The sequence below is a fragment of the Ochotona curzoniae genome, unplaced genomic scaffold (genome assembly GCF_017591425.1).
Source record: "Ochotona curzoniae isolate NIBS_2020 unplaced genomic scaffold, NIBS_Ocur_1.0 scaffold_3890, whole genome shotgun sequence".
Lineage (NCBI taxonomy): Eukaryota > Metazoa > Chordata > Mammalia > Lagomorpha > Ochotonidae > Ochotona > Ochotona curzoniae.
In genome coordinates this window covers 29,618,583-29,740,478 of record NW_024467115.1, presented here as the reverse complement: position 1 = coordinate 29,740,478, position 121,896 = coordinate 29,618,583, and the positions used below count along the sequence as shown (strand labels likewise).

The window sequence follows — 121,896 nt, the reverse complement described above, 5'->3', positions numbered from 1 at the left end:
ACCACTATACAGTTAAAGTTATACACCAAAGAAGATGTTAAGGTTCTTGAAATGTTACTAAAATTTGCTCTTCAAAATGAGATTTTTTTGGGGGGGGACACCAAACACATAACAAGTTATTAAATATTCATATCCAGCAGTCATGTTTATAGCTCAATATTAAAAGTTTGACTTTTACAATTTTTTTCTTTTTCCATAGGTTTTAATTTCTGGATAGTATTGACATAGGATATGGTTTTTTTTTCTATTGTCATTTGTTTCTCCATATTGAACTATGATGACCTGAAGCAAACCCAGCCATTCCTAACTTCAGGGTGGCCAACAATAAGATGAGACAGGTCTGCAGGTTCCATGTGAATGTAGAAACTCTTCATCCTAGAACATTCTAAAGTTTTATACCTGATTTCCTTAGTGTGAGACAAATTCAACAACTTAAATGAAAGCACTTTAAAAATGCACAGAAAAGTAGAACTAAAGTATTTTGGTTCAAAATGCTGGAAAGCCATGTGTGAGGTGCTTTCACAATGTGTGACATCAGTGAACTTTGTGAAAACCCATCAGATTTTCCTTACAGCGGATTAGGACTTCATGCCTGTATCTGAAAATAGAGATTGCTTTGGAGAATATCCATAATTGCCAATTTATATTAGCATGTTTTTGTTCCCTGAACAATTTTTGTTTAGAAAATTCAGAACATGAAGTTACATGAAACAAGCCTTCACTTGTGCCAAATTAATTGTTTATAATAAAACAGCTAAAGGAGTGTCTTCTGTAACTACCAATTTTAAAAAGGTACTTTGGTAATGACCTGTATCTAGTCACCTCTAAGAAAACAAAAATCCTCCCCAATGGTACAACAGTCTTTCAGAAGCAATGAGAGGACACAGACAACACGCAGTCATTGGCCACTGTGCCATTACCTGGGCCTTTCTCCTGCATGACCCAGAAGGCAAGACAAATCGTAGACCTTTATGTCGTTTGGAAAAACCTTGGTGTTCTTGGAATAAACACATTAATTCAGACTATAACTTACTTTGCACTTTACAAACTTTATTAAATAATAGGCATAACTAATTTTCACTATATTATATACAGTATTTAAACTATGTTTTCCTAGACTCATTTCTTCCCTACTAGAGTAGGTAAAAAATGAACTTATTTTTTAAAAAAATTGACCCTTCAGGACAGGAACCTAAAAAGAAGTTGACATACCTTTAAATGCAGATAACTTTTTATCCCCCAATTATATACATCCCCCGCCCCACCTCCAAAAGAAATTGTTTGACGAGAGTACTTAATTGATAACTTGCAGAAAAAAATGTGAACATGATTATATATATGCACACATCTTGTAACATCTGCATTCTGGCCAACAGAAGTGCTCTGTATTGCCACAGATTCGTCCTAGACGTGAAAGAATTGCACAGATGTTTTATACAGCGCGACACTCACCTTTGTGCCATGGGGCATCTCCCCCCAGGTGACCTCAAAGTCACGTAACACCACGCTGAGGAAGGATGATTTCTGAGAGTCACATGCCACAGTCAAGTGGACTACATAGAATTTGGATCCCAAAAAGCAAAAGTGGGAAACTCCCAGGAGACAAGTCAAGCAACTGTTCTAAATTGGCAAACTCACACATTCTTTAGCAAGTCTTAGACTGTACTTCTTTATGATGCTTGCCTTTCTTGATAATGCTTAAGTCTGAGAAGTCATTATCGTGTTTAAATGGAAGCAATGAGGGAAGGAATGTTTCCAAAACCATGCTATTCAACATGGACTTTGTTTTATAAACTATGGGAAGAACGAATAGTTAGCAGAAACAAGCAACCCATACTATTTCCCATTATTTAAAAAGAAAGATAATGTCAGGAACACATGGCCACATTTTATGGTTTACAGTTAGAGAGGCATGGGACTTAAGCAGAAGAATCATGGTATGACATAATAAGACCTCACTGATTCTGTATTATTGTTCATGTTTAAATGAAAACTCCTTTCCCTTTACATGTTATTTTAAACAAATGGAAATTGATTGGCTTTAAATTAGAATAGAGGAAAAATAAAATAAAATGCAAAATGAGTGTCAGGGAGAGCCTCAGAATTTACACCTGCTTAAGGTGAGATCTATCTCGGAGTCTTCAGTCACCTGGAACGTTCTGGAAGCAGCAATACCTCTATCTTCTTTGTTCTCTTTAGCCTCTTTGATGTCAATTTGAACCTGCAGGTTCTTACTTTTGTTCCTTGGTTTCCTTCCCTAAATAGAGGCTCCTTTATAACATCACCAGGAAAGGCTGTTTTAAAACCATGAGTGCAACACAGAAGATGTTATTAGGTGAACCTTGTCACTGAAGACCAGGTCTTCCATGCGTCAAGCAAATGGAAAAGGTACCCTGCTGTGTATGGTTTAGCAACCGGACTGGGAAGAAGCTCGGAGGCTCGCCCTCATAAAGGTGTGTCAGAGAAGCTGCTAGAAAGGAGGCCTTCCAGTGCGTTTCCTTATTTCAGTTGATGGTGTAGCTTTGGATCACAGACAGGTTCGAGGTGGGCTTTTTCCTCCATAAACTATCAAATGAAGGGATAATAGAGTTGTTCCTAGGACACACCCCCTCCTTTTTTATAAGTAGTTGAGTCAATTTGCATTTTGCTGAATCTGGTTAAGTCAATTATTGATGTTACCCCAGAAATCACACAGTCAACAAGACAAGCAGCTCATTTTCTAGGCCTTGTCCAGGATCAGACAAAAGGGATTTTACACCAGACTGATCCTACTATGTCTTAACTTTCAACAGGCAGGCACTTTGTGCGTCAAAATGAAATGATATAAAGAATATCAATGTCAAAACTTCTGGGTGGGCACCATAGACTATACTGTAGTTAAAGATCTCTGGCTTAAGTTAGACTATGGTTTAGCCACAAAGGTTACACAAATGTCAGATAGAACCATCATTGTTTAAATCCCTTTAACTTTAACTTTCCTTTTAAATCTGTGGAAACAGTCTCCTGGCTGCCTTTGATCCTAGGATAAAACTATGGAGGACCTCAGGATCACGTGATAAGAGTATTGCACTTCTTAAAAGTTTGGGCATTGTCAGGAAATGGAAAACAACATCATGGTCATCATGTTAAAAAAGCCTAAAAACCTTCAAGTAAGACTGACTTACGTGAAACATGGAGACAGTTAACATCAGAGAACAATGTGCTAGAAGCTGACATTGGCTACAGTACAATCCTGGCTGCACTGTCAGCCCAGTTCCAAAAGTTGTGCTGTAAAAGGAAGTAGTTTTTACATCTGTGATTATTACAAAATTGTCTTAACCTTGTAAGTATAAAACACCTCATCGCTCTCCAGGGCTTATGAGCATAAGAAGCCATTTCAGGCAGCAGTCACTAAGAACTTAGGCAAAGCTGCTGGAACTAAGACACTGAAACTTTTCCCTTAAAGACTGCACGATATTTTGTTGATTGGGGGAAGGTCCTCTCCACAGATAGTCATTCAGTTTGTCAGAATCGTTATATGATGTCAGACAGGGTGAACCCCCGAGTTTGTTGTTCATTGGCTTTTTTGGAGTGCATGGACTACTTAAAGAGTAAGATGTGTTGTTGCTGACAACCGTATCAGGAAGGTTCGTATCCGTCATCTTTGAGTCAGATTTCTTGTTACGATTGTGAAATAGCTCCAATTCTGACTCATCCTCTTCTGACTTGATTTCCACATAGTCATCTTCATCGCCTTCAGTGTCTTTGAAATTGGAAAAGTAGTTCTGTGTTGCTCTTTGGGCATTGAGGGGTACATTTCTATTGACTACCAGAACTTTCTGTGAGTCCTGGAGTGTAAGATCAGAGTGTTTTTCAGTGCCCTGCTGGCATGAGTCCATGACACCTGGCAGCAGATCCTGGTGGCTTTCACTCCTTGAACTCTTGTGTAAGGACAGCAGCTGTTTCCTTCCCGTCTCACTAGGGTAGTTGATGGAGTCCACTGACTTGTTGATTAAAATTGAGGACGATGACTGCGACCTGTTATAAAGCTGAGGTTTAGCACTGATTCCCTTCCTGCCCAGTGAGTTGTAAAGGTGGCTCTGGCATGAGTTTTCCTTGTTGGGCTGGTTCACTATAACGCTGCTTCTCTGTTTGATGCCCAGGGGAGTGTCAGAGGTCTGTAGGGAAGGCACAGAGCAGGCTGCAGACAACTGTCTGGCAGGACTTTTGGTACTGTTTTCCAAAGTGGGATAGTTGGGTCTCAAGTCTTGCTCTGGCCGGGGACAGAAATCCGCTAATAATCCATTGCTGTAAGTTGAATTCCAAAGCCAGTCCTCACCACCATGCTGGCTCGGGGCAGGTGACGCAGCCCTGAAGATGGAGGATTCTTGGGGGTTGACCCAGCCATCCTTCTGAACTTTCAGAGGAGTCTCTCTGAATACAATCTGGTCATACAGTTGAGAATACTCAGCAATCCTGGCACCTAGAAGGCAAATATTGAAATCAGAAGTACATATGGGATTATTCTTGCACGTGAAGACTTAAACTAAGAAGATAACATCCTAACCAATATAGTTTTAAAAATTTAAAACAGTAGATGGTACTTTTAATCTTAGGGATGAGTAACCATTGAATTCTAAGCGAAACAACTAATAAGACAAGCCATAGTTTAATATAAAAGCCACCAACACGATGCTGGATTCTACCAGTGTCTGCACCTACAATGCCATGATACACTTAAGTAGAGGAATGATGGACTCGTGACTGGTGCTGAAGGACTATACTGTTGTACTAATAAGAACACAATGTGGGGGGAGGGTAGATGGGGAGAGTGGAAGGGAAATTTCCAAGCCTATGGAACTGATCATTAAAAATATAAGTTAAAGAAGAAAGCAAAAAAATTATATACATATGAACTAAAAGTTCATTAATTTGCTCAACTTGCGCATCCTTCGATTTCAACAGCAGGTCTGTCAGTGTCCACTAGATGTAATGAAAATCTGTGGTGTTGTTTGGAAGCATGGAACAGTATTCGTGCCAAAAACCAACATAAAGACAGGTATCCAAGTTCGGGACAATGAGAAACACTCAACGTGATTATGAACAGAAGCAGGACCAACCACACTGCTGTCTGCAGGGGCTGCCCCTGGTGTCCTATCTGCTGTCAGCCAGCCACCCTGTGGAGTCTCTTCCTGCACTTGTTTCCAGGCAGCTTTGGCCACTGCTATCTGCAAGGCTGCCGTCTAGAGATCCTTCTCTCCAGCAGCTAACCCTCGGGGACTGACTGATTCACTAGTCCTTTCCCAGTCCCAAGAGGTCAGGCACTGAAGCCTCTGTCTCCAAAACACTAAGAATAATAAGGCCAATAATAAGGCCTCAACTGGCTAATCCTCTATCTCCAAGTGCGGCATCCCATATGGGGACCAGTTCATGTCTTGGCTGCTCCACTTGCAAACCCTGCTCCCTGCTTGTGGCCTTGGAGAGCAACAGAGGACGGCCCAGAGTCTTGGGGCCCTGCACCCACATGGGAGACCCAGAGGAAGCTCTTGGCTCTTGGCTTCGGATCAGCTCAGCTTTGGGCGCTGTGGCCATTTGGGAAGTGAACCAGTGGATGGAAGATCTTCCTCTCTGTTTCTCCTTCTCTCTGTAAATATGTGTTTCCAATAAAGATAAAAAGAAAAAGGAATTATAACTAACAAGTCATAACCTTATGCTCTCTAGTACTGGCTTGAGGTCAAGGCTTCACAGTTGTTTCCTTAATCTGAGAATCAAGGCCATATGCCATTCTCCTCTCTGCCCCCTCCAGACAGACATCTCTAAAAACGCTAACTGAGCCAGAATATGGGCAGACCATTCCTTTGGGCCAGCCATAATTTAAGGGATCTTAGAGCTGCCAATTCAAGGGCTGTCCCCTCCCCTAATCCAGGCTCCCTCAGGGACACCCTAGAATCAGAGAACTCCCTGCACCCTACAGATCAGCCAGACCAGTGTCTGTGAAAGAAATCCCATATGTCACACCAATAGGTGATGCTACATTTCTTCTTTAACATTCTGATATTTTTAGTAAGTTGATATTAGTCCTTGAATTTAAACTAGTCATTTAGCTGCATTTCTGCTGTTTCCTTTGAGTTTATTTTCTGCAAGGCCAGAAAGCAACCTGCTTTCACTCTACCCTTTAATTACAGCATCTTCACTTCTCTCACTCCCTACTCCCTGCAATCAAGATAAATAGTCTGTTTACCTTCTAATTAGAAATCCTATCCATAGTCAGCGCTTTGGATTCTCAAATCCAAATTCCTCGGAAGGAGTTTAGAAATTTCTAGAAACGGAAACCTGAGAAATCACTCCCTAAAAGGCATAGTGAAGACTCTTAACACCTATCAAGATTTAGCAACACCTTAAGAGAGTATGAGTCAAATGGCCACCAGGGTTCCCAGGTCAGCCCTCATGAACTGAAGACCAGCTTTCCCACGTGAATGTTTAAAAGGCTGTGGATTTTCTCACAGTTCCAAGATGACAACTTGGGGAATGTACAAGAAAGTGAAAACTCAGAGTAGCTATCACAGTAGCAAAATATAACCAGGAAAGTCTCCTCGGCACAGCTGCCTTCATCCCCTGATAATCCAAAGTCCTGTGTGAATTTTACCCAGAACATTCATAGCACTTTTCACGGCTTTGTCTTGCTCATCATATTCTCCTGTTCTGTGCAGATCCTACCCATCTCTCAAGCTCTTCCATAAGGCTCTTCTTCCTTGAATCCTTTCTCATGGTTTCTCACCTATGTCTTACCTACTTAGTGTGCACCTAGCTAATGGCTGCACACACCTGTGTGAATGATTGTGCTACTCATTGTTTCACAGACGTTAGTCCATCAATCCAGCTACTTTCTGAGACTGTGATCTTAGAAAATACTGTATTATTTTTTCCCAACTCATCCCACCCCCACTTACCACAGAGTACACAGCAATAGTTTCAGATAGAAATTGGTCTCAGTAACTATTCAATTACTCAGATAATCTTTTTAACTCTCTTCACTTTAAGCATAATGTTAAAAACGGGTATGTTTTCCCTGAAACCCTATTATGGGAAGTGGGAGGGTAGACAAGAAGTTAGGCTACAGCAGCAAAACAGGCAGCAAGAAGGTGGCACTGCCCTTGGGTACAAATGCTTCCATTAGGTAAATAATGCAGGGCACAGTTTATCTTTGGATAACAGGGAGCTCTGAATAAAACGTATAGCACTGGCGGACACTATGATGTGCTTATCTAATCTTATATCAATTTGATCTTCAAAGAGAATTTATAATTTGCATGGTATGAATGAGATACGTTTCCAGAACACCAAGTGTGAATAAATGAATTCATCAGTTAGAGGCATGCCGTCGTCACCCCACAGATAGCTCTGGTCTAAGATGCTTATTGTAAGTCAGGTCCCTGTGCCAGCATTGAAAGCACTCATAGAATAGAGACAACACCATTCCCTGACAACAGCAGGACCAAATATACCAAATATAGTGCTTTCAAGACAGGAATAATGTCCATATTTCAGATATTGCTGAGGTGTCTTCTATACTGTTTTGATTTTTTAGATTTGTTTTTTGGAGAGGGAGGGAGAGAAGGAGAAAGAAAGAAAGGGGAAGAAGGAGAGAAAACGAGCTTCTATTTATGGATTCATCTCCCAATGATTCTCCTGGGCTTGGGCTGAGCTGAGCCAAAGCCAGGAGCTGGCAACTCTGCCCAGGTCTCCCCTCAGCTGAGAGGCGGTGACCCAGTGATTGGAGCTATCACCATTGCTTCCCAGGGTCAACATTAGTAGGAAGCTGGAGTCAAGAGTGAGAGCTGAATATAGGATCCAGGTACTCCAATGTGAGATGCCGATGTTGTGACCAATATCGTAAGTTCTAGGTGCCTTTCCAAATTTGCACAAGGAAGACAATCCCTCAAGCCTGTTATGGAACATCCTCACATATAAACATCACCCAAGAAACAGTAACCCCAAGGCCTCCCAGGAGAGAGGGCTGATGGAACAGGATGGCCAGCATGCTACAACAGTCTCTTAGAGGTGGGAGCAACTAGACCTTTTTGGGTGACTTATAGGCGGAAATCTGGCCCGGGGCCTGTAGACCCCGGCTCGAGTTCAATAAAGATCCTCGAGTGTGTCAGCAGGTGAATAGGCTGCTCCTCCTTCTGCACAACACCGAGAGCAAGCTCCTGGCAAAGTGGCAAGGCCCATACGAAGAAGTCTGGAGAACCGGTCCACTCGGTTACGACGTCCTGTGCCCAGATAAACAAGAAAGAGAAAAGGAGTCATCATGTCAACCGGTTGAAAGCTGAGTGGGCACAGGAAGTGGTCTTTCTCGATCACTCAGATGGAAGAAGGGTTGGCATGCTTGGTCAGCTCTGGCAGGCCCTAGGGACATGCTCCTGCCAAGTGGCCAGGGAGGACACCACCCTCAGAAGATGACTCTTTGCTGAACAGAAGGTCGGGAGTAGCCCAGCATGTCAAGAAAGGACCCAGATGCCAAGTTGGAAAAAGATCTCATGGGATCCCAGGATGACATCAGCAGGCAAAACAGAAAAGAGAACAGATCGATCAAATGTGAGATGAAGCCCAAAAAAATCCTTGTGCAATCAATGAATGCTTGGGGCTAGCCTGGTGACCTAGTGGGTAAAGCCACAGACCATGATGCTAGCTTCCCTTAAGGGCACCTGCTCATATCCCAGCTGCTCCTCTTCTGTTTCAGCTCCCTGCTAATGGTCGGAGGAAAGCAACAGAAGATGGCCTAAGCCCCTGCCATCCATGTGGGAGATCTTGATGAAGCTCCTGGCTTTGGCTTGTTTCAGCACCTGCCATTGTGTGTATCTAGGGAGTAACCAGCAGATTGAAGGCCTTTCTCTCAATCTCTCCCTCTCTCTCTTAATAAATCTATTTTTAACGAAATCAATGAATGTTTAAAAGGTAGGTAAAAAGAAGACGGTTCAATGTACCTGTCACCTTACAGATCTGGTATTGAAGGGGGCGTGCTTCCAAGATTAGAGTTTTGCATTTTGAGGGATGGTCCATATTTTAAACAACTTTGGCCAGGCAACAGCTGCATTTTCCATGATCATCTGCTGTAACACCCATTATCACCAGTGATCTCAGTATTGTATTTTATCTAATAGTTACAATGGACAACTATTGTTTCTAAAGTCACTTACGCATCTTCTGCCTGTTCCTTGTCCCAAACAGTCCTCTGAAGCCAGAGTCAGTTATTCTAAGTGTAACCACACACCAGCTTAGCAACACTGGCACTGGGACATGAATTGCTTTTGGCACATTATTGCAAGGAGAAAAAGATATGCAATATATCTTGTCTCACATTCACATAAAAAACACTTTAAATTTTTTGTGTCATGAAAAGCCAGCATCTATAAAATCCCTCACACATCAATTCCAGGATTTCATGTCCCTATCTGGGAAATTCCATTGAAAATTGAAGTTTTAGATGATTCTTATATTCTTCTAAATTCTTGTCACGGAAATTGTGAATTCATTCCACAATTCCTGCTTAGTCGCTGGTCATCCCTGATTTCCATGGGGATGAAGAAGTCATTTCTAATGAACAGAGGCTAGAGGCTGCATTTTTGTGATGTGCCAGGGATGTGTCCTGAAGCTGCTGAACTGAACCCGTCCCTCTGGAGTAGAACTGATTCTCTCACTTGATGCTAAAGGGGTCCTTTGCCAGAAAATTGAGGGCATGGTTTCTTAAAACATCACGGAAAGGCCACATGCAGTTAAAATGCTGATTCCTTGGCCCCAGACATCTCTCTGGGTCTGCAGTGATGGTCACTATTCCTGGGTTTTTCTTTTCATGGTGTTTTATTCACACCTCAGAGTGTCCCTTGAGATCAGCATTCTGTCCTTCAACATGTCAACCGTGACGCTGACATTGTGGCACAGAGGATGCAGCCACTGCCTCAGACACTGACATCCCACTTGGGCACCAGTTCGAGTCCCAGATGCATTACTCCCAATACAGCTTCCTGCTAATCATCTGGGAAAAGTAGTGAAGGACGACCCAAGTGTTTTGAACCCTGAACCCACTTGGGAGACCTGGATGAAACTTCCAGCTCCAGACTTTGTCCTCAGAACTGGCCATTATGATCATTTGGGGAGTGAACCAGTAGATCCAAGCTCTGTCTCTCTCTCCCTCTCTATAACTCTTTCAAAATAATCTCTTTTTTTAAACAAAAAAAGATTTATTTTATTTTTGTTGGGAAGGCAGATCAGATTTATGGACAGAGAGAAAGATTTGAATCCACTGGTTTCTTCCCCAAACGGCCACAGTAGCCAGAGCTGAGCTGATCCTAAGCCAGGATCCAGGAGTCAGGTTCTTTCCTGGGTCTGCTACGTGGGTGCAGGGTCCCAAGGCTTTGAGCCATTCTCCACTGCTTTCCCATATCACAAGCAGGGAGCTGAATGTGAAGTGGGACAGCCGGGATATGAACTGACATCCATATGGGATGCTGATGCTTGCAAGGGGAGGATTTATCCATTGGGCCATTGTACCGGACCCTCAAAATAAATAATATTAAAAAAAAAAAGTCAGTGATGACTACCTCATTATTTTAACTCTGATCTTACCTGTATCATATCTAAGACTCTGGTACCATTACGCCCCACAAAAGAGGTGAAGCCTTTGAAAGAATGAAGCTTTAGGGGATGGTGCTGTGATGCGCCATCTCAGCATTCCATATGAGTCCAGGGTTTGATCCAACCCCCTACCAATGCACCTGGGAGAGCTGCAGAAGATGGTACTTAGAGGCTCGGAAGAAGTTCCAGGCTTCTGGCTTGGGCCTGGTCCAGCCTTGACCATTTTAGCTATTTGGTTGGGTGGGTGGGTGAATCAACAGATGAAAGAGTTTTCTGTGTTTTTCTCTCTCTCTCTAACTCTACTTTCAAATAAATAGATCTTTAAGCCCAGAATGAAAGTTCTTGGATTCAGAGATGATAATTCAGAATGCAATGGTGATAAATGCATTACAACTTCTAATTTCTGGGGCCAGGTGTGATGGTGCAGTGGTTAAGGTCCTTGCCTTGCACGCCTGGGATCCCATATGGGCGCCGGTTCTAATCCCAGCAGCTCCACTTCCCTTCCAGCTCCCTGCCTGTGGTCCGGGAAAGCAGTCGAGGACGGCCCAAAGCTTTGGAACCCTGCACCCGCGTGGGAGACCCGGATGAGGCTCCTGGCTTTGGATCAGCTCAGCTCCAACTGTTGCGACCACCTGGGGAGTGAATCAGCGGACGGAAGATCTTCCTCTCTGTCTCTCCTCTCTGTATATTCGCCTTTCCAATAAAAATAAAATAAATCTTTTAAAAAAAAGAAACTTCTAATTTCTGATAGTGACCGAAATATGTGAGCAAGCACCTGCAATGTGGATGGTGGGACCATCTACAATAAAGGTCAATAAATGCTTTTTTCCTGGTCTTTGTTAGCAGAAGTCAACATTTTTTTGTTGGGGGTTGAAAGCAGAAGGCAGTGCTATCCCACCTGCTCCCGAACCTTAGCCCCTTGGAAGTGTTCTTCTTTGCTCTAACAAAACACTGATGCGTGAGGCCAGCAGCCAGACATCATGGATGAGAGCCAACTGCTTCCTGTCATCAGGTAGGCTGCCACAGAGAGAGTATTTCTCAAAGTACCAGTCCTGCAGTGACAACATCACACACACAGCAAAACCCCCCAAGACCAAAATCACACTGTATGTCTTGCACCCTGCCGTGGCCATAAAGTGGTGGGAAAGTCAGCCCCGTCTTGCTCTTGGGGGGCCCTGCTTGGAGGGTCAGTGTTCTCGCAGGTGTAGCTGCCCCAAGGCTACAGAGAATCAGAAACCTATGGTCCCATCTCACTGTCAAAAAGAAGGAAATCGAAGTGAACATACCAATGGCAGCTCCGCCTTGCTTTTTCTCCTCCAAGATGGCAGCCAGGTCCCTGGGAGTGGATTTCAGATGCTGACTGGCTAGTGGCTGCTCCAGCTCTGGGCTCCTCACTCTTAAAAGCTGATTTGCCTTCTTGATCTTCTGACTGTATTGCCTCGCCATCATAAAAACCCTGCTTTTAGTCTTATCTGGGGCATCCAGGCCAGGCTCTAGGTTTTCAGGGTCTGTTTGGGACAGACTGCCGATGGCCAAGTCATAGGGGTTGTCCACAGGAGGTGTGTCACCAGCCAGAGACAGTCGGTTCAGACTCAGAAAGGAGTCTTCTTTAGAAACGATGTCCTCTTCAAACAGGTAGTGGGTTCGACTGGCCCGGGGTGCCCTGTGCTGGCTGTCGGGAAGTGACAGCATGGATGTGGAGCGCATGGTGTGGCGGCTGGGCTCCGGGGTGCTCTGAATGTGCAGCCGATCCTGCACGTCCTCTGTATTCACAGGAAATGCTGCCAGAAGCCTGTCTCTGGCTTTGTCTTCATTTTTCTTGATGTAGTTTTCTAGGTCATTCCAGATTTCGTCGACTTCTTCGGACAGCTTATCAGACACTGCCTTGTCTGCTGTGGACGAATTACAGCTGGATACGTCATAGAGCAAATTCAGGTAGTCGCTCTCTGCGGGGCCCTGTGGGCAGGGTGCGTCATCCTCACTCAGCTGCAGGCTGTCTTGAGACACGAATGGCCTGAGGCTCTCACAGCATGCGAAGTCAGCCTCCAGCCCCAGAAACGTGCTCCTTTTGGGGCGCTTGAGGCTGCTGCACTTGAAGTCGAGGGTCGCGGGCTCTGGCAGCCCTATGGTGTCATAGATGTTTTCGTCTACCACCTGCAGGTCATGTGTGCTTTGGTTCAGTGCCTCTCTATCCGGGAGTGTCCCCTCTGCTTTTGTGATCAAAGAGCTCTTACTGTGGCCAGCTTGCCTCTTGGAGAAGGCTAACTCTGGGGTGCTTTTGGGGCGAATGGAGTCCCTACCAGGCTTAGGGGGTGTGTCTATAGCCTCTTCCCGTTTAGCAACCATGAGCTTTAAGTCTTCATAACTTATGTTGTCATAGACGTGGTCTATATCATCCACGGTCAACTCCATTGATAACCCAAAGGGTATCACCCCTTCCTGCCCTTCTGTATTGGGGCCATTCCGCAGTTCCCTTCTCGAGCCGTACTGACAGCCGTCGCTGTCCCTAGATCTCATCTCGGGGGAGCAGGTGTTGCTCTCCCCTGCACTGCTGGCCCTCCGCACAACCCTGTGGCCGGCAGTGGAGGTCTCTGTGGACTCAATCTGTCCCATGTGCCAGCTGCAAGGGCGACTCGACGTGCTCTCTTCACACAGCCTCGTCGAGTTCAGATCCGAGGAGGAGGAGAAGGATGGCAGGAACATCTGGTAATCGTCATCCTCTTCATTCTCCTGCGGGGAACGCCGGCTGGGAAACAGGGCTTGCCGAATCTGGTGGTCGGTCCAGATGTTTCTCATGGCACCACCCCCGTGCAGCACGCTGAGAATGGCGGAACTGCTGGGCTGACTGTTCCTCTGGGCAGGTGATGGCCCTGCTGACCTGAGGCGGGGAGAGCCTTCCTCCTGGGACACCTGAAGACAGAGGGAGACTTGAGTCACCACACCATGGACAAGATACAGGGTTCAGGACTCAAATCCTGGGCTAATGCTATAACCCTGGCCTTCAGGCAGAACATTAACTACAGAAAACTCTTAGATGCTTCAAATAAGCCAGGTGTGCACTTGCAAATGAGTGTCCATGGCTGTCAAGAGCCACATCTGGTTTCTATCAGTGGCTTTCTCCTACAAAGCTTTAGATCTAGTGCTTGACTGCTAGCATGGTTTCTGGTATACCAGAAGTCCTTGCTGGTGACTGACAATACACTGTAAGGGCTTTGCTTAGATCTTCAGATTTGTCATGAACTTGAGCACCATGAGCCTGGTTAGTAGATTCTAGACAAGGAGTTGTGGTTGTGGGGATATCATTTAAACCACTGTTGACCTGATGATACCTTCACTTTCGTTCAAATGAGACTTAACTAAGTAATATTTAGTTGCATATTAGAAAGTAAAATCAGAGGCAATATTGATATCTCATCAAATAAAACAAGCTGGCCTTCTCTTGGGCCAACAGGGGTGGATCACCCTCTGATACCATCCATCAGGTAATTAGCTTCAAAATAGTTGAAATGGTTAAGACTTTGTTCAAACTAGTGCCATGGATGAATTTTCTGATCAAATACAATATTAATTTATCGGAAATGTCAAATTAGCAAGAACTTTCCATCACTTCCCAAAGAAGCAGGCACATTTACTGTCTTAGAATTAAGTGTCTGCCTATTAGAGAGGGAAGAGAGAAGAAGACAACAGGGAAAAAATTTCATCCTAAACACTTGGAGCCTCCATCAACAGGGTTGCACTGATCCACTGCTTAGCTAGGATGTAACTGAGTTGTGGCAAGAGATTTTGCATAGCTATATCCTTATTTACACAGAATAAACAGGAAGCCATAGTTAGTTTTCTAAGACATGCTGAACAGGCTGAATGATCAGCAGCCACAGTGGACAAGCCACCAAATAAGATGCAAAGCCTACTATTCTTAGGAAATAAACTTGGGTATATACCTTCTCAAGGGGCATACCATTTTTATTTCCTCTCTTAACTTCTTCACAGTACCAAAAACTTGACATAGCAAGGTGTCATTTCCTCCCATCTCATCACACCTTGTCCACCAGCAGTAGGGCTGGACTCTGAGGTGGCAGCTCTGATCCTTGCCCTTGAAGGCCAATACTTCAAGAAGGGAGCTGTGCTCAGGAGGCAAAGACCTTGCTCTTGCAGGAGTGGAGGCCCAGTGCAAGTTAGATCTCTAGATCACTTGTAGTGTGCAGGCATTACGCATCCTCAACTAAGGCCCCAGCTCCTAAGGTGCCCTTGACTAAGCCAAAACATGAACGGGAGGGTGGGGGAACAGGAAAGCGTAAGCCCTCACTCAAGGGAAATGTAAATAACTCAGAGGGCAGGCACTTTTCCTAAACATAACATTTTCTAAATGTAGGGTAACTCCTTCTGCTTGGTAGTCAGCTCAGGGGTGAGCCAGGTTAGGGTGCTTACCAACGGCGAGTCAAGCTGAGTAGGAGATGTGACGGGACTTACCTTGTGCATATCTTGTGCTGTTTCTGAAAAAGAAAAGATTGTCTTTCAGATTGAGAATTAAAACTGTATCTCATCTACAGGTAAGCACTTTTTTTTTGAGAATTTACAATGACTGAATACTAAATACTAATCAGCTGAGCACAGAATCTTCTGTTTCTACGCTTTGCTTTCCTACATGATACAGGCATCCTCAGAAAGCTCGCGGGATCATGCACAACATGAAACAACGACGCAGGGATTCCAACATTTTTTTGTGTGAGAATAGCTCTGCCCTTCGACTCCAACTGTCCATGAACTTTTGGAAGTCCCCTAGTATGTTTCTCTATACGTCCGAGGTTCAGATGCTCTCCTTAATGCCTAGAACGAAACCTAGCGCAATTATGTTTCAAAAACTCACAAGAGAAATGACATGTTCCCTGAAACAATGCATGTGTCCCACACAATGAAGACTCTGCAAAGATCTGACTGTGCTGCTCTTGACTTTTAGCTACTGAGCGACGGCACCTGTATCGATCAGTCAGTCACATCTGCCATGCGCAAAGGATTGTTGTAAATGAAGTGGTGGTGGAGAGAATTTCATAAGCTCATCCTTCCACACAGCTGCTCCACTGCTTCATTTCAGCAGAATATGAGGTCATTCCTTCCCCCACAAATCCTGCTCCCAGGGGTACCCATCTTTCCAAATCCTAAACTAGCTCTACCCCAACACAATTATGTTTTTGGTTTTAAAATAAAGATGTATGGGGAAGCATTGTGGCATAGTAAGTTAAGCTCTGCCTCTAGTACCGCATCACAGATGGGCACTGGTTTAAGTCCCATCTGCTCCACTTCCAATCTAGCTTCCTGTCAATGTGCCTGGAAAAAGCAGAAGATAGCACAGATCTCTGGCACCTGCACCTATGTGGGAGATGTGGAAGAAGCACCCAGCTCCTGCCTTCGGCCTGACCCAGCCCTGGCTGTGTGTCCATCTGGGGGGACTGAACCAATGGATGGAAAGTCTCTTCTCTGTCTCTCTGCATTTCGCATAAATAAAAAACGTAATGCATCTTATAAATGAAATAAAGTATGAATGTAATATTTCCTGTAGAATATGAAGATACCCTTAATAAAGAGTTAGGTGTTTCATTGTTTTAAGTATCAACTGTTCCACGGTGCGCACAGATATACAGGGGCTCAGCATTTCACACAGTGTCCTGTTAGAAACGCTGTGAAGAACAACGCCCACTTGGATCTACGCATGTGTGGATGGAGACGTCCGTGCAGGTGGAAGAACTGGGCCAAAGGCAAACACATTTCAAATTCAAGTGGGCGTTACCGAGTTTGGACCCTGCAGCAGCGCAAAAGTGCACATTGCCAGCAGCGCTCCAGTGAGGCTTTTTCCTGGCCAGGCTCGCAGCTTTTCTCTTGCCATTTATTTCATTTAAACGTATAGTTTCTCTGATTAATCAAATCAGAGATTGTGTAAAAAATCCTATCGGAAATCTGTTTCTGCATGCAGCTCTCCTGTTTTTAGAACGAGACCTTTATTTGATGCCAAGACTTCTTAATATATTAGGATGTCAGTCTCTAAGCCTGTGACAGAGTTTGTAAATATTTATATCATTAGATTGTACACTGTGGGATACTTTCACTTAGAGAAGTTAATCTTTATATATTACAATCATGAAGCTTGTCAGTGTGGCATTTACTTTTGTACATCGTTTGCTTAAGTGGACAACAACAGGAGTAAAAGAACACATATTTCAGGACTTACCACTGGTTTTCAAAACTTTATGTGATCTTGAAGACGGTTCTGGGAGAAAAAAATAAAGCATCGTTTGCTAAACGAAGTCAAAATTCTTTTCTCTACAATGACACATTAGTTCGCTGACAGATGCACTAAGCTCCAGGACTTTTCTACCAAATCCCTACTGCTTGGAGCACTCGGAAGCAATGAATCCAAACGGCAGGATCCACGCGGAGCTGCTAATTCAGGAGTCGTATCCCAGAAAGACAAACCCCCTACTTCACCAAATCCACCGCTTAGGCAACTTCCTCAGCCATGCCACCACCATGGAGGATGAGGCTGAGGTCTACATTTCACATCAAGACACCTGTGCCAAGCTCACCCAGCCAGTGTCAGCATCAGCCCATCATTTGCCTGCAGCAGCCACTCCTTCTTTGTCTTCCCTGTCGTGGTTAGCAGGAACACTGCCCTCCCCGAGGAGCAATGAGGACATCCTTCCAAATCGCTCCTGGTTTCCACACTGTAGGTCTGGGCAGATTCTGCAATGCTTTACTCAGTCGCCGCAGCCTTAGGACCCATCAGGGCAGCTTCCCACCGCTCGCTTCACTCTCCATGTGGAGCCAGGCCCTGGCCATGACATATTCTCAGAGCTCATTGCTTCGAATCCCTCCCTAGCCTGCAGAGTCTAGCTCAAACCCTACATGTGCCCCTGTAGGTACCCTGTCCACTCCTTTACCCCATGTTCCAGCCAAGCTGAATGACTGGCACAGCTGTCAGTCCCATGATCTGCTGGCTCAAGCCCCAGGACCTTTGCATGTCCCCTTTCTGTACCCCTTCTGTCTCCTCACTGCCCAGTCCTTCAACGGTACTCCATCCTGGGGCACATCCTTGCTTGTCCCTAGGGAACTAGATTGCCCAGTCTCTCCACTCTTCCTTCCATCTTTGTTTCCACTTGTTTACTTCCACCCAGCCTCTGCCCGCTCCAATCAAGCAGACTGGTATTGATTTTCATTTTCGTTTGCGGGTTTTTTTGGGGGGCGGGGCTTCTCCCATCCCAAGCGCTTTGCAGCTACAGTCACCTGCATTATTTACCCTAATGCTCGTAGTCTTTAGGTATAAAATAAATGCTCAGTAAATTCTGACTTAAACAGATCCTAAACCCAAGGAATAGGAGAAGACTTTGTGGAGTGCAATGAAACGTGAGGCTCAAAAAACGCCTTGTGTGTGACCCTGGCAGCGTGACATGTCTGCACACCAGTGAAGGGCTGCTGAACACAGCCCGGGCAATCGACTGATGTGTTTATCTGTTAAGAGACGTACAGAGTGCAGCTGAGAGCTTCAGCACACCCAGCAGACTGCAAACTATGAGCTTGAAATCAGGCCAGCAACGCCTGTCCAACTGGAAGGGGTCCAGGAGGGCTGGGTGTGGAAGCCAGCATCCTACTTACCGGATTTCCTTCTCAGCCGATAGGGGGCAGCACCGTCCTTGGCAGCACAGGATGTCCGGGTCTCTCCGTTGGGGCTATAGCAGAAGCCAGGGTGGTCTGTAAGACAAGGGCAGGCATGGGTAAGGATGCCCGGCTCATCCCCTCTGCTCACACGTGGATACACGTTCCCCCCCACCTTACCTTAGCCCATGAGGGTTTGCACCAGGCCTCCTGGTGCTGGTGATGGAACCACGCCACTGTCCTGGTGTCCCACCCCTGGCTGTCTTCCCCCTTTGCCTTCTGTTGGCTCCAGGTCCTCCCTTTTGTCCATCAACAGGTGGAAGTGACAACCCCTGGCTGCCTAACTAATTCCCTGTCAGTCCATGTGGACATTGCCCTCCAGTATTAGTGCCATTATTCTTTCAGAAGTTTCTAGATTTGAAAGATAGAATAACACACAGAGTAGTGACAGACAAACAGAGAAAGATATTTCCCATCCACTGGCTCACTCCTCAAACGATCACAACGGCCAGGGCTGGGCCATGCCAAAGCCAAGCGCCAGAATCTCCATCTCGTCTCCCACAAGGGTCCAGCATTGGAACTTTCTGCAGGCCATCAACAGGGGGCTGGATAAGGAGCTGTGTGTCCGGGACTTGAACTGGCACCCATCTGGAATGCCAGCATCACCGGCAGTGTGGCCTAACCTGCTGCAGCCCAGGGCTGGCCCCACAACTCCGAGTGCTTCTTCTACGAGTGTTGGATGATAGCTTCAGCTTCCATCAAAAGCAAAGGAATTTTCACCGACTTTGGTCAAGTTTGTGTCTTCACACCTGTACTGCGGGGTGCACACATTGCAGGTTAAGGAACTCTGTGGCTTCATTCTGAGGTCTGGAAGTCAACTTCATAAGTCCCAAAGTTTGAGGGGGAATAACCGCAGGACCCAGGGTCTGGAGGTAAGACCAGAACTGGGGTCCTTCGATCGCAGGCCTGGATCTCCCCTGCTCACACTCAACCCAGTCGGAATTCAGCTCCTGGCAAAGATGGTCACGGCCCTGAGCGGGCCTGCTTGGGCCTGGCAACACATGTGGCACCAACCGGCAGGTGGAAGCAATCCTGGACACTCGTGGAATCTTACGACTCACCAGCGCCAGCTCTGAGCCAGGGATGAGCCAGGGATAAGCCAGCGCTCTGGCAAGATGGAGGGGCTGTGAGAGCAGCTGACTTCTCTGCCTCTCCGCTTTCATCCACCCTTCCTCTCAAGGGGCACACATCCACTCATGCTCTTGCCTCCCCTTCAGAAGCCAAAACACAACAATGCTTCCTGTGGGACACAGACACGACTCCAGGGGACAGCTGGGGACTCAGCCTGTTCCTCAGGACTGCTGGACCTGAATGGGGAACCCAGCCCTTGGCCGAGACTGTGCTCCTGTTTGCATTTGACCCGGGACTTTCTCCCCTGCAGTTACCAGAAGGTCAGCTGGAGGGGAGGGAATGGGAGACTGGTGTTGTGGTGAAGTGGGTTAAGCCACCGCCTGTGAGGCTGGCACCCCATATTAGAGTCTTGCCTCTAGTTGTACACACTCTGCTTCCAACGCAGATCCCTGCTCATGCACCCAGGAAGGCCCCCACAGATGGAGTTCCTGGCTCCTGGCTTTGACCTGGCCAGGCAGGCGTTCGTGAACCAGCGGATGGAACAGCTTTCTTCTAACTCTGTTTTTCCTTCCACTCCATTACTTTACCTTTCAAATAAATCCAAACACACAAAACATGTGGCTGTCACCAAGTGACTCTGACACACCAGGAAGAACCAGTGTAGAAGCTGTGATCAAAGGGGCCGTGCTGCTTGTTAAAGCTGCTATTTTCTTACTGTTGGTACTTTTATAAAATAAGCATTAACATGGAGAAAGTGATGGACCCAAAAATGCACCAAATTCCCAAATCATGTTAAGGAAACAGTACTTACGGATGGCGTCCATTTCCAAGATTGCTTGCTTGGCCTGAAAAAGAGAAAATGTGGGCACGACGGCAGTTAATTCATTTTACTCTTTAAATGACTGAACCATCTTATTCCACTTGAGTAAATGGGATTAAAAAGTGCTAAATAACCCAGGAATACACAGTGCAGGAGAGGTAGATGAGCGCCCCCACGTGGACAGCTGAGGCTACACAGCAGATGCTAAAATGACGTCTACTTGCAAAAGGAAAGGAAAGGATGGAGGGAGGTTGGTTCTGAAGCCTTGGTGAGCATCTGTACCCACTGGGAAGCTTATTAAAAAGCATGCAAACTACTGCTGCCCAATCCTGGTCTACTGAGCCAAAATCTCAAGCCACAGAGCCTGGCATCACTATACCAGTTCCTGACCCGTATTGTTAGGACAACTGGACAGATCTCAGCCTACGTGTGTAAGAGGGGCTGGGGAAGATGAGCAGATAACACACGTATGTGCAACGAAATGAGGAAACGTGCCGGAAGCAAGACCTGATCTCTTGTTTGCCTCTGCTTGCCCACGGTGTCCTTGCCTGTCCCTCATCACATGGAATTCACTGAACTGAGGGCGCAGGGCAGCTGGCTCAACAAGGTCATAGCCACTGGGCTGAAGGAGTCACGTGCTTCTCCAACAGATAAGGACCTAGGTGGTTGGTCAGTGTTGTCCTTCCACATCCAAAACTTCCCCCACCGAGATCTTCCCAGCAGAGGGGGGAGTGGAGCAGAAATGGGGGACGAAGACTTCCAGCAACACCAGCGGTCTGAAGGCACACTGCACGCAGCCTCTACTGAGACGCCTGGCTGGTCCAGCTGGTGCAGCCATTTCTGTCTCTCCACGCTTCCTCTGTGCAAATCACCTCATCGGCTTGCTCATCAGCTCACACTTCATGGTCCACAGAACAAGTTCCCAGGACTCAAATCCATGGTGACATCCCTGGGCACCCACATGGGTGTCTCTTGCATCACGAGGCTGGCAGGGGGACTAGAAGCCCCTGTGGATCTCCTGTCCCTCAGAGGAAACAGGGCAGTATTTGCTCTTCCCACAACCATCTGAGTGAGGTTTTCAATCAGCTCCAGGGGACCTAGGGCAGTCGACACAGCACACACGCCAAGCTGACAGCTGTCATTCTCTGTTGTTTGGGGAACAACCACAGGGAAATGTCTGCAGGGGACCAGCACAGGTGCAGCTTTGTCCCACAAGGACGGCTGAACATGCGGACATGGAGCTCTCAGCCACGAAGGGCTTGCTGTCAGAAGGCTAGCTCACGTCTCCTCTCGCTGCTGCCTCCCTCCTAACAGCAGCCACCTGTTCCCCATAGTTCCTGCGACCTCATTCTGGGCACCCTGAAATCTCCCAGGGAGTGACAAAGAGCTATGGTGTCTTCCCAGGGCTCGGCAGGATCTGGTTTTTTTTTTTGTTTTTTTTTTTTTTTCCTGCCAGTTCTGCCCTTAATCAGGCAGTGGCTGTCACTCATGCAGGTTTGTTTCCACAGCTGCAGGATGGGACAGCGACATCTGCCTACTAGGTTCAAATGGTTGGCAGTTACCCTCTGCCCCACCCACACCTATACCCAGCACACGTGACCTCTCCTCCCCAGCCCCTTTTCATTTCCCCACCCAAACTCCATCCTTCAAGGTTCTGCTGCCTTGGGCTGGCTGTTCTTATCCTTGTTATAAGTTACTATGGTTCAGAAGACATACCAGGATAAACGAATGGCCCTCACATGGGCTCATTTATCCAAGGATTCCAGGAAGGAAAAAGAAAAATGGTTGGTGGAGTCCTTCTTGACTCTTAACTGTTACTTTCATTTTGCAAGGACAGTGTAACTTAACCCACAAACACCATTCTAAAAATCGTTTTAACAGTAATTTTTACTGTCATTTTATGCAACAATCATATTTAGTTTAAAAAGCGATGGGGGAAAAGGAAGCCTCAAAACAGATACCTAAATTTCAAGAAAAGAAATGCCTAGGTTTTAGTTACACTGGTAATATCTTCAACTACACAGAGACTGCGATTAATTTCAAACACAGAGGTTAGTTCCATTTGTGAGACGAGCAACTCCAGAACCATGCTAATATTACCAAATGCAAAAATGCTTCTGCCTTTACTCTCAGTTCATTCATAGCCTACATACCAACAGTCAACGTGGCTAGCCCGACATCTGCAACCTCTGACTTGGTATTTTTGCTGTATCAAGAACTTGGTATTTTAAGCTTGGACACTTTAAAAAGTGTGATTCCCACATTGGCCAGTAGGTGTCAGTGAAGGACCATCAAGGAGTTGAACGACGATGGTCAGGAGGAACCAGTTTGGTTGAATAAATGTCCAACAGCTGTGTGGAAAGGATGCAATGCGTGATACTTTCGGTGCTTAAAATTTCCCATCATGTATTTCTATTCCAGAGGAATGCTTTTGAGAGCTTTAAGAAAATCATTTGAGAAAGTGCTTGAGGAGATATGTGAAAGGATCAACTTAATCCTGTTTAAATAACAGAGAGGAGTATCATGAGGAAAGATACTGAGTGGAGAGAGTAGAGTAAAGGAGCGTTGGCCAGTCTGTGATGAGCAGGGCCGGATGCTCCCTGGAGCCAGCCAGACGTAGCTTGGTCGTGTACTCGTTTGGACATGGGCCATCTATCTGGCCTCTAAACCAAAACGGAAGGGGAAGATGAACTTCACGAGCTGGTTTGCTGAGAGTGGAATAAGAGTCTCAAGCACGTGACCCGGTGCGTATGCCCGCAGCGTGCTGTAGCTGCAAAGGGCATCCTGGACCAAAGGGGGACAGTGCTGGGGACGCTCACACATCGTGGCAGGGGAGGACAGCGACGTGAGCTGGTGTCCCTTCGTAATGGCAGCTGCTTCCCAGAACCTCTTGAGCAGCTGTGACTTCCCAGGAGCCAGGACGACACTAGGCGGGGCCTGTCCAGGACACCTGGCCACAGCTCAGGCCTAGGGCAGGGCCCTAATGACTCACCACAAAGAAGATGCAGTCACCGTTTTGCTCAGGCTCCCCTGCGCCTCCCAACGTCCCGAGGCCACACCTGGGTACATTCATTTCCTGAGCACAAGGTCATGGCTGCCAGCCCCAAGGGCAAGCTTCAGATGTGTGTCCAGAGCAGATGGAGGGCTCATGGGCCTCTGTTCTTGCTCAGGAATCCTTGGCCTCCTGCTCTCATGCTTATAGAACCCTTCCCCCCCACCCCCCGCCCCTGCTTTGCCTTGCTTCTCGGCCATTCGGGGTCCACCTCACCATCCACATGGCATACATAACCGGCTCCAGGACTGAGCACTCTACAGGTGCCAACCGCACACACAGGCGGGTGGGCAGGCCTCCAGGTGTCCCCTCTGCTATTACAGAGCCCTGCCTTCCCATCTCTCCTGCTCCAGCTCCAGCTCCTTTCCACCCATGCACTGAGCCAGGCACCTCCTGCCCCACTCAGCCCAGCCATCAGGATCCATCAGTTCCTTCCCTGTGCCTTGAGCCTGCCCTGCCACCTGCAGCCCCGAGGAGCCCACGGGCGCCAAGGTCCTGTCCAGCAGTGGCTAAGTTGCTGAGCAAGCTGTGAAATGACCACTCCTCCCAACCCCTCAACCTGCTGCAGCTGGGTCTGCAGTGCCTTCCACAGATGGTACATGGCATCTTAGGTCTTGCTGTCTTTGGCAGCAGTTCCCAACAGGCCTGCTTCCCTCCTGGCTCTGCCCACTCAGTCACAGAGGATGCTGCCACCTGCATTAGTGAGCCCAACCCTTTCCCCTCCCTCAAGTCCGCCCCAGCATCCACTGTCCTCTCCCATCTCCTCTGGCTCTGGGCTTGGATCCCATTTGCATCCACCAGCCCAGGTCTCTCCAGCAAGCATCCCTGCCCTGCCCTGCCCTGCCCATCTCTGGCTCCCCCTCTCCTGCCTGCTACCTACTTAGGGCACACACTCTGCCCCGAATTCACCTTTTCCTAGGCTACCACCTCTCCCCTCTTCTGAACTTTGCTACACTCGGCCTCCTCCCCCTGTCCTCTTGTCTCTCAACTCCCATTCACTGGCCTCCCCATCTCTTGGCTGCCACATCTAACATATCCCTTTCCTTGGCTGTCTTTCTGGAGTCCCGGCGCACGCTGGATGGCTTCTCTGCTCCCCATTGCTGAGCCTCCACCCGCCTTGGCGAGCTCAGGTCCCCTCTCTGGCTGGCTGTCCTGCTACCCACTTGGCCACGATTTACCTTGGCTCTACTCCATGCTGCCCTCGCCCCTGCACTTCACTCAGGGGCTGGGCTTCACAAGCACTCTCTTCCGTTTGCACATTTTTGTGGGTCCTCCTGTCAATGCTCGGGCCTCAGTGACCATCTCTAGGGAGGGGGCCTTCCTGCCCCTCAGCTTCCAGAACTTGAATTTCTACCTGTCGCTGCCCCGCCCAGCATGAGGATGAGTGGAGCAGCCGCACCTGCTCTCACTCTCATCCAACCTGTTCCTCCCCCACGTCACCATACCCTGAGTCTCGACTCACCCTGCCTCCCTGGGGACACCACCCCGTCCCCTTCGCCTCAGTGACCTGTCCTGCACCTTCTCCCTCTTGCACTGGGCCTCTATGGGTGGGGTCCTTCTCTGTCTTCTAGAACACTGTGTTGTTTTATTAATTCTTGTCCAGCCTCCACAACTTCTCTCCCACGACTTACATGTCACACCACCCTCATCCTTGGCTTCCAAAACCACAGTTGATTTTCAATGTCCACGAGACCAAACCCTCTCTGTGTGCACCTGGGCCCTCCACACAGCCTCCCCCGCCAAACCCTAAGGCCTTCCTCCCCGACCCACATCCCGAGAGTGCAGCCGGACTGCCCAGGCCCCAGCTGCGGGCCATGAACCCCACGCACCTGTTCACTCCTTCTCATCTCTGTTTATGCCACACTCGCGGCACAATGTCTACAGTCATTTCACCCACCCAATAAAAATATTCCTCATCATTCGAGAATGAGGCAATGGCTTTTTCCTTCCTTGCTATAATTACACTGAACCGGACACAACCCTTTCCACAGCACCTGGCTCACATCTCTGCCGTTCCATCACAGTCCACGGCCACACCTGCAACCCCCTTCACGGCCAAGGGTGCGTTTTCACTCACAAGAGGGCCCCAGTCCCCTTTTGAATAAGCCTCTATCCACTATCACTGTTCTCCTTCAAGTTCCTCCTCTCCCCATCATTTATTTATTTTTTTGTTTCAAGTCCCCAAGAGAAAAAACAGTGACAGTCCCAACACCTCCGGCCCCTGACACACCTCACCCCTCCCTGGCCTCCCTCTCGCCTGCTCCCCGTGGGGCAGCCCAGCTGCTGTCTGTGACCTTGTGCGCTTACCTTGGCTGGGATCTTGGCCGCGTGGTTCTCCAGGATCAGCCGCTTCAGGTGCAGCACCCAGAGGCGCTTGTCCTGCTGGGATTTCGCCTACGAGGAGGAGTCAGTTTGGACAGTCAGACAGCCACTGCCTCTATCATACCCAGGTGACCGTCCCGATGCCCGGGACCCCCTCTGCCACTGACCTGGACCGTGTGCTGCAGCTTGGGGTTCTTGTAGTGGAAGACGCTGAAGCTGAGCGGCTCCTTGGGGATCACCTCGACCAGCATGAGGTTGCCGCACTGCATAGACAGAGCAGAGCTGGGAAAGGCCGAGGCTGGCCAGCGCGGGGCGGCTCCCGGTCCTGGCCCGCGCCCCGCACCCCGCGCCCCCTCACGCGCAAGCGCCAGCTTACCAGGATGTGCGCCTTGTACGTGAACGTGTCGTCCCTCTTCTTGGTAATGAGCAGCAGCTTGTCCAGGAGGAAGAGCGTCCGCTCGTTCTTGGCCCGCTGCAGGCGGAAGGTGCCCTCCAGCACCAGCTCCCCGTAGCTCGTCAGGTCCGGCCCCTTCCAGTTGGTGAGCAGGCTCTGGATTTCCTGAGGAGGGCAGCGAGCCATCGAGGTCAGCACGGTGGCCCAAGGCCTTGGACAGAGTCTGAGGAGCCCATGGTGGCTGATGGCGTCCAGGGCTCTACCACGCAAACCTGCCTTGGTGGGCGGGACCCCTTCGGAGTTAGGCTACAAGGGGATGACTTGCCAATCTCGTTATTTCTGTTCCTTTTCAGTTCTGGCCAGCAGGCAGTGAGCCGTGCAAAGCTGGGACAAGGGGACTTCTCAGGCTGCCCCTACCCTTGAAGATAAGAACCTGCCTTCTTTCCTGGGATTCTTTGTATATCAATATCAGCAGTTTAAAGAAACTTCATTCTGTAATGTTCTTTGAAAAACGAAAATATTGGGCCCGGCGCGGTGGCGCAAGTGGTTAAAGGTCCTCGCCTTGCACGCCCGGGATCCCATATGGGCGCCGGTTCTCATCCCGGCAGCCCCGCTTCCCTTCCAGCTCCCTGCCTGTGGCCCGGGAAAGCAGTCGAGGACGGCCCAAAGCTTTGGGAACCTGCACCCGCGTGGGAGACCCGGAAGAGGCTCCTGGCTTCAGATCGGCATAGTATCGGCCCGTTGCGCTCACTTAGGGAGTGAATCATTGGACGGAAGATCTTCCTCTCTGTCTCTCCTCTCTGTATATCCGCCTTTCCAATGAAAAAATAAGAAAAATAAATCTTTAAAAAAAAAAAAGAAAAACGAAAATATTTACAAGCCCTTCTTAGTTAAGGAATCCGCCAATCAAACACTGCATTGGTAGAAAACAGATGTGAAGACGAACAGAGTTGAACCGGAGCCAGAGTCTGACCTGAGTGCTGAGCAAAGTCCCAGGGCACAGCGACCATGACCCCGCCATTCCCAAGTGAGCAACAGACATCCGACGTGGCGTCTGCAACACTCTGTGGCTGCAAAACTGAGGCACAGCCTGGAAGATCAGAACGCCATCTCATCTCTAAGTACAAAATACATATGCTCCATATATATTTTTACTTTGAGAAGCAACGATAAAGGTAGGGGGAGTTTCAATTGCTGGCTCATTCCCCCCAATTTTATAGCAGCCGATGATGCCAAGCAGGGTAGACACCTGGCCCTGGGAACTCAGGTCAGGTCTCCCACATGGGTGGCAAGAACTCAATTACCTGAATCATGACTACTGCCTGCTAGGTCTGTGTGAGCAGGAATCTGTAGGCAGGAGCCAGAGCTAGACAGACAATGCACTCCGATGCGGGGCCCAGGCACCTCAACCGGCATCTGAGTTGCCAGGCCAAATGCCAGTTCCTACTCTCTCTTAAAATTATGCCTTCACCTGCACGCACACACACATACACAGTGGAGGTTTTTGCTTTTAATTTGAGGGGTAGAGACAGAGAGACAGAGTAGGGAGTCAGGGAGAAAGAGAGAGAGATCCTGATTTTTGATAGGGGCATCACGCCACACTCCTGCTGCCTGGATGTGAAGCCTAGAGTTTGTTCTGACTCATAAGCCAAGTAGTCTGTTTTTTTCTTGTAAGTTAGGCAAGGACACGCTACACAGCATGGAATCACTCCAGGCTTTTCTGTCCTGATCTAGGGATGTCTAGAAGCCCAGGACTAGCCTCTGGCCCATGTCACATCTTTTGAGGTGCCCAGTACATGATGAATGGCCCAGCATCTACTAAAAGTTCCCAGGAATCTGGGGTTTACGCTGTTGGTGCTGCGTGGGACCTCAGCAAGCTTCTCACTTGAGTGGTTATACACAAGGAAACAGAATGGTTGCTCTCAGAGTCATGGCCTCAGCAATGCACCAGGGTGCTGGCCGTAGTTTCACGGGGAAGAGCCACACAGCATCACAGGGGTGTGCGTGAGCTTGTGAGAGCAACAGGGGTTTATAAGGCCTTCAAGTTGTTTAAAGAAAGTCATTTTCAACAAGAACCACTAATTTGCAATGACTCATTCGAGCCATAGCAGACACAAATTTTTACCTTGGGTCATGGAAGGGGATATGAGGAAAATTATTAGGGTAAAAGTTACCCTGAGGTTGTCTCACGCGGCCACACCGAAGGCGGACACTCTGAGATTCCTCAGGGGAACTCTGATGATGGCTGTGACTGATATGACACTGGAGCCATCTTCACACATGATTTTCATTTATTCTTTAAGTTTGTGTTTCTGATTTTTATTTTATTTGAAAGGCAGACACAGAGAGAGGGAGGCAGAGAAGGAGGGAGAGAGGAAGAGAAAGAAGACGTGGAGAGAGAGAGAGAGGAGAGAGAGGATTTCCCATCTGCTGCTTCACGTTGCCTCTCAGAGTTGGCATTAGAAGGAAAATAGACCAGAAGTGAAGAATTCAGGAGATGAACCAAGTATTTTAATATGGGTGATGGGCCTCGTGAAGGACAACCTGTGGATCAAATGCCCACACCATTTATTTATTTGAGAAACAGAGTTTCCACCTACTAGTTTACTTTCCAAATGCCCACGGTGCCATGCACTGGGCCAGGCTGAAGCCAGAATCTGGAGACTGGTCTCTCATGGGAGTGGTGCCTCCCAGGGTGCACATTTAGCAGGAAGTTGGAAACTAAAGTTGAGTCATGACTCTAATACAAGCACTGCCGTACGGGATTGGGTGACTTCACTGCCAGACCAGACTTTGGCCCACCCTGAGCAGCCGTGATAATTGATCAGAAAATAACCACAAGTTGGTGCCCCTGTAGAGCTGCCGGGCATGGCGTCCTGGGCGCACCTGTAACCGGACTGCGTGCTCGTGTTTGCGCTTCATGTCATTGATGTGCCAGGCCACGCGCTGCATCGTGTCTATGGCGTCCAGCACCACATCGTAGCCCTCCGTGTCCTTGTCAAGGTGATTTTCTATTTCCTAGAAACAGCACAAAATGAACTGGTCATCTCCCATCTTTTTTTCTCAAGTCAATGGCGTATCAGTGACTAGACCCTTGTGTTTTAGTTTTCTTATTATATGCTATCATCATTCTCTAAGACTTTTAGGTAATTTAGCCAGAAACACCTGCAGTAAAATTGTGACGTGGGAATAAAAATATGACTAAGAACAATAAAAAGCACATTAAAATTCTAGGATTAAAAGGATCAGACATGTATACAAGCTAGTAAATCTCACAGAAATGCTATAGTTACTACAACAAATATGAAAATTGGTCTTTTAAAATATTTATTTATTTGAAAGGCAGAGTTAGAGTGAGCAAAAGAGAAGAACTGTCCATCTTCTGCTTTGTTCCTCACATGGCTGCAATGGCTCGGGGCAGGACCAGGCTGAAGCCAAGAGCCTGGAATGACATCCGGGTCTCCCATGTGGCTGCAGAGCCCAAGGACTTGGGTCATAAGCCGCTGCTTTCCCAAGTGCAGTCGGGTTGCAGCCAGGACAACAATCAGTGTCCACCTGAGATGCTCACGCGGCATGTAGCTGCCCCGACTCCAGCTCCCTGGAAACTGCTTTTATAGCTCAGAGTTGAGATCTTCCTGGTATTCAAGGTAACACGAGGGGTCTTCAAATGGTTCATGTATAATTTACACTAGGAAGAAACTACGCATAGATTTCAAATTTTCCTTGCACTCAAATGAATTTAGCTTTTGATTCCATTTGCCATGAAATTTTCGAAGTCGTTTCATATAGCTCTCCATCCCATAATTTCAGATTTGTTGTAATTCTGATTCTTATTTAAAAAACATCATATTTTGTCTTCCACAGAATTCAAAATGTCTCACAGATAATATGTAAGAGTAAGAAGTACAGTATACATATATTTTTTAAGTCTTTATGGCAGGTGCATTTTCATGTTGTCAAGGTTTTAGCCTCCATATGAAGCTCAGCAAGATGGCCCTTCGGTGTGAGTCAGACCACGTGGCTGCGTACCCAGTCCTCTGAGCGTGAGAAGTCAGCCACGTGAGCAGTGACCTCAGCACTCCGGTCCCACAGGCCAGGGAGGAGAGAGGGCGACATGATCTCTGTCCCAGCTCTTCACAACAATATGGAGAGAGACTGCCACTTTCTTCTTGGCTCATTATCTTCTCCCCCAAGTCCTAGCAGAGTGCTGGTGAATACCTGCTTACCACACTGGAACTCTCTCTCCATAAAAACAAGACTAATAGTAAAGCTAGGCAAGCGTCTGAGGCAGTATGCAAAAACGGTCATCAGATCATTGCCGTGACAGTAGGCATCCTCACCAGCTCGCTCAGGCGACAGCTGAAGCAATGCGACGATTTAGGAAGATCAATTGCATAACCTTATAGTAACACTTTGTAAATCTGTACTGAGTGCTCAGACGAGAACTCACATTTTTCTTTCCATATTTAAACTCGGCTTTACAAAATCCGCCCCCCCCCCCCAAGAAACCGCTAAAAAGTACAAGCTTCAGGTAGGTGCAAGATTAAGAGCAAGTTTCTAAAAATAGTAATTCCTTATTTAAGTTTATGAGGTAATTCTGCTTATCAATACATGGACTGAGGGGCCCAGTATGGTAGCCTAGTGGCTAAAGTTCTTGCCTTGTACATTCCCAGATCCCATATGGGTGCTGGTTCTAATCCCAGCAGCCCCGCTTCCCATCCAGTTCCCTGCCTGTCACATGGGAAAGCAGTCAAAGACAGTCCAAAACCTTGGGACCCTACACCTGTGTGGGAGACCCAGAGGAGGCTTCTGGTTCCTGGCTTCAGATTGGATCAGTTCTTGCCATTGCAGCCACTTGGGGAGTGAATCAGGGGACAGAAAATCTTCCTCTCTGTCTCCCCTCCTCTCTGTATATCTGACTTTCAAATAAAAATAAATAAATCTTCTTTAAAAATTCATGGATTGAGACAGAGAGAAGATATCTTGTTGGGATTTTCATGGTGGTTTTCCAAGTCTGAAATGATACATACAACATGAAGGGAACTGTGTAAGTCAATCAGAAAAGCAAAGACACTTAAAAGGTGACCAGAAGTTAGCTCTGGGTGAGCCCAGCCACTCTTCTTCCCCTTTGTCTCTGTTGCCAGCGCATAGTAGAGAGTGTAAGAGCTCTTTTTCCTATTCCCTCCCAGGATCAACAGCCCGACATCTTAGACTTTGGACTGGTGACCGCCCTATTTTCTTGAAGACCACAGTTAGATAATGGTGGGACACCGCACTGTCTCAGAAGCCATATTAGCAGAGTTCAGTCACCATTTGTCCCAGGACAGCTGTAATTGACTTAAGGATGCTTTGGACTTGGATACTAATCTAGCAAATGAATTCTACCAAACCCAAGAAGTCATTAGGCTCCATTTAATTTTCAGTTAAAGAATATCTCTCGTGTGGCTTCATAGAATGCAACATTCTCCAAGCATGAGTCACCCAGGCAAGCAGCCAAAGCAAAGCAAATTCTAGTAAAGTTGAATTGAAAAAGTTCTTGTCTCGTGCATGTGTGTCAACTGAACAAACATAGAGGGTTAATCAGGTTAGAAACATGGAATGCTTACACACGTGAAGTCCCCACATATGACGGGCATGTTGACACAGCTCTGGATTAAAATCCCATAAAATTAATTCAAAATCACTGTCTATTTATATTGAGGTCCACTGAGCTGCAGTAAACATGGACAGTTTACAGGACTGGACATGGGAGGGTTACTCCTGACCATGGCAGTACACTGTCTTTCACCCATCGCAAAGCTCGGCAACTCTTACTTCCATAGGAGGAATCTTCTATCAAATAATCTTTGATAGAGACAACTTACCCATTTTTAAAATCAGCCTCCTTAGTGGATAAGAAGCAAGATCTTGGGGTTGGCACCATGGCGTAGAAATCTAAGCTTCTGCTTGTGGTACCAGCAACCTATATAGGCACTGGTTCACATTCTAGCTGCTCTACTTTCAATCCAGCTTCCTGCTTATGAGCTGGGAAAGCAGTGTAGGATGGCTCAAGTCCTTATGCCCCTGTACCCACATGGGAGACTTGGAAGGAGCTTCTGGCTCCCAGCTTCAGATCAGTTCAACTCTGGCCATTGCCACCATCTGGGGAGTGAACCAGTGGTTGGAAGACCTCTCTCTCTCTCTCTCCTGTCTAAAACTCTTTCAAATAAAAACAAAACGAGTCTTTAAAAAAAGAAACAAGACCTTGATGGCTTCATGTCTAAGATCTCCTTAAATTTTATGAAAGCACTGAGTTATGGCATAAAAACACATCCCAGACATGGTACTCAGTTCTGCCCAGATGTCATTCCCTGATGCGCATGTGTCCCCTCTCTCTTCAGCCAACAGCCAGCACAGGTCAAACAGCTTTCCCCCCAAATGCATGCTAAATTGAGGCTCATTTGAAAAAATATTTTTAAAAATCATCTGTTGCTCATTAAGATGGTAGCTCCCTGCCCAGAACCATCATTACCCAGTTTGTAGTGCTCCTGGCTCCTATCAGAATCAAAGCTAAACTTAATCTTGTTATTTGGCTGTTGTCAATGTAGCTGTGGGTCTGTAGGATGAATATCTCCAAGTCCTCCACATGGATTAGTCCCCTGCCAAGTAGGAGTGTGGGAAACACTTCACAGTTTGATATTCTTTTCTGGTATTTCCCCCCAAGCCGGCCCTGTCTCCCCGGGCAGTGCCCTGGAGCGGGCAGCCACTCACATGCAAAAGAAGGTGATACTTGAGAATCCGTTGCACTGGCTTCAGGAGATAGGACCCCAGAGGCAGGGAGTGTCTCAGGGCTTCTTGACGCTCCCGGAAGAACTTAGCCAAAATCTTGTTTCTCATGCACTCAGTCAGCACCGCCATGGATCTGCAGGAAAAGCCAATATTCTTATCCAAGTTGCAATGCATATATGTGAGTATTCAAGACATTTTTAAAATTTAAAAACAGTTTTATCATTTGTTTGAAGGGCAGAGATAGAGAGAGAGGTGGAAGGGAAGACAAAGACAGAAATACACTCTATCTGTTGCCTCACTTCTCAAATGTCCATAACAGCGAGGGCCGGGCTGGGAGCCCTGGAATCCAAATGGGTGGCAGGGACCCAATTTCTCGAGCTATCACCTTGTGCCCAGAGGACACACCACAGAGAACTGGAGTTGGAAGTGGATCCTGGGCTGGATAAAATCCAGGCACTCTAGGACGGGACTCAGGGATCCCAAGCAGTATCCTAACTGATGCATCCAACATCTGCCAAGTAATTGAATTTTAAACAGCAGTGCCAGGGTAGCTGCCCTCAGAGAACTAGGGCAGCCACACAGCTATATCCTGGCTGGAATTCCTCTGGGCAAATTAGAAAAAGGAGTCCCTTTGGATGAGTGAGTCAGGAAAGATGCTGTACCAGGCATGGTAGTGCCATACACTTGGGGGCTTTGAAGCAAGGAGCTCCTTAGTCCCAGATTGGCAGCACAGGTCTTGTAGCTTGCCAAAAAGATTGAGATTTTAGACCTGGTTCCATCCCGCTGGGGCGTCTTTGTGTGGCGCTCACCCTGTATGTCTGTATTGTATTTCTATGGGTAGGCATCTGAACTCTAAGACAAAAGAATTCCTGGCTGGTTGTTTGAGGCAGGGATTTGCACAACACTTGGGATCAACATCCTACATCAGAATGTCCAAGTTCCAGTCCAGCTCCATTCCTAAGTCCAGTTTCTTGCTAATGTGCACCCTAAGAAGCAGCAAGTGATGGCACAAGTACCTGGCCACCTGCCATACATTTGGGAGACCTGGATGGAGTTGTGGCTCCCCACAGCATTCATCTTGTCCAGTTGAGCCCTTGTAGACTTCTGAGGAGTAAATCAGTAGATGAGAGGTCTCTATATTTCTGTACAAGGTGAGCAGATGAATGGATGTGTGAGTGAGTAATAAGTGAATGGCAAAAGGAGTTTCTTCTTGCCTGGAGGTTCAGCTCCCTGCCAGGGTATCTGTCACCCTTCCAATGGTCACCTTTAAATAAGGCACAATGTGAGAGCTCTTCCCTGCCCGACTTCCCTGTGGGGGAATTTTTACTTGTTTATTTGGAGATCAGAGCTACAGATAGCGATAGACACATGTACAATCTTCCATCCACTGATTCACTCCCCAATTGGCTATAAAGACTGGGACTGGGCCAGGTGGAGGCTAGGAGTTTCATCTGGGTCTCCCATGTGCATAGCAGGGGCCCAAGCACTTGAGCCATCTTTTGCTGCTTTTCCAGGCCATTGGCAGGCAGTCAGACCAGAAGTGGAGAAACCTGGAGTCACACCATGGGATGATGTCACAGATGGTGGCTTAACGCTTTGTAATCATATCACCAGACCCCTTTCTGCACTCTGAGTGCTTCTCCTCATCTGAAGTTCAGTTTCTGAGATAGCTGGACAGTGTCCTTCTGGGAAGCGCCTTGCCGCAGGGATCAGCAAAGGGGCCAGCATTTTCCTTCCAGCCTGACTCCCAAAGAGATTATGTGAACAGCCCCCAAACATGTCACAGAAATTAAGCAGACAGCACTCAGATCTTACAACTCATACAGTTAAACAACAAAATACACCTCCATGGAAGAAAGTGAACTAAAGTCTTATAATTAAGCCCTTAGAATCCTTTTTTCTTAAATTGGAAAGTCAGATTTACAGAGAGAAGGAGAGACAGAAGGATCTTTTGTCCACTGGTTCGCTCCCTACGTGGCTGCAATGGCTAGAGCTGAACCAGTCAGAAGCCAGGAGTGAAGAGCTTCTTCCAGGTCTCCCACCTGGGAGCAGGGTCCCAAGGCTTTGGGCCATCGTCTACTACCTTCCCAGGCCTCAAGCAGGGAACTGAAGCAGAATTGGGGCTGCCAGGACATGAACCAGCACCCATAACGGGATCCTGGTGTGTGCAAGGCAAGGACTTTAGCCACTAGACTATAGTGCCACGTCCTTTAGAATCCCTCTGATGGGGCTTGCATCCCATATGGGCAGTGTTCAAGACCTGGCTGCTCCATTTCTGATCCAGATTCCTTCAAATGCACCTTGGAAAGTAGCAGAAGATGGCCCACATGCTTGAGCCCCTGAAACCACATCAGAAACCCAGATGAAGCTCCTGGCTCCTGCCTCCTGGCTTTGGACTGGACCAGTCCTGGCTGCTTTGGCCATTTGAGGAGTGAAATGGCCAATGAATGGGAGATCTCTCTGTCTCTCCCTCTCTCTGTAACTCTCTCAAGTAAATAAACAAATTTTAAGAAAAAGGATTCCTTTTATGTTTATCTCCTTGTAGAAGTATCTGTTCAAATCCCTTTCTATCCATCTGGAGTGACTCTCCCTCATCCTGCGACCTGAACTCCCTTAACATTCCTCACAGTCAGAACCTGCTGCCTTGATGCTCCATCTGCATGCCTGAGCACCTGCTCAAGAGTGCACTGTGCTCCAGGCTTCCAGAAGTCTCCACACAGGCAGGCACCTAAGGAAGGGACCTGAGGGTGCCTGTGCATCCTGGGCTGGGCAGAGGAACATGCACCTCTTCACAGCAGAATCACTGGGTGTGGCGGGGGTGAAGAAAGTGGATACTTGTCCAGGTGTGAGGGTGACAGTGTCACAGCCAGGATCCAAAGGGGGAAACTGTCAGATGGGCTGGAACGCATGGTACTCCAGGACTTCCAGAGCCAACTGCCTGGAGAGGAGGACTCAAGGGGAAATATTCCTCTAAAAATGTAAGAGAGCTGTACACAAGAGTGCCTGGTCCCTTGGCCCACCTCCTGAGCACCACTCTGTTCACAGAGCATGTTCAGTGCCAGGCTCCAAGCAGAACGTGCCCCAGGAACTGGCCCTGAATGTGCCTTCCCAGACCCTCTGCTCCTCCCCCCAGGCATCCTCTCCTTCCATCACGTGTAACCAGATGTGTCCCATCTCACACGTCTGTATCTGAGCCTCCGTAACATTTCACGGCTGCCCCATGTTCTAATCCCCAAAAGAACAGAAACTGCCTGAAGGTCCAGGCCCTTGGCTCCCATTTCCTGCTGACCTACACTCAGCTTGGAACAGTGCCTCATGAGTGACAGGCTCTTGAAAACACTCCTGCACAAACAGCGGTGTCTCCTCTCTGAAACTGCTGGACATACAAGACGGCACCCTTGGGCTTGAGCTCTCCTTTCCTCGTAAATCACAAAACCCAGATTTGCAATGTTGTGAGCTCATATTAAGAAGCCATTTCTTCCAACGGTACTGCAGTTTATAAGGGATCATGCACAGACACAATCCCCAAAGCTCCTCCTTCTACTGTCTCTGTCTTGGTCACTGGGATCAGAACTGCTCGTTCTTCAGAATGTGGATGCAGCATCGTGAGGTTTGAGGTTGAAAAACTGCAGTTTAAATCCATCCTCCCCTGGCTGTTCACTGGCTCGCGATCCTTACATCAGTAAGCTGCCTATGGGAGCCTCAGCTCCTCCATCTATAAAATGGGAAGGAGGAAGGGGCAAAGACGAACTTGGGCTTGTTGACAAATGGGCCAGGCTCTGGGATGGTGGGGGGGTCTACTTTAGTTTAATCTCTCAACATCTCTAGGATGCTGCAAACACACTTTTTAACATTTTGTACCTGTTGCATTTAACGTGGTGTTCAGTAGTCAGTTCATGATAGTGGATGTCTTTTGGACAAAGAACTGCCTAGAGTTGTGACTCATGGTCTGAGGCCCTTAGGTCCTACACTGAGGTGATCAATACGTTGCTCGGACCTCTCCCCACCATCGTCCTCTGTCATCGCATGGTGGAGCCAGCAGCCTGGGGAGATGGAGCGCTCCTCTTCTCATCTTGGCTTAACAAAACTTGCCTTTGTGTGAACTCTGTTAAACTTAGACGGTGCACAAAACCCAACGAGCAAAACCAGGACATCTAGGGGAAGTGGTGCTTCCCAATCTTAAAAACATGGTGCAAGAGCAGGAAGAGAGAGATCAGGCTCACAGCCATACGCAACTGCCTCGTTGGTTTTTCACTGGAGATGCTGGTAGTCTTCTTGGTCTCTTTTGGCAACTTCACTCTGTACTGTCTCTGCAGGGATCCCTGCAGGCCAAAGGAATAAGCCAGCACCTGGTGTCTCTTATACTCTGTTCTCGGCAATGCTTGTTTTTCCCCTTAGCATTCTTCCCAGAGACAGGCATATGACACCGGACAACCACACATATCAGACCAATTGATCTGCAATCATATGAAAGCTAACACAAGTACTTCTCTTCTTTTCTGCTACATACCTGGGGTAGTTAGTGCAATACTGGGTGTAAATGTGGAACTCTTCACTCTGCAATGAAAGAGAAAAGCACAGACATCAACACGTATCACAGTCACGTAGATGCCTTTCCACATTACCAGATTTTAGGAAGTAGTCAATTGATACTTGTTCATTGGAGGATAATTTGTAAAAGGCAGAATAATGAATTCTGTGCAAAATATGGGAATGGTTAAACATTTTAGGCAATCTATTAATGGGAAAAGTAATAGGATATTAGAACTGCATCAAAAGAGAAGCACATAAATCAATGAGGACTGCTGACATGAGTTTATCAATAGAAAGAAAATGGGCTTTTCCTATGTGATGAGCAGGCAAAGAACTCAACTGTCCTTTGTATAACAGAATCATTCACGTATCTGTGATCAAGAATCATTCACAGGGGCCCGTTTCATGGTACAGGGCATTAAATTGCCACTTGCAATGCCAACATTCCAGATAAATGTTGGTTTGAGTCTCAGCTCTTCCACTCCCAAGCCAGTTTCCTACTAAAGAACTGGAAACAACAGAAGATTGCTCCCAAGTGGGTCCCTGCCAATCAAGTGGGAGATCTTGATGGAGTTCATTTCCTGGCATCTGCCTGGCCTAGTCGTTTGGGGAATCAACTAGCAGATGGAAAATCTCTCTGTCTTCCTCTCTCTGTAACTCTGATTTTCAAATGAACAAGTCCTAAAAGACAAAGAATCATTTAAATTTTAGTAAAAATGGACAGAGCTGTAAAATAGTTCAAAATTAATGATGATGTAGTGATGCTGATGAGCTATGTAATCCAGAAAGATGAATTGTAAAACACTTGGTTTTCAGTTGGAGACCCCCAGAAATCTTTCTGGTGGATTTCATAGGATTTTCCAATTTGTTCCTGCATTGTGAAGAGAAAGATGTATGCAGATGGGTGGGTAAAGTAGCAGAAGCTACATAAAACTTTGAAAGCTTTTGAATTGAAGACTGTCAGCTAATAAATGCGTTGAGGCCAATGAACCAGCAGTTCTGGTAAAATCTGAAATAGAATTACAACGTGAGGAAGGGTGACCAACTATTCTGAGGGTTTCACATTCTGTCCCTTCCCAACTCTTCACTCCCTTTTTCTTTTGAAATCATTCCTGACTCCAAAAGAGTGCATACTTTAAAGGTAATCTTTATATTTTAACTTTTTTTCTCATTCAAAAGGAATCTTTATCTACTATTTTTTCCTGTTAAATTCAACTAGGATAAGATTAAACATGTAACTTACATGCACACATAAGTAAAGGGGATGGCATAGTATGAGCTAACTTCAGTAAGCATCAACTCAGGGCTGGCACTGTGGCATAATGAGTTAACCTTCTGCCTGCAAAGCCAGCAGCCCTTATGCGTGCCAATTCATATTTCAGTTGCTTCACTTCTGATCCAGTTCATTGCTTCTTGGCCTAGGCAAGCCGCTTAGATAGATCCTTGGGCCCCTGCAACCATGTGGGAGACCCAGAGGAAACTCCTGGATTGTGGCTTCCAATAGGCTCAGCTCTGGCTATTTGGGGAGTGAACCAGCAGATGGAAAATCTTTCTTCATGTCCCTCCTCTCTACATCTCTGCCTTTCAAATAAAGATAAAATAAATCTTTTAAGACACCATTGGCTCATTACCTGCATCCCACATTCTTTCATGTCTCTTTGAATCAAATTCCAGACATCTCACCATTTCACCTGCAGCTGCACTAGCATGTCTCTTCAAAATAAAGAGCTTTTAAAAAAAATCACCACAATGCCATTACCACAACCAAATGATTCCATAATACGCTAATGGATCAGCATGGCTGTTCATATTTCCTTTATACATTACATACCAGTTGGCTGATATCAGTCACTGTGAACATTCAATTCCCGTCTAACTTGTTTCTTTACACATTCGCTGTTTAAGAAACCACACTGTTCTTTCCTGCAGAGTCACCTTGCTGATGCCAAACCTGTAGCTCCCTTTAACCTGTCCTATCCACTATCCTACTTGTGGTTGACAAGAAGGGCCTGGATTTAGGTTCCACTGTTTGGTACAAATATCCCATGGCCTGAACTGCACTTGCATCTAGAAGTATGCCACATCTGATTGTCTTTCTTTTTAAAGTTTATTTATTTTTATTTTGAAAAGCCAGATTTACAGAGAGAAGGAGACATGCAGAGAAAGATCTTCCATCTGCTTGGTTCACTCCGCAAGTGGCCTCAACAGCCAGAGCTGAGCTGATCCAAAGTCAGGAGCCAAGAGCTTCTTCTGGATCTCCCACATGGTTGCAAGGCTTTGGGCTGTCCTCCACTGCTTTCCCAGGCCACAAGCAGAGAGCTGAATGGGAAGCAGAGCAGCTGGGATACAAACCAGCGCCCCTATGGAATCCCTGCCCATAAAAGCAAGGGCTTTAGCCACATTGGGTCCCTGATTGTCTTTCTTTTTATGATGTTCACAAACATGGGTGCTCATCACCTCAACCATTAATTCATTAGGTGTTGCAAACTAGTGATGTCTCTAGTTCTATTATTCCTCCTTTATTAGTCAAGAGCTTTCCCCCAAAGCAACTCCCTTCTATCAACTAATGGTGACTTTTCAGTTGTGATCTGTACACGAAGGGCATTGGAAATGTTTCACTTTTTCGCTAAATTTCCAAAATCATGCATCCGTTTTCTTGCATCCTACTAAGCTGACCAGTTTGGCTTTTTAAATATCCCTGTATATTGCGATTATAAACACATTTAGTGTGTTTCAGCAGAATTGGTTAGTTGCTCTCACTGCTGCTCCAAGGACCTCATCTTTGGTCAGTAGCAGCAGTTCTGGTCTGGCCCCTCCAGGATCTTCTCAACTTCTGCTATGACAGGACATGTTCCAGACCATTCTGTGCATTGCCTGTCCATACTCATTCTTTCAAAGCCCTGATCCCGTTTGGTGGGAAGTTGTATCTGGAGGCCCCAGTCGGGGCAGTAGACACTCCAGCTATGAGGCAGACTCTTATCTCAAGGGGTCAGAGTTAGGAATATAGCATTTTTTTTTCTTAAGGTTAAAATACATCCTGAGTTCACACTAATATTTATAAATTCTGATTCAGGCTGACAGCATTTTTTACCAGTCCTGATCATTGTTAATGTCTGCATTTTCTTTCTCAGTGACACTGGCATAAATACTTCTTTGCTTTATTCTATGACACACTCCATAATTTCAGAATAACAACAGCAACACCACCACAAATAGTATCATTACTAACACAGTGAAGTATGTATTTGCTGTACCTCATCCATAGCATACTCATGTTTTGCAGGCCAGTTGGAATTCCCCTACTGTGGTAAGTCACAATTTGGGACATGGTTTATTTTAGTTTTCATTTCACTTTCGGTTTTTGGAGGCTATTGTTTAAAGCTCTTCTTTTTTAAAGGCTCAACTCTACAAAGAAATCCTCACCAAAGAAGTCTGCCTTCTTCTTTTGCATTCTGCTCTATCTCCTATCAGTAACCAATTTTTAATCATAGGTGTATCTTCTTTCCTAGACAAATGAATCATGCTATTCCAAACTTCGTGATTTCCAAACTTGAGTGTATATGTCACAATTACACAGAGGGCTTGCTATAACATATTCCTGGATTCTATTGCCGAAGTTTCTGATTCAGCAGGTCTGGAGTTGGACCTGAGAATTTGTGTTTGTAAAATATGCCCTGGTAAGGTTGATGCTGCAGAGCAGGGACCACACCTGTGAGAACCATAGTGCTATACATTCCTGCTATCCACTCTCCAGGCTCCTACAGTACAGCAGGCTATAGGCTTTTGTTTGCTTGTTTGCTTTTTGTCTTTTTTCTTTTACTACTTCATAGCACTCCGTTATGTGGCTATACCATCATTTATTCAACCTGCTACTTGCTGACGGACATGTGGGCTGTTCTTAGTCTTTTCAATAGCAAATTCTACTACAAATAATTGCACCATATTCATGGGATTAGTCATTGTGTCTTTGCACTAGGCTACTGACTGTAGAAATGCTAGGGGAAGGGTAACTTCAGATCCTACTGGCAGCCACTTTCTCTCCATAGGGCCTTTGCCGCTTTGTATTGCCATAGCTGTGAAAGTGTCTGTTCCCTTAGCCTCAGTGGTACATCAGGCTTAGTACCAGATTATCGAGCACAATACTTCAAAGATGCTACATTAGCTGCCAACTACTACAAGTTAGAGGGTACGGATGCTATGATTTCTGACTTCTGAAAAGCCATGCCACCCACTGCCTCTGGACCTCAAGCTCATGTGACAGTCCCCATCCTCATGAAAGCAGACAGGAACCTCTGCTGCCACAGCCTCAATCTGGGCCTCCTCCATGCACTGAGTTCATCTGCTGGTGCCTGCAACAGCCTTGGCTCCGGGAATGGGAAAGGCAAAGTGACCCGTCCAAGGCCTTGCAGTAAGTGAATGTCAGACTGCAGCTTTGCTCTGGATTGGCCTACTTTCCTCTGAGTTTCTTGCAGCTCCTTTCCTCCTGCCGTCCCACTCATTTTGGAATTGAACATCATGCTGATTTTCCTTGCTTTTGGAGGTCCTCATGAGCATTTGAAACTCCACATTAAAAAACAAGGACTGGGGCATCCTGTGACTGACCTACATCCACAACAGCACTCACACAGCTGCACAATTTCTGCACATTTGAATTTCCTAGCATTTGGGGCCCTCAGGACTCTTGGTATTTACAGCTGTCTTAAACTGGTAAGTTTTACTTTAAATCAGCCACACTTCTTTAAATGAGAATTGAACACAAGTTTGAGCTTAGATTTTGAAAGTTCTGTGAATCTTAGAAACAACGGTTTTGCTCAAAACCCAACAGCTCCTAGTCAGCGAACCCTTTCTAATATTACATATAATATATACATACACATATATATACATACATATATGCCATCCCAAATCCTTTTCAGCAGCACTAAGGGGAATATATTGTACAAGTAAGTGCAAAATATACAAAAATAGATTTCTCCTTTCTACTAGTAATTCAACTCTTTCAATTGAGTCAATTGTGAGATGAAACAATCAGGAAAGGGTCAAAATACATGACAGCAAGCGCTGACTGGGTGAGCAGGTGAGGCACCACAATACCCAGTCTTCTGAGAGTCATCCCATGGGAAAGCAGAGTGAAGACATCCACTTAATTTTAAGGTTTGTTCTGCCTTGGAGTCTCGCTCTGCCTCCCCTTCCACCTGCAGGTTCCTGAGAGCTTTCCACTGGCAGTCCTGCATGCAGCCAAAGTGGGAGGGAAGGGGAGGCAGGCAGGCAGGTAGGCAGGCAGCAAAGAGTTCATCAAGATGTTCCCAGCCAGAAGGGAACTTTCATCTCTCTCCCTCTAGAGAATGTCAACTCCTTCTTGCGAGCAGAGGTAGGAAGTCCCTTAACTTCCGCATACCCCAGGAGCAAGCCAGGTCCAAGAGGAGTCTTGGTGGAAGCTCCAGCAATCCCGATAAAAGCAGGAGTCATACGCCAGCTTTACCTCCTTCATTAATGGCCTCTCAATTACAGCAATCTTCCACCCTTCCCCAGAGGGCAGCAGCTGGTAGCGCTTCAGAAAGCACACCATCTCCTAAATTTCAGGGTGCTGAGTGAGACACAGGTTGAGCCAGGGCCCAGCACTCCCTCCCACTTTCCTGCTTGCATGTGAAACCGGGGAGTGCTGAGGTCAGTCCTCTAATGAAACTTGGCAAGATTACAATGAAAAATGAGATTTGGGAGTTGGCAACAGGGCCTATAAACAAACTTTTATGTGAATAATTAAGCCAGTGCTGAGCGTATGCTGGAACATCTTTAATCAACTTGTGATTACACTTACCAGTAAAAGCCCAGACATTTCCGAAAGCTGCTGTGTTGTTTATGCACTGTGGTTATTTTAAACATATCTTCTTTGATACACTCAGCATCTCTTTACTCCTTTCAATTTCTCCTACCTTCTCTCTCTGTTTTTCAAGCTTCTATCCTTGAAGCAGAATCGATTAGGGCTCAGGCAACTTACAAAAAGTATTGTGTACTTGTGTAAGCATATGTACATATTGCACACACTGCACGTTCCTCCCCACGAGTAAGGAGAGTTTTATGTACAAGCCCTAAGGACTTCAATAAAACCCAGGCTGCTATGATTAAGTGCAAAGGCAGCCGGATGGGTTTTCAGTGGTCAGCCACGACTGTGTGTGTGGAATGAGTCTATGGCGAGGACAGGTTGGATGACCTTTCTCATTTCTCCTAGGGCATGAGGGCTTTACATGGGGTGCTAATTTTCTGTTGGTCCAAAAGCACCATCATGAACTTTGCCAAAACCTATGTGCATTTCAAACTTTCACCTAGCTGTGTAAAGTATGAAGCTTTGCTGCAAAACAATTTCTGCCAGAGACCTTTTTCCAAAGAACTACTGTATCTTTAAGAGTGACAAGATATTATATATGAGGATTTCAAAAGCTTTGTGAAAAATGAAATTAAAAGAAATTTTTGAAATCCAAAAGCTTTTTCATGAACCATATTTCCCACCAACTTTTAAAGACCCTCTCATCTATACAGATTTCAAAATTTCTTTTAAAAATATAGACACAGACTGTGCCACAAGTATGAAACATGAAATATTGGATTCAAATGAATTTGCATAACTGATTTAGTGATATACTTTATACATATTTATTTTTCTAATATTCTTCTCCACTGTCCTCTCCCACCCTTCAACATTTTACTGTGAGTCCCTCAGCAACTACACAAGTTCTAGGACAATGTCATAGCCTCTCCCTCTCCCCAGTAACAGTCCAGTTTTTTGCTTGTTACTGAAAAAAACAAAACCCAGAGAGATTAATTTTAATGTGAATATGAAAACCGTTCATGCTCTGTATCCATCTTGGTTGGCTCATGGAAGAGAACTATGCTTACCTTGGACACAAAACATTCTGCTATAGCCACAGGATCATTTTCACAGTTTTCCAAGTCTTGCAGAAGTTCACTAATTTAAGAAAAAAAGGCAGGAAGTTTTAGATTGTAGGTTACTGGTTGAGGACATTTTATATAACTTACAAATTTCAGGACTGCCATCACATTTACAAGAAAGCATATCATTGGATAGCTGAAGATCTACTGGCATTGCATCTAAGGCTTACACAGAGGGCTTGCCTTGCGAAGTCATAGTGGCATCATTTTCAGTTTTCCAAATCTTGGAGAAGTTCACTAATAAATGCTCACAAACATTCACTCATCAAATTGTTTAGGTACCAGGACGAAGCCAGACACCAGCAATTCATCAGTGAGCAAATTATAGGCCATGAGCTTGTGCAGCTTGCATTCCACTGGAAGAACTAGGCATTCAATGAAAAACCATAGTGACATATACAAATTCTAAACAGAGACAGTGCTTTGAAGAAAAGATCTTTTCTCAAATGTAAATCTACACGACTAAATTCTCAAACTGTGTGCCAAAAGCATAAATCTCATCTCACTGTGTCCAAACATGAGACTCTCTCTCATTGCATTTCTTTCTTGTTAGCCTCCCCTGGAGCTCCTCTGCTTCATCTGACACAAGCAATTCTCCAAGTCTCCAACTTGGTCCCAACCATGGCCTTCGCCACTCTGCTGTGCTGGGTTCCCTTGCTTTCTAGGTCCCATTGTCCAGGTATGGAGATGAAAGTACCTGTCGTTTTCTGATATGGGTAAAATAGGAGGTAAGTTTTCTGAGATTATTCCTGCTTAAACATTCTCCCTTTGCATTTGGCAGCTAATCACAATGGATATAGGACTCTTCATCGGGAATCATTCTGCGTGTTCAGGACCTGTCACCTTACTGCGCTAGTGCTGCTACCAACTATCCAACACCATTCTCATCCTCCCACTGGGTTCTATGTGGTTGGTTTTGTCTGTTTTTAATTAATAAAGTTTGTATAATTCTGAAACTCTGTGATGATAGGCTTCAGGGATGAGTCTTTTTACTCCTTCTGAGCCAACCTGAAAATGTAGAAATTGACTTCAAGCAATGGTTCTCCAGTGTGGTCCAATGACCCCTGAGACTCTTCAGGAGGGCCTTGTAAAATCCACCTTGCAAGCAAGGAAGAACTGTGTGCAGACTTCCTCATGTTTATTCTCAGGTGTAAGTTCCCTATGTTAGGTCAAATTTTAATTTCATTTCCAGAGTGGATTTGATTGCAGGAGGAAGTGTTTTGAGAGACCCACCCAAGTCCAGATGCACCTTTCCTATGAAATGATGGTCAGCATTTATTGCTCAAGAATTCCAGATGCCTTCCAGTTCAACCCTTAATTACTTCCTCACAAAATACAAGTAGCCAATGGCGAACAACCCCAGCTCTTGAACCCTGGGCCTGCATGTCCGTGTCTTAGGAAGGCTTTGTTTCCTGACAGACTCAAGACCCAGAATCTACGGGATGGTGGAGTCTTTCCTATGGTGCTGTTACCATGCACTGTTACCTCGCCAGATTTTCTTCATGGTGTTTAAAAAAAAAACAATATGCTCCATAAAATGATAGGCTCCACAGAATGGGAACTGCAAGGAAAGAGCCACGGATTTTTCTAGTGCTTTTTCTCCCGAGGGGCTGCCATCCTAGTAACACTATCCTAGTAGCTGTTCTCTTGCCCTTGAACAAAACTTACTGAAAGACTCCCATGTTAGGCAGTGTTAGAGACCCTGGGAAGAGAAAGGAAGTGGAAAGCGGGACAGAGGCCCTGTCACATGCACCTAAATATGAACCACAGGTGAATACATCAGCAAGAAAACTTGTACTACACTGTCACGTGGTAATAAGTGACAGGGAGGGAATACAGTGTAATGTGAAGGAGAGCATCTGAGGCTAAGCAGGACTGGAAAGAATCAGGGCCGTCATGGAAGGCTCTCAGAGGAGGTGGTATCTGAGGGAAGAAGACCTGGAAAGCAAGCCATATAAGAAACGGGGGAGTGAGGGGTCAGCACAATGGCTCACTTGGTTCATCCTCCCCCGGCAAGCATTGGGGATCCCATATGAGCACTAGTTCATTTCCTGGCTACTCCACTTCCCATCCAGCTCCCTGCTTGAGGCCTGGGAAAGCAATAGAGCACAGCCTAAAGCCTTGGGATCCCGCGCTCATGTGGGAGACGCAGAGGAGGCCCTTCCATTTCCTGGCTTCAGATTAGCTCAGCTCCAGCCACTGCAGCCACTAGGATTGTGAATGAGCAAAATGGAAGATCTTCCTATTCTCCTCCTTCTCTCTGTAAATCTGCCTTTCTGATAAAAACAAGTAATCTTTAAAATGAGAGAGATGAATAAAGGAAAATAAGAAGAAGAAAAAAGGAAAGAAGAAAAGGAAAAGGAAAGGGGAGTTTAGTCTAGCACAGAATGAGTTTGCTCTGTTTCTGGGTGAGCTATAGGAAGGGAGCCACTGTGGCCCAAAGAATGCCACACAGGAAGTGGGGATACAGGAAGACAACACACCATCAGAACATGCCAGTAGGACCAGCATTTGTAGTACAAAAGGTTAAGCCAGCACTTTCAGTGCCAGCATCCCATACAGTGCCAATTTGAGTCCCGGTTGTTCTACTTCTTATCCAGTCTTCTGCCATGAAGGCAGCTGAAGATAGCCCAAGTGCTTGGGCTCCTGCCACCCATTTGGGAGATCCAGATGGAGTTCTGAGCTTCTGACTGTTGCCTGAACAAGCCCTGGTCACTGGAGTCATTTAGGGAAGTGAGCAAGCAGATGGAAGGTCTCTTCCTTTCTGTCTCTCTTTTTGTCACCATGGCTTGCAAATTCACAAATCTTCATAAAAAATATGCCACCTGTGATGGAAGCCCATCTAGGGCCCATAATGGGACAGATCAACCCCTGAAGACACTGCACAAGGAACAGAGCAAGACTGACCTCCTCAAGTTACTTCCTAATGAGGCAGAGACAAAAATTTTACCATGCATCAGAGTAGCTGATGTACACGGACACAGGTGGAAGGCGTAACCATAGACAGTGGTTGGTGTTGAAAGCCAAAATTAAATCAGAATCATCTGGCCTTGAGGATTTAAATATTTTCTTTTTTCCCTGAGTGATTTTTCTCAACATTTCCTCATTTTTGTGGAAGACAGGGATAAAGAAAATTATCAGCTTTCCTACGGAGCTCAGATCTCAATTGGAGGAAGCTCTGTTCCTGTTCACAGAATAAGCTGCTCGTGGATTTTTCCCTGACCAGTGATGTGAACTTGAAGGCAGGAACTATATTAATGACCTTGAGGGCCCCGCTGCTTTATGTTACAGGAGACTAAGGAATGGGCTTTGTCCCTTCCGGTCCACAGTGGACTCTAAGCAGCACTTCCTTTTCCCATTATCTAGCTAGGTTAGCTGGCATTTTCTCTTGTAGCTTCCAGATTGCTGTGCCTGTGAGAACAGAATGTTCCATTGGCTTTCTCCAATGTATTAGCACCAGCATTAAAAATGCAGCTTGAATGAAGGTTGTAGGTAGAAACATGTCTACCGGGCCCGGCGCAGTGGTGCAAGTGGTTAAGGTCCTTGCCTTGCACGCCCGGGATCCCATGTGGGCGCCGGTTCTCATCCCGGCAGCCCCGCTTCCCTTCCAGCTCCCTGCCTGTGGCCTGGGAACGCAGTCAAGGACGGCCCAAAGCTTTGGGAACCTGCACCCACATGGGAGACCCAGAAGAGGCTCCTGGCTTTGGATCAGCATGGCATCGGGCCGTTGTGGCTCACTTAGGGAGTGAATCATCGGACGGAGGATCTTCCTCTCTGTCTCTCCTCTCTGTATATCCGCCTTTCCAATAAACAAATAATAAAAATAAATCTTAAAAAAAAAAGAAACATGTCTACCACTGCACAGTCATTGAGGTATTTTGGTGGCATGAATGCCCTAAAAAGAAACGTGTCCACATTGTTGTCCTGTGTGTCACATGATGCACTTTCTAAATGACACACCAAGAGGAAAAAAAGCAGGGGCTAGGTGATTTTCAGTTTATTTGAAAACACACACACACACACACCTCAGGTTTTACTTACTTCCTCAAACAAAATTAACTGCACATTGATCAGAATTCTCAGAGCAGTCCCTCTCTTTCCTGGTTACATAACTTACCAACTTCAGTTATGCAATGTTGTCATTCATTCCATACCATGAAACCTAGCTCTGAAATACGGGGACTGCACAAAAGAGATGGTTAAAGGGAAAAGTGCATTTTCACCTTAATCTTCAGAATAAAAGAGATAGCTTGCATGATTTTAATCTGCTAAAAAAAACCCCACTTACAAACAGGAAATAAAAATGGAGAAGTGCTCTTCATTTCTTTACTGTTTATTCTTAAATCTTCAAATTGAAGTTTAGTAACCATTCCTTATTTCAAAATAAGGATACTGTATTTTTTAAAGTTGGTATTTCTTCTTTGGTTAACAAGAATAGAAGCTTAATGATTTGGGCGACTTGTTAAATTGGGGAGAGAGTTTTTCTTTCTTTTCTTTTCTTTTTTTTTTTTTGGACCAGCTTAGTTTCCTGACCATTTGTGGATTTATTTCTGACACCAAACCAAAGTCTTAAATTTCTAGGCTATCCTAGGGATTATGAGAAAGAAAAAAAGACTTGGCAACCAAAAGCAAAACAAAACACCAAGTCTCAACTGCATTCCATAACATGATAGAAGAATTTATGAAATAATAATTTAAATCTAGTCACATACCAAACAAAAGACAGTAGAAGAAAAGAAGTCATTTATTACTGTCATTTGTGGAAATGTATAAAAAGGGTTCTTTAAAAATGCAAACAAGTCAAACTGTATGACCAGGTAGAGTTTCTTTTAGTACTACTATGATTCAAATTAAATTCCTGACTGATAGAACAATAAGACAAGGCATATGGGGTTGGAGAACTTTCATTAAGAAAAAAAGTTCCACTTTCAGATTAACATTGTTGCCGACATAACGATCCAAGAAAATTTATACATTATTATTTGAATCAATGGTGAAGGCTTAGAAAGTCAGTTATAGAATCAACATATAAAAATTAAAGTATTCCTCTACATAAGAATAGTATCTAACTAAAGATTAGAAAAATACTATGATCGAAAAGATATCCAATGCTATATCTAGGAAATTTATTTTGGACATTTATCCAAAAGAGGCAAGTATGAATGTGAGGTGGAAATTATCAAACACAATTAAAGGACATTTAAAGACTCAATTGAATATGGTTCTCATGGGATGACTCAGCATAAAGCAATAATTCTGACAAAATTAGTCTAGAAATTTAATGCATTTCTAATTTAAAAATCCCAAAAGAATGCTTCATGGAACTTCACCAATTAATTTTAAGGAAGAAATTACTTCACAATTCAGAATAAAAAAAATAAAACTAACCAGTGTTGACAAACAAGCCGGGTTTAATAGAAAACATTTGATGGACAAATAGACAAAAGCCTGGAAAAACAGAACAATGCAAGGGAACACAGTCCCCAGCCCCCAGGAACAGCCAACTTATCCAGACAAACTTGACAGGTGAGCAATATAGCTACATAAATCAGTCTATAACCCGTGGTGTGGCCACTGAATGGCTGTATGAAAACAGAAATTTGGGTTCTCTATCAGGTATCATTTATCCCTCAACTCCATGAAGATTCAGGACAAATATGAAGAGGAAAAACTTGAGGCTTTTAGAAGAAAAATGAAATGTATTTAAGAATTGAGATGAAATGCATCCAAAAACCCTACTGTAAAAAATACAGAGGATATTCAAATTATACAACTTCTTTTATAATAAAAATTATGTTAATCTTAAAAGACAAGGGATAGTTGTAATCTTCTATATAATCTTTTAAGTTATAATCCATGAAGACCACCAATTAGCATGTATTAGCAACTTCAACATTATGGTGCCATACTGAGCCCACTGATGGCCGTTTCGTGTACATCTGAATGAATTAGTGCTTAATTTAATGCTACGGATCCTTGAAATCTGCTGTGATCAAGGTTTCCATCACAGAAATGGGCAAATCTTGGAAATGAATTCTGCGTCTGCCCTCCCTCATCACACTCTGAAAAATCACTTTGCCAGCACGTCAGTGTGTCACTTATCACAGAACCTCTGGGAAAGGGCATAAAAATGGCTGCGACATTATCTGTAATCCTCTGATTCAAAAAAAGTTGTAAAGTGAACATGAAGGGTCTTCAAAAAGTATATAAAAATATACATTGTGAAACAACTGTGCACAGATTTCAGTTTTTTTCCATTTTAGCTTTTAATTCCACTTTCCATCAACTTTTTGAGGTCCTTTTGTATAGCACAAAGAAAAACTTTAGTAAAGTTGGAGATAGTTCACTACTGTCTACTGTATCAACTCTATAGTTTTCTGTGTTCTGGAAATATTTCCTGAAATAAATTTGTTGAATTTTTCAGGCCAGCAGAAAACTATTCCTTTTTACTCTCTTTAATTTAGAGACTTAAGTCTTGTGTATTTGGCAACAGTATTATTATATTATATTGAAAAAATCTGGACCTGCAATAGTAACGGGAAGTTGAAAATATATTGTTGCAAGTCCCAGTGATAGATCTGCAAGATAATTGTTTCTTGAAATCAAATGATGTTGGGTATAGAGAATTCATATGAAGCATTAACATAAAGCCATATCGATACTTTATGTAACTAATATAGCAATATCAAAGACATTTAAGCTCTAAATTTAGATTTAAGAACAAGTAAATGCTAACTATTGGGGTCAAAACATAACAGTTAACTGCATGACTCAAAGAAGATACAGTGAGTGAATTAGAGATTTGACAAAACCAAGTAGTCAAATGGACCAGATTGGACTTTCAGTGCTGGTCCTTGAGTAAAGGACTTCCAACACTGTTAGACTGATTCTGGTCTAAAAATGCTCAAAATGCTTATGTGATATTGCATGGAGTGACAAAGATTAAATGAGATAATGCACATTTGAGGGCTATATGCAGGATCTACATAGGGAACATGCACAATGTTCATGGCTTGTGATGGCGTACCATCCTCACAGTACCCAGTCCCTCTGACTCAGTCTTATTTGAGACATATTAGACTTTCAGAATCAACAAAGATGGAGAGAATCCACCCAGTAATGTAAAGGTCTTCTCCATCAATCAGTTTTGCTAGGCTGGACTCCAATGGAATGGCTCCTTTTTGCTAAATCATTCCTTCCCTTCTTTAAATTCAGAACATGTGAAGATTTTACCTACAGGGAGTAAAAGCTCCCAATGGAGTTAGCCACAACTTCATGATCTGTGGCCTGGAAAACAGGGTTGTACCCTGGTGGATGAGCCTGTGGCTGAACCAGAGAGGCCAACATGATATGGCTCCAGGGGAGATACATCGCACACACCAGGACCTCAGCACAAATGAAGCCCTACATAAATAATAAAGTCCTCCAGCACCAGAAATGTGTAGCCAAGCCACAGAGGGCTGGGGCCAGAGGTCTCCCAGCATCTGGAGCTCTCACTTCTTTCCAGGGAACAGTGCCATTCTCCCTGTGCACACAGAAGCCACAGAGGGGCTCACAGCATCTTTACCTACTGAGTGCTAACTGGGGGCCAACTCACCTGTGGAGAATTAGTGATGAACACACAGGTTTGGGAATCCTTAAGCTAGTTTTTTATGCGCCCCCTCTGTCTTGTTGAACTCATTTACCTAATGTTATTCCACCTCTTTTTTTTAATGTTTATTTATTTTTATTGGAAAGGCAGATATACAGAGAGGAGAGACAGAGAGGAAGATCTTCTGTCCATTGATTGATTCCCCAAGTGGCCACAATGGCCAGAGCTGACCCAATTTGAAGCCAGGAGCCTGGAGCTGCTTTTGGGTCTCCCACACAGGTGCAGGCTCCCAAAGTCTTGGGCCGTCTTCAACTGCCTTCCCAGGCCACAAGCAGAGAGCTAGATGGGAAGCGGGGCTGCCGGCATTAGAACCAGTGCCCAAATGGGATCCTGGCACATTCAAGGTGAGAACTGTAGCCGCTAGGCCATCATGCCGGGCCCTGTTACTCCACTTGTTGCTGTACATTACAGACACCCAAAGATATCTGAAAAATCCTGATGCCCTAGCATCACACTAGATCAAGTAATCAGAATTTCTGGATGGAGGATCCAGTGCCACCTTATTTTTGAAAAAAAAAAATGTCCCAGGTGACTCAGGTGCACAGGTGAGAGCCGTGACTCAGAACACACACACTGGTCTGAGAAATTGATGCAGTTAAATACAAGAGAAATCTAGTCCAGCACTGGCATTTCCCCATCCTACATTTTCAGAATTAAAGGGTGAGTTGACTCAACTCCAGGAACACATGCCATGCCGGCACTAGTTAGTAGGAATTCAAAAGCAGCAGAAGATTTCGATCCTGTCCCCAAGCAACTGACACTCACCCATGTTAGTACGCAAATGGGACTTAGCTTGCCTTACAGTCGAGTCACAGCGTGGCAGACCAGGCTGGAATCTCACTACAACAAAATTGCCATCATTGCTGGCTGACATTCTGCTGCTTTCTCTGCTGGTGAACTGGGACTTTATGTGTATGAGCTCATGGACACAGCAATTACGGAGGGGGAGTTACCTTTTTATTTTACTCATTCATTCATTCATTCATTCAATAAATGCTTGAATGCCTACTATGGGCTAGAAGATGTTGCAGACACTTGGGCTGTAATGAAATCCATATTTGTCTTTGTGCAGGAGTGTTCGGAGGGTTGCGTGGGGAGGGGGTGAAAGAGTGGCAAATGTAATAATATAAAGCTCTACCATGAAGTATGATTGACACTCATGAGGGCGATGAGCAAAAGAAAAAGAGAAGTCAGATGTCACTGCCCTTTCAGGGCACTGAGGACTCTTTTCTGAGCCATAAGGATGGAGAGAACTAGGACACTTCAGGAAGAAAACTTTGGGGAACGAGTATCCACAAAAGGGGCCCAGATTGAGGGGGTCCTGCTGATGGTTTTGCTTTCCATGTTAGAGAGCATTTGTAATGTGGCCAAGTGCGAATGGTCACTTGAAAATAAGCTTACCTATTAAAATGGTAGATATCCTGGATATTTCCAAAGAGGGAGGCTCTCTCTTCAGTCCCCAGGGGAAGTCTGGTCTGGTCCCTGATGCAGGCAAGGTAGTCCTGTGGAATCAATAGGAGGCACGTGTTAAACACTCCTGGCATTACCAAAGTATGTGTTCATTATGCATGATTCATCTTTCCTCTGTATTTCAAATGATTATGATACCAAAGTGCTCCTTAGCTCTGAGAATATGGCTATTTTCTTGTTAATAATGATGATGATACATACCTATTTATACAAGAACTTTCAGCAAGGAGAGTGTAACATTTATAATATATACCTGTAAAACATTCTACAGTTTCCCTTGATGGATAAAGTACAAGATAATGACCATTAATGCCAGAATTTTGACATAACATCACCTACTATTTCCTTGACTGATCAACACACACACACACACACACACACACACACACATACCCCACATGCACACACATATGTATGGTGAAAAAGACATTCTGAAATTTATACAGTAGGAAAGTGGCAATACAAATTCTAAAATGTGACAGAATTAAACATCTTGAGTCAGAAAACTATCATTTGTTAAAGTATAAAACTAAGCTTAATCTTAAATATCAACTTATTTCCCAAAAGTTAAAAAAAAATTAAGCGTGTTTCACTTGAGCCAACATGATCACGGACATCTTGGAAGTGGTTTTACACATTTTAACGGAGAACCAGCTCCGAAACAGATGCAGTGTGGGTTCAGACCCACAGCAGGTTAAGCTGACGTGCCTAAGCAGCTATGTGGCCTGCTGAGAAAGGTTCTGCTCATGGCAGAGCACTTCCCCTACCCTAGCAACGTGCTTGCAAAGGAACTCTGTAGGAGGCGAGACAACAATAAAGAAAAAAGTGAAAACAGCTGAAATAACGTAAAATAAAAAATAAATACAATCCCCTTCCCCGGGGCTGAACAATGCAGAATGGCTCCCGACCAACAGCAACACAGCAACACGGCGCTTGAGGAAGCAACCCTGTAAAATGTCCCCAGATCATGCTCATCCTACCACCAGAACCACCTGCCAACCTCCTGCAGCAAACATGGCATGCGCTATGGGTAAAAGCCGAAGCTCAAACTTAAGAACCAGCAAGTCACTGTTTCGCACACCTTTTCCGTTGGAAAAACAGAGACAGGAGACAAAGAATTCTCCCCCCTTCACTGGTTCACACACACTGCAAATGCCTGCAATAGCTGGGGCGAATGAAGCCAGACTGAAGCCAGACACACACAACCCAGGCTAGGTCTTTCAAGTGGACAGCAGCATCTCAGGAACTTTAGCCATCACCTGCTGTTGCTGGAGTGCGTATGAGCAGGAAGCTGGAACCGGAAGTAGGTAAGTTTCTGAAGTCATGCACTTGATAGGAAATGCAGCCATTCCCAACAGCATCTGGAACACTGGCCCAACTCCCACTCCTATACCCCCTTTTAATCACTCACATTCATTCTCTCACATCTTTGTATTCCTGAAAAACAGGGCTATACTATTAACTTTCTTCAGTAGCACATTTCACAGCTAGCATCAAATAAATTTTTCTTCTTTCATACTAAAATCATTATACGTGTGAACCAATATTCCTAAGTGTTTTCTTTAAAGAGGCTCTGTGGTAATAGCTTTTTCTTTTGAATAAACTAAATCAGGCTTAAGTGAAGTTGGCATTAAAACCCCACAATATCAAGATCTATTCTTCTTTGAGTTATGAATAGAACAGTAAGTACCTGCATGGGAGACACTTAATGCCCAAAGAAGAAAAATGAAGAAAGGCCAGAGATAACTGCACAGGTTGAAAAATATGTACAACCCATACTTTAAAGACAAAATATTCACCAATATTTCCATTAAATTATGTATGTGCAAAATATTCAACTTGCATGGATTAAGTGCTTATGTTGGATTGTATTAAACCAGACTTTATAGGAGGATACCCTGTATGCAACACTGAGACAGAAAAACAAAAGGATCTGGCTGGGCTGCACCTACATGGAAGGGATGGGGGTTAAAGGGAGAATGGACCATCCTTTGCTCACTTCAAGTGTGAAGCTTGTCCACATGCAGAAGTTCGGTCCATAATCCTTCATGAGAGAGAAAGGTGTGAGTGAAGGGACTTGAAGAATTTCATCTGGGGTTAGAGACAGAGAGCCATGGCTCGCTGCCAGCTGGGGATGGCTCCACTCCAGCTGGAAGGGTTTCACAACCCTCAGGCTCTAGGGTAGTGAAATGAGATGTTCAAAGCTGCTCGTTTGCTGAAATTATTGAGAAAATACAGCGTTAGGAGTCCAAATTTTTGTAGGTCACTCCAGAAAACAGATCAAAGTCACATGGCCACAACTTGTTCCCTCTGATCTCAGTGAAGTCATTTGAATATGGAACTCTGAACCCAACCCAGTTACTGAAAACTACTGTAGCATGTCCTGCATTCACAGCTGTAATCATCTGAAGCCAAAATGAGAGGCTTGAAGTTCAGTGATAATAACAGTGCATTCTGTGCCCAAAATGACAGGGTTAAGACCCCAATGAAATTTATTAGGACCTATCATTAGATAGCTAATATTAGTTTTATTGGTATATGTGTGCAGCTATGGTGATCCTGCTGTTCATGATGAAGAATCAATTTAAAACTGTTGCACTAAAAATGATTCTCCAGCAGCATGAAAAAATTTCACTCTGGTGTGAAAGAGAAAGGCAATGAGTCTTAGGACACACACACACATTTTTCATTCTCAAATCATTTTCCATTCTGTGTCTTCAACTTTCCCTTAACACGTGGGTTTTCTGATGAGATGATGTCCCTAAGATCGCCATCATTATAAAATCTGCACATGAGTGTCCTCCTCTTATTAATTGCCACATCCTTTGTAACGTCTGATACTAAAGATGCTCACGTAGTGCCTTTTGTGGTGCTGTGCCAAGGTGTTCAAGACACATAGGAGCCAGTTAGCAAACACTGCCGATCTGCAATGAGGTAAGTGCAGAAGTTGAAAGGAAGCAGGGAGAAAAGTTTACAGGCATTTGACAGAATGATTGGTTATTAGCTGAATCCGATGAAATTTATCTTGCGTTTTGTTTAACTTTTCTGGTTCATATTTCTAGTAACTATTGTTACAGAAGAATCAGCATGTGACAGATTGGAAAGCATGTGCACATGCATGCCTGACCCTAAGTAGTTGGCGAAGCCCTGGTCTAGATGTTGTAGAAAGGACCCTATAGAGATTCCTTTCCTTGGAAAGATCTGGAACAGGAGCCAAATACAATGCCCTCAATGACAATGTACCTTCTTTCTGCAAGAGGCCCTGAAAAAATGCTGTTTAAGACTCCTCCATCAACATGCTCCTCTGAAATAATATCTAAAAAACTGCAACCTAGTTTAAAGTACAAACACATGTATACAAAACATATCATCTTAACCTTTCAAAAAATTCATTTACTTATTCATTTGAAAGCAAATGAGCAAGAGAGAGAGAGAGAAAGAGAGAAAGAGAGAGAGAGAGGGGTTGCTCCTGCCAGCTTGTTCACTTTCTAAAAGCCCACAGCAGTGAAGTCTGGATCGAGCTGACACGAGCAGTTGTGAACTCAGTCTGGGTCTCCCACGTGAGTGGCAGGGACCCAACAACTTGAGCCATTACCTGCTACCCCCATGGTTTCCCATGAGCAGGAAGTTACTTGGGAGGAATGCATGTGGGACTCAAACCCAGGCGCTTGGATACAGAACAGGAGCATCCCACAAGGCATAACTGCCGCACCAAACACCCACCGCTATAACCTGCTTAACGTGATAGAGAAGATAAGTTATAATACGAAAACGACCAGGGTGCAGCGGGCAAAGTTGCCGCCTGCAGCACATGCAATGCATAAAGATGCCAGTTCGAGTCCTGGCTGCTCCACTTCTAATTCAGCTCCCTGCTATTGTCACTGGGCCCCTGCCCCCACATGGGAGACCTGTAAGAAGCTCCTGGCTCTGGGTCAGCCTAACTCTGGCTGCTGGGGCATGCGGGGGAGTGAAACAGCAGATGGAAGATTGTCTTTTTCTGTAATTCTTCCCCTCAAAGAAATAAATAACTCTTTTTTAAAAAGAAAATGACTGTTGTTTGCAATTATATCACGTATATTAGTGTATAGTCTTGTTATTCTTTCCTTCTTCCTTTGCTTGTAGACAGACTGTTGACATGAATCAAACAGAGTTTTGTTTCTAAACACTCTTTCTCATATTTCAAAATTCTACCTGTGGTTTTAGGGTTCATTCTTTTGGTCTGGTTTCTATTTCTGAAGTCTCCAGATTCCAAACCCCTTTAATAGACCCCTCAGATTGTTTGCCTGTTTTTTGTTTTTGGCCTTTGTTTTGAAGGTACATATTTCCCCCTTTCTCCATTCCTCTGCCTTTTCTACAAACTAGTCATCTGTTTCTCCAACAGTTTGCCTCCTGAACTGCATGCACATCTGTCCCTTGAGGTCCACAGGTAACTGGGACTAGCAATACCCAAGTCCCTTATATTAAATGGGCTTGTATTTCCATGGAATTTATACACATCCTCCTGTGTGCCTGAAGTCATCTAAGTTGCTTAGAATATCCCAGATGACATAAATACTACGTGAGCAACCGCAACGCTCTATTGCTTAGAGAAGAACGATGTATGGGAAAGTGTTCAGTACAGTCATATGATTTTTTTCCAATTATTTTGATCTGGGATCGATTTGGCTTATGGGTAGGCAACCACACAACTAAGGATGGCACTACATTATGTTGGATGTCACTGAACCCAGGATAACTCACATTTGTACACACAGTTTAAAAGCATACTCCTATTCATCCATCCAAAACCATCCCTCATCCTACCTTTTGTGGAAGACATGAGAACAGGTACCACATTCTGTTTTGCAAGTTAGAAATTAAATTTTAAAAATGAAATAAAGCATGACACCCCCCTCCCGCTCCTTCCTCCTATCCAGGGGCTCCCAATCTCATCCAAGACGAACATAAGTAAAAAAGTGCAATCCAGCGCTAAGGCTGCACTGCTGGGAAAGTCTACAGTGTGGAAGGGTGAGTGGGCAAAGCAGGTGTGGCCGGTCCAGGGGGCAGGGAGCCTGGGGGGAAAGCTGAATCTTTAAGGGTGATTTGCCAAGTGAGTATGGAGAGAGGAAGACAGGAGACACCACACCCAGGAGGACCGAGAGGGATTAGAAAACCAAAGTCAGGGTGGCAAAAGGCCAGGGCAGTGAAAGGAGCTGGACCCACAGGGGAGGGTCTGAGCAGCAAGAGGCTGGAGCAGGGCATGGAAAGAGCTCTCAGACCCTGCAGTGGGAGGCAGCAATGGGTGACGGACCTGAGGGGACAGCCAGGGTGACCACAGAGAACTGTTCCTGCTATGTAGGTGGTGGCAGCCACTGAAGCACGTGATGAGACCAAAGATCACTGGATGCAGCCTTGTTAAAGAAAATGGAGCAGGAGCTAGCCAACCACCAGGGAGCTGCTGAGTGGGATGAGGGAGGGAGGCTGGAAGGGAAAGCGCTATTGAAGGAGAGGTGAACAAGGAGCCAATCAAGGTGGGGGCACTTGCTTAAGGAACTCAGAGACTCCGATGGCTTCAGGAGAATGGGGTCCACACGGCTCTTTCTTCCATTACTTTCCACTCCAGGAACGGGGCATTTGCAAAGTCATAAACACCTCCCATGTCTTCTGCTCCTCTGGGCTGCTCCCTCTAGAGACAAGGACCCCATGGAGGTTAAAGAAGGAGAACAGGGCTTCAGGGAGAGCGATAGGGAGCAGGGGAAGCGACAGAGGAGGAAAAAGGAGGAAGGGTAGTGGAGAGAGAGAGGAGAGGGGACTAAGAGAGAAAGAGGAAGGGAGAGCTGAGAGAGATGGAGAGGAGGAGGCGTGACCAGGATGTCAGCTTTCATTTCAGTCTCCCCAGCGGTGCGGCAGAGGTGGATCTTCTGGGCATCATGTTGAAGTCTGAGTGGCTCCGAGGAAAGAACAAGATGCTGGGCGGTGTCAGCCTCGTTACCTTGGATTGCACTTTCAACACAAGTTGAAATATAGGTGACAAAGGTTGGGCACAGTCTGCTTGTCAAGTGGTGGCAATAACAGATGTAGTGGCTCAGGCTCCTCCATTGAGTCCCCACCTCTTCTTTGCAACAAGGCGAACTGGGAGACTACACTGGGAAGAGATGAGGGAGCTGGCTTTGGAGATGAACAGGACTTGGTAGATTTTCTCAGGAAAATAATATTGGGGAGGAAGTAGGGTGGGGGAAATCAGGAGTAAGGGAAGGAGAATCCTGCTAAAACTGTCCTAGCCTTGAATATGCTGCAGGCTCACCACTCATTTAGGTTCAAACACAATTGGATATATTCTCTCGGTTTCCCCCAGTCTTTATGAACTGGGAGGCTACAGTAATCTAAGATGTAAGGCATTAAGAAATAGCATTAGCATAAGTGTACCAACATCCTTTAAGCAAATGGACACTCATTATCCTCAACACTTCTGATAACCATTTTAGAAATCAAGGTCTTTGGGTCCATAGGCTAATCCTCCACCTGCTAGTGCAGGCATCCCATACTGGCACAAGTTCATATCCTGGCTTCTCCACTTCCAATCTAGTTCTCTGCTTATAGCTTAGGAAAGCAGCAGAGGATGGATCAGCTCAGCTCTGGTCTGTGTGGCTGGGGAGTAAACCAGTGAATGAAAGACCTCTCTCTCTCTCTGTGTCTCTTCTTTATAAAATCTGCCTTTCAAATAAAACTAAATCTTAAAAAAATGATAAATTAATGGCCTTTACTGACTTCAAATTGATATGTATAGATACACAAAATCTAAAGAATGATAAAGGAACTGAAAATATTTTCATAAATGCTGCATGAAACTTAAATGTTATTGTTAACTGTAACAGTTGTAAAGGTCTCTCCCGCAACAGTCACAGCAGAAAAATTTACATTTCTGTTGTTTTATTAAATATTGGCTTGAAAATTGTGCCTAGGATTTTCAAACTATAACATGTTGGCATCAGCCACAAAATTAAACAAACAGATGTGGACACACATCCTGCTGCATGCTAAATATTTTTCCATACTTATTTGCAACCCATTAATTCTTATTTTTACTTTTTTTCAGCATGCTTTCATCTTATTATTTTTTTTATCCCCCCCCATTGATGTGCATCTTAATGCAAATAGGTGTAAAGTGTTTACAAACCTTCCAAACAGGCAGCCCCAGTGTGATGCTGATTCAGCGGAAGCATAGCACAGTGCCAGGTACCCACTGAGCAGACTAAAAAGCTGGTAAACTGCCAGGTACCCAGTGGGCACAGGCTAGAAAGCTGGTAGATTTAGAGGTTTACAGGAGGCTACTGTTTCAGACAAGCTTCCTGCAATATGCTCTAGCAGATCAGGATGGAGTCAATTGTGCTAAACACCACCTGCTCAGACTGAGCCCAGCCCAGTTTTCCAAAGCAGCCCAGTTTTTCACAGCAGCCAATCAGAAGGGGCTCAGTTCCCTGAGCCAGAAAGATAAGGAATCCCACTGTTTGAACCCTAAGAGGAAATTAACTTTGAAACAACCAGTCCGGCTTTGTGTTCTTTGTTTTTGCTTTCCTCAGCCCTTTTCTGCCTATAAACCAAGGCAGGCCAGCTCACTCTGTTCTAGAGAATGAGGTATTGCCCAACGCTAGCACCTCAAATAAAAGTTAAAGATCTTGGAGCATTGTGGTAGCCTGTAGGCTATCTTTGACCTGCAGTGCTGTTCCTGTTTCCATACAACTAACTTCCTGTTTATGGCCTGAAAAAGCAGCAGAGGATGGCCCAAGGTCTTGGACCCCTGCTTCCATGTGGGAGACCCAGAAGAAGTTCTTGGCTTCAGATCAGCTCAGCTCCTGGTTAGTGTGGCCATTTGGTACTGAACCAGCGGATGGCGGATCTCTCTACCTCTCCTTTTTTCTGTGACTCTACCTTTCAGATAAACATAAAACAAATTACAAAAAAAGTCAAAGGTCTTGAAACTAAGCCAGCTGTAGTACGTAAATGATGGAAGTTCATTGCCACTCTTAAGAGTTGCTCTTCTATGTCCCACATGTCTGAACGTTTTCCTCCTCACCAGGTGCAGACACACAGCACCCAGCCTCTTTATTCTCCTGGTCCAAGGGCAGGTGAGCAAGCAGACAGATGCAATTATGTGTGGCCACAACCCTTAATGCACAAGATGCAGGTGCCCAACGTGGTGGCTCAGTGATGTGAAGCCTTGGCAGTACGTAAAGTAAGAAAATAAGAAACTAATTCATGTTAATTATCATCAGAGTTCTGCTGGGGTAATTTCAAGCATGGTAATTAAGGAAAGTTAAATAAGACCCAAAGGGTTGTTTTTTTTTTTATATAGAAGAGAAATAAGTGTACATTTATTTATCTCCTACATCATGTAGAAGAGGATCCTCCTCTGAAATGCTTGGGAACACAAGTGTTTCCGATTAGAATATGAAGAGTTTCTGATTTTGGAATATTTGCACAGACGTTACAGGTCGAGCATCCCTCATCTAAGAACCTGAAAGTTGAAGTGCACAAAAAGTCGAAAGTTCTCAGAATAGTGACTTTAGATTTTTTTTTTTTTGGATTCAGGATATTTAACCTGTTTTAGATTTTAAAAAAAAAACTTACTCATTTATTTGAAATAGAGTATCAGATAAAATGAGAGATGGGGTATGTTTCTTCCCTCTGCTGGATCACTCCTCAGATGGTTGCAGTGATCAGCACTAGGCAGGCAGAGGTCAAGAGCCAGGAGCTTCACATGGGTCTCCCTTGTAGGTGGCAGGGACTGGAGCACCGGAGCCATCCTCTACTGCTCTTCCCAGGTCACTAAAAGGGAGCTAGAGCAGAAGTGTAACAGCAAGGACTCAAGTGCCCAAATGGGATGCCAGCATCGCAGGCTTTATCTGTTATTCCACAACATCAGCTCCAAGAATTTTTTAAACCTTTATTTGTTTAAAAGGCAGAGTTCAAAAAAGAGAGGGGGAAAGAAGAGAGAGAAAGATACTTTCCTCTTGGCTGGATCACTCCCCAAATGGTTTCAACAGTCGGGACTGGGCCAGGCTGAAGCCACAAGCCTGCAACTCGAGCCAGGTTCCCCTCACACCTGGCAGTAACCAAAGCAATTTGGCCATCTTTTACTCCTTTCTCAGGCACGTCAGCATACGGCTGCACAGGCTGAACCAATACCCACTGGGCATGCAGGCCTTCGGCAGGGGCTTAACCCACTGGGCCACAGCTCCGGCCCTGAACATCTGGATGGTAATGCTTTGTCGCTGTTGTTTGCTGCCAGCACCCCACTCTGAGGTTCATCACCAGTGCCTGGTCCTCTGCTTGACACACATGAGCTCACGGTTCATCACATCCCCATTTTACAGGAAGTTGAGACAGGTGTGACCACCCCCGAGTACCAGCGAGTTAGTTCGGATCACAGCACAGCCTGTGGACTCCGTGCACTCACCTCAGAGGTGTTTCACTTGAGCACGTGCTGCTCAAACAGCAGGCAAAGTCTGATGACTGAGTATGAGAGTCACTGGTGCTTTTATTAATCAGGTAGGAGCCTTTGGAAAACCACCACCTCCACGGACCAGACACCCACCTTGTACCAGAATCAGCACCAAGAAAAGCACAGTGCTTTGGGCACTCAGGAACTGCTCTGCAATGATCAACTGGAAGTGAAGAGAGAAACTGCAGCAGAAGGCTCAGTGCTTGGCAAAACGGTGCTTGTGTGAGAAGGTGGTTAGGGCACTGTGGTGGGAATTCCAGGGCTTTCCATGGGAATATGTATGTGTCCTAAGCTTCTCAGAGTAAATACATTCCCTGTGCGCAACAGGCAATCCAGGTTTTGTTTATTCCAAGATGATTTATTTGAAAGACAGAATGATAGAGAAACAGGGAGAGAAGGAGAGAAATATTTCATTTGCAGATGCCCTGCCTTAGTGTCCACAACAGCCAGGATGAGGCCAATTCTAATCCTTAAACACAATGAAGTTTCAACCAATCAAAAAAAAAAAATAGGCAAGAGCTACTTAGCTGATGTTAACCAGGAAGCAGAAAACACGGAAGACATTAGCTCAATTTCCCATTGACTGTGTCACCTGAATTGATAGCACCCTCAAGGTGAAGCCATCCTATTGACAACTACAAGGAAACAAGGTGGTTGGTACTAAAATAGAAACCACACAAGGATGGACCGCTCTCAGAGTATTTTTTTTTCAAGGGAGATATGCGTGATTATGCTGATAATTGTGGAAATACACAGGGTAAACTGTTCCGGTGAGTGTGCCTGAAGCAATGAGGAACCCTAGGGACGCATCTTCTTGCTTCTCTGGCTATCTTTGGTGTTGCTCTAACCAAGGTACAATTTTGCCAAAGGTTATTTGTCAGTGCAAAAGGAACTGCCATGGGCTGAGTGATGTACAGGGAAGAAAGAGGCCTGTACATCATGGTGTGTGATGAGGTGGGGTGAGTAGGGTGGCTCCCTGCTCCGCCGTGCAGGTGCACCTACAGGATGGCATATTACCTAGACATGTGACTTCCTCACTCAGTGCTGGGCCAGTGGCTGTACTTGAAGGTTTCCCTCTGCCACCCTGTCAGGGAGGCCTGGTCCCAGGCCCTGCCCACAAGTAAAGAGTGTGATCTGGGAACTGTGTTTCTCCGCCCATCAATCCAAATCACAGTGTTCTTTATCATCCCAGCCCTTCAAGAAAGGGAGAAGGTTGGGGGAGGGGGAAGTAGAAAGAAAAGAATGGCCTCGCAGGGCAAGAAGCAATTTAAGTGTGAATTTCTACAGCAGTGATTTCACAATCAAAGCAGATTTTTCTAGTGACTGATTTTTCTAATCACATATGTAGCTTCCCTTAGCTGCAGATAAGTTTTTTCAAGAGTGCAGATTTACTGGAAGGAAGAGCAGGGTACTTCAGAAAAGAGGTCGGCTTCACTATGGAAGTCTCCACGGCAGTAAGGAATGCTGGGATCAGCCCAGCCACCACATCCGGCACTGTGGGACTCTGACCTGTGTTGTGGACTATGATTCAGTCTGCACTGACTTAGCCCTAAGGTAGGGGTCATCTGACACTCTCGCTTGCGCCTTCATGATTCATCCCACACAACTGGCCAGGGGTTCAGCACACACTGGCTGTTGGCATGCCTGTCACGTAGCCATATGGGTCTTGGTTCCTTTTCTGGAGAGAAGTGAGGGAGCCCCAGCTCAGCCTCTTTTTGGTTCAGAGGAAAATAAACTTTAGTTGCATCCTGACACATTACAATAAAAGCAATCCCTCATCTTTCTTTGCCTCTCTATTATCAGAAGGCTGACTTGGTCTGAAGACATGGGGAAGACAGCTACATGAAGTCGGAAGCCTCCCCAAAGCTGGCTGTGTCTCCGTGGGCAGGGAGTCCTGTCTCTGCTCCCTCCTCCATCTCTTTTGAAACTGACTCCTCCTTCTCTCATCACAGTCCTGATCTGGTTCCCACCTACCACCTGGATTCTGTGAGGACATTCCTACAGCGCCTCCATCATGGCACTATAAGTCCTCCAATATCAAACGGAATTTCTGAAACTCTAAGATGAGGTTACCCCTCTTGTATAAAATCCTTCAGTGACTGTCCCTGGCTTTTAGTACAGAGGGACATCTCAAAGCACATAGGTAGCCCTGCATTTCTGGGCCCATGTTTTATCTTTCTCTTTCTTCCTTGTCCCAGCATGTGCATTCACTAGCTGTCAGAAATTTCCCCTGTCCCTGGTGTGCTCTCTCTCTGTCTTCCTTTCTGCTTGTAGACCAGTGCTGTGGCAGAGTAAGTTAAGCTGCTATCTGAGACAAGGACATTCCAAATCAGAGAGCCCATTCAAGCTCCACTTGCGATCCAGTTCCCTGCTAATGCTCCTAGAAAGAAAGGCAGAGGAAGATGGCCCACGTCCTCCAGCCCTTGCTACCCACAGGAGAAATCCATTTGGAGTTTCAGACTCAACAGATGGAGATCTCTTTCTCTCTCACTCTACCTTTCAAATCAATAAACCATTAAAAATATGAGGTAGGGCTCCAACCCAGGCCTTCCAATATGGGATGCAGCCATTCAAAGAATATCTCACCTTAAGCCAAACACCTGGCCCTGGGTTTTCTGTCTTTACCTATCCTAGTCCCATTGTTAGGATTATCCCTTCTCCTCATGGAAGCCTTGCTCAGGCTTCCACATTTTTCCATATTCTTTCTGGGTCTTAGCTGCTTTGGGTCAGGGATGACTCTGGGCTTGCGCATTTTCAGTCACATACTAAAGGCAGTGCAGGTAGCCACATGCAGTGTGATCAGATGTCACTACGGACAATCCAGCAGGGCACTCTGCCCTAGCCTGCCCAGCACCGCTGAGTGCCTGTGGAAGGGATTCCTGGAAAGCAGAGCAGTGCCCGAGGAGGACAGGGTTAACAAAGTTGGGGGGTGGGGGTGGGGAGGGTGGGGGCTCCCCCTGAAGTTCCTGTGAATGGGGGCCCAACCACACATTCCTCTCCTGCCCAGTCCTTTGTCTTGTGGAGCTATGTTTTTTACACTGTGCTGACAGAAGTTCTTCAGCCTCTTACTGCAGCCTGAATTCTTCCCACCCAGCTCACGCCAGCCTTTGCACAAGAAAAGAACTCGTTCCTCTAATCAAAAGTAGATTAACTCTCGCCCCTTTCACTCGGTGCATTAGCATTGGAACGCCAATGGAGGCCCTCTGCAGCGCCCAGGGCCCCTTGATTTATCTTGGGCTTTCTGGAAAGCAGGACAAAAGCAGCAGTCTTTTCCCCTTATTGTGGGCTGTTGTTCCCTCACAGGAGCAGCTCGCCTTCCTCCTCATCTCCCACTTGGAGCTTTCTGGAAGGTTAACAGCCTAACTTTTAAACCCCATTGTAAAGCTGAAGGAATACTTGTAACATATCTTGTTGATGCAGACAGGAAGGCAGTTTTTTTTTTTCTCACACAAAATAAGGTATAAAGGAATAGCTCCCATAGCAAGCCCCAGTATGCTCACATGAATGCACAGCGCGCGCGCGCGCACACACACACACACACACACACACACACACACACTTCAGGAAGCAGGCAGAGACAGAACCACCTTGCCTCGGTGTGATTCTGTTTCACGCAGCAGGCTTAGGTTGCGGCTTGCTTTATCAGGTGGCAGGTGTGGAGCCTGGCCTTTGTGGATGATGTTTTTAATCAGTTTAACAAAATGAAGAATGTCAACATTCAGAACAGAACTTGGACCTGGTTTTGTGTTGGAGAGATGCCTGCGATTTCTCATCACACCTCCACTGCAGTTTGCAGCCTCCTTCCCTTTTTCACAGCAAAAGTAAGGGTGAGTCTGACTGTAAGGTGCCACCTCAGTTTTGTCAAGGGATCTGTTACTGCATTAGAACCTTCCTTGGTTAAAGATTAAAAATTAATTACAATCTATCAAGTTCTGATGCATGCCACAATGCAGGCAAACCTTGGGAAGAAAACATTCAGAGATGACAACCACACACAGAAAGAACAAATTTGTGTGATTCTACTCATAGGAGAGACCCAACAAGTAGACCCAAAAGACAGGGGAAAGGATCTCGAATGTGCACAGGTGCCTGTTTGGGATGATGACCTGTTGCTGGGAATGGAACCACGGTGATGGTTGTGCGATGCTGCATTCTTCATGCTACTGCATTGCCCATGACAAGCGGTTAAAATGCCAATCACCTCCACACCGACACATCATTAAAAGGTGATGTTTCATATAATTTACTACAATAAGAAGCATTTGGAAAGCCTATGCTAATTGACTTCTGAAGGTCAAGGCACCAAATACTTCATTTTGGAGACTATCACCACCACAGTCAAAGTTCTTCTTACTCTTTCCACCCAACTGGAAGGACAGCAGCTGTTCCACGTGCTGGCCTCACATTAATTAGCCTAGGAAGTTCTTTCCTCTGGCTGCCCTAACCCACCAAACTGTCACATCCACCATTCCCACCTCCTCCACTTGCTGTGGGCTAGGAAAATGAATAATCAAGTTTATTTTAAACATGCAGGGCAAACGGGCTCACAGTGAACGCGTGGCCCTCCCCTTGGGTAAAGACACAGGATGACTGTTGGGCATCTGAAACAGCTATTTTGGTGGCTCAAAGAACTCGTTTATTTCCTGGTTGTGTTCATGAGAGCCAAGGCGGGTGGAGAGGCAGTTGCTAGTCATCTGTAGACAGGGGCTTTCTGAATTGAACTCATTTATCAAGGCCGAGGCTGAGGTCAGATGGACTGCTTGTCTGTGGGTACCCAGCTGACTGTCAGCCTGCGGCTGGGGCCCAGTCAGGTCTTCCATGAGTTCAAGCTCAGTTTAACTCAGCTGAGATAAAAATGCGAAAAATCTCAATGCATTCTGCAGCTCTTTGCTGTATGAGAAGTGGACTCCAGCCACATATCACTATGTCGGGCAAAGTAACAACTGCAGCACAGAAGAACATATCCTTCGAAGATTATAAGCTAAAAATATTTTCTGACATACTGCCTTTGACAGAGAATAGCAAACACAGTTGATTGGCCTTGGATTAATAATAACAGAATAAAGGGGCAGCTTGGGATGACTGAATCCCATATCAGAATACCTGGTTTGAGTTCCACCTCTGCTTCCAATCCACTTGCCTGCTAAAACACCTGGAAGGCACCAGATAATGGCTTGAGCCCCTGCCAGTATGAGACCACGATGGAATTTCAGACTACTGGCTTTGACCCAGCTGCTTCCCAGCTGCAGCCATCATTGGGGAGTGAGCCAGTGGACAGACTTCCCTCTTGAAGTCTTGAAGCCTTAGCGCTGTGCTGAACAGTTCCCTTACAGTGTCTTCACGACATCCTGTCATTCCCATTTTACAGGCAGGAACAACAGCTTGTACAAGGTGACACGGGGAATTGGCGGGGTCTAGGTTGGAATCCAGGTCTCACAGATTTGAAAGACTGAGCTTTTCAGATTTGAAAGTCTGGGGTTTTCATCTTTCAGTTACATTCCACAGGGACGAGGGGGTAATTTGTGCTGTTTTTAGTCTGTTGGTCAAATGCTGCGTATTCTCACTTCTTTTGTGGAAGCTGTAAACTTGATCCCTTAGGGGTAGAGCAGAATAGTGACTGCTAGTCAGCAGGAAGAATATGGAGACAGGAAGGACAGAGAGAGTGTGGTTAATGGGAATAGGGCACAGCAGGATAGAAGAAATTACTTCTCATGTTATCTATGCCCAGAAGGATAAGTACATTTGGAAACAACTATATATTTTGAAATAGCAGAACAGATTTTAAATGTTTCCAATACAAAGAAATGGTAACTGAGGTGACGGATATCCCATCTCTTGTGATCCTTAACTGTCACATACATGTACTAAAAATTTCTCACAACACCCCACGAATAGGTGTGATTTTATGTCAATTAAAATTTTGACGATTACTTTTAAAAAGTCTCTTGGTGTGGGTATATAACCTAGTGGTAGAGGTCTCCATGTTTTATACTTGGAGTATGGGATTTTTTTTTAGGATTTATTTATTTTTATTGCAAAGTCAGATACACAAAGAAGAGAGACAGACAGGAAGATCTTTTGTCCATTGATTCACTCCCCAAGTGAGCGCAATGGCCAGTGCTGCACCAATCCGGAGCCAGGAGCCAGGAACTTCCTCCTGGTCTCCCACGCAAGTGCAGGGTCCCAAGGCTTTGGGCCAGCCTCAACTGCTTTTCCAGGACACAAGCAGGCAGCAGGATAAGAAGCAGGGCTGCCGGGATTAGAACCAGTGCCCATATGAGATCTCGGAGCGTTCTAGGCGAGGCTTTCAACCACTAGGCCACCTTGCCTTGCCCCAGAGTACTGGATTTGATTCTGACTCCAGCTCCTGGGTCTTCCTTTTTGTTAGCTCCAGCTCATAACTCCATCTGGGAGGCAGGGGGAATGGTTCGGGTTATCATGGGAGACTTGAATCGGGTTACTGGTTCTTGGATTTGGCTCCAGCCTAGCCTCAGCTGTTTAGGGCAATTGGGGAGTAAATCAACAGTTGGAATCTCTCTCTTCCTGACTATTAGATAATTTTGCTTTTCAAAGTCAGTTGTTTGCTTTGTGACAAAGAAAATTTCCATCAGGACTGCGGCTGGTACATTAACTGCCTATTAGAAGCTAGGGAGCGTTAGGGAAAGCTGGAGTCAGCGTTCAGAGACCAGGATTTCATCAGGCCAGGGTGCAAGTCAGGGGCGAGTGTTGGAAAAAGCCCTGCAGGTGAATCCCATGTGCAGCCTTGGCTTTAGCAAAGCACCCAGTTTTCAGCTGTTTCTCCTAACCAGATTTCTTAGATGATAGCTCTTAATTGCTCAAATAATAGCCCCTTTGAACCTATTTGTGAGGGCTTGTATCCTTGGGATAAATCTCACTGATGACCAGTTAATTGTGTGTTTTTCAGAAGAGATTGCTATGATGTTTTATTTATTCCTATTTTTGAAGTACAAGGTGTCTTCAAGTGGATTTCCTTCCCACGGTCGCCTTGAACATTCCAGATTATTTTGATTAGAAGTTAATTTACTTATTTTATCCATAGTCCTATTTTCCTTACTCTCTTCCAAACAGGTGGTGAAAGCTCAGAGCCAGCTCCTGCTTCAGAAGAGAAACCGGTAAAATTGGTTTCCAAAGTGTTAACTTGATCTGTTAACTGTCACATCAACCAATAGGTCCTGCTGGCTAACAGGAGGGCTTCTCCTCCTGGCACCACCTGTATTTGTAGTCAGGAGGGGGAAGGGGCATTTCATTAACTGCTTGTCTCAAGCAGCCACTAAGGAAGTGACCCTAATTGTTCCCAATTTTCCTCTTAACACTAAATGAAAGGGCCAATATTTAGGGTCTGGGACTTAAGAAACTAACCATAGGGCCTAGGGTTATGGTGTAAAAGTTGAGCCACTGAGGCTGCTGAGCCTTTTGGGGAGTGAACAGTGGATGGAAGATCTCTTTCCCTTTCAAATAAATAAATAAAGTTTTAAAAAGAAGAAGCTATCCACCGTTGAGTGTCCAATGCTAGCTCTGAGTGAAGCGCTGCAACATCCTAGGGGTTACTGAAAGAAACAGGTTCCAGAGCTGTAGTTGTTCAAGATCAAGGGCAGTAAGCAGCAGCATGTCCACCTGGAGAATCACTGGGATCTGTGGATTCCATTTCCTCATGACCACGAAGGACCAGAAACTTCACTCAATAGATGGTTTCTTGTAGCTTCATAAATGGCAGGCACAATATTGAGTGGAGCCATATAAAATGTTACCAACCAGAAAGCATATCAAATATTCCTGGCTCTCTCAGGATATATAGTTAAACAAGTTGTTTCTACTTCTAAAGTTTGGTGTGGTGCTATGGGTTTGGGATGGGATACGGCCCCACAACTCACACATTTACAACTGAAATCATAAAATAACAGTCCTAGAGGCATGGCCATTTGATCCAGTCATGGTGTTGGGATCTAGTGGGTCTAGTGGATCTAGTGGCAGGTTCTTAGGTCACAGAGTGGGGGTGGTTAGTGCCCCTCCCCCTCGGAAAGCAGCTCTCAGAAGACAGTTGGTTATAAAGACCTGAGCCCAGCCAGCTGCCCCCTCTGCTTGCTGGTTCTCAATGTGCGCCTGCTTCTGCATACAGCCTTTCCAGCCACGTGATGCTCTGTTCCACAAGAACATGCCTGGCTGATGCCAACCAATGGGGGCCACCCAATCTCAGACTATGGACCTCCAGAACCACGAGCCCCAATCAATTTTTTCTCCTTATAAGGCAAGCTCTTTTAGGTATTTTGTTGTGGTGATGAAAATCTGACTAACAGAACATGATTCTACTATTATCAAAAATCTATGCAAGTTGGGCCTGGTACACTAGCCTAGCAGCTAAAGTCCTCATCTTGCATGACCCAGATACCATATGGGTGCTGATTCTAATCATGGCAGCCCTGCTTCCTATCCAACTCCCTACTTGTGGCCTGAGAAAGCAATCAAGGATGCTGTACCACATGGGAGTCCTTGGGGCCCTGCACCCACATGGGAAACACAAAAGAGGTTCCGGGCTCCTGGGTTTGTTTTGGCTCAGCTCTGACCATTGTGACCACTTAGGGATTGAATCAAGACAGAAGATCTTCTCTGTCTCCTCCTCTGTGTCTGTGACTTTCCAAAAAAAAAAAAAATCTTAAAAAAATCTATGCAAGTCGAAGCAGACTAAGTACATCAGCTGATGAATGTGGTGTACATACACAGGATATATGTATACACATGCAAACATACATGTTTAAATGTCTTTTGGAATTAGATTTTCTTTTTATAAAGGTTGAACAAGAAAGAAAGAGAGAGAGAGAGATTTATCTTCCCTCTGATGGCTCATTCTTCAGATGCCTGCGACCCTGGCAGGCTGGGCCCAGCTGCAGTCTGCAGCTCAGAATGGTACCCAGGTCTCCAATGTGGGTGTCATTAGAACCACCGAGCACTGCCTCGCAGGATGCACGTGAGCATGGACCCGGATCGAAAGGGAGCTGTCACTCAAAGCAGGCACTTGGGCACGATACGGGTCTCAACCTAGGACTCACATCCTGCACCACAGCATCCGCCTCTATGGCGTGCTGTTTTTCCTCCTTGATATAGGCTCAACACGGATGAACCTTGAAGACATTAGCGTAATTGAAAAAAGGCATTCACAACAGGACATTATGTGATTCTGCTTTAGACAGGGGACACAGAGTGAGACACACGCGATGCGGCAGTATCATGGTTGCCTGAGGCGGAGAGGGGCGGACAGCGGACTGTAATGGGCATGTGTTTCAGTTAGGATTCACAGAGAAGTGCTGATGGTTGCACAACAATGCAATTGTACTTACAGCCGCTGAACACTTGACTGTTAAAAATGGTCAAAATGGTCACTTCTGTGTACACTTTACTACGGTCTGTAAAAATGACATACAGTCATCATGCCAGCTGCTGTACACACTGCTTCCTTTAGGTGACAAAGCAAAAACTGAAAGCATGAATGACCAGAAAATGGTTAACTACTAGGCTATGTAGTTTCACAAGTCTTACATCAGCCTAAGCTACCTCTTCCTTGTCAAGATATTTTGGAAGAGGGTTGTTGGATACCTACTCTGGTTCCATGCTGATCATGGGACTTGGGTAAACTTTCTCTGCGATCCATTTCACAAAGTGTAAGCAACACTTTTTTTTTTTTTGATAGAAATTTCTGGCCATGGGAAAGTTTCTTCAACTGAAGGTTGGTTTGTTTAGAACATAATTTCTTGAATTCTATAATTTTCTGCCCACTCAGTATAACTGAATATTCGAGATGGCACACAGCCAAAAGGCAGGTGATTCTAGCCCAACTGAACAGGACCTGTTTTAGCAAATCTTCCACAGCACTTTGCCCCACAGGCACTCTTTGAAATACACTAGCTGTTCTTCAGCAAACCAGTAACAATGGCTCCGCAATCACTCAAGTTAACCAAAGTTTCTAAAATGGCTTTTCATTAAAACTCAAAATATTATCTTAAACACAAAGCCCCACAAAACTAGAAAGGGCCTTTTTAGATACAGATACTTTTAAAATGCTTAATTATGCAAATAAAATGAATACTGAATCGAGTCTGTGGGAGTATGGCTTCTTCCAAGTCCTTCTCTGCTGCTTCTTCCAAGCAGGCTGCCTCTGAAGACCAGAGAAGTTCACAAAAGTTCACGGAAAAGTGGAGTTCAACGGCAAGTGCTATGGTAGAAGGGCTGAGGTCGTCACCTGCAGTACCAACACTCCACGTGGGTGCCAGATGGAGTCCTTACTTCCCATGCAGCTGCCTGCTGATGCACCTGTGAAAGATGGCTCAAGCCTTGCAGCCCTGCACCCATGTGGGCGACCCAGAAGAAGCTCCTGCCTCCTGAATTCCACACGACCTAGCCCTGTGTTATGGCCATTTGGGGACTAAACCAACAGAAAAAAAAAATGTCTCTCCTTTTTTATCCCTATGTAACTCTGCCTTTTAAATAAATAAAATAAACCTTTTTTTAAAAGAGTTAATCAAAAAGGATACTTTTACAGGCCGGTGTTGCATTTTAGTGGAAGCTAAGTTGTTGCTTGTAATTTTGGCATGCCCTAACGGAGCACCACTTTGAGTTCCAGCTGCTCTGCTACTGACCCGGCTTTGTGGGAGAAAGAACCGGCCCAAATACCTGGCCCCTCCCTCCTTCAGGGAGGCCAATGGAGTTCTGGCTCCCAGCTTCTCCCTGGCTTGGGCCCTGTTGCTGCTTTCGGAGTAAACAACTCTATGGAAGAGTCTCTCTCTTTTTTAATCTTTCAAATAAATCAATGTTTAACAAATTAAACTTAAAAAAAAAACATTGTTTTTTTTCCATTGGAAAGGCAGAGTTACAGACAGAAAAAGAAGATACAGAGAGAAAGTTTTCATCTGTTGGCTCACTCAACAAATGAGCACAACAGCCAGAGTTGGGCTGATCTGAAACCAGGCTTCTTCTGGGTCTACCATGTGGGAACAGGGCCCAAAGAGTTGGGCAAAACTCCACTGCTTTCACAGGCCATAAGCAGGGAGCTGGACCAGAAGTGGAGCAACTGGGACTTGTACTGGCACCCTGATGGGACCTTGGCACCACAGGTGGAGCTTACACTGCTACACCACTGTTCCAGCCCCATCTTTTTTTTTTTTTTTAACATTTACTTGTTTGGAAGGCAGAGACGGAGACAGACCCACACACTCCGATGTGGGATGTATGTGTCCCGTGTGGTGTCTTAGCAGCTAAGCCAGATGTTCACCCCAGATTTATTTTGATGAAAAAAATTTTGAAGTTTATAGATAATTTTTTCATAATGTGAATTTCCTTGAACTTCTTGAAATACCAGTGTACACTAATGCTGAACCAGAAGTACTGGTGAAAAGCATTATCCTCATGTTGGCATCAGAAGCTCACTGTTCGACTAGTCTCCTGGAGGTAACGAGTTTTACAGCCATCAAACACTACAGTTTGGACAAGAATATTTGACTGAATCATGCAAATTCTTCAGTAAATGAGCAATTTTCTACAACAGTCTATATTTACAAGTTAATTATGTTAGTTTTATAAAATATGAATTCTAAAACCACTGTGACAACATGAAATTCTTTTACACAATGCTTCTTGTAAGGCAGAAATTAAAAGTTCACTCAGGATATTTATGGTAGCTTTCATCAGTCTGATTTAATATGAATGGAAGTCTTTGTTTTTGGCAACAGGGATAGTATTCTTCAATCTTCCAGTCTGAGCAGAAATGGTGGAGGGGAGCGAGTCTGATTTGTAACAAGCTATGATAGTAAGTACAGTCAGTTCTGCTGTGACATTTGTCTTCAAATGATGAACTTAGTACCAGATAATATATTAGGGAACAATTTGAACTTCGTCAACATTTCCAGATTTTGTCTATGTTTATGGAAGAATTCATCCATGAGAAACACTAGGAGCCAGCAAAAAAAACAGTGCAGCCCATTTCATAGGACAGGACAGAACAAAAGGCACCTGCCCACACTTGGTCCAGCGAGGCCTTCCCCCCACTGCCACCCACCTGAGAGCCGCAGCACCCCACTCCCGGCTGCGAGTGCCCCACAGCTGCCCCTGCTCACACAAGGGTGCAACCATGGGTTTTCTCTTTGCGCTTACACTATCTTAAGATTTGCTTCTCTGACCTCCTGCTCTTCTTCTCTCACATTTTTCTTCTTCCTTTTGTTCTCTTTCGTGCTCCTAAGGTGGTAGTGTGGGAACGTTCCACAAGCAACCTCAGATCTTGGTCCAGATGCAGGCTCATGTTTGGTAAACCCACTTTCAAACCATGTAAGGCAGATATATTTGTGCCTCTAGTTTATTTGATTCTTTTCTTTTCTGAATGTGTCATGGAGGAACTTGGTCAGGGCAATGCTCAGAACCCGTTTCCCTCAGGAGCTTTCTGCCCCAGGTGATTCTGCACCATGGAGATTTTTAGGGCTGTATTTGTCTCATATCAAATTGCAGCAGAGTCAGTGGCAGACAGTGAAACCCAACTACTCTGCCAGAACTTTCCCTCAAGCACCTGTATTACTTCTTGAGCCATAGCCCTTTGACACAGGAGTAATAAAAACCCCTATCTGTAACTGATACTCAGATTACGCATTCTGGCACCTTGGGAAGAATGCCTTATAAAACTTGACTCAGGACCTCCAACAGCTTGGAAACCATGGACTCCTGTCAACCAGCCACCCCAGTCCCAGGCATCAAAAAGCAATCAGGCTGATCAGGGACTTCAAGGACAACGTTCTCATTAATCTGCACCTTATTACTGGGGAGACACTGAGGAATCAAGGTCACTGCAATCAAAGTTCTTACACCAACTGGTGTTCATTGTGCTATCACCACAGTGCCCAAGGTAAAGGGTAATAGCATAAATAATTTACATTAATAGATGTCATCTTAAAAATCCACCTCTGAAAAAATATAAATGGATCTCAATTTATTATGGGCAAACATCCATGCTGAAATAATTCTAATGATTTGTTTTTCATTGCCTTCTATTTATGCAAGTGCCCATGGTTATCATTTTGGCTTTTCAGGCTGAATTTAAAAGAAGGCATGGCAGTAAGAAAAAAGGCATTCTATTTTCCTAGAAACTTTATCAACATGCAAGAAACTTTATCGACATGGCAAGACACTTGCGGCGTCCAAGTAGGATTCTGAGAAGCCTCCAAGGGCTTTCATCCTTTGCCTTGATTGAGTCCCTTCCCCTTTCTGTGCTTCCAGAACACTCCCCAGATAGGCACAGCCCCAGGCTTTGGGTTAGGCTAGTTCAGAAGCCTCATCTTAGCCTGGAATGCTACACTGCTAGCAGGGCTATCCTGGCAGGCCAAATGGAGAGGAATGAGTAGGACAACATAAGGAGGGAGAGAGGTAAAAATAATGGGGAAGCAACAGAGAAAGGGGATAATGGAAGTTTCCAAGAAGACGGAGAGGAGAAATACTACGAGGACAAATGGGTCTGACTCTATCTGAAATCCAAGTAAAGAGATCATTGAAGATATTCTGTAGGGTTATTTATATAGAGAGAAAAATATACAATCTCAGCAGGAAAGCACTACCAAATTCTTTCTTGCTTTCTTATTTTTGAGGAATGGAGAGGAAAGTATTATGGTATAGTTTTTACAGTGAGCATATCTCAATCATATATAACGCATACTGCAGTACAAAAAAGCTTCCTACCTTTTTTGGGTTACAGAGGCTGGGCTATTTTAAGAGTTCATGTGGCCCCATAACAAGATTCTTATCAGGGGGTCCAGAGAAGGGATGTCATGTTACCTGCACATTTTGTACACTTGAACACCAGAAACTGCCTCCATGTTGTGTCCCTATGCTCCTGCCCTTCATATAAGTTGTCTAAGACACGAAGGAGTGCAGCAACCTTGCAAGCTCGAGATGCCAACGCCTGATCAGCCAGGATCCTAGATAACTGCATGGAGCAGGCCATTCCCAATGACCCAGGTTCTTAAAGGACCATGACAGGAGAAAGAGACTCTTGTAGTACTAAGCCACAGATTTGGGCAGCTCTATGTTTCTATAGCCTAGTCAATCCTTACTACTCTTTAGAGCAGTAGTAATCCACCAGGGGCAATCTTGTGCCTTATGGAATTTGGCAATGTCTGGAAATATTTCTAGTTGTCACAAGAGGGGATGGCAGTTGTTCTGTTAGCAGCTAATGGGAGAAGCCAGGTGTGCTGTTCAACATCCTAAATCACATACGGGTATCTCCGCAAACCAAGAATAATGGGATCTGAAAGTCCATGTGCTACTGTGCCTGCCACAGAAAGCTTAGGAAGATGGCTGAAAGCTATGCACCTGCTATTGCAGGGGTGGGGACTGTCTGGCCTGGGGAGCACATAAGTCCCACAAAATCTCCTGGTGCAGCCCTACCAAAGCAACTGCAGGAGGGACTTGAAATTCAATAAATCTATTGCAGGTTAATTGGTAAGTTGTTAAGTTGTGCTTGGCTCATGACTGATGATATAAATATCTAAATGGCCCCTGGCCAGAAATTAAAAAAAAAAAAAAAAGGTTTCCCACCCTTAAGAGAGTCTCAAAAGAGATGTGCTAGCTACAGCAGTGTACACAATAGTGATGGGAGTGGATTTTGGAAAGAGACCCAGGTTCCAGGTGCAACTCTATTGCTAATCTTCAAGGTGACCTAGCACGAGCTGGCTGTACTCTGTCCATTCTGCAGGGCAACTGCAGCAGTACCCACATGATGGGACACAAGTGGCTAACCTTGTGCTCGATACACACATGGTGAGTACTCAAATATTGGTACTGCAGATGCCCCCCTTTCTTGGTGTTTGCTTATAGATATGCAGACAATTCAGAAGTTGTAACTCCATAGAATGGGTACAACTGATGAGGTCTAATGAGGTGATAGTATGGTTAAAAAACTTAAGGTGGTACAGGCACTGTCTATTGTGCTCCCAGGAGAATCTGACATTTGAGTTTATTCCCCTAAATTTTGGCCCAATATCTGGCCATAGAGTTTAGAGAAAATAACCTAACTTGGCATCCATCCCTGGTATATAGGAACTCATGTATTGCCAGCACTTTACAAGATGTATCAACTTATTCGAAAGGTAAGGTTACAGAGATATGGAGAGGAAAGGACAGAAAGGGACAGGAAGAGAAGAGAGAGATAGAAAGAGAGAAGAAAATAAGATTCCTCTTATTGGTTCATTCCTCAAATGGCTATAGTAGCCAGGGCTGAGCCAGGCCAAAATCAGGAGTTAGGAACGTCATTTAAATCATCTTGTCAGTTGCAGAGGCCCAAGTACTCCACTCTTTGCCATTGTTTTCTTAGGCACATTAGCAGGGAGATGGATTAGAAGTGGAGCAGCTGAGACTCAAATGGATACTTCTATAGGATGCCGGCTGTGTAAGCATCACGGTGCTGGTCTGCAGTAGCTACTTTTGTGCAGCAACTCAGCAAACCTTCAGTGTTTTTGCATTTATTGAACTCTCCATTGGGAAACACTTTCCTTGGTCATGTAGCAATCAATCAGAAGCCATTTGCAGAACACTCAAAACCTATTAGGAAAGGACTGAAAGAGTAATTCTAATCCACCCTCCCTCCCAGGATTGCAGAGGGAAGAAAGAGGAATCAAAATCTGTCACCATGGCCATCCTCTAAGCTGTGCTGCTACTGAGGGGATGAAGACGGGGTGGCGTGAGAGAGGAGAGTGGGGCTGAGAGGGAAAGAAGCGGCCATAACAGCAAGAACAATAACAGTCATGCAAAGAAGCATGAAAATGAATCAAGAGAGCTTTGGGGCATTATGAAGAGTGATTAGAGGTATACTTTGAGGAATAATGTAAAAAGTAAACTAATGAACCAGTTTACTTCTAAATGATTACAGAACTTAAATGATTTTTAAAAAAAATATTTATCTTATTTTTATTAGAAAATCAGCTATACAGAGAGGAGCGACAGGGGAAGATCTTCCATCTGTTGATTCACTCCCCAAGTGGCCACAGTGGTCAGAGCTGAGCCAATCCAAAGCCAGGAGTCCAGACCCTCCTCCGAGTCTCCCTAATGAGTGCAGGGTCCCAAGGATTTGGGCAGTCCTTGACCGCTTTTTCAGGCCACAAGCAGGGAGCTGGACGGGAGGCAGGACTATCGGGATTAGAACCAGCACCCATATGGGATTCCAGTTTGTGCAAGGCGAGAACTTTGGCTTCTAGGCTACCACGTCAGGCCCATCCTTAGATGATTTTAAGAAAGGTCACATTCACTCATTATAATAAAAACTCTTGGAGGAAAAACAGACTAATTCACATAAAAGTGCTCAAACTCCACAAAGGAGAAAGAGAACATTCAATCACACCAAGTCCTACAGTGTAAATGCCTCATAAAACCACCCACCTAACAAAACTTATTAGAATTCATCCTTGCCAGGTCCTTCATTCCAGCAACAAACATGTTTTTCCCCTCAGTGTTAAAAAACTGGGGTCCAAATGACCCTCGTAAAAAGTGTCAGCACAATAAATGTTATTTAAGCTGCAGGGAAAGTATGAAGCCAGGACATCTACAAATAAAAAGACAATAAAGTCAGTGATAGCTCTCTTCTCATCAGCCTTGTCCCTTGACACACAACATTTCTGCAGAGCAATTAGCACTGGTCCAGGGCAGGCAACATACAAGCACTCAGTTATAACCATGGAGAGAGAGAAGCAGAGACATTTCACCTCTTTCACTCCGTCTCTCCAGCATGCCCTGCGGAAGCTGTGTTCACCAGACACGATTGCCACACTCCAGGGTGTGTCCTCTAGGAGGGGTACTCTAGGACAAGATCCAACTCAGATTATGCAGTAACAAATCTCTCACCCCACTCGGAGTTAAGTGTTAGGCAGAGGACATGGAGAACTCACTGCATAGCTTCCCCGGGCCCTGTGGCTGGGCATCCTTCTCTCATCATGCATAAATTTGAAGAAGGCTCACTTTAAAAGAGTAGCACAGTCGTCCTGCTTACTAACTCTACGCCATCAGTGCTAAGAGCATATGGTGTCATGGGCCACCTTCCCTGCTCCTACCTGTCCTGACACTCTGCACTCACTCATTGAACAGAGAGTCCACACAGACTTACTGACACAAGAGTCCACCAATGAGGGTCGCCATTCCCATCCCTGTTTCACTAGCACTTTTGAATAAATTTGAGTCCTGAAGTTCTGGCTGTGTGCATTGTCAATGTTAGGGCTATTATTTTCATTTCTTAGCTTCTTAGACAGTTTATGAGTAAAGATACTTGGAAAGGATTTTAGCTCCTTAGCCATGAAAGGAAATAAACAATCAAAAATCTTCAACATACTGTCTCCCCCTTTCCACCAAACTCACATCCTAAGCGATGGCTTAATGTAGCATCCATCAGAGTTCAAAGATGCCATTTGGTAGTAGGAATGCAACTTCTAATTACACAGCCTTGTAATGTTAGCAACTATTTAAAAACTTCCCTAAAATGCTAAAACAGGTCACGAACTATATCAGAGGCCAGATCTTATGAGCCTTTCAAAGACTCTTTTTATAAAAGATTTGGAAAGATTAAAAGAAACACACTCTACCCATAATAGTTCCTGCTCAGTCAGTCTAAGGTCCCATTAAACATGAGAAAAAGACTTTTATTTTCCATGCTCCAACTATGAATTTCTACTTTTCCACAATTATATCACTAGCTATTTTACTTTTAAGTGCTTTCATATTTATTATCTCATTTTATCTTTAAATATGCTGAGGAGTTATATATAAAAATGAAATAACAGCTCCATTGTTCCTTTGGACAGGAGTGATAGTCAAGCCCTCATCTTTCCCTCTCTCAAAGGTCAAGTGTGCAGAAGTCAACAACTAGGATGTAGGGCATAGGAACAGAGATGGGTTTGCCACAGTGGTCACGAGGGAAGGAAGAGGGGACAGGTCCAGATGGAAGGATGCAGAGAAGGAACACAAGGAAACAAGGGCAACGGGATAAAAGCAATGCTCTTTTTCAATTTTCAGAAAGTATTAGAGATTTCTGAATTTGTATGTGGAGTGGGAAAGGAAAAAACACATTCTTTGTGTGTGTGCTCAACCTTATCACACAGCAGAGGCCAGGAGACTGGAGAGGGTACCATGTCAAGTCATCATTTGCATAAATGTGTTTCAGAGCAGTGAATGTCTATCAGTGACTTTCACCAAAAGGTCAGCACATACAAATTCTGAGAAGTCCACCCTCAGCTGTGATGCTGACATGCTCACAGCACAGAGGTAAAATGTACCACTTACCAGGAAAAATGAAACTGAGAATGACGGCCAAGGAAAGTGACTCATGGGATTTGATCAAGTTAAGTGGACCAAGTCAGAAGCTGTGCCACTGCATACATGCAACATGGTGATGGACATACCAGTTATACTGAACCCATCATTACAAGTGTTCATGTGCATTGTAAAAATCAGACTTTAATGTCCCATCAAAACATTTTAAAAATCAGAAAAATGAATTAATTATCTATGAGCAGTGAGGCTGATTTTCCCCCACAGAAACTGTTCTTTTTTAGAAGGAGCCAACTTGGAAGAAAATCTGTCTCTTAGGCAATGTAAGAACTGACCACAATATAAAATGAACAACCATTAGTCTGCATTAAAAAGAAACAGAGAATGTTAGGGAAGTCAACTATAGAATTACAAAAAATATGTCAGACACAGATCAAGGCAGAGATGTGAAAGGAATCAATAATTTGTGTTTTGAAAGAATTCCAGGACCAAGCATTGTGGTGTAGCAGGTTAAAGCCATTTGTATCAAAACTCCAGTTTTAGTCCTGGCCACTCTGTTTCTGATACAGCTTCCTGTTAATGCATCTGGGAGGGACTACTGCCCGAGGGGGAGACCTGGATGGGCGGGTTGCCTCCTGTCTGCAGCCTGGCCCACTGCGGACTGTTGTGGCCATTTGGGTCATGAACAAAGACCTCTTTCTGTCCCCTTCCCGCCTTTCCTCCATCTGTCCCTCTGCCTTTCAAGTAAATAAAATTTTGGAATTACTCAAAGAACACCCAGATTATAGTACTCACTGAGTAGCATTACTGTAAGTGGGAAAACAATTGGGCATGCTTCATAAAAAACTAATGGTTTGGGCAGGCATGGAGCTGTGTCAGGTTATATCTCCAGCTGGGGCTCTGGCATCCCATATGGGCATGGGTTTGAGTTCCAGCTGCTTTATTTCCAATCTACCTCCCTACTAACGACTTGGGGAAGCAGTAGAGGATGGCTAAAGCCCTTGGGCCCTTGCACCCAAGTGGGAGACCTGGAAGAAGTTCCTGGTTCTAGGCTTCCGGCTTTGGAATGACCCAACTCCAGCAGCTGCAGCCATTTGGGAAATGAACGAAAGGATGAAAGATTCTCTATCTCTTTCTTACTCCCTCCTTCTCTCTCTTTTTCTCTTCCTTTTTCTCTCTCCTTCCCTCTTTCTGTAACTCTGTCTTTCCAACATAAGGAAAAGAATGATTGAAAACAGGTTCAGTTCTTCTGTGAAACCATTCCATGAAGTTGTGATGTTTTGACAGAAGTGACCCTGGAGATGAAGAAAGGATTTCCACTGGCTCATTTTCGATGGAAGATAGAACATTCAAGTGACTTCTGGAACAAAAGTACCTTTACCCCAGATGCCTGTGCCTTCCTTTCCAGCTGGAACTCTGCTTCCTCAGTCACTGCCCAGGCCCACTGCCTTGTTCTCGTGTCACTATCTCTAGGTTTTTCAGCAAGCACTTTAAAATTGATCCAATTTCACTCAAAATATTAGCTGTGGAACCTCCTGTGTTCAATGTGTTCCCTACTTGAATTTTTGCTGTCATGAATTGAATAATCTGATTATTTTTGTGGGAGACTTTTGGTAAAAAGCATAGTGAGACCATTCTCAACCAGCCAATTATTCTAAGGCCACTGATGGTGACAATAATGACATTCACTGCTTATTAAATGTGTACCATGTGCCAGGTACCACTATCTTATCTTTTCAATACTATCTAACTTAATTCTCACAAGAATCCTGTGGAGCAAGTGCCTCGTCTAACACAGCCTCGTGTTAAGTGGGGCTCCAGGGATGTGGTGGGACTTCCGGGCCTGTACATTGAATGCTGTGTCTGCAGCTACCTTTGAACTCCAATGGCCAAACTGAGCAGTTGTGACACAGAACATAGGGCCTAGTTGGGCTAAATTATTTATTATCTGGCCATTGTAGAAAAAGCTGACCAATCACAGGCAAGATCATTTGCACAGCTTCAAATAAAACTTACACTGAAACTTTCTAAGGGAAAAAAATGTTGTCTTCTATGTTCTTTCATCTGTATCTAACCTTACTTCTTCTCACCCAAGTTGACCACCCAACATAACAAAATATACAGTTCAGTAACTCAATGTTTCACTAGGTGAGTTTTGATTAGGCAGAAAAGTTTCCAGGCAAGATAGAAGGAAGAAACTAGATCAAAGAAAACTTTAAACAACCATGCGTTCCTGAGAGATTGTTGAAGTTTTGGCTGTTTCACAGGTATTTCTTCTTGAGTACAAATGACATCATGTTTGAAGTAAAAAAAGAGAGAGAGAGAGAGAGAAATTGGCTTACTTTATTCTACATTTGGTGCCACATATTGTTTTGGTTGAGCATCAGTTGACTTTTCTATTTTTACCGGGAAGTTGTGTCCTAACTATTTTTAATAGACAGTGTCTGGTTCTGTCATGTGTGGAACTCAATCATGCTCAGGCTTTAGATTTCTGTGAGGTTCTAGGAATGCATGTATTTGTGGAGGACATATTCATCAGCTCACATTCTGCTAGGCTCTGAAAAAGGTTGTAGAGGAAGGCTCTAAAACGGGAGACAGTTACAAGCAAAGGAAAGAACTGGGCATCTTTCAAGGTAGCGAAGTGAGTGTAATTTGCATACATAATTTCACCCTTGAAATGTGAATAAATTTAATCATAAGTTGTCAATAAGCTAAATCTGGGTTCCTCTGCTAATTCTTACTTGATCCTTGAAAACCAACCTCTAAATCACAGCCAGGTGACTCACTGAATTCCCACAGGATGTGACCTGGCACATGAGCTGAGCTCAGTACATAGAAGACTTCATGCAAGTGATATGTAATTATACTAATTATTTGCATGCAATGATTTAAGTAAAATCGTTTACTATAAAAGTGAACAGAAAGGAAAACCTGAGGCTAGGCAAAGTCCACCATCTGTGGTTGTTCACTGCTTTTCAGTTCCTTCACACAAACACCAGCCCAGCACGCCTCAATGACTCCCAGCTTGAGCACCCCAAGAATCTCCCAGGGCCATGCAACAATTTCACCATCCCCAGCAGTGAAATCCCCATTTCGGAAGGCGGAACCCACGCTCCCACAGCTTTAGAAGCTCTCAGGCACCAGGAAAGAGTTGTGATTAAGGTCAAAGTAGTTGACAGTCGGGGTAAAAAGCACCTGACACTCATACATGAGGAGGCTTGAAGCCCTACTCCATCCTCATCTGTTTTCCCAAGCATAAGGAACTCTGAGCTACTCGGCACAGGACTTACAAAAACACCACTCTGTTACGGCCACAACACCATCATTCTTGCTCTCAACACACAAATCATTTGTTAGTGCAAATGCCAAAAGGATTTTAACCTGTGAGCACAGCTCGAGGGTTTCTCTGAAATTACGGCTGGAGTTTTCAGCATGCCGCTGCACCACAGGAGGCCCACTCCCAACACCTGCTTTGGCATGTGTTTTGGCATTTCTCCTGCATGAACCACCTTTGAAAGTCAAGTTTGCCTTACCTCCACGATGCTTTTTAAATCCTGCACATAGGTCCTTTCAGTCTCTAGAATCTCCTGGACCACTCTATCCACATAGAGAAGCTTGGGGCTGGTGGCAGAGTCCGCCGGGGCTTCAGGCACTCCACTTGTGTCCCCACTCCATTGGGCGCTGGGCTGCCTTGTGCTGTCCTCATCCATGTTCTGTTGCCCAGCAGGGACATCCCTTGGCAGCTCGCTGCTGGAAAACGGCCTTGCTGGCATCAATTCCAGTTTGATGGCCCCTGCTTCCTTATCTTGGTGAAACAGGCCCAAGTGGCTACTGGAAACCAAGGTCATTCTGCTACCAAAGGAACCGTGGCTGTCCCGAGAAGAAGCCGAGGAGGAGGTGGAACCAAAGCTGACAGGTCGGTCACTGTCGGAGAGCTCCATGGTTCTGGGTCCTGGGGAACAGGTGTTCTGGGCTGTTGTCTTGGGATCTGGAATTTCAGCTACAGCTGATGGGCCTCTGAGAGCCAATTGGTGCCCATCTACATGCATGAAAGAAAACAAAATGAAACAAGATAAGCAAGATAGGAAGTGAAAGGCTAAAAACTAGCCCACGTGTGTGTAGTCACCAGAAGGCAGCCATATTAGCCACGGCAGGTGAGTCAAAGGTGCCTGTGGTGTGTCACAATACAAAAATGGAGTTACAAAAAGCATCACCTGGGAGCCTGTTAGAACCGCAGAGACCTGGGCATTGTCCTGGGCCCAGGGAGCAGGAATCTGCATTTTAATTCGATCACAGTGCGTTCGTTACGTTTATTAGAGTTGGGGAAGCACAACAACTGGCCCTAGTCTCAAAGGGTGACCCTCTGGAATGACTCATGGGCAGATGAATCCAGATTTACTAAACGAAAGGTTCAACAGTCAGACCACAAGGAACCTACCCACTTCCACAAAGCACCAGAAGTGCTTTAGGAGTTATGAGAAATACCGCTTAGGGTTTTAAGTATTCTACCACAATTCCACAACACAGTAAGCTGGATTCATGGTAGCACTGTTACTCAACTGCATAGATGGGTGACCACTCAGCCTTTCTCTGTTCACACAGATGGTGGTTTTCTACACCAGGCAAGAAAAAAATATCCTGAAATATTAATACCACACCTCTTTAAAACATGACTTCTCACCACAACATTTTTCCAAATCTTTTCTTTAAAAACCGGCACTCCATTTGTGGCATTTATGGAATTGAGTTATTAGAGAGTTCTTTTGATTAACTATCACACTCCACAGGGAATGCTACAAAATGATAGTGTAATTAGACAATTACATCATAAATGCAGAAGCCAAATTATGAGAGGAATTAGGAGAAATGGGCTGTTACTGCTTAGAGAGGGACATGAGAGACCGTACATGAAGTCAAAAAGGTCACTTAATCCACAGCAGTACCATGTGATCTGGGGTCCTCTTAAGAGGGGCCAACAGGAAAAGCAAAGTTGGAGAAGCACTTGAGGGAATGGCAAGTTCTTATCTTCCCCTGTAAGGCAGAATCAGCATTTCCTCCCACAGCAACAGGACTGGAGCTCAGGATTTTAGGATCAGAGTGCTTTATGACAAAGCAGCGCACTTCATCAACAGCACTCACGTTGACAGTTTTGTTAGAAAAATAAAGTCATAAATGACACTCTCAGGAATAAGAATATAGATTAACTATCACTTTTTGATAGGAATATGAATTTATAGCTTTGAGTATAATTCAGGTCAGTTTGTACCAATGTCTTTAGAATACAAAGAATCCATCAAGACTTATCCTTCTACACACTTTTTGCAAACTATTAAACAGAGAGAGATTGAGATTTTTCCGTCTACTAGTTCACTCCTCAAATGTCTGCAACTTCCAGAGCTGGACCAGGCTGAAGCCAAGAGCCAGGAACTTAATCCGCATCTTCCATGTGGGTGGCAGGGACCCAAATACTTGAGCTATTATGTGCTGCCTGCCAGGTGCACATGAGCAAAAGGCTAGAATTGGAAACGGAGCCAGGAATCAAACCCAGCACTCTGAAACATGTTGCAGCATCTTAACTGCTGTGCCATACAGTGGCCCCCGACTTTTTCTATGAATGCAAAATTAATACAAAAGGGCCCGGCGCGGTGGCGCAAGTGGTTAAGGTCCTCGCCTTGCACGCCCGGGATCCCATATGGGCGCCAGTTCTATCCCGGCAGCCCTGCTTCCCTTCCAGCTCCCTGCTTGTGGCCTGGGAAAGCAGTCAAGGACGGCCCAAAGCTTTGGGACCCTGCACCTGTGTGGGAGACCCAGAAGAGGCTCCTGGCTTCGGACTGGCATAGCATGGGCCGTTGCGCTCACTTGGGGAGTGAATCATTGGACGGAAGATCTTCCTCTCTGTCTTTCCTCTCTGTATATCCGCCTTTCCAATGAAAAAATAATAAAAATTAAAAAATTAATACAAAATAAAATTGTGAATATAAAATAATCGATTCTGGATCAACCAGAAGGCACGGAAAAGGGAAAATACGTTAAGAAATACTTTTCTACATAACCATTACCAGCTGGTATGAGTTTGCAGCAAATTGAAGGCTTTTGAAATATTCTTTTTGTTTGTGCTACAACAACTTTATGGCCTATAAAACATCTATTGGTTAGTTGTTAAGATGCACTTGACCCAAAAACCTTGATTCAACTTGAGTGTGGCAAACGTCCAAGATGTAGTCATGTATTTCAGCCTGCTTTGCAGCAAAGGATGTTTGCCCCTGCTGGGGACTGGTGTTCACAACATCATGGGTGTTTCATATAACAAGGTTTTCTTCCCGCTGGCTTCTACCCTAACTGTCACCATTACGTTGATCTCAACGCAGGAAATGAGTGCTAACATGGGAACTTCATGAAGACTCTTCAAGGTTGCAGGAATCCAAGGGGGCTGATTTGGGACCACATGAAAGGTGGAAATATTTATCTGAAAGGCTAGAACATCCATCAAAAGCAAGATCAAAGAGCCCATCCCTCCTACCGCTGGGTACTGGCCTCCAGGGCAAGTTCTCATATTCTGTCTAGACATGGGTCAGTCTTTCCAGTGCAGGGAACTATTACATAAACCTTAATGCTGCATTGATTATCAGGGTTAGTTTAAAAGCTAACACAATAAGGTTGGCACTGTGATGCCCTGGGTTACGGCTGCTTGTGATGTCAGCATCAAATATGAGAGCCCCAGTTCAAGTTCTGGCTGCTCTGCTTTGGATCTAGCTTCCCGCTAAGCTGCCTGGGAAAGCGGTGAGAGCTGGCCCAAGTGCTTTAGCCCCTGCCAGCCACATAGAGGCCCAGATGGAGTTCCAGGCTCCTGGCTTTGTCCTGGTCATTTGGAGGACTGAAGCAGCAGATGGAAAATCTCTCTCTTTGTCCTTCTGCCTTTCAAATACATATAGTAGAGACTCATTCGTTTCTTATCATTTCTTTTCTCTGATTACTTTCTCTCCAAGTTAGAAAGCCCATACTGAGACTGAGGGATCAAACAGGAAATAAAATCTTTTTTTTTTTTTATTGTAATGAGGTACATGCTGGGCTGCTAGGAGTATGAGTGCCTTTCAGAACTCTGCTAGAGGTGGGGGAAAGCAGGATGTAAAACTTAGGCCAGACTGGTAGCCCATCCTAGCTTTGGAACGGTACCAAGTTGGGCTTTTCTGCCTTGCACCAGGCCACAGGTCTGGGCACACTTACCTTTTAGCCTGCTAACCAAGCACTTTATACAAACCAAAAGTCTTAGATATTGGTGTCTCTAGTATTGAGCCAAATGTGCTAGTCTAAACTAAATACCTTTGGAAATTACCAATGACACAAGTGAAACATTAAAAGGCAGGCTGTATAATAACAGGTAATATGAGAGTATATTTGCTAATGGATGTCATTTTTTATGTTGATTCATTGTTAGACAATAATTACAGTTTTCTCATATATGGAAATATATCTCATAAAAACCGTCTAGTCTTGTTCTCACCTCCCTCAAAATAATTGAAGATTTTTAACCTGTCTTGTCTGCTGTTTTCTGCTCCAGTTCCTTAATGATGAACACATTTCCCCAGACAACATGCTTAACACAGTAGCCACTGGCCACATACGGCTATGGAGCATTTAAGCAGTGGCCAGTTGAACAGAAGTGCTGTGTCAAACACATGCCTGAGTTCAAGGATGTTGTAGAAAAAGGTATGAAATACACCAAGAATGTTTATATCAATCACATGCTGACATAACATTTTAGAATAGTGACTAATACTCTTTATAAAATTAATTTATTTTTCTTTGAAAGGCAGAAAAGGAAGAGACAGAGAGGAGTATCTTCCATCTACTGTCTCACTTCCCAAGTGGCTGCAATGGCTGAAGCTGAACTGATCTGAAGCCAGAAGCCAGGAGCTTCCTCCAGGTCTCCCATGTGAATGCAGAAGCCCAAAGACTTGAGCCACCTCTGATGTTTCCCAGGGCACAAAGAGGGAGCTGGATTGGAAGTGGAACAGCTGGGACTAGAACCAGTGCCTAAATGGGATGCCTGTACCACAGACAGAAAATTACCTTGTTACAACAACCACCTTGCCCAATGACTCATACTCTTATCAAAATTATTTCCTCTAATTTCATGCTGCTTTTCCAATTTAGCTACTAGAAAATTAAAAATCACATCTACTGAGTGGTCAGGTTGCTGCTTACGATTCTCACATTTTATATCATGCTAGTTCATGTCCCGGCTACACTGCTTTCAATCTAGCCCCTGCTAATGACAGCACAAGCACTTGAGACCCCATCCCCCATGTAGGAGACCCAGGTGGAATTCTGAGCTCTAGGCTTTGATCTGGCTCAAAGCCAGCTGGTAGGACCAGCAAACAGGGGAGCTCTTTATCCCTCTCTGTCACTCTTTCAAATAAATCTTTAAAAATATTTTTAGAATTGCTTGTATGACCCATAAGCATATTTCAATCGGATAATACTGATCTAGAGGTAGTCTACATAATTATATTATTTTGCATGTCTTAAATTTATCTTCTTATCGACATTTGTTCAAATAATAGGGAATGAGGAGAGTCATGCAACACAAAGTATGTCTTTTTAAAAATTTCATTCATTAATAAGGAGTATGAGAAATATTCAACTAATGAATTATTTTTTTCATTAAACTTATCTTAATTTCTTTTTTCTACAAACCTTTTGAAGTCCTCTTATATTAGGAATGTGCAAAAACAGAACTGCGAGGTACTTCTGTAGCAAAGGCTTTTCCATGATGAACTGACACACTCAGACAAATGTTACAGTATGAACGCTTGTGCCTCTGCTTGGGTCAAAGATGCTGGCAGGTGTATTAATGTTTATGTAATTTTCTACTACCCTTCTCCTGAGCTCTCTCTCTGTTGAAATCCCAAACACAGGGCTGTTCACACAATAATTTTCAAGAACCTCTTCACAAACATTCCTAATGCCTTGCATGAGGAGGATCTCATGACCATAGATTTACCCTAAAGTAACTTGGCTCCACCCATTGTGAGAATGGGGTTCTAGACCTGGAGGTGGGAGAGTGGAAGCACCTTAGAGGCCCTGGCATCTCCTTGATTCTTACAAATGTTCTTGCTAGCCTCAAAGCCACAAAAATAGAATATTCCCTTTGTGCCAGCGTTTTTAAAAGGAAATCATGGCCAGACAGCTTCCATACATTTTGTCTTCTAGGTTCCCCTCCCTAACGTCTTTCCAGTTAAAAGAACTCAAATTCCTTGACTTTGTTGCTTTGCTCTTCCAATTTCCATCATTTTAATTGTTTTCAGAACGTCACTGCCAGAAACCAAAACAACACTCCCAACTCTAACTTGTTTCTCAGGTTGACTTGGGTTTAATGCCTAACCTTCCATGGTTTCCTCTGACCATATTTAGGGTTGGAGGGTGAGGCCTTGTGGGTTCCAGAGCCCACGACTCCCTGTCACATCTCCCAGAGAGACACATGGCCAGGCAGAAAGGCTCCTCCCAGGAGGGCGCAGCATTAGGCAGGAGTTTCTCAAGTTGTGCTCATTGCTATTCTAGACAGCAGAGGCCCAGACTGATTCCTTCGGCTGGGCAATTATGGAATTCGAGAGAATGTGCTGCGCTCAATACCAATGAATAATGAGAACTTCGTAGTTCCTTATGACTCACAGGGAAGAAGGACAGAGAAAGACTCAAGAATAAGCACGAAGCCACACTCTTAGCCCACAACGTTCATTTAATAAGGAACCAGATCCAGGCAGAGGCTCCAAGTTGGAAACAACTGAGGGAGTGACTCAAATTTCAAAGTTTAAACATGCACATTTATGTATTACTGAGACAGTACTAAGTCCCCAAGAAGCATCTATCTCCCCAATGCTGCTGACATACCAGAGAACTCAAGAGTTCAAGTTCACCCCATAGCAATATATGCCTTCACTTCTTGGTTTTCTAAAATACCAACCTGATTGCTGTTTTCATGACAGTACTAGTGCTGTGCACTTTTCTTTTTATAGATGTTCACCATGTTCAATTGAAAGAACGTACTCACTAGCTATGTGGTGATGAAGAAGTCAAAACCAACCATGTTGCCACATTAATTTCTTCAGTTTGACCAATGTACTGCGGTTATACAAGATATTAACATTAGGGGAATTTGGGTGAAGGCTTGTGAGAACTTTGTACTATCTTTGTGATTTTTTAATTACAGATTTAAAAATTTTCCAGAATCAAGTAATTCAGATAGCATTTATGATTTTTTTTGTGGTTTTCAGACTTAAGGCATGATTTACATATAAGAAGCTGTGATATGTAAATTGACTTAAAGATAAATATATACCTATGAAGCCACCACAATTCATGCCATGAACACATCTATTCTCTCTAAAAAGATACTTCTGCTTTCTTTACTACTATTTTGTCATAAGAACACATGTCAGATCTACTTTCCCAGCAGGCTTTGTAACGACACAGTTCAGTATTACTAACTAGAAGCGCTGGGCTGTGCAAACATCTCTAGAACTCAACTCATGCGATATTACTGAATATTTCTATCCTTTGAGCTTTCTCTAACCACACTTCAGCTCTCATCTTCTTTCACTATTTTAGCTTCCTCATATAAGTGATATCATACAATCTTTGTCCTTCTCCCTCTCGCTTACATCACTTAGCATAATGCCCTCCTGGCTCGAGCACGCTCTCCTAAGCAGAAGAACGTCATTCTGTTGGTATAACTGAGTAGCCCACGGTACACACATCTACTAATTTCCCTTATATCTATATGCAGAAGAGTGAAGATAGGCCCTTATTTTATACCATACACAAAAATTAATTGAAATGAATGAAACACCTAAACATAAGAACGGAAACTATAAAACTGCTACCAAAAACAGAGGGGAAATGATCTTGACATGGATGTTGGCAATGATTTCTTGGATATGATACCATAAGAATAGACAATGAAAGCAAAAATAAGCAAGTGGAATCTTATTAAACTATAAAACTTCTAAGCAACATAGGAAGCAATTGGCAAAAACACAAAGGCAATCTATGAAATGGTAAAAGAGACTTGCAGACTCAATAAAAAGTTAAGATTCAGAACATGTTGGTTACTCTTACAACTCAACAGTAAACAAACAAATGAGCAAACAAAAAATCTCATTAAAACAGAGCAAAGTAACCCCAGAAGCCACCTCTTTAAAAAGAACACATGACCAACAAGCATGCAAAACAGTGCTGAATATCACTTTAAAAAATTGAGTCAGTAAAGTATTTGTCTAAGAAGATCAAGAATGGGAAAAGACAACATGCAAAAATGCTTTTGTTCAAACAGAGACGGAAGGCTAAGAAACCAAGCTGCCTTCAAGCTGTGAAGTCTGATACTAAACCATTCAGGTAAGTTGCTGCCCGGCTCTATGCAAGCTGCTACCATCAGCATGGATCTGCCCATCCCCAAATTCACACACCGAGACTTGAGCACCAAGGTGACAGGCTTGGAATGTGGAGCCTTTGGGAGGTAAATAGGTCATGAGGGCTCCCTGTGCCTGAATGGGTTCAGTGCCCTGGCTTGCCCCTTCTACCATGTAAGGACACACAGAAGGTTCCACTTACGACGACTGGGTCACCCCAGATACCCCCTCTGCTGGAGTCTTGCCCTGGGACTTCCCAGCTTCCGAAACGATGCACAGTTTGAAAATTCCTGCAGTCCACAGCATTTTCTTATAGTAACAGAAACCAGGAAGTACAAGTGCCTCGGTTCAGAGGGTACAGTAGCTAGTTAAGGCCGTGAAGGATTGAGATAAGTTGTCTTCGCTAAGGAGTGATATGGGATTCTCTGTCAAAAGGAGACCTAAGGAGATTTCCCTAAGTTTTTTATGCAAATGTAGTTGTGGCTTTACTTTTATTTTAGGTATGCTTTGTGGTGAGTTGGTGTGGGGAGAGATGAATGAAATTATCAGGAATTGTTATCCATCAATCTCTTCTCTTCCTTTGTAAACAGAGGGTCAGCTGAGTCCAGTTCAATGTGCCACTGCCATTGCTTAAATTCTCACCAATGGAAATGATCTCTGCCCTTTAGAGGTCCACTTCTCAAGACCAGAGGCATCATTCGTTCATGTTCTTTTTACTTTCCACTAGAACCCAGATGTGGCAGGGACCTTACCTACCAAAAGAATGGCATTAATGCCTCAAGCACTGAGAGTGTGAAGGAGGATGGAATTTTGTAATCCCCGGACATGTGCTGAGTTGCCACATGACAACCTGGTTATCATCAAACCATGCTGGAGGAACTTTGTGGGGAGTTGTATGCTGACATGTGGAGGGCACCCAGGGTATCCTGGCAGCTACCACCCATTGCCTGAGTGTTCCAAGCCATAACACCTGACGTGGGAATGAGAAGCCTTCTAGAAAGGCCTGGCCCTGCCCTGCCCACTGCCACTTCACAAGCATGCCCAAGCTAGGGCCACCCACAGGGCCTTTCCCTGATTGCTTGCTCAGGAACCATGACAGATGAGAAATGGTCACTGTTGATTCAAACCACTAGGTTTTGGGGTGGTTTGTCACACAACGAGAGATAACCCAAATGATATCTATTATGACAAATGGGGTTCACCACAAGTCGAAGACACATCAGAATAAGATGTGAAAAAAGAATTAAAAGATACTTTATGGCCTGGTATTGTGGCACAGTCTTTATAGCCACTACCTATGATGCAAGTAACCCATAGAGGAATGGGTTCATATCCCAGCTGCGCTGTTCCAATTCAACACCTTGCTAATGGCCTGGGAAAAGCAGCATAAGGTGGCCCAAGTACCTGGGCTCCTGTACCCACATGGGAGACCCGGATGAGGCTCTGAACTCCTGGACTGACTAATGTGGCTATCTGGGGAATGAATTAGTGACTAGATCTGTCTGTCTTCCTCTTTCTATGTAACCCTTTCAAAATAAACAATTTTTTTTTAAGAAAGACAAATACAAAAGAAAGAAAATAACTTTGGTGCAAAAAAACTTTGAATCTGAGGTCTTCAAATTTATGAAAAATAGATATGAAGCAAAAAGTACTTATAGATTTAAATTTTTTTCTGTACCAAAATAAACACCTTTTAATCCTACTTTCATGAAGTTTTTGAGGTACCGTCATATGACTGCTATGTCTATCAAAATTGCCTTCCAAAAATTCTAGAAAACCAACCTTAAAGTTCTTACATTGCTTTTTAAAAATGTGTAGGTAGAAAAGGATAGCTTTAGAGCCATTAAGTACAGAGTGCTCAGAGGCAAACTGCAAATCAGAAATTTTTGAATTCACTATCTCTTATATATAGACTGATTACATAGGAGAGCAGAAACGGAAGTTTAGAGACCAGAAAATGAAGACCCGAGCATAAGCTATTTATTAAAGAACATGGTGCCAGGTGTGCCGCAGGCCTATCTGCATGAGTATATGTCATGCCTGTGTGAGTGCATGTTTGTGTGTGTTTGGGAGGGAATGTATTCATCCCCAACCATGTGTTATAGTGAGAACTGATGTGGAGGGCTGGGCAGAAATTCATTTACAAAATAAGACTTCCATGGTCAAATGGATATCCATGCAAAGTCCAGCTCTGTACCAGTGAGTTCTAAGCTAATCATTCAATCTTTCTCTTGCCTAGAAGTGAAGCAATTGCCCATGGTGCGGTGCTCTCCCAGGTCCCATCCACCCTGCAGCGGACTCCAGTCCTGTCATGACCAGCAGGTCACTGTCACCACTGCACTACTTATTCCTAGCTGAAGCCCCACACAGCAACGGCCCCGTAACAGCAATTTTCTTTTTTCATCCTACAGTGCCACCAGGTCTTAGATGATACGATATAAAAATGATTTGCAAAGGCTTATAAAAGTGCACTTTTCATTTGGATTGAGCAGTAATGTAGAATCCCATCTCACTTGAAATATCACTTTCCTGTTCGTGTGAAAATAACAGTCACTAGGCAGTAACTGCACAATGCCAGTAGTATGTACCAGCTCTGTCTATATTGAACACAGCTCCGAAAACATCTTGGCACAGCTGGAAGGGAGGCAGTACGCAAAATAATATTTTCTTAAAGAAAAAGAATAAGAAGAGAAGAATGCTAAGTGACTAATGAAGGCAGTCTGAGCAAATAACCCCTTCACAAAGCACGTTACACATGCTCTTTAAAGAAAAGAAGACGAGGAAGAGAAAATGAAGTGTCTAATTCTGCAGATCTGAGTAAATAAATCTATCCAGAAGGTACGATACAAAATAACTCAATGCCACGTTCTGGAGGGAGGAACAGTGGTCAGGATACACAGTGGAGTAAAATGAGTGGTTTAAAAACTAAAAACCCCAAGTTTGAGACTAAAATGCATCATCTTTACTGTTAACATTAGAAAAAGATTGAAAGGCTACATAAATAAAATATTAACAATGGTTTTACTAAGCAGAAAGAATCATTTTTTTTTTCCTTTGGATATTCATGTAAATATCTCTTTTGTTCAGTAAACGCATTGCTTTTATGATCTGAAAAAGGTATCTAAGGAAACTGATAATCATAACCTCCATTTGTATCAATATTTAAATATTATAAATTGCAACCATTTTATATTTAACACGTGCTTAATGAAAGGAAGACCAAATAGTTACTTTCTTTCAAAGACGTTAGTATCACTAAGTTCAAAAATTAAGAAAACAAAATAAAATCAGATTCCAAGTCAGCAGTATCTAACACAACCCATGCCTCCTTTTCCTTAATTATTGTTCAGAACATAGAGTATTTTTTAAGCAACAAACACTGAAAACTTTACTTAGTAAACTTTAGCTGTCACTGGACCTAGACTAAATTTTATCACTGCAGTTGCTAGGCGTAAAATTTACAAATGTTTATTTTGTTCCTCCCGCTTAGCTTGTTTGAACCTCAAGGAGAAAGCCTATTAAAATGCTGAGCCTTCAGTGCAGGACAAGTTAGGATTTCAGATTTCTCCTGAGAGTCCCGGATGTCAGTTCTCTCAGCATTTCAACTTAGTATCAAGAAAAGATCTAAAATGAACCAAACAGAAATGAAACAAAGACCTTGTAAGACAGACTACAGTTCGATGGAGGGGGACAAAAAAGAAACATCCCGTGCGCTAATTCCATTGTGAGTCGGTTGTATCTGAAATTCAGCAGTTGCTGCAGCCCAGCCCCGGTCCCAAAGACAGGGACAAGACCCCGGACGGGTGCAGCCACCACTCGGGGGCCGGGCAACGAGTGAGTCCCGGCCTCGGTTTTTCTGGAAATTGTCGACCGCAGCACCTACCTGGGCCCCACTAAGGCTCACACACTTGTCGTCTGCTTTCCGCTGATGCGGTGACCTCACGCAGTGCTCAATCAGGTGAAGCAGCCTTTACCAAGTCAGTGCAGCGGCTTCCGCGGAAATATTGCATGAGTCAGCTTTTATCTCTCAAAACCCAACACACAAAGGCTTAACAAAAACCTGATTGGCAACTTTCTCGCTGCCTTGTTCCCCCTCGTGTGCAGACCACAGACTTCAGCATCACCAGGAGCCTTAAATGAAACATGACATCATTCAATTGAGAGGCAGGACAATAGACACCACTGTGGGTGAGTTGAAACTGCACACTTCACTGAGCAACACCCTGCCACTTCCATGCTTTTGTGAACATCAAATACAGCCCACACTCGCCTGCAGTCGCTCCTGCTTTCCCCTGTCGTCCTGGGCCAGAGTTCTCATTAAACCTCAAGATCCGGGAACTCCGATATTTTCAAGTTCAATTCCTGAATCATGAACTTGTTTCAAAGTCAACAGACACATCCTGGATCTAAGTTTTACTGTATGTGCTGGCAAAACGACCGCTGTGTAAGTTTTAAAGTGAGTTTTTTTTTTCTTTTTTGGGGGGTGCCTAAGATGGGGTGATGGTTAAGGGTGCAGGACTGAAATACATATTTGGATTGTTTTTTTTTCTCACCAATAGGACAACATGGTTCTAAGTCATTAAAGAATACATTTAAGTAGGACTTTTTCAAACCTGTTTTTAAGATTCTATCTGAAGATAGCTATCGAACATTGAAACTTCAGGGGACAACTAACTACCACAACTGCCAACTGATGAAAATTAAATAGCATAGGCAAAATGAGCTGATTCCCACCAGACTTCAAGTTAAGTAAATCTTCATACTGTTTAGGGTTCCTCAGTTCCCTAAGGACACCTGTTCTTCTTAAAATGCTATCTCTATTTTTATCTAAATAGTAAAAAAGTTCATATTTGAAAAAGATATTGAGTTCTTTAGATAAAGTCTTCTAGAAGCAGAAAAAAATGCAATTGAAAACTGATTCTACTGTACCATGCAACTAAAACTTAAAGTATGACTTAGGTCCATGTATACACACCTAGAGGTCCACAATTAAAATCCTTGGGGAAAAAAAAGTTCAATTTACAGCACTCATTTGTGGATCTAGAAAAATCCCATCAGAGCATCTTAAAAATGGTTATTCCCATTATGCCTATGAAGTGACTGTAAACTAACGACTTAATGATTTCTTATAATGCTAATTCCCTTTCAAATAAAGTTGATTATGCACAAAGCTACATCATTACGTCATTGTGAGGGCAGAAGAAAATGTGATGGAGTCATGTCTTTCCCCTCACCCCTTGATCATGTCAATCACGAAATGGAGAATGCAAGCAAGGGTCCTCCTTGGGCTCAGGAGGCCGGGTCTTAGCCCCACCCCCTCATGGTGACCTCCACAGTGACCTCTCTTGCCCTCCAAGGACAGTCTGTGTGTCCACCATTCCAGGGCCCCAGCAGAGGGGTCTCCTAGCAGGTGATGAACAACACCCATCTCAGAGGTGCCCATGCAGTCCTGCACGGCCACTTGCCCCCTGCTCTCTGGCTAAGCAGCTGCTGGCCATGTCCTCAGGAAGCATTCTGGTTGCCACGCTCCTAACTGCCATCTTCCAATGAGATATTATTGCATTTGGGCTTTATATTTTGCCAAAAAAGGCTTTTTTTTAAAAAAAAATATGTCAGAGATAAAAGGGCAGAGAGAGGTAAATGGAGAGAAACACACATTTCCCATCTGATGGCTTATTCCCTAAAAGCCTGCAAGAGCCAGCTGGGAGCTCAATGTGGGTCTTCCACATTCCCAGAAATCAGGAATAAGGAACAGAGCCAGACTTGAATCCAGAAGCTCTGAAAATGAGATTCAGGCATCTCACACAACAGACTCGATGTTTTCATCTAACTTAAAAAATATTGTATTTATCTGAAAGATAGACAAAGAGACAGAGACATGGCTTGGCCAGAAACTAAGTCCAGGTCATCCTGTGCATGGTATGGTCACAGACACTTGAAATGTCCCATGCCACATGTCTGCCAGGGTCCACATTAGCAAGAAGCTGAAATGAAGGACGAAGCTGAGACGCCAAGCCAGGCAGTCCCACGTGGGTCTCAGTCATCCCAGGAGACAGCTTTAACCACTGTTCAAACACCCACTCCAAGAAACAAGGCCATTCCTGAGATATGTTCCAAAGGATACAATTAAACAAAAAACACTGCTGATCTGACTGGGGCTGGTGGCCATGCTGTTAAGCTTCTCCATGGACAGAGGATAGTCCTAAATAATGGCTTTGAAGTAACAGTACAGGCCATATTGGGTCATATGGGGCAGCCATTTATTTGTTCATAATTGACTCTTGTTTTACCAAAATTGTCAACTTTTACCAGAGTAGAGGCTTCTCATAACACTTGCAAATAACTGAAACCATCTTTCAGATGTGTATATAGTAACCAGAACACAGGCCAGTGAGCAAGGAAAGTCCAAGCCAGTCTTCCTGGAGGAGGGCCATAAAGTCCCCACCAGTTAAAACATCCTTCCCTAGGAGTCAGCCATAGGGCCTGAAATTCCACTACTGAATGAGGATCCCTTATCAAAATGTATTTCAGATTTCAAGTGTTTTTTTTTTCCCCCGCAAAGTTGGAAAGCATGAACCTATACAACGAGATACCTTGCAGATGGAACCCAAGTTTAAACATGAAATTCCTTTGCCTTACTCATATACCCAAGAAGCAATTTCATGTCATTGTTAACTGATTTTGTGCTTGAAGAAAAGCTAGAATTTTCTACTTGTGGTGTCATCATGACACAACGTTTCAGATACTGGAGTATTTCAGGTTTTTGGCTGGGGATGTTTTACCTGTGGTACACACACATGCTCGCTTTGGTTGAAGGTCAAGTCATCTGCTAAAACCCATTCCCACCCTCAGCCTCCAGCCCCTCCAAGGAGGTGCTCTGGGGTTCATGGCACAGTGGCATGGATTAGCCTGCGCATCCTTTTCAGAGCCTGTAAGAATGATACGGATGGGTTTGCCCAGTAAAGCCAGGGAGCAAGATGAGGGAATTATGGGCAGCACATCCTTTTAGAGACTTAACACATCCTGTCCTCTGGGAGACAGCTGTCTCTGAAGCCAGGCACCAACCCCAAAAAGCTGGGCAGCCGTAGGTGAGAGGGCAGCCCAAGAGAGGAGCAAGGGCAAGGCCAAGTTCACATTTTGGAGGGCAAGCAGAGATTATGCTTCATGTTCTAATGTCAGATGACACAGCTTGGGAAAATAATCTTCTATTTTCACATTCAAGGCATTTAAAGACACACAAAATACTTTACGCATGGAGCATTTTAGTGTGAACGCTGGAGGAAGCACCATGGAGGGGAGGGGGGCTGTTTGCTGATTTATGATGTGGGATATGATAAGACAAGGGATAAAATTGACTGTTTTCTAATATATGCTGACAAATTATTCCTCATATGTTTCCAGCCTCCTAGAACTTAAAAAAAAAAGTATGAGCTTACATTTCCTAGGAGCATGCCACAGAATAAAGGTGGCAAACTTTAGGGAGCTGTGAGCCATCCCCTAACATCCCTTAAAAGGACACAATGACCTTCCTTCTCTAGGTGAGAGACCATGAACTAGTACCCTCTGTATTTTAGATGTTCTTCAAAATCAATACGCTGTCTGCCAGCTGGCCTACTCTAAACTCAGAAAATGTCACCAGCTGCAAATATTGCCTTGCTTTGCTCTACAAAGCAAGCCACACACACATGCAAACACACTCATGCTCACTCATATAAGCACACACCAATTGCAGAAAAGTTCATGGAAAATGTAACTAAATAACAAGCTTATTCTGGTATAAAACATTTTCTGAAGTCCATACATACAAGGGGTTCTTCAAAACGTCCAAGGAAAATGCACAGTAGGGAAAGATTATGCATAAATTTTTAAAAAATCTTCACGCCAAATCAAATCATTAAGTTCCATTTTCAGTGGACTATTTGATATATGCTTGCACTTTGTTTAAAAGAAAAAGCTAACCTGATTTTTTTTTCTAAGAGCTATTTTCAAAGTGAAATAATTTTAGTGGCAAGTGAATTTGCTATCACAAATTAGAAAATATTTGCTCTTAGCAAAAGACACAGTTCTAAGGCAAACGAAAACAGTGCAGCATGGGAGAGATTAAATGACAGTACTTTGTGTTGGTCTAGGAGAACTAAATCTAACAACAGGAACCAAAATGTAAGTATGAAAAAGTTACCAGTACTCAAATCATCCAAATGAAAATAGTTCTGCACATTGCTTATACCTTAAAATGTCAGCATTGAGACATGATCACACACATTTTAGAAATCAAAGCCCACCTCCTGCTTGCCCCTCACGCCCCTCACCCTCACCACACCCTTACAATCAAGTTACCTACCAGTTTGCACAAAATAAATCGAAATGGCCGAGGGATACACGCCCTAGGATTCTGAAATCTTGCTCTGTGAAGCATTCCTCCTGGGGCTCACTTCTCTGCTTCTGGCAAAATCATTAGCTCTGTTTTTCCCTCTGTTCTTTAATTAAGATATTCAGTCCTTATTTTCCAGGGACGATGAAATCAAGTGCCAGTTATTTCTGAACTGGACAGTGTTTAGATATCAGGCAAGCAAATATGTTACAAACAGCCATTTGCATTCAACAATCTACAAGTCCCATCTGCAAGGACACCCTGGAGGACTCCCTGTGTTAAGCACAATGAAGGAATTACCTCTGGAAGAATGCGGTCTGTTTCCAGACACTCCTTTCCAGGAGATAACACACACCGAATCCATTCACAACTCAAGGCATCCAACACTATCTATACTTTTGAAAGACATTCTAAAAATGTACTTGAATTTGCAGAAGGCTCTTGGATGTTCTGTTGGAATCCAGCCTCAGCATTTCTCCGATTAATAATTAAGACTCAGAGTATCATTGTTGCAAGTGTCAAGGCTGCAGACTTTCAGGCTTGCTTGCTCAGTAATTGCACGTGGTGGCAGAAGAAACAAACCTTATTTGCCAGTTTTTTTTTTTTTCTCTTCTTCTCTGGACACAGTTTCAAGGCTGCAGTGGAGGAAGAGGGAGGGCTCAGCCCCTCGCAGGGCAGCAGCTCATTCACCTGTCCTGATGGATTTAGAGCAGCTGAGGTGTGGACACTCTGTTCTGTTTTTGTCCCTCCCTCAGCAATTCCACTCCCTTAGGATCATCATAATCAGCCTCTCCAATGTCACAGAGTTTGACAGTTTAACCTCTAAGATGCGTGATCTCAAAAAGAGGAGTTTGTCCCAGGGGAGACTTTGTAATTTCTTTAGAAACTGAGGGAGGTGGCTGGAGCTTGGATGTCCTTAGCCCAAGTCAGGGGACAGACAGTTGCATAAAGCCGAAAACATGCTCTACTTCAGGAAAGGAGAACAGACTTCCTCTCAATGAGCCGAGATGACATCGCTTTCCAGGATATACGTTTTATTTTGTTTTTTACACTCACAAGGGCGATGAGAGCCACCAACCCTAGGTGATAACTTCAGCGAGCCCCAAGGGTCTCTTGCCGTAAGGATACCGATCCTTGCCTTCCAGAACCTCAGGGCACACGACACTCACCTTCACATCCTCTGTGCACTTGTACCAACAACACCAGCACTTACCTAGCTTGCTGTAACCTACTAAGCATCCGGTTCCATGCCAGGTGCAATGAATGGACATTGCCTCCTGGGAGTACCTGCCCAGCAGGACTGGACAAGCCTTAAAGAGTGACAGCTGTGACGCTGGCATGCAGCCATGGGGGACAATGCGGACATAAGCTGCCCAGTTTGTGGATGGAGGTATTTACTCTGATTTTTTTTTTTTTTAAAACTGTTTCCCCCTCTATTCCCAAAATCTTCTTTCCATCACATTGAAAGTGGAGAGTCACTTTCATGTTGACAGTAAACGGCAGCTCAATTAGGTTGTGTTAATGGTCCCATTCCAACCTTAAAGTGTAAGCTCAGTTGAACTCATCTTTCATCTTCTACTTAATTACTTGGTCTCCCAGCTAAGAGTCAAACTCGCTGCAAGTTGGAGTCTGAGCACCAGCCTCATTCCCCGTTCCCACAGAGGTGCATGAAGCAACTTGTTTATGTGAGCAGAACAAAGGGAAAGAGAGAGAGCTCTGTTCCACTGCAGGTTTAATCTTAATGAGGTCAAGAAACAAGTGCAGCCACATTTATTTCAGGTTATTTTGAATTAAAATGATCAAATCCTTTACAAGGAAATTGGAGAAGAGACAAAGGAGAGAAAGAGCCGAAACATTCATGGTGAACGTTTGAGCCACGGGCTTCCACAGCAATTTCCTTCTCTATCCACTTGTATGTAGTCTCATTTAGTGAATGTGTATTCATGCATGATAACCAGAAGGATAAAAGCGAATTTACATGGTATGTATTTTCCATGTGAACCCCAAGCCCCAATTTGTTGCTAGGTAGTCCCCTGGCCTTCAGTCTCCCCCACTTCCTGACTTCCTGCCTAGTTCCAGACAGGCTTGGCTAGTGCGAGGCCCTGACATTATGAAGCAGGTCCAGAGGAAGCCAGGTACAGTTCATTGACTGTCTTCAGCCCTGGGCTGCATCCCACACAGTGCCTCCCTGGCAGAGGTCCTCTGGGCGTTCCTTGCTCCAGTGGGCCACTGATACCCTAGGGCTCTCTTGCAGTGCCCAGCAGAAGGGCAGCTGAGGTTTCCTGACATTACTGTTTCTCCTGGCCACAGCTTCCCCGCAGCCTGTCCCTGTCACCCCCATGCCCCTCATGAAGGAGTTCCTTCATTGAGACTTTCATTTGGTTCTTCACTAGGACCTGGGGTTGACATCATGTACTGCTTTTCGCAGGTACGTTAACAGAAAGCTGAAATCAAAATGAGGCAACCTGGACTTAAACTAGCACACAGGATGCTGATATGGCAAGCAGCGGCTCAATCCACGGTGCCACAATGCCAGGTCCTGACCCCAGCTTTGTCATGGTGGTATAATGTCAGATGTAACCTCCTTCTAGATTTGTGGCTTGCCCAATTCAAGTCAACAAAATATTGCTCTAGACTGTTTTAATGCCAGAAACATTGTTTGGATTTGATAGCTACAATGGAGCATCCACCATGTGCCACCCACCATTTCAGGCACTAAAGATACAGCAGTGAAGAAAACAGGTAAAAACATTTTTAGGACGAGAACAATGGCTCAATTGGATAATACTTTACTTCCAAGAGCCAGGATCCCATATGTGGGTGCTAGTTTGTGTCTCGGCTGCTCTATTTTCCATCCAGCTCTCTACTTGTAGTCTGGGAAAGTAATGGAGGATGGCTCAAAACCTTGGAACCCTGCACCTGCTTGGGAGACCAGGAAGAAGCTGCTGGTTCCTGGCTTTTGATTGGCTCAGCTCGAACTACTACAGCCATTTGGAGAGTTTACCAGCAAATGGGAGATCTTTCTCTCTGTCCCTCTTCTCTGTAGATCTGTCTTTCCAATAGAAAGAAATACATATTTTCTAATTTTAGTTTTGATGATGTTTACATAGTTGATTAGGGTGGAAAGGGTCAAGGATGAGGGGATAGTGGGTGAGTCCATGGTTCACGCACTTTCTTTTCCTTCTTCCTGTAAATGAGGAAGCGGGGTGGGGGGGGAGGATACAAGAAGGAAAGCCACGCCTAGCTTCCAACCGCTGCATTAGCAGGGTGATGGGGAACTGCCACCCGATGTCATCCCAGGGTCCCCACTGTGGAGCAGTTTTTGAGGATTCTGCTCATGTGGTTTTGATAGTTCTGAGATGCTGATATCACTGCTCCAAGGATACGGAAATCTCTCCAAGGTCGATTAGCTGTCGTGGTTCACCTCTGAGTTTTAAGGAATGATTTTTTTAAACACTCTGCTTTTATGAAGCTTCTTCTCTAGCAGGGGATGGCAGGTGTGCTGGAGTCCTGTACTCATGATCTGTGATTCCTGTAAGGATGTTTTGGGGTATCCTAGAATAATTCCTTTGCTGGGCTTTGAATGACAACTTACTCACCCTCACTATGTATGTCCAGCTTGCTTGGAGACAGCCTGTTACACACATTCCATGCCTGTTCAGATAATTTAGCCCACTTGGAGGCAGTTGTAATCTTTAAGGTACTTTCTCACATGGGGCTGAAGTTCTTTAAAGTATTTATGTACTGACTTGAAAGGCAGAGAAAAATAGAGAGAAACTGATTTATCTGCTGGTTCATCCTCAAATGTTAGGCCAGGCCAAAGATGAGAGCCAGGAACACAGTACAGTTCTGTGATGCAGGTGGCAGGCACCCAAGTACTTGGGCCATTACCTGGTACCTCCCAGAGATCACATTAACAGAAGACTAGAATCAGAAGTGGAGCCAAGGTTTGAACCCGAGGACTTCAGTATGAGTTATAGGTGTCATAAGTAGCTACTACAACAAACTTTCTGCCCCATGCTGAAGTTCTTTAAGGACAACTATGGGAAAACACAAGAGAAATCACATCTCATCTCCATCCCATAGTCATTATCGGAGATACGCTTTTGGGCTTCCCAGATGAATTCGCATCTTTCTTCAAATATTTACTAACTAACTGAGTGATTCGTGGAGGTTTGGTTCACTTGGAAGTGGAGGCCAGGGAGCAGAGTGGGCCCGTGAGGCTGTAGGGAGCATGGGAGGGCATTTGGACACGGCACTACCCTCGGCTCCCCCTCTCTGTATGTCCGGAGAGGCTGCTTTCTTCCTCCTTCCACCAAAACGTTTTCAGAATCTTAACAACCTTCATGTCAGGGAACTAGCAGGAATTATGTTCAAGCTTTGCCAGTTTTAGAAAATACCCACTAGGGGGGAAATGCTCTCTTTGTTCCTCCCACACCAGGCCTTCAGGTACAGCAAAAACACTTTGTCCTCGAAGAGTGTGGAGTGTGGCGCTGGGGACATTCAGAACGATCCCCTGGGCAGGTGACTGTAGAAGGAACAGAGTGTCCAGGTTGATTTGCTTCCTGTGGGTGTGGACCACTGGTATACCTGACATAGAACCAACAATGACCACACAACCTAATTATTTTTATTCTGAACAATCTTGTTTGCAAATATGCTGTAACATACAAGGACTAACGATGTTTACTGTAACAAACACATTCATTCTAGAAAGTTCTCACTTCTCTGCGTGATCCCACCCTTTAATCTATACATAGCAGTTTCCTCTCTTCCGTGCTTTGTTCCTTTGTCCAGACACTGGGCAGAGCTATTCAAGCTGTCACCAGGACTCTGCTCGTGCCTGATCAGTTGGGTAGGGTCTTTACAAACTGTGGCTACAGGAAGTCACAATGCAAATTTCTCGGCCTGGTATTTTTATCTAGACATAATCATATTGAAATCAGCACCAAAGGCACTCTACAAAATGAGTCACAAAGAATAAACTTGAGGGAGGAGACAGTGGTCACTACACTCAGTTTATCTTGATGGTTCCAGGGCGTCCAACTGACCAGGTACATCCAAGCCTGTGCATTTCTCAACATCAATTGGTTACCTGTCCGAGGGAGCCCACTACAAGGAACTTTCAGGAACAACTACCCAGTGCCAACATGACTCCAGACATAAGACATCTACAACAACATGGCAAACCCAATGGATTAAGCTGCTCTCAGAGTGTAGAGGAATTATGTTACCACAATGACTATTGGCAATGATCCCAGTGATTTCATAATAAAAACCCTCCCAAAGCCGAAGTTATTCTGTTCGATCTAAGTTGTCATTTACTGCTTCTGAAAGGACATACAGGAAGGACAGGATAGCCAGAGTCGAGGTTACTGAGATCTCAGCTCTTCTGGAGAAGGTTGGCATCTTGGCCAAACAGCCCTCACATCTTTGGATTTCAAGCTGGACTAGTGGAATAAGAATTCTGGAATCTGACATTTAGAACATTTCAAATCTTCAAATAAACCTAAGATGGTGTAACTCGGGACGATGTATCCATATTGTGACCCACTTCTTAATACTGTAGACAGTTTTTCTTGAGGTCTTAAAGCTTAGGAACTTGTGGTTCCACCATGATACCCAGGCTGCCTTCATACAAACATGATAACCAGAACTGGTGCAAAAATGGGAGTAAGTGGCCTTCATAAAGGTGGACAGCTTTGTACCATCTATACTTTCTTACATGGTAAAATTCCTGATAGACATTTCCATTCAAATTCTCCAGAGAAACACTCCCTACAAAAAACTTTACCTTCCTTATCTAATAGTAGATTCACCCTAGCATTCCTATTATGTTGCTTATTTCCACATTGGTATCATCTCCACTCCTATAGAAGCGCATTCTGGAACTGTGAAGCAGACTACAAAGCAGCTCATCTTAGGATGGGAGAGCTGTCATCTGTGGCTGCCTGACTCATGCACTGCTGGTATAGTGTTCACACAACAGCACCTGTCATTACAACACACAAATAATGTAAAATGGAGCCTGCTGTAAATGATTCCAGGAATTCTTACGCTTTAAACTTGCATGGAATTACAATGGTTAGAACAAATTCACTGTGCAGGGCTATCCTAGGTAAACCTCAGTGGAACTTGGTAGAGCCTCCAAGATTTCTAGTAGCTGTTCTCCAACCTGGCTGATTTGTTTTGATTGACTGATTGCCTGGAAATGATTTATACGGCGTCTGGCTAAGATGGCTCCTGGAAAAAGCTTCAGATATATTTCAGGCATACATTATAGCTTTTGTGTGGGGAGTTGAGGAGGAGGCTGTGTGGGAGATGCATAAGAGGTTCCTGGCTCCTGACTTTGGTTGGCTCTGCTCCAGCCATTGCAGCTACTTGGGGAGTGAGCTGGCAGATATTTTCTCTCTATAAATCTGCCTTTCCAATAAAAATAAATACATCTAAGGTAAATAAGTAAATAAATAAATAAAATTAAAATCTCCCAGCAATATACCAAACTACAGACCCACTCCGAATGACACACTGTATGGGTGAGTAGCACTCAGAGATCTGCCATCCATCTACCTTTCCAGAAATATTGAAGTGGGGATTTGTTCTTGATGCTCTTCTGAAACATAAGCCAAGAGCCACTATGAATGCCCAAATCTGTGCACTCTTCTTACCCTCATAAAATACTATATCTGTCATACTTTTTCTGAAAAGATGACATGAGCGTTTGGCATAATGGTTATGGCATCACTTGGAACACTCACGATCCATATCTAGAGTCTTGGCTCAAGTCCCGGCTACCCCGCTTCCTATTGTGCTAATGCAAATCCTGATAGATGGCAGATGATGGCTCAAGTACTTGGGTCCCTGCCAATCATGTGGGAAACCCAAGCGGAGTTCCAGTCTCCATCGATATGGCCTAGGCCCAGCTGCTGTGGGCATTTGGGGAATGAGCCAGTAGACGAAATATTTCCCTTCTGGTTTTCTGTTTCTTCTGCCTTTCAAATAAATTTATTTATTTAAATAAATAACTAAGTAGGGGCTGGTAGTGTGGCATGTGGTCAAAAATTGCCACCTTGAGGCACTGGCATCCTGCTTGGGTTCTTGCTCCCATGTGGGAGACCCAAAGAAACTCCTGACTTCAGGCTGGCCCAGCTCTGACTACTAAGGTCATTGGGGAAGTGAAATAATGGGTGAAAGCTATTTCTGCTCCCTTCCTCTCTCCCTAACTGTGATTTTCAAGTAAATAAATAGACCAATCTTTTAAAAAGAAACTAAATTAACAATAGGACAGAAGACTTGACTTAGAATTGGAGTCTGTTTTCACCACAAAATGCATTTCTGGACAGGGAGAAAGGATGAAGGCAGTGGTCCCTGAACGTGGCAGAGCACCTGCCATGCTCAGGAAGCTCACTAACAAGCCCCAGTTATCTTCAGCCTTCTTCGCGCAAAGCCAAAAGTCCCTCCCCACTGCACTCTGCCCACCATGTTTCTTTCTGAACCCTGGAGACACAATATCCTACAGACCGAGGCCTCTGACGTCTCTGATTCATGAGACCTTCCAGGAGGAGGGGGCAGAAACATAAAACCAACCACTTTCCCTTAATCCTGGCATGGAAGACAACACTGAAAGCTTGAAGCTCCTTTGAGGAGAGAAGTGATTGCAGGGTCAAATCAGGCAAATCCAGTTGCCTTCAGACCACCTCCATCTCCTGGAGGGCGGAGGTACCCACCTCCCAGTTCAGAACTCTCTCATTTGCTAGTCCACAATAGCCCATGGCTGGGGCTTGTGGAAGCAAGGAGCAAGGAACTCCACAGGGTGTCCTATGTGGATGGACAGGCACCTCAGTTCTTGGAGTAAGGCAAAACCCTCATTCCCAAGGGAACTTTATTTGGAAGTAACTAAGGTTAACTAAACTTATCGGAGTGACCCCAGAGGAAGAGATGCCAGCACTCTTGTTCTTTCCTCCACATTGTGGGCCAGGTGGGCACAGAGGGAAGACAGGCACCTGCAACCCACATGCAAGAGAGGCCTCACCAGAAACTAGCCCTGCCTTGATCCTGTACCTTGATTGTGAGACTTCCAGGAACCAGAACTGCGAGAAAATAAATGCCGCTGTCTCTGGTGCCTTGTTAGGGCAGCCTGGCCTAGTGTAACATCAGCATCTGCCAGAGTTTCAACAAGCAGCCACACGTCTGGGCCCTGCCCAAGAGCACCTCATCAGAATCTCCAGGGATGAGGTCCAGGAGTGGCACTAGGTACCCAGAATTTCCATGCATGGGTGAGAACCACTGCTCTGGGGGAGGTCAATGCTGCCTTCAACCCCCATCAACTCTCCCTCAGTCTTCTCCTGATTCCATTATCCCAAAGCAGAAGTATTCTGATAAAGTAGACCTCAAGCACGTTAAAGCAGGCACTGGGAAGTGGGATAAAGGATTCTGAGTAAAGCTAGCCGGAAATCATGGAGGAGTCCAGGCTAAGTTACATTGCAGGAAAAGGCTACATCTGTTTCTAGTCCTGAAGAAACAAGAGGAGTGCCTGAGAATTTGTGAGATGTTGCCCATCGCCAATGGAAGGAGACCAGAGGAAGGCATAGGCCTGAGGTCAAATGGAATATCAAGAGCACATTTGTGTGGGGAATCTTTCCTAGCCCCTAGGTGAGGGCAGAGGTAACTGGTTGGGTACTTGGGATCCTGGCCATCTTTTTCCCTCATGTCCAAGAGTCAATTAAGATCCATTTTCAGCATCCTAACAGGAAAATAATGGAGTTGGATCACCAACCATTGAGGATACTTGGAAGTTCAAGGGCCAATTAAAATGTAGACATTTGCTATTACTGCACTTGTCCTTTTCAAAATGCCTCATGAAAATGCATGCCCCCTTTTCACCAGTGAAAAATTTGAAATTCATTGTGTTGTGTTATCAAGGATGAATAACAGGATATAAGATAATTCAAAGGCATCAAGCACATTGTCTTATGTATAAAAGAGACATGAAATCCTGCGAGCCATTGACAACCAAGGTATGAACCTGGAATCACACACTATTTGCAGTGCAGCCCGTTCTCTGGAGGGTAAGACTGATATACAAATATTTTTCTCCCAAAATGATGCACAGGTATTGCCAAGTTAGACAGCCACAGCCATACCACGAGAATGTGATCATATCCCTATAAATGGCAAAGTTTTTCAAAACATTGTCACCTTCCAGATTGATTTAAAAAAATATTACAGGTTAGTTGCTATTTAAGTAGCTAATATGCATGAAAATTTTCTAAGTTCCAGGTACTATTTGAGGTCTTCTAGATTAATATCTCACAGCTCTCTTCAGACTAAGATTCTCTTGGACAGCATTGCTACTATCTACATCTTATGGATAAAACAACTCTGCGCAGCCAGTGTAAGATTGCTGGGGTGTGTGATGCTGCGAAGTAGATATGCCTGAAGTAACTCTAACAAATCAGATTTCACGTCTTGTCCTTTCAATGCCTGTACAACATTGCACATTTACATCATGGATTTATAGAGTCAGAGAGCTTATACCTCGGGGGTGAAAAGGGAGCCTCAGGCAAATCTACCTACTCTTAAGTCTTTTCTTTTATAGAAGAAGTGGAACCTACAACAGGGATCCCGAGATGCTCCAGTTCCAGGATCTGCATATCTTAGTTAGCATCAGGACCACTGGGAGATTCTTATAGCAGAGCTCCTATCCCATCCAGGCTGTCCGGTTCTGTGGGGGCAGGTGTTAACTCAGATTTTTCCAACACGTTTCAGATGGTTTGTGCCACTGGCCCTGGGGACATACTTTGAGAATCAGTGTCCTATTTAATCTGTGACATCTTTCAGAGAGATGGCGGGGGCCTGCTGCTCTCACATAGGCAGAGGTTGGGGGAGCGGCAAGGACTGGTTGGCTTGGCAGGGTAGCCTGGCATGATTTCCTCTGCCAAGGGGGCTGTACATGGGGGATTCTTGCCTTTGGCCCGTTACCCATGACTCACCTTCCTATCAGTACTTCATTGTGGCCACAGCACACACCAGCATACACAACCAGTTTGAAGCAACAGGAACCTGTGTACTACCCAGAGTAAATATTATTCTCACTCTGAGCTATTGACTAAAACTTGTGATCTAAAATTTGGCTCTATCAATGCTAAACAAAGCAGGAGTTAGCAGGGGCTGTGGAAGACCGCCAGGATTTATCCTTAGAAAAGAATAACAATTACACACTTTCAAAGTTTTCTTTTGTTTACATTAAAATTCATAGGACTTTTTTGTTTATTTTGTTTATTCATTTAATGAAGAGGGTCCACTGCCTTCATTAATTCTCGCATGGAATGAACTATTTTGGAAGTAAGAATGGTGTTTAATGATTATTAATCTTTCCATGTTTAAAACTGCTTAGTTTTTGTGGCCTTATTGGGTGTTCTGAGGCTTAAGTGGTTTAATAAGAATAAGGCCTGGTCATGCCTGGCACACACTAACAGTGCTCTGAACACAACAAGCTGAGAGCATCACGCATACTGAGCCAAGATCAGGGCTTGGCCATTGCCAGGTGCAGGTAGACAGCACAAGTGATGTGACCTGAATGGGTAGAGAGCTTCATTATCCAACATGTCTCTTCCTCATTAGCAAGGAGAATCAGAGACAATGACACTCAAGCAAAAATATCTGTTACACAGGGGAGACTTCCCAGGACTTAATATGTGGAAGTTATAGCAGACTGAGTAATGGTATCTTTTCTGTACCTCTCCCAGGCACCCGACACCTCAAGCAAGTGCTCTAGAGACCAGGGGAGCTATTGCTTGTGATGCCTGCATGGCATATCAGAGTGCCTGGTTCTAGTAGAAGCACTGCCGATTCAGACTCCTGCTAGCGAGACCTGGCAAGGCAGCAAATGATAGTCAAAGTACTTGGATCTTGGCCATCCAAGTAGGAGATTCAGATGGGGTTCCTGGCTCCTGGCTTTGGTCTGGCCCAGTCCCAGCGGGGCCCTCAGGGAGTAAACCAGCACATGAAAGCTTGCATGTTTAATCTCTTTGTCATCATGTCTTTCAAAAAAATAAGTCATACTTTAAATGTAAACATTTTAGTTTGATGTTTGGTATAACAGTTCAGGTCATTGCTTGGGACACCTGCTTCCCGTGCTAAAGTGCCTGGATCCAAGTGCCACTCCCACTTTCAATCCAGAATCTTGGGGTGTAGCAGGGATGGTTCAAGTACTTGAATCTTTGCTACCCAAATGGGGAATTCTAATTAGGAACTGGGCAGCTTTGGCCTGGACAGCTCCGGTCATGTGGGCATTTGGGGAGTGAACCAGAGGATTGAATATCTCTCTCTCTCTGTTTCTCTACCTTTCAAATAAAATAAGCAAATACAAATTTAAAAAATAATTTTATTTTGAAATATGGGTAAATATATAGGAACTTATTAAAAATATGTAGTACAAAGAATCTCCAGTATCCTTCAAGGAGCTTTGGTCCAAGAATAACACATTGCACATCTACAGTACAGCAACTATCCACAGGTACACTCAGAGTCCACCAGCAACAAGGACACTTTGGTCATTAAGAAGTACAAAAGAACAACTTCATGTCACGTGATTCTGTTTTGAAATTTGCCTGTGTGCCAGAAAAAGCCAATGTTGAGCAAAGAAACTGTGTAAAAATCCCTACATATGTATTTATGTATATTCACAGAGCTTAACAGCTGTAATCAAATCAATCTATTTTGACATAATCTACAGACACAAATGCCTATCAGAGGAGTCACCTGAATTCTTTTAAAGTAAGAGATGCACATAAATTTAAAACACATTGATCCTAATCCATTTAAACACACTCAAATGCACACACATTCTGACTCCTTTTTGCAATAGAGTAGATGAGATGCTTCAGAACTTGATCTAGTGCCTGGCACACAGGAAATACTTGTATTCTGTAACATTTCCCTGAATAATTTTGAACAACTTTCATTACTGCAGTCATTATAAATCCATCTAATAAGGTTGTTAAAGATATTTAAAAGATGTGTACTAAAATTGGGAAGACATCTGAAAGATGCTTCTTTGAGAATACATGCATGCTCACACATACATACATTCAAGGGCACTTCAAAAGATCATGCAAACGCAATTAAAAATAAGTTTACTTTGGTTCAGGAAATTTTGAAATCTGTATATGCGAGGTCCTTAAATGATTTTGAAAAACACATATAAAGAACAATTGCATGGACTTTTTTTTTGTATCAAAATAAACTCAAACTTTGATTTGCATTTTCCAAGAACTTTTGAGAGTACCTTATATATATAAAATAAAACTCAGTTTTCCAATTTGGTAGAGTAAATTGAAGGTATCTTATTTGTATAACATATAGCTAGGTTACAGAGTAAAACCATTAGCCTGGTAATGATATCCCTGAAACATGAATATAACAAGATCAGAACTGAAATAACATGACGTGGCGCCTAACTGATCCCATCTGATGCATTGGCCAACATTTGCCCTTTACTCCACCATTATTAAAAGCAACTAGCAGAAGAACAATGCCCTCACAAGAAGCAGATTCCTTGGCTCTGTCATTAAGGAATGGAATTATGTCCCTAAGCAAGTACCACCATGGAGACATTTTGGTGCTTCACTACCAGAGGGCAGTTTTGGTATTAGGAAACAAAACAGCATTTTCCCTTTGCACCATGGGAAACTATCTGTGTCAGCCTCCCACCTGCCAGGCTGATCAGAGTAAACAGATGTTTCAATAGAGGAGAAGCCAAACTCCCTTCCATCTGAACACAAAGAGCTGATGCCCCCCGCTGGGGTCATCTAAATTCTGAATGACCAAGCAGAACCTCTCCAAAGGGCTCCCCTTCCCAGGGCCAGCCCTAGGCAAGATTCTGAAATAGGAGAAACTTGTCCCCAATAACCCTAAAGTCACCTGTCCAACCCCCAGGCATCTGACTCAGTTCCCAGTTAAGTGTCCTTAAATTCCCCCATTCGTACCTCCAGTTTTTTTTTTTTTTAAAGATTTATTTATTTTTATTGGAAAGGCAGATTTCCAGAGAAGTAGAGACAGAAAGCCCTTTCATCCACTTGTGGTTCACTCCCCAAGTGGCCACACTTGCTGCAGATGAGCTGATCCAAAGCCAGGAGCAAGGAGCTCCTTCAGGGTCTCCCACGCAGGTGCAAGGTCCCAAAGCTTTGGGCCATCCTCCACTGCTTTCCCAGGCCACAAGCAGGGAGCTGGATGGGAAGTAGAGCAGCCAGGACATGAACCAGTGCCCATATGCAATCCCAGCACGTGCAAGGAGAGGATTTAGCCATTGAATTATTGCATCAGACCCCCTTCTTTCCTATTTTTTAAAGTTCTAGGGCCTGGCGTGAGGCCTAGCGGCTAAAGTCCTCACCTTGAACGTGCCCCTGGATCCCATGTGGGCGCCAGTTCTAATCCTATCCAGTTCTAATCTCAGGCAAAAATTCCCAGGAAACTGCAGGTAAGTTGAAGTTGATATGGGAGGGACGCAGGACAATTAGATAGAAGTACGTGAAGATGGTCCTAATGACTTCTGCCTGTAGCCCTGCACTGTAACACCGCCACTTGTCAATCTACCACGTCCACATTCCCATGATGCACCTGCTTCTCCTATACCAGGAAGGAGAAGATGCCATTATGACTATGTCATGAAACTCCCAGAAAGCTTGACACACATTAAACCCCACCCAGACTCCATCTTGTTCATGTATTGAACTAGGGCACCAATCTCTACTCCATAAAGGCATACAGAAGAAATATTTTCTCCATCCAGGGTCCTGATCAGTAGATGGAGAGAGTTCTGGTGAATTTCTAACATTTTTTACAACTTTGTCTCAATCTAAAGTCAACTCCACGAAACGTATCATTTAAAAAATCAAAAGACAAGGCACTATTACTGACAGCTTTTTTAAAAAAAAATTTATTTATTTTTATTGGAAAGGCAGATATACAAAGAGAAGGAGATACAAAGGGGAAGATCTTTCCCAAGCAACAGCTGGACATGAGCCAATCTGAAGCCAGGAGCCTCTTCCGGGTCTCCCACGCGGGTGCCGGGTCCCAAGGCTTTGGGCCGTCCTCTGCTGCCTTCCTAGGCCACAAGCAGGGAGCTGGATGGGAAGCAGGGCTGCTGGGATTAGAACCGGTGCCATATGGGATCCAGTGGCACATGCAAGGCGAGGACTTTTAGCTGCTAGGCTACCATGCCGGGCCCTACTGACACTTTTAAAGAACTGGTTCAAAATTTCCAGAAATGAACACTCTCAGAAACATCAAGTTAAATTCAATTTCTAGAAGCATAAAACATTAAGCAACCTTTACGTAAAGAAAATGAAAATCAGGGCTGAATTTCAAGAAGGACAAACACTGTTCTTTGGAACAGAAACTAGTTGCTATAACTCACTGTTGCTATAATTCGAAAAAACAGGGTTCACATGGCAACAAAAGCATAACAGGAATTTCCGGATGGAGACAGACAGATGCTGCATGTCTTCCAAACTCTTTCAAACACTCTTGTCTGCTATTAAAATGTAAGTATGGGAATAATAAAATCTCACTAATTCTAGTATTCTAGGGAAATGCTCACTCCAAGAATTTGTGAAAATTTATCAGCACAGAAGGCAGACAGACGTGATGGCCACAAAGAGGAAGGTAGCACCAATTACTACGAATTAACTAGCAAAGCACCTGAAGCATGGAATCGCTCAGCAGTGAGGGCTACTGAACAATCAATGCACGGAAAGCTTATGAGTATTTACGCATGCCAGGCCCCATTTCAACTTTCTTCTCATTTAATCTTCACATCAACCTACAAGGCAGGGACTGCTGTCACTTCTTGTACTGGAATGCAGAGTGGTACTTGAGAGAGAGAGTCACTTTCAAAGTCCAACCACTAGTAGGTGACGAAGCCGGTACAGGAGCCTGGACAATCTAACACGGAGAGGGGAGAGATGGAGGCTCTGCGTTGGAGCACAAAGCCAGGCTGGGATGAAACAAACCACCTGGAACGTCACTGGCCTGAGCCAGGGATGACATGGCAGTGAGACCCAAGAGGGGGAATGTGGGGTGCAGGAGCTCAGACTGCAGCTCAGGGAACTCATTGTCTCAGCCATCTGGAGCCTAACAGGTCATGCAGGGGAAGAAGGAATGAGCTGAGTGCTTTATTTGCTGACGGAAGAGCTTTGAAGTCCTAGAGTTACAATGATCAGGGACGCAGAGAGACCACAATTCAAGAAGCAACTTCCAGATAGTAGAGGGGACAATGACAAACTCACACATTCTAGTTCTGTTTGTTAAAACACACTCAATATTGTCCCAGGACACGAGAGTCCAGTGAATTCAGAAGCAGAGTGTGTGTGTACATTTCTGCCCCTGCTTGCTAAACACAATCCATTTCTCATCCCAAGCTCAAAGTGGGGAAGAAAAATCAGGCAGAGAGCCCCACGCAGTGGGGGCGCAGCAGTCAGGAACAGAGAGCAGGGACCAATGATGCAGAGGGTGCAATCCCAGTCTCAGAAATTGTCATGATTTGTATGACCTTGATCAAGGAGTTGGGTCTTGAATTGGGTCCCAGCGCTTTCAGTGTAAAATGTGGATTTTCAGCACTGCCCACAAATGGCTAAGAGGATTAAACAATAAAGCATGTAGACCTTTTAGCCCCATGTCTTTTATGGAGATGGATGTTGTAACATACAGTTTTTGGATCCCTTATTTGCCTTGTTGATGTCTACTAGCCACAGAACCTAACAAACAGAGCCCCTGCTTTATAACCACCTATTTACCACACCAGGATTTCCCTTACTCTAAATCAAAGCAGGACCAGGTGCCAGATGACAGGTATAGCCCACTGGACTCACACTATAATCAGAATTAGTCCACCTAGCACATCCTAAGCTGTTTAACCCATCCTCTTTGCCTTTCTCACCAAACCCCCAATGAAAGCTGCGGCCCAGGCTTCCCCAGGAGATCCTGCATGGGGTGGTGTGCTCGCTCCTCTTAGGAAATGTAAGCAAGCAATAAGAATCTTTTGGGGGTCAGCACTACAGCATACTGTGTAACGCTACCACCTGCACTGCTGGTATCCCACATGGCACGGGTTCATGTTCCAGCCGCTCTCACTTCAGATCCCAACTTCCTGCCATGTGCCTTGGAAAGCAGCACGTGATGACCCAGGTGTTTGGGCCCCTGCACCCACGGGGGGAGACTGTGAAAAAGCTCCTGGCTCCTGGCTTTGGCCTGAGCCAGCCGGTGCCATTTTAGCTGTCCTGGGAGTGAGCCAGAGGAAGATCTCTCTGTGTCTCTTCCCCTCTCTATATAACTCTGCCTTTCAACTAAATAAGCAAACAAATATTTCATTTTTGTAAAAAAAAGATTGTTTTTCCTTAATGGCATTAACCTTTCCACATCACCTCCACAAAATAAACTCCAACAGGTTCAATCACCTTTGTAAATTAAAACTCTTTGGAGACAATACAGCTTAATAAATCAAACGCATTATAACATTTGCTTAGGTCATAAAACACAATTGGTTAACTTTATCTCTTTTCTATCCACCTGTCCTTTCTAATCTTACTTTCATTAGATTTGGCCTGAATCACTGCTGTAACTTTCTTACTATCACTTGCTAAATTCAGTCTCCCACTTTCTCCAGCCTTGTCTTTGTGCTTTTTCTAATACTCCAGATGCAGCTCACCCTCAGCCAGACAGCGGAGGATGCCTCCCAGACTCTCAGATCAAAGGCCAGTTCCTTATCTGGGTATGAGAGCCTGTTGGGTTCTCAGGACTAAGCCATGGCAGACAGCTCAATTTTACCCACAAGCCCCTTGTTTTTCCCACCTCCATTCCTTTGCTCATGCTAGGGCCTGCCTTTGGGATGTCCCTTCTACTCTTTTCTAACTATGGAAGTCACCAGGACTTTGGGGACTTTGGATATGAACCATCGTTGCTTTGACAGTATGACTGAATGACTTTCACATCCTCCGCTTCTCCTTAGGAGAACCTGCACCAGCTGAAGAGGAAAGGAGCAAACCTTTACTTTTTGTTGGTCCTGATTGCAAAGCTGAAAGTCTCCACAATGAATTGGAGGTTCCGATTCAAACTCTAACTACTAGGGACTCTCTACTGTCCCTTACAACGGATTCTTCCTTTTTAGCATACATTTAATACTCACATTCTTTGCTGCATTTCTTTACATTGGCTTTCTCTTGATGGCAAACGTGTTTCTGAGATCAAGGTTAAGCCATAGGAATTCTTTTCTTTCCAACATTCCTATGCATTTTACACATAGCAACTGCTTGGTGAATATTTATTGAATCATGAACCCCACGGTTACTTTAATTAAAATAAGGGGCTTTTACTAAGTGGTAATTATACAGTTAATTATGAGGCAATATGGGGTATGAGTTATATAGTTGAATTTAAACTAATTAAAATAAGTATAGGTCAGAGTAGGAGTCTATTAAATTTCATCAGAAAATAGTGACAGATATAGTAAAAACTATTTTAAAGCATTACTGGCATTTTTTAGTCATTACCATTAATTACAAAATGAGAATAATCTTTTTTTACAGAGGTAAATTTCCTTCCTATATAAGTAAACCAAGCCTCAAGTTATGATTTTCAATTTCTCGATCTTCATTGTAAGTATGGCTGAAGTTGTGAGGCTGAATGTCGCATAGCATCAAATTTCCAGGTGGGGGCCTGGCACAACAGCCTAGTGGTTAAAGTTCTTGCCTTACACGAGCTGCGATCTCATATAGGTGCCAGTTTGTGTCCCGGCAGCCCCGCTTCCCATTCAGATTTCTGCTTGTGGCCTGGGAAAGCAGTAGAGGACAGCCCAAAGCCTTGGGACCTTGCGCTCACGTGGGAGACCAGGAAGAGGCTCCTGGCTTCAGACTGGCTTCAGATTGGCTCAGTTCCGACCATTGCAGCCACTTGGGGAGTGAATCAATGGACGGAAGATTTTTCTCTCTGTCTCCCCTCCTCTCTGTATAACCGACTTTACAATAAAAGTGAATATATATATATATACATATATATATATATGTAAGATTGCAGGTGGGATTTATACAGGCTTAGCCAGCCTGGTTCATATTCCTTCCAGATCTAGTGAAGGACCTGGGCCACATCCTGTCTGGACTGGAACTGGATGAGGCAGTTGCTTTGGGTGAGAAGATACAGCAGCTGAGCCGCGCTTTCTTAAATGAGTCACACCACTTCTCCCCGGTGCTCAGCATATAGTTGCGGATGCACTGACTTGAGGATCCGATTTTTTTTTTCTCACAGCAGAGCTGCTGAAGAGGAACGCCGGCTGGGTGTTACCACAACCTGTCCTCACCAAGTGGGTGGTTGACTCGGCAAGGAATGAGAACCATTCCATTGATATGAGGAGCAGCTCTTCCCTGCTGGCACGAACAGAGGGCACGGTGGTTCAGAAGGAATCTTAAAAATTGCCAGGGATGATTATAGGTTGTCGCTAAGAAATGAGGAAGGAAGGGCTTTCTTTTTGACTACAGGGTACACAGCTCCACAGTCAGAAATTATTATTTTATATTTGGGCCAATGGCCTGCTGCAGGCCTTTGAATTGTGAAAAGCAATAACAACTTAAGTACCAGGTATGCCTTGCAGAGCACTGAGACAGATTACACAGGCCAGGGGTGAGAATCAGGTTCCTGACTTTATAACATCTTGTATTTCCTGTTTTCAAAGTCATGCCTCTTCAATATTAAAGGAAGTCCTGCTCTGGACAGGACGCTGAGCATGGCGGATTGGGACAGTACCAAGCCCCCGTCAGCCAACTGGGCTGCGTATCCAGAGAAAGAGAGAGGACCTCTGGGAGAGCTGGCAGTGCATGCCGTTGCACCTGCTGAGTCACGCACGAGTGTCACAGGCTGGGGCTCTGTGCCCTGAGACTTCCCAGAGCCACAATTTCCAACACCACACACACACACACACACACACACACACACACACACACACGACTGTACTGCACAAAGCCAGGAGCTAGGCTACAAGGTGAAATTTGCCAATGTTTGTGACTGAATGTTTGGAAGATGGCCTGGGGAAAAGATTTACAAAACAGGACCTGTGGTAGCGTCGGCTCCTCGGAAAGGATTTCCTTCTGCCTCTGTCTTCCTCTCACCCTCCTCCACCAACACCTTTCTAAATAGCCAAGGCCCAGGAATGGCGTGTTTGAGTACCCTGAGCAACAGGCTACTTACATATACCTCGGCCTCTAATATCTACAAGTTCTGTTTCCAAAGTTCGAACCAAACTTTGGAAAATCTGAGTGTAAAAAAACTTTCTGTACCAACTTTTTAAAAAAATTATTCATTTTTATTGGATAGGCAGATCAGATTTACACAGAGAAGGAGAGAAGAGAAAGATCTTCCATCTGCTTGTTCACTCCCCAAATGAACACAATAGCCAGAGCTGAGCTATTCCAAAGCCAAGAACCAGAAGCTTCTTCCTGGTCTCCCACGTGGGTGAAAGGTTCCTAGGCCTTGGAGTCATTCTCTATTGCTTTCTCAGGCCATAAACAGGGAGCTGTATGGGAAGGAGAGCAGCCAGGATACAAATGGGTACTCATATAGGATCCCAGCACTTGCCGGGTGAGGATTTAGCCATTGAGCCCCTGCATCAGGCCCCTGTCTGCATCAACTTTTTCACAGGCTGCAACACAGTAAAGCAAGTATTTATGCAGCATTTACATTGTATTAGTTATTACAAGTAGCCTGGAGATTACTAAAAGTATACAGGAGACTAAGTGTTACCTTTACATAAACACTGTACTATGTTGTATAATGGAATTGGACATGCATGGCTGTTAGCATCTGCAGGGGCCCCTGGAGCCATCCGCATGACTGAAGGACAACGACAAAGAAATAGACCCTTCCTTTATTTGGGCAGAATGGGCAGAAACCTAATTACATCTGGCATTTAAGAACCACCAGAACCACTGAAATTCACCTCTGCATTTAGTTTCCTCACTCCAGTAAGGGTCTTCATGAGTGTGCCCAGTGCTAAGAAGGGAGGAGCCTGCAGCTGGGGCCAAGGGCAGGTGTTAATTTAAGGGCTTGCCCCCTGCGAGGAGAGATTCAGACATCCCACCTTGGACCCAGCACCACTTCCTGCTTCCCCTTGCAGTTATCCACCAATGAGATGTAACCTCATGGCCTCTTACCTGAGAACCACCCTAAATCTGTCGCAGCCCCTCCCCCTAATCAATCCCCACCCACCTACCTGCGCCTCTTAGCATCTCAGTTACTAGTCCAAGGAGCCCGCCCGCAGCCCCTCCTCTCAACCAATCCCCCTCGCCCCCCACACCCTGCAGACTCACTTATTTTGTATAAATGAGCCTCCACATGTGTCCTCCACGCGTGCCCGCTCCTCTTCTCCTCCCCTCTTTTCTTTCCCTTCCCTTTTTATCTGGCTCGCCCCCATCCTTCATCTTGCCCCCTTGCAACCCCCACCCTGCCACCACGACAGGAGATGTCTCCCTTCCTGTCCCGCCTGCCCCCCACTCCTGTTCCTACCCTGTTGGAATAAGAAGACCTCCTAATATCTCATCGCATCTGGTATCTCACAGTAAACTAACCGTGCAAAGAGGACTTAGCTGTGGGAATTAGCTGCGCATAAGAACATAAGAACTTTAAGTGCCTTTAAAACCTAACACCCCTCCTCACATTACTTAGCAACTGGGCGATTCCAAGGCCCTCCATGACCAACCTCACCAAACACTCACTCCAGGCATGAGCGGGTCATTGTCAGACTTCCTGAGTTAATCGTGACAAGGCATAGTGTTTGTATTACATAACACATGGCCTTTTTATATTTAGTGATTTTATGAGTGTGAAACAATAGCAACTCTAAATTGTTATGTCCAAAGAAAATATCATTGTTTCGGAAAATAAAGAACTAAAACATCAAGATCATATATTTGTTCACTTAAAACCTCTCTCCTAAATGTGAAAATCT

The 121,896-nt window shown here is 44.6% G+C and overlaps 1 protein-coding gene across 3 annotated transcripts; it reads right to left on the bottom strand.

The window, feature by feature from the left end:
* Positions 1 to 1,033: 1,033 nt before the first annotated feature.
* Positions 1,034 to 85,153, bottom strand: PLEKHG1 (pleckstrin homology and RhoGEF domain containing G1). Of its 3 annotated transcripts, XM_040965485.1 has the most exons (15): positions 84,659 to 85,153; positions 53,279 to 53,379; positions 44,173 to 44,242; positions 37,256 to 37,302; positions 32,728 to 32,878; positions 28,864 to 28,995; positions 25,960 to 26,142; positions 25,751 to 25,846; positions 25,569 to 25,655; positions 20,201 to 20,234; positions 18,259 to 18,354; positions 16,838 to 16,876; positions 15,085 to 15,107; positions 11,901 to 13,524; positions 1,034 to 4,462 (listed from the first exon to the last, which is right to left on the bottom strand). In XM_040965485.1, the coding sequence occupies exons 1-15, from the start codon at positions 85,064 to 85,066 to the stop codon at positions 3,399 to 3,401; spliced, it is 4,155 nt and encodes a 1,384-aa protein (XP_040821419.1). In that variant the 5' UTR covers positions 85,067 to 85,153; the 3' UTR covers positions 1,034 to 3,398. The 3 variants fall into 3 exon arrangements, with proteins under 3 accessions (XP_040821419.1, XP_040821416.1, XP_040821417.1); XM_040965482.1 differs by lacking the exon at positions 16,838 to 16,876 and having other exon boundaries at positions 84,659 to 85,123; XM_040965483.1 differs by lacking the exons at positions 37,256 to 37,302; positions 44,173 to 44,242 and having other exon boundaries at positions 84,659 to 85,123.
* Positions 85,154 to 121,896: the final 36,743 nt, after the last annotated feature.

Coding starts and splice junctions, on each gene's coding strand:
- PLEKHG1 (XM_040965485.1), bottom strand. CDS start 85,066: ATGGAGCTCTCCGACAGTGACCGACCTGTCAGCTTTGGTTCCACCTCC. Junction 26,143..28,863: donor AGCACGCAGTCCGGTTACAG/GTGCGCCCAGGA, acceptor TGCCCTCCTCAG/GAAATCCAGAGCCTGCTCAC. Junction 25,656..25,750: donor AGCTGCAGCACACGGTCCAG/GTCAGTGGCAGA, acceptor TCCTCCTCGTAG/GCGAAATCCCAGCAGGACAA.